Source organism: Pseudopodoces humilis, chromosome 23, assembly GCF_049639895.1.
Source record: "Pseudopodoces humilis isolate 2021_Gansu_Grassland_sample_001 chromosome 23, ASM4963989v1, whole genome shotgun sequence".
NCBI classification, from domain to species: Eukaryota; Metazoa; Chordata; class Aves; order Passeriformes; family Paridae; genus Pseudopodoces; species Pseudopodoces humilis.
The window spans coordinates 8,078,023-8,222,201 of record NC_142222.1 but is presented as its reverse complement, the minus strand read 5'-3'; the positions used below and the strand labels follow the sequence as shown (position 1 = coordinate 8,222,201).

Here is a 144,179-nt window from a genome sequence, read left to right as displayed (position 1 = left end):
TCACAGCAGAGGCACATCAAACCTGCAGCCTGATTTTTGATCTTAGGTGCTGAAAAGATAGGCAGCTAAATCCATATTAAGGTGTTTACTTGTCCCAGTGAAAAATTTCGGGGCATGACAGCAAAAAGCTTGGCTCTGAGGCAGTTCAGCTGGATATGACTTGACTCTTGGGATGGCTGTCATCTCAGGTGAGACAGCCCCACAGCCTCCTCTGCAGGGAGGCCAGAATCCAGCCCAGACTTCATCAAATCTTCCTGGGAGCTCCTGGCTGGCTCTGTCATTCTTTGGCTCTGTTTCAGAGTTATTTCCTCGTGCTGTGCCCCATCCCTGCTGGAACCACCAGCAGCTCCTCTGATACACACTGCTGGCATTTAAACTCAGCCCTCCTCCAGTGTTTTCCAATCAATATCCCCTGCCAGCATTTCTGAGATACCTTGGTATTTTCCAGTAACTGTGACAGAAAATGTGAGATACGTTGCGAACGCCACCGAAGCCACTAGATGACATTTATTTCTGTGCCAAGCTGCGAATTTGGTGGGATAGATTTCATTCTGAGTTGGAGGAGGGATGTATTTCACCCTCTGTGTCTCAGAGATGCTTTCATGGTGGTGACTGTTACATCCCTGGTATGAAATATGCAATTATAAAACAATGTCTCTAACTATTATTAAAAAGAAAATTCTCTAAAATAAGATACTGGGTATTAACTGTTAAATATTCTTGGTTTTAATCTGTATCCAGAGAAAAGGAAATGTAAAAACATTGGTACTCTGTGTGTGGAAGAGACTCTCAGATCCCAGAACGTGCTTTGGTTTTTATGGGTTTCATTTCAGGAGTTGAATTTTTAACTCAAATCAATAAAATGCATGGGTGCACTTACACGCTCATCCAGCTTTCCTGGACATGTTAGAAGATTACCAAGCTTGCCTGATTCTAATTAAAAACAGACTAGTGGTCAATTAATTTTACTTGTACCAACTTGTAATTACAACATTTGCTGTACAGCTCTACAAATACAGGTGGTGGGAGGGGAGAGGCTTCTCTGGGATTTTTGTGGTGCAGCTCTGAAAAACCTCTTGTGGTAAGTTTTAGTGTGATTCCTGCGTTGTTTAAAAATCATCTCAGTACTGCTTTATCCAACAATAAAATAGAAGATGTGGGAAATTAAAACCTGCAGCGTTCTCCATCATTCCTCACTCATCCCATTGCTCCCAGTGTCTGGCCAGTTACTCCCCTGATGAGCTGTGTTCCCTGCTTTTCAGTCTGACCTCTCATTTGCCTGTACCAGATGGTTCTGTAAGAAAATCTCTCTTTGTTGCAGCTGTTTGACCATTCAAAAGTGGAGTTTCACCCACTTCTCCCTTTCCCCTTTCTCCATCACTATTTAGGCTGCAACAAGAATGAGAAATGCCACCGAGTTCTTCAGCTCCTTAGCCACCCTTCCCTTCTGAACAGATTTCTTATTAAAAGGCTTCCTGAAGACTTGTGCTGTTACTAAGGCAGATTTAACAACAAACAGACTCTTTTCCTCCTCTTCTGTAGAGCCAAGGACTGCTCACAGCCTCAGTGGGACATTATGGCAACACAATGTTTCCTGACAATGGAGAAAAGTTAAAGTGCTTCCTTATGTTTTGTCCTTTCCCCATACCCAGCAGGAGAAATCCATTGACACATTCCCCTAACTCAAGCTGTCAATTAAATGACAACAAATAAATTACAATTTTAATGTCACTTCACTAAAACAACTCTGCAACAATATCTGCTTTATTGCTCAGTTGTGTCCTATCAAGTATCAATCACAGACCTGAAAAATATCCCCAGAAGAAGGGAAATAAAAAGAAAAAAAAGAAGAAGAAATAATGGAGGAAGAAAGGAAAACTAGTGAAAGAAGAAGCCAGAAACTGCTTTCTGATGTTGGGTTTTACAAGGTTCATCTCTTCCCTAAGACTGGGCACAGCTCAGTGGAGCAGATGAGGTGACTGGTACATGCTTAGAGCCAAGGTGGTCTTCCAGAGCAATTCACATTTCCACCTTTTGTTTGTCATTCCAGGACACTCAGAGATTGTCAGACACTGAGTCAATGCTTGGTTTTCAGAGAAAAACATACACAGTTCCAACCTGAGTTTTAATAATCTGAAGTACTGCATTGCCCCTGCTCCCTTGGTGATACCTGATGCACAGGAAACCAAATTACTTACTGTTGACACTCACTTGTTTCACTGAGGATTCTTATTTGTTCTGAATGATCTTCAAACTCTGGAGAGTGTTAAATGTCTGCCATCCACCAGAAAATGTTTGTGATGATAGTTATTTGTCATATATTCTCCCACTGTTGATTGTCTGTGGGATAGAAACAAAAGCAGTGAATAATTCAGGTGGGAAGGGGCCTTGGAAGCCTTTAGGAACCTCCTGCTCAAAGCTAAGCTAGAATAGACTGCCAAGCACCTGATGGGGCTTCAACATCTCCACTGGCAGAGATCCCAGAACCTCTCTGGTCCCCTGGTTGTGTTTATCACTCTCATGATGACACTGCTTTCTGAATATCTGCAAAGATATATCCAGAATGGTTCCATATCTGAAAATGTCTCCTTGTATCACTGCAGCTTCCTGTACTGAACACTGGATTTGTTTTCTCTTCTCCTAGCAGAAGTAGAGCTGGAATCAAGCTGTGTGGAGACCTCTGACAGCATCAAGATGGTGCAATATTCTGTAATAAGCAGGTCCAGTGCTCACATCCTCAGATGTGTTAAGTTTTACACAGTTAGACCTTACCTAAGGTCTAACTCTGCAGTTACTGAAGTTAATGAGGTTCTCCCATCAATGACAGCTGAAATCCTGTGGTGTCAGGGACCATTTGTAAATGGTGAACACCATTTTTACATTATTAAACAAGGACTCCAGTGAAATCACTGCCAGCTGGGGATTTGCTGGGTTACTGTATGTGCTGCAGTAGCTTGCACTGTCAACCAAACACAAGTTCTGACAGAAATAAGAGTGAAGGAGGAACTGGTTTAGCTGGAGCACATCAGCACACGAGCCATGGCAGCAAGGGAACTGCATTCAGCAGCTGGAGCATCGACTCACTGGGCTGGAAGCAGCTCTGCCTGGTCCATTGCTTGCCATGAACTACAAAGTTGTTTGGTTTCTCTCCCAGTATTTGCTGCCATAGACCTCAAATATAACTTTCTAAAGAAAATGCCAAATCAGTTCCACTTGCCACAAGGGCAAACTTGTCTGCTTCCTAATTGATTTTCCACAGGCAATTGATTTAAACTTTTCAAACCCCTCCTGATGGCAGGATTAGAGCTGAGTCTGAACAGTTTGCAGGGCGAGCTTGGAGTTACATTTCTCCCTCACAGAGTTCTGCTTAAATTGGGTGAAGGGGACAGAGTTCAAGGGCAAGCCAACAGAAGGTGTTTTATTAAAAATAGCCCTAAAGTACCTATAATGAGAAAGCATGTCTCTCACTCCCATGTGTAAATGACAGAAGAGATGTTTCAATTCCATTTCCCTCTCTTGGCTCAGTGGCTAACACAGGAACCTGATGCATTTGATCCTCTAGCATTAGTTCAGGGAAATGTGTTTATTATGAGTTCCATTATGACACACTTAGCACAGACCTTTCAAGTGATGACTAGAGGTTTATTTAGGAACTAATTCAGCACCAGCTACAGTTAAAAAGCTTTCACATGTCAGTGGAAACATTGGATCTTTACTGACAGCGACAGTTATAAATTAAAATAATCAGTAATGGAGCTGAGGGAAAGTGATTAAACATTTTTACACGCAGATTATTGACATAATCAGCATTACTTCTCCCAGTGCATTATTGTTTCCAATAAGTTTTCTTATTAGGGTAAGTGGAAAATACCAAACCTCCACAGTTGTGAAAATGTTTCTTTCTGAAAAAAGTTAAGTTTGGCATTCCAGAACCAGGAATTCCCAGCAGCCACTTGGAAATGCTTTCACTCATATTAGAATACCCAAGCAGCAGTGGCAATGAGCCCTCTGCCCATCGTGGTTTTATGAGGGGATAAAAAGACTAAAGTCTACCTCAATTTGAAGAATATTCAGTTTTTCACAGTCCAATGATGAGTTCCACTCACCAGTTCTGCTGTCCTCCAGGGGAGGGGAGGTACTGTCCCCACGGGCCTGAGCTCTTCCACTGCTGGATTTCCTGGCTGGACCAAGGAAAGACGAGCAGCTTTCACAGCAGAGATGTTTTAGAACATATTTTAGGCCAGATAATAATGTCTGAGGTTCTCAGGCTAAGAAAGGAAAAAAGAGATTTGGGATTTAATGCCTGGCAAAGCTGACAACCATGTACAGTAAACACTGACTGTCTTTATAAGCTCTTTATGTTTTGAATGCAGTATACAATGCAAAATGACCAGTATTGAATTAAATTTTCTGCATACAAATAAAATGTCTTAAAAACTACTGTAAACTCTCTGAGAAACATTACAGTGACAGCAGCCAGGGCAGTCACACCTCTGTGCTCCATCTGCCCAGACCTTCTCTCCTAGGACACCCCAGTGATGCTTTCTGTAGCCAGGAAACAGAACTAACAGCTTTTCTTTTTGCAACACTCAGGACTGCAGATAAGATTAGGAATAGATCCCTTTCCTTAAAGCTTTTTCCCAAAGCAGTGTCTGGCAGCTGGCTGGAGTGCAGGGATATCCAGGAAGTTTTTTCTGTGTGCCACTGCTGAGGCTGCTGTCCCTGAGCCACAGTCACCAGCTCTGAGCTCTCCCCATGCCTGGCTCACCCTGGTCCTGGCCCAAAGGTCTCTCCCAAACACCTCCAGCACATTCTGGGAAGGAGCAGCCACATGTCCTTCTCAAGGGTCAGTATCTCCCTCTTTGAAGGTGGATTATTATGGGCAAGGACATACAAACATAATTAACACACACATTCCTCTTTTCCTGTCACTCCCTTTCCTTTCCCTGAATAACTCAACCCCATTTTCTCCCATGGGATCTGGGCAACAGAGCTGGGAGCACAGGTCTGATGAGGAGGAGCTGGGAAAGGGGCTCAGCCTGGAGAAAAGAAGGCTCAGGGGGAATTTCTGGCTCTGCCAGCTCTAGACATGGGGACATGGGGACAGCAGTGGGGCACAGTCTGTCCCTGCACTGGGACAATTCCTTTGTTGAGGAGCTGCTGATGCCCCTGGAATTGCCCCTGTCCTCCTTTCAGCTGTGCAGAAGGCCCTTGACACCAGCCTGTCACCTTCCTCCCTGCCAGACCAGCTTGTCCAACTTCAGATTTGCATTTCCTCCTTTAATTTCATTAGTGACAGCTGCTATCATCTGAGAAAATCTAAATTGTCTCTTCCTGTGCTAATGAATCACTGCACTATGTGTGTGGGGATTAGAGAACAAGATGGATTTATTAATACACTTCTAATTAAAGGGACAGATCTACTGTTCCAGTGGCTTTTGGTGGAGAGGTTGTAGCAGGTTGTGGAGGTGGAGAGAACAGCCACAGGTTGTCACTGCTAATCACAAGCCACAATTGGGGTCTGGCTGAGGCTAAGTACTCTTACCTAAGATTTTTACCTTACAATTACTCAAGCCTCTAGCATCACAGCCTCTAATGGTTTTGTCTTAAGGGTAACTGGGCACTTAAAAAATCACCAGGCAGTTTGTAAAATGCTAAGTGAAAGATTCTGTAAACTAAGCCTAATTACAGCAACAACAGACCTGTCTGCAAGAAGTTGTGATCTGAATACTGAGAGCCTGAAGAATAACTCTCATTTACTCTTCTTGGGAGTGCAACTTCCAAAAAAAAAAGTCCTTGTACAAATTCTTCTTCTCTCATAACTTCTGCCAGGAACTCGGAGGGGTTCCCAGCCCCTCTTTACCAAATCCAACACAACAACTTGTCTCCTACAGTACTGGCCAGGAATGGCACTTCACTCTTTTCACAGCCACAGCCCAATCCAGCATCCTGAAACCCCACAGAGAAAAAGCACAGGCTAAAAAGAAAGTCCAAATATACTCACGTCCCACACCCCAAGCCAAGACATGTTTTTGAAGAGGAGAATGTCTGATCTGGTGTGGTCATTCTTACAAAATTAAGTTTATGTGGGGAGGATTAACATCTCCAGGAGATGGGCCAATAAGGAATTCTATTAGAGAAAACTGAGGGGTCAGGAGGCTGAGATGTGGGTGTTTACAGACTGGAAATCTCAATCCACTGAGATCACCAGAAGTCTCTTCATGGATTTGATCTCGTCTTTAGATCAGACCTGGATCTTCAGCAGGTGTAAATCCCTGCATCTCCACGGTGCCAGGTGAGGCCAGCTGATGCTCCTGCCCTTTCTCTCCACAGTAATTCAACATGCATAACTGCCTGCAAAAGCATTTGCTGACAGCAGCCTTCTCCTCTCAAATGAACTACTTCCCCTGCCTTCCCAGGTTCTACATCTCCTCTAATAATGCCTTACTCTAGGTGGATTATCCATCACTATAAAGTCATTTATTCTTTCAGACGCTGTTAATTTTAGTGAGGCTGGCATGGATTAACAAGCCATTGATCCACATTTACAGATACAGTAAACAACTCTTGATTTCTTTCATGAGCATGCTGCCACACGTGGGCTTGCAAAACAAGGCTCAGAGAGACACTTGGGAAGCATTTCAAAAGACACAAGCCCAGAGAAGGAGTCTCTAGCTATTGTTCCTTACTCCTTTATGTTGCAGAGAAATGAGGATCTTCTCTGTTCAGTACAGAGTGGAGTCACGAGGTAAAAATGCAGGGGGTGCTCAACACAGCTGTGGGTTCACCTGAGCCCTGTCCCATCCACAGCATCACTGTGCAGGAGTTTGGAGGAGCAAGAAGAGCCCCCAGCAGCAGGGGGGGTGAGCCCCAGGCTCTCCCCAGCAGTTTGCACAGGAAGGACCTGCCAGGGCATCCTGCAGAGTTAAATAAACTCCTTAATCAGCACAGAATTCTATTCTATCATATTTTCTCCTCTCCTCAAATGAAGGAAAGCAGGGTAAGAAACAGACTGCTTCATATTCAGGGCTCCAACACAGTAGGATATATCACTATCAGAGAGTAAGGAAAGGGAAAAAGAAGCCAAACCGTGGTATTATTAAACGCAAAATATAAAAACATTTAAAGTGACAACTTCCTGAAGAGAGCTTTTAAATTATTCACAGTCAATGCAATGCAATCCACAGCTAATTACAGTCTATACATGCAAGTGAAAGTAACGATAATCATAATTACTTTGCACTTATATACTGTAGCAATTTTCATCTGAAGACCTCCAAGACTTTATAAACATTAATTAATCCCATCGCCCTGCTGTGGTAACCAGCACCATAATTCTCATTTTAGGGACAGGTAAGCTGGGCTTCAGATGTTAAGTGCTTTGCTTGTTGTTCCATTTTGGCACTGCAGGTGCATTGATCACCCCTCACCACGCTGGGAGCAGGTGCTGGGTATGGGAGGAGGAGAAGGGTGCAGGGCATTGAGGCAAAGGGCAGATTCTTGAGCTGAGGAGCAAGACTTGGACAAAAACACTTCACTTACACTGCCACAAAGACAGGAATGTGTTTACAGCCCACCACAGTGTGCTAGTTCCACTGGTGAGATCGATGCATTGACCCTAGAAGCATTGACACTAATTTTAAGGTTTGATTTTACCTTCTGTAGAGTTGCTTTATTTCATTTTATTATTGTTTTTTCTTTTGTTTATTCACAGAAAGCAGTACCACAGAAATTTGTCTTGGAGACAGGTTTGAAGAGAAGACAGCAAATACCAGAATCACTGCTGCTACCAGCTTTGGCTAATAAAGACCACTTCTTTTGGATTTTGAAAATGCAAAGTGAGAGGATGTGGTGCACCTCTGGGAAACAGGACTGAATTCACAAAGCTTTTCAAGCACCTGGGCTCCAATAAAACCAACCAAACCAGTCCTGTGCTTTCTGATTTCTGCACAGAGCCTCCAGGCCTCAAGAATTCTTCTCTACTTGATGATGGCAAGCACAGGGGTTAAGGATTTGGGCCAGATGCATCTGGTGAGCGGACACCTCTGGGCTTCACAAGTCAGGGATCTATTTCCCACTGAGACTCCATTAAATTTTGAGACTATGGAGAAAAAAAACCCCATTTATATAAGGTTTGTGACACCTTGGGCTGTAATGCAGTCAGCAGGACCAGACAGTGACCATCCCCTGTGCTGGACACTGGTGAGGCCACACCTCGAACGCTGCAGCAGTTCTGGGGCCCTCACTTTAAAAAGGACACTGAGATATTTGGGCATGTCCAGAGAAGGGAAACAAAGCTCCTGGAGGGTGTGGAAAACAAGTCTGATGAGGAACAGCCAAGAGAACCAGGTTTGTTTAGTCTTGAGGAGGCTCAGGGGGGACCCCTCTGCCTGAAAAATTGTAGTGAGGAGGGGCTGTTCTCTTCTGCTGTGCCTGCAGTGAGAGGATGAGAGGAAATGATCTTTACCTGAGGCAGGGGAGATTCAGGTTAAATACTAGAAAGAAAAATTGGACTGTTAAAAGTGGGTGTCAGTGTTGAAAGGGGGCTCAAGGCACTGTTACAGTGGGGAGTGGTGGAGTCACCAACCTTGGGTGTGTTGGCATCTGCTGATGTGGTTTAGCAGTGTAGGGCTCCAGAGGCAGTGCTGGGTGAGTGGCTGGATGAGCTGGTAGCTCTGCTCATGGTTCTGTGATTCTGCAGCATCTACCTTAGAGCAGCAGTGAAAGATACAACCACCCAAAAAAAAAATTAAAAAAAAAATTATACCACATAGGCCCCCCAGGACAGGGAGTTCCTTCCTGGGCTAATGATTCAAGTCACACAATACAAAAGATGAATGGACTTGAAAAATCCCCTCAGCAGAATATCTGACAGCCCAAGAGACAGCAAAACTTCAAACTCCTTTCACTTATTACTTTTTCTGGGTTTGCATCCCATGGCTCAGGAAATGCACTCAGATTTTGTCCTCACCCCTGATCTCCAAAGGCTGTTGGGTGTTAATCATTGTCTGGTACCACAAAACACAACAGCCAGCACCATCAGGGCTGCCAACTTAAGAGACTCTTATGATGGGAACATTTCTACAGACCTACACAATAAGACTAATTGCATGGGCTTGCTGTAAAAGCCAGAGGTCGTTTGATTACTGGCTGTTTTGTACCATGAAAGTGCACATTAATTATTTAAAAGATGGACTTATAATTATTGCAAGCTCTAAGTAATTACCTATAATTTTGGCAAGTGTTAGAAAAACTGATAGTCTAGCAAATTCAGGTTTTAATCATTAGTAAGCTACTAATTACATTTAAATTGTAAAATGAGAATTATGCAATTTATCTCCCCAATAATGCATAAACATTACAGTGATTGTAGGTTTTAATGGACTATATTATTACGATAAAAAGCAGAGCAGTGATGGGCAGTGAGGGCAATTTGAGTTCATTGCTGTTATTTTACATGATAATTGCTTATCAGTGACTGCACAGTGATGGGTCTTCTTGATTAACATGGGGTAAGTCCATTCCAGCCATCAAACTGTACTGGAAAACAACAAAACTTAGTGAAGAGTCACTAAAAAGAGTTAATTAATCTTCTATCAATACAGGACTAATTGCTGTAGGTAAACAATCTAAAAATCACCTATTTTTTCTTTAAGAAAAGCAGAATTCCCAAGTCATATTGCCTTGGCTAGGGCTGCTTTTTCATTTTAACATCTCAGGATCTTCTCATACACTCTCCAGCCATCCCTGAGTGCTACTCCACCTCCTGTAAGGAACAGGAATGAACAGAAACATGCCACCAAGTAATAAGTGCACATGATTTTTCAAATGCTGCTATTCCAAAGCATCTGTGTCCACCTAATATCCCAGTATGCCAATGGCAAAATCCATTTCAACATGAGAAAAGCAGCATAAGGTCTAGATTCAGATTACCAGACAACAGAACAGGTCTGGAACAGTAAATTGTTCAGCATCATTCCAGAGAGAGGAACTTTCTAATAATAAATGCAAACTATCAAAGGTGATCAAGTAACTGTGGGTGTGTAAGCTCTGACCTTACAGATTTCACCTCTCTGCAGCAGCAGCTGTTCACAAAAGTCAATCCCTGCTTAGCAAGAGCCCCAAAATCTTTCCAGTGGGAGTCAGTAAGAGAAAAGGGGGAAGAGCTGTGTGAGGCTGGGACACACCAGACTGGAGCAGTGTCCAGGGCACACAGGGACACCACAGAGGAAACCTCACCCTCTAGGGCTGAAAGTCCAGGGCAGGAGGTTTGCTGTAATTTAATAATGTCATTGTTCCTGTGGTTTCAGGGTGATTTCTACGTGTGGAAGAAGCAAGTCATCCATCAGACAAAGGTGTCAGGCACACAAGGCTTAGCAGCAATGCTGGTGAACAGATTAGGATAGAAATGAGGATATTCTATCCAGCTGAAAATGACTGTAATTAATCCTTATTAGAAACTAGAGGAGTTTATATCCCAGACACTGTATTTGCAGCCAACAGCACTTCCCTCCACAGCCAAACAGTGGTATTGGAGTTCAATACTTCGTGAACAGAAAAGGCAACACCAGCCACTGTGGATCACTCAGGCAATTTCCCTATGGATTTTCACCTTCCCTGTTCCATGAACTGTTCAGAAAATCGAGCTGAGGGATTGCTAGAGGTGAGGACCATGCCTCTCAGCTTGAAATCACGACCTGGCTGTGTAGTAAACAGCTCCATGGTCTCAGTATGACTCCTGTCTGCAACACGGGGAAACCTTGTCTCCTTAGGAGGTGGGAGGAATGAAATGCTGGGACTGTATTTCCAGTCTTGTCCTCAGTGAGACACTTTCACACAGTGTGCACCTGAAAAGCTGGAGTCTTGCCAGTATAACTGGCTTGGTGTGACACCAGGGAAATTTAAGAGCTGCTTTGTATTGTTATTTTACAAGCCCTTATACAGTGTTTGTTTTAAATGATGTGCTGTGTGATTTAGTGGTGTCTGCTGAAATGATGAAAGCCAGTGCCTGCTGTGCTGTGTGACTGCTGTCTTCTCCTGGAGATGAGATATTACTTTTCACTAGAGCTTCCCAAAAGGCAGCAGCAGCAGCAGCTTTAGCCTTTGGGGCATCAGATCTGCTCAGAACTCCCAAAAATCAAACCCAGAGGGGTGATGGTGCTTTTAGCCATGATCTGCATGTCATTCAGCACAGAGGCCCATCAGATGCTGGCTGGCAGCAGGAATTCCCCTGGACACACCTCGGTGACCAGCTGGGGACACCAGCTCTGCTTCCAGCAGCTGGGGGCTGCTCTTTGCTCATGGGATGTGGCTCAGGCTGCTGTTCCTGAGACTTCTGAAGGCCATGGGATGATAATTCCTGCTGTCAATGCACAGGCCAGACCCTGCTCCCTGTTGTGTGAGCTGGGACATGAAGGGGCTCCTGCCTGGGCAGCTTTGTTGAATTGGGCAGATCTGGCTGGTGCACATTTCTCTAACAATGAGAACCAAAACCTCTGCCCCAGAGGGCAGGTGGGAAAAGAAAGAATTACTTTTTGTCAAATGATAGGGTCTAGCTTCCCTAGGAGCAATACAGGACCATCCTCAGGAACTCAAAAGCTGATGAAATTCCTGCCCTGTGTAACTTCCAGGTTGCTAGAGAGTGAGAGCTGGAAATAACAGGACCCTGGGGATTTTGATGCTGTTCAAGAAATCTAATCCAAAAACTTCTTTCTGCCAATGCCCAGGATCAGGTGCTTCACTGAAGATGTACTCAGCCTTACAAGAGCTAAACAAAGGATAATGTAACTCTACCACTTCTACTCAAGGCTCCAGCCTAATCCTAATTTAGCATTGCTTCACCTGTGTAGGTGGGAATTTATACCCCCTACAAGGCTTTTTATTAACTAGGTTAATTCTGCATTGAAACATCAGTGACTCTTTGCACTTCCCTAAATTCTGGCTCCTTGTAGGAATTGACCATTTATAACACAGGCACATCAAGGCTTTGGAAAAAGTTCCTTTCTCTAGCAAACCCTCTTGGCCCTCTGGTTCAAAGAAGCACCTGGTCCCAGGGCAGTGATTAACCAGAGTGTGTCAGTGTTTCAGCACTCTTCAGTGCACGTTTCCTCAGGGATGGTGACAGCGATGGCTGTGTGGGAGCACAGGATCACTGAGTCCCTGACAACAGAGCCACTGCATCACATCATCCCTTCCACACATGCTTCCAGATGTATCTTTAAACTGGCAGTATATTTGTCTCTGGTACTCTGGCATTAATGCTGCTGTGTTCCCAAATCTTCTTACTTTAATGGCTGAATACTGTCTTATTTCCAGGCTAGATTAATTCATGGTTAATCTGTGTTTTGCTCCTAGCCAATGCATTCCTCTCTCACTGCTCTCTACTCCCAGATGGTATTTTTAGACAGCAATCAGCTCTTGGTCTGTGATTTGCCAGACTAAACATGCCAAACTCTTCCAGCCCCATTTCCTACAGTACATTCCACTTTCCTTTAATCTCTGGGTTCAAGTTCACTTTTCCTGGATGGCTCTGCCTGGAGTGCTGCTGTTTCAGACACAGCTGGCATGGATACTTCCCCTTCCTTTGAAGGCAACCTTCCTGTGACAAACCCCAACACCACAGCATTTCCACAGCTGCAGCACAGGGGCACTTCCCATCATCAACCAACACAAAAGGAAATCATCTCATTTGTTCTTAACTGCTGTCTGTTACTCTACTTTGAAAAAGTTTTGCTATCAGTCCAAGCAAGCACATGACCTCTCTCTTTGTGTTTTTAAATTTTAGAAATGAATGCTGCAAACTGTTTAACACTGTGCATGGGATAAAATTTTTCCAACAAAAAATGGTTTCATTACAACTGCTCTGAGCCTGCTTGCTCCAGTTCTTCTCACAGGTTTGGCACACAGCTCCCAGGACTCTGCCAGCCTCCGTTGATCTTGGATGAACAAAAGAGCTGCTCTCCATGAGCAGCTGTCAGAGAGAAGGAGATGCAGAGCCCTGGCTCTGCCCACGTCAGGTGAGCTCCTCACTGCACAGCCCCAGGACCTGAGGATTGTGTACAGGGCAGAGATGGAGCTGCTGAGCACATTTGGCACAAGGCTGATCAAAGCCAAGCCTTTGTGCTGCCACAGCTGCAGTGTAACAGGTCTGGGCCAAACCAGGCATGTGGCATAAATGATAAAATGACCTTTGGTGCCAAAATCTGATAGGATCAGGGTGGAGTTTGCTGCTAGAAATCCCAACTCAGTATGGCTTTGAACTTGTGTTCTCACTGATGTCCAGGGAAAATTTTCTCAGCAGCATTTGTATCCCAGGAATTCACAGAGAGGCCTTTTCTTTGGTTGCACACAGCCATCTCCACTGCCAGTGCTCTGTGTATTTGCATGATGGGTTTTTAGGCACAGAATCCTTGTCTGGAAGAGGAGCAGGAGTGCATGAAGCACCTTCCTGTGCAAAAGCCACCAGTGACATTGGTGCCACAGAGCCTGGGCTACCAGGGGCTGGCTAGAACAGCCCTGAGACCCACATGCCCAGCTTTTAGAGATCCTTCTCCAGCCTGCCTGGGTCCAAGAAAAGGCAGCTGAGTCTCATTAGTGAGGCAGCCAAGCAGGACAGGTAGCCTCAGGTTACACTAACGAGCCAATTAAAAGGACTTCTAAAGGAAACTTGGCTGGGGAACAGGGAGGAGGAAGGCTGGCAGAGCTCTGCTGCTGAAGATGAGTGGCTGTGTAATTACTGAAGTTTTTTCTATTGTGCCATTGGGGAAGAGGAGCCTGAAAAGATTAAAAATGGCTGATTTGGGGCTGTGATGTTGGTAATTTGTCTCATCAGAGCCTGAAGTAAACCAAACAGCAGTAAATAATGATATTCCTGCTCTACCTGGAAGGGTATTTAGGACATTTTGGAGCCCCTGTTTGACCCAACAGGCAGCCAGGATCTCACCAACACCCCTGAGGCAGCTGGATGGGGAGCAGCTCCCAGTCACCAGAGACCAAATCCAAACACACACCCAGCATTTCACTGAAAACAAATCCCCACCCAAATCTGCCCAAGTTCTCTGCTAAGGACAGGAATTAAAATCACAACTCCAAACGATGTTTTCAGCTTAATCCAGTCATCAATCTATCTCAACAATCTGAGGGATAAAGAAAGTTGTTGGGGTTTTTAGTCTGGACTTAAACTAAATTATTATGCAAACAGACTTCTTTCTTTGATAACCCATTTTGCATCTCATACCTGAAACTACTCTTGATGTCTTCGAGGATCCATTACAAACCAGACAACCCATATTAATTCACTGTGATTTAATAGATATGGGTTGGTGAAATTCCTACAAGTTTCCTTCAAATCTGTGCAATCTTTGCCCAAGAATTAGGACAAGTTTTATGTGTCCAGTCCAATGTCCTGTTCCATTCATTCACTAAAAACCAGTGCTCCTGAGTAATTCCTTCTGCAGAAGCCTGGTAAGCAAAACCAGCCCATAAAACCTCATGATCATTTTTCAGCCCAATAAGAACACAGAGAGCTCTGCTCTGAGTTGAAGTTCACAGCACATGTGCTAGCTTTAGACAAATAATGACAATTCTTGCACCAAGATGCCTCAGCTGCAAAGAATCCCAGCTTAATCTGATGGAACAAAGCTACAGGAGGCACAAACACAAATAGGTTCACCTGACAATAAAGAATTTTTTTTTCAATGAAGAATAGACAGGGTATTTTCTTATTTAAACAGATGCATACTCCCCCTACCTGGGAAAGAACATGCACTGCCTGTTGTAGCTGGATCAAAGCTGAAAGGATGAAATAACTCCTGAAATAAATCCATGAAGACTTGCAGGACAAAGAAAACAAGTGGTAGCTCTGAGAGTCCTGGGTTTGGGACTAGAAGAGAGAGAGGAAGATTTGTTTTCACAAATCATTTCAAGGACTATCAATTTGAACTCCTCAGTACCACAAACACAGAGCTTCCAGTACATCCACAAGGATGTTGTCTGGCTGTCCAGCACGGAAATCTTCTACACAACTCACTGAATATACAGTTGCTGGGGCCAATAAATTTATCCTGTAACAGAAGTTGGTGTCTGACCAAATGACACTGAAAAATGTCAAAGTTGTGCTAGTCTAAGGAATTTGGAAAGCTAGAATAAGACATTACTTAAAAATAATTGCAGAAATCAAAATGCCAGAAGATGGCCCTGGGGCAACCAGAGTGAGATTTGAGCAACTGAGACACAACTGGTCTCTCTTGTACGAATTCCCTGAGTAAAGAGCAAGAACACTGCAGTATAACTGTGTTCCCAACAGAAAACAGGGATAAAAATTCCTCTTCACCTATTTTTAGTTAAAAATGAAAGTAATGAGGGCTTGCACAGTGCCTTCTGATGTCATTACATAACATTTCACTCCCCACACTAAGGTAACTGCTGGAGTTGCCATATATTCATCACAGTTATAATCCAAGCCATCCCAGGCTGTTTAAACTCATCTTTTTATGGAAGAGTGCAGAAGATGATTAGCTGCAAGGCACTGCTCCTAATCCTGCCTCACTTCTACCCCAAGATCATCAGGAGTAAGATGAGCCTTGCCTTGAAATCCTCATGATAAAATTACAAGTGAAATAAGAAACTTTTGGCTGTGGAGATATTGAAATAAACAGAAACAGTATTTAATGTGAGATCTTCTATACTTTACAAGGGAAAACCTTTGAAGACTTTTGAGAGCTGCAATACTATTTCTTTGGGCTAATGTAGATATAATGGTTTTCCCCTTTAACTGAGAATTGTCAATGATTACGTCTCAGGGAGAACAAAAGAGACTTTGAATTTAACCTAAGAATTTTTTCCCCATTTGGAAACATTTTATAAATCTTCTTTTAAATACAAATCTCTGACAAGGTGAACAAGGTAAAAACAGTCATCTGCACAGGTTTTAAGTAAACCAGGAACATACAGAAGCTAATGAAACATTAAGTGAAAATGTACCTACCTCTGGCTACTTAATCCCCCATACCTTGTTCCTTGGAAGCAAAATGTAAAGATATTTTATATATTATATTATAATATATAATATTTTATATTCAAGATAAAGATATAAAGGAATAAATCAACAGTTTTGAGAAGCTGACACAGAGGCAGCATTTCAGGCAGACTGGTTCATCTTCATGACCTGTTCAGCCATGAAGAGCTAATCTCAACATCTCCTGACCCATCTCCTTAGTTCATTATTTCCTAATCACTTATGGCCCTTATTGAAGAATGCTCTGAGCTTCTCAGACTGGAACAAATCAATAAATCAAAGACAACAGCTTCTTGGCTTCCTTTAGCAGCCTGTCTTTTCTTTATAATCTTGTCCATCTGTTGAATCCAAAATTCACTTTGTGTGTGTGTGTAAATACACTGCTAGCAAAAAAAAAAATGAAGAAAGGAGGGAAAATATTTCCAGTCCAGAAAAAAGTGTCCATTGACTTTCTGAGCTGGTGAGAGACATTAACCTGGCACCCACTCAGGGAACTGAGGATGCCTACTGCAATCTGTTATCTTGTTGCTCTCCAGCAGAGTTTCTCACTGTTCCCTTATAGAAATATAGCTCCTCTCCCATGGGTAGGCAGTAGGAAAAAGGAAGACTCACAAAATAACAAACTGATTATTTTGATGACTGTCTGTTATTTGTGTTAAAAATTTTGCAATGCAAATTAAGAACACATGCTTATTAACCATCAATCTTTGTGTCAACTTCTGAAAGGAGGTAACAATCAGATTTGATATTTGTTTATTGCCTAGATTCCAAAGAGGCCTGTTTCCTCCTAATATTCTTCAGTAAAATCAACCTTCTTGGGCCACAAAAGTGACTTACAGGTACATTTCTGCTCTTTAAAGGAGATTACATGAGTGACACTTGTTGTAGTTATATCCCTCCAGATCAGAAGAGAGGAATGCATTCATACCCCTTAAAATGCAGCACCTCCAGGGTGTAATGGAGTTAAACTATAGTATTAGGAAGGAAGAGATCACTTTTTAGACTCTTCCCAAATGGCTTTTCCAAGCTGAATCTCCACAGAGGGATCAAGCATCCACTACCCCCTGTCCCTCCCAGCCCCAAAGCAGATCCTGTTCAGTGTGTGTGTCGGTGCCAGGGCGACAGCAAAAAGCGAGGTTATTAAAAAAGCAGTTTGGCTAAATAAGGGAGCTCATTATGTGTGCTATTTTTGTTCCTCAAATGCCTGCCTTCCCCTCTTTCCCTTGAGGTTTCCAGAGAAATCTGACAATCAGGGCTGAGGTTTACTGTCAGCTTCCATTAGGCAAATCAACCAGGCTGGGGATGGGGGAAGGACAAGGGGAAAATTGCCCTAAAAGTGAGCTGATTCAGCAGCAATCCTGGCTTTGTGCACACAGCCACTGCCAGAGAGGGCTGGGCTTGAGGTGCTGTCCCAAACCAGAGCCTGTGCTGTGAGATCACACAGCTCTCGCTGCCCTGACAGAGACAACAACCTTGAGTGTGTTCACAGAACTCATTTCCATCTCAGAATTGATGGGTAAAAGTGTTCTTCATCGTTTCAACTAAAGACACACGAGCCTCTCAACATGTTGCCTCTCAACATGCATTTCCCTCCTGCAAAAACCACTGTATGTACAAGTTTTGTACTCATGTTTAATCAGCTGGGAAGAAAAAAATCAACAAACCTTTGATAGGGTAGTTTGTGAGGATCTTGCATTTAAGGATTTCTAAATTAATATTTTAAAGCTTAGAATAAAAGCTTTCTAATATATCTAAGTGTTCTGAGCTCTGAAGTCCCAAACCTAAGCATTTCAGTGGAAAATAAGTAATTTAAAAATTTAGGTTCTTACTGTTAAGAAACCCAGAATTTCAGTGTACTGCACCTGGATTTTTCTCCTTTTCAGGAAAAGCACTTCTTCATCTCATGAGTTTGGAAACTGCTGCACAAAACATCCAAGAAATAAAAACTTTTTTTTAGCAGCAGCAAAGCCAACCTTGCCTCCATCATCACCTATTTTTGATAGGGTTTCCATATCCTGCGAGTTAATCCCGAGGAACAGCCACATCTACCCAAGGGAGGAGGAGGGGCAGAGCTGCCCCAGCAGGAATGTGAGGGGCTCTGACAGCCCCAGAAAGAACAGAAAAGGCCTTTCCCAGGTGCTCCCATGCCACAGAAAAAGTGGATTTCTCCCGTGTGAGAGGAGGCTGCTGCTGCACGCCTGTCAGGAGTCCATTTCAGAGCTGAAGCTTACAGGATAAACCATTCAACCTACAAGGAATTGTCAAAAAAGGCAGCTAAATAGCAAACACATGTAAGTCCCAGGCATTTCCCTGAGCCCCACTTGTTCTTTTTTTAGCCTCAGGAGAAAAGCACATTCCTCTGCATAATTTATTTCTTTGGCAGAATTATGCAGAAAACTGCAACTAAATTGCTTTTCCTGATTAAAACCAGAGCCTTTTATATTCTCCCATCCCCCCACTTCTGGATTATCTGCTTTATTTTTTATCTTAGAGCTTCTTCTTCCTAAATGCAGCTCTTTTAATTTTTGCTGGAAGAAAAGAAAGCTGCACCTGAGCCTACCTTTCCCAGGTGTGGGCAGGACATCATCTCCCACTGCCCCAGCCCCAGTGCTCTGAGCTGGGGTCATGGCAGCCCAGCTGCTGACTGAATTGGGAGGGCTGGGGGATGCTCCTGGGGGTGGATTTGCTGAGGGGAAGGGAGGAGGGGGTTTTACCCAGCCACTGAAACAGCTTTCTGCAAGGTCTGATGCTCTTGGAATGGTCACAGGCACCTGTGTACAGCAAGCCACGAGTCCACAGGTTTGTCTGTTCAGGTTGTGTTCACTTTATCAGTGGAGAATTCTATTTATTGTCCATGTCTCCACTAACAGGATACATCAGCTATTAGAACCCTGCAGAAGCTCTTGACACATCTGATGTGTTAGGAACACACCTCTCTTTCCAAGTAACAGATTGGGAGTGCACTGGTGGTGTCTTTCTTTCCCGAATCCATCAACCATTGATCTTCTAATTTAACCCATTTTGTGCTCACTATTAGCTTTGCTCATGTTAGCATTATGTGGTCTTCTAGGGTGGTTGGAAGATCCTGGTAGGAGGGGAATTTCCAAGTGAAAAGTAGGGGAAAAGTATATTAATGGGACAATATTTTGAATTAATTGTAAAAGGAGTGAGAATTCCTGTATGTCTCCTGTATGTTTTTGTTAGTTCCTAAGTTGATATACACAATGTCTTTCCAACAGTAAGTACAGATAAATAGTATTTTGTGCTTTTATTTGCAAATGAACTCTGTACTATTTAGTACAACTTTATTTCTGATGATACATCTGAGAGGGAGCCAGAACCACAGAAGGAGCTCCTGTGCTATTCCCTTGAGAAACAGAGTTTTTGTTCCCCACTTTAGACTTGGCATAGCATTACTGCAGGTAATAGCCTTTTGAGAGCAGTGATTAAATGCACAGGCTGAGGAAGGTGGTGCATATTGTGCATTACATCCCAGCTGATTGCATTAAATATTCCAGATTCACAGGGTCCTCTCGGTAGATGCAATGCTCTGCTGAGCAGAATCATCATCAATATTTAAAGGTTCTTTCAAACCAAGCTGTAGCAGCCCCATTTGATAGCTTGCAATGGAAATGATGTCTCAGATTGCAAGAGGTTTCACCCTTCACCAATATCTTCTGTACCTACAACCCCGTGCTCCCTCCCTTCCTGAGCCCCCCTCGCTCAGGAGTTTGATGTTACTGCCCACACTCTGATCCCAGAATCCTGCTCCTCTGCCAGCAGAAGGCAGGAGACCCTTTGATGTGATGTCAATGCACATCCATTTGGCCTCTTAGGGTCCCTCAGAGAAGCCTTAGGGCTTTTCTGCTCCCATCACAACACACTCCAAAGCCCCTCCTGGAGGCCTTCTCCTTCCTGGGGAGATGTGGAGCTCTGGGTCTCATGTCTTCCAAGTGTACACTGGCTGATGGGGGATAAGGATCCTGGACCCATTTTTCCAAACTCATTTCCCAGAATCTTTTAAATTTAAGTGGTAAATTCAGCTGGAGCCCCTGTTCATCCCCTCCTGTGCCTCCAGCTGCACAGCCTGAATGGAGACAGGGGAGGAAGGATGCCTCTCCTCAGATACTAATAACTGAACTTAGAGCAATAATAAAACATGATATGCTACGTTAGATCTTTCATTTAAAATAAAATCCTGTGACACAGAGATATCATTATCATTTTTATCTCGTCACAAGTAACTAACCCATTTGAGGGTAAATGTAATAGCTCAAAATGGATGCTTCTTAGCAAAAGAGTGTGTATAAATAAAACCAGTGGAGATTAAAGGGCTAACAGCAATGGTCTTTGCTGCTGAGTCTCCAGCAGCACCCTGTGTGCATCCCCAGCAATACTTTTACAAGGAAGATTTAGGAACTAAATCTATGGTATTACTTCTTCTCCCCTGTCAATAATCTGGTAGCCTTAGGCACACATGCCAGTGGGAAAGAAGGCTGGAGTTCAAAGATGTAGGACACGAGAAAGTAGCAGGGATAATTTTCACCTGATATCACATCATCAGAAACTGCTACACAAAATTATTGTGAATTACGGGGGCCTGCTGTGCATTTGATTTCCCACAGCTGCTACCACAGCAGTCACTTTCCTGAAAATTAAGTGCATGTTTCATCTGCTCACAGAAAGGGAAGAGGGGGGAAAAAGGTAAAGAAAGAAAAATTTATGATGGAAAACCCACAGGAATCTCCTGTGCCACGCTGTGCAGCCACAGCCTGTCCCTGGTGTCACTCAGAGCCAGAGCTGTGTCCAGCCACTGCAATACTTTCATTCCATTTACATCCCCCACTGCTGGCTCTTATCTCCAGCAAGGGACAGCACAGAGCAGATTACTGCACTCCTGCTCCCCAAAACACAGCGAGAGCCCCACATCTGGCAGGAGAGAGTGTGTGGAAACCCAGCCAGCTACAGAACTGGGTAGCACTGCAAACCTGGCCCTGATGCAGTGCAGACCGCGGGAGAGAGAAACCCAAGGCAAGAACAGAAGTGAAAATGTTCTGTCTGGTCACTCTGACCTGTCTGACGAGGGAAGATGGAACAAGGACATTAGCATAAGAGGGATAATCGAGAAGATTGTGTTTCTAAGGGGACTGGGGCAAAAATGGAAAATTTTGTACAAATGTAGTGACCTATAAATACTGGCAAACTGGTGTAATAAATAAACAGCTTTGCTCTGCTAGCACAGCAGAGCCCCTGCTCTCGGTCCCCACAGCAGGGAAGGGGGATTCTTTCATTCCTGCACTGAAACTGGCTCAGAGCTCCTTCTGAGCACCTCCTGAGCTGTCCCTTGGTTGGAATGTCCTGCCCATGGGGCTGGCAGGGCACAGCACCAGCCTGGCAGCCCCACCTGAGAGAGAGGCACCAGTGCCTTTCCCTCCTCCACCACTGGCATTCTTCACCCACAAATGTTGACCAGAAAAGCCACGTGGTTATTTAATTTGCAGGCAGATTTTTCTAGCATGGAAACAGAGATACTTCAGTCATGTTTTTGTGTCCTAAACTCACCAAGTGCTTCTCAGAGTGCTAATTAAATTCCAGGAGCTCCCCAAACAGCAGGTCAATCCAATCACATTGCTGGAGCTTTGTTTCCTATGGAAGTGCTGCAAAGGTGCCTGTGCTTGCTCAGTGCATGTCCTCCCCCAGCAAGTGGCCCAGTTAAAGATGATTTGACAGAGGCAGAATTCCCAGAGAAAACCGATCTCTGCAATCCTGTTTGTGGCCCTGACCAACATCACAGCAAGGTGCTGAAGGGAGAGCCTGTTGTGTGAGTTCATGGGGTTTTGGGGGTCTCCATCTCCACACAGGAGGCCTGAGAGGACAGGGTTAACAACTGGCACCTGATTTCCATTAGCACTGGTTCTGCAAAGAGCCAAATTCTCCTTCAGTATGGAGATCAGGCAAAGAAAAAATGACTGGAATACATTTTAATGGTAAATTTACTTGGGTATCAAGCTGATACTTAAGACAGATATGAAGTTATTCTGTGGGAGTCAACTGAATATCAATTGAATTGTTATATAATGAGGAAAAGGACTGAAATTTGGGGTTAATTGGAAGTATTACGAACAGTTAGAGAAAAATGGAAAACCAAAAAGTGAAAACATATATAGTAGTACCTCTCCAATACAGTGTGCACTCAAGTGTAGCTTTTTTGCCTGTCTGAATGAAAAAAAAAACCACTAATTTGAGAGGCAGTGGTGAGCATTTCTGTGATCTGGATTGTGACTGGGGGAGAGATGGAGTGGGATGAGAAATGGAAAGGAATGGGGTTTGCTTTAATTCAAAGCATCTTGAGCTTTAAACTTTTGGCCATGCCTAGAAAACAATTATGGAAAAAACAGCCCTAGGTGATAAATATCTCTTTTATTTAGAAATTTCTGTTCTAGCAAGCCAGTCTCTTATGTCTGACCCTAATGTAACAAAAATAAATACAGCTTTAAGGGGTTTACCTCTTGCTCTGCTCTCTGTAACCTGCTGGGTAACTTCCCAGCCCCAGAAGTGGCTGTCACTGCTCATTTGTGCACAGATGGGATCTCTGGGCAGACAGAGCCTTCCATCAGCTGGAACCCTCCAGAGGGAACAGCCAAGTCCATCCCAGCATTTCCTGGGATGCAGCAGGAGCAAACAGCAGCACCACTGTGCAAAGGATCATTAGCACAGGAGAAGGGGGGCTGCATTTCTCTGACTTCCAAGACAGTAATGCCAACAACAGAGGAAAAGGGATTATCTTTTTTCTTCCAAGGCTGGGAGTGCTGTTTCAGGTTTCATGCCATGCAGACAGCAATAATAACCTGCTCTGAAAGCTGCTCTCCACACAATGGCAAATTGCTCATGGGCAGTGATGGCAAAATTTAATCCCTGCTCTTAGAATGCAACCCACATAGCCACTCAAGACAACATAATAGCACTTTTGTAGCTCCCTGCTACAAACATCACTTTGAAAAGGATACAGCTGTGGAGGGGAGTCTCCACATGCGTCATTTTTGGCTGGCTCCCAAGTCACAGGAGCTCAGGCACACTCTGCTCCCTCTCACAGCCCTGCCAGCTACTGCAGAGTCACGCCTGGGGAAGGCAGAGGAAATGGATGGAGCTGTGTGAGCAGGAAGCACAAGGATAAAATTCAGTTGCTGGCCAGATGATCAGGTTAGGAATTCATTTTCTGAAGAACTGGAATGACAGAAAACCAGGAGACAGCTCCAGTCTGGGATTTAATTTACAATCCTTGAGGCTCCGTGTGGACTCATTTAAGATTCCAAAGCTGTGGATGTGCCAAACATCAGCCATTCCTTCACTGGATGACCACGCACAGAGGAGGCTGGACAAGAGCACAGACAGCACCAGCAATTCCTCCCTCCATCTTTCTCCCACTGTTCCCCCGAGCTGTCAGTCACGCTGTTTCCAGCTGCCAAATAAATCAAGTGAGCGGCCAGAGGAGGCCAAAGCCCACCCAGTTTGCTCTCAGCACTGCCCTGGCTCTGCACAGCACCAGCAGTGCCCCATGTGCTGCTCAGCAGAGCTGGTGTCTGCTGGCACTCTGGGACCCCTGTCCCACAGGGCTGTTCCCACTTGGGGAGGTGGCACGAGAGCAGAGCAGGGATGCAGCTCACACAACCAGGCTCAGAACAGGGGTGGGAATGGTCAAATCAGAGATTTTTAGGCTTCAGGCTTGAGCCTGTGTGAAACCAAGTCACATAACCTTCTCAGACTGGCCTGGGAAATCATAAGGAGGAACCCAAACAGTCCTTGGAGAAGGAAAACAACCTTGGTAGGTGTTGTTTGTTATTTACTTGCAAGAAACAGTCAAGGGCTGTTGTTCCCAGCTGACCAACGATGGTGATGTGTTGGTTCAGTGACCAACAAGAGCTTTACCTCTCAGACCCGTCTATAAAAGAAGATCTGGAATAAGAAAACTTGCTCCCTTGTGCAACCAAAGCTGAGAGAGTCTGTGTGGTGCTTTGCTGTTCCTAATAGAGCACAACAAATACACAAAACTTCCACTCTGGGAGCACAGCTGTGCTGGAGGGCTGCAGGAGGCAGGGGAGGAACAGCTCAGGTTCAGCTGTGGGCCAGAAGGAGCGAGAATCCCTTCCAGAGCTGACCAAGGCACCCTGTGCTTTGAATCTCTACCAACCCACTCTCATCTGTTTCTGAAAGCACCAAGAATCACCCACAATTAGTTTGTGCATAACAAGTCCAAGAAAATCACAAAATTCTTATGGATCACCCTGAGAGAGGTAACCCTGCTGCCTGTGTCCTGGGGTACCACTTGGGCCTCTGCAGCTGAATAATTGTAGGAAGAATTTCCTTTAGAATGGTCTGGTTCTCACCACAAACTTTTGGGGTGTGTTCTCCCTTCCTGGCACAAACAGACACAGGATTTTGAGTGAATTGCCCAATAATTCTGTCATGAGCTGATCTCCTTTCTCCTTCCTCCCCTCCTCACTGTGTTACTGATGGGAACATGGGAGTTGTTATCAATCAAGGCAAGCTGCATTGTGATCTCTGCAACTGAAATCCATTTCAGATTGGAGGATAAAATGTGATTATATTTACACTTCCTTGACACAATTCAGGCAGCAAAATAACAGCTTTCTACAGACATTTTTCTTCTTCATATTTAGATTTGTCAGTATTGTGGAGCAGTGTGAGAAGGGAGGGAATTATTATAGCAGCTGAGATTCAGTGATATGTTTTAGTTGCCTCACAAATGAAGATGTTCAGTTTATGTTGTCTTCCCATCTTTTTCATCTCCAGGTTCCTTAAATACTGTCCAGAGCATCTTCCAGATTGATGAAATTACATTTCAATCAATACAGTTTTATGTAAATCTATTTTTGGTTTTGACATATCCCATAAATTATTTCTACTTATAACCTTAATTGTTCTGTATTCATCAGAGGAGATGGAATTTTGAACTCATGCAGCTGTTCACAAATTAAATTTACAATTAATGAAGAAAGTAGGGGATTAGGCACTTCATACTTCCCAAATAGCATTTGAAAAGGATATTATCAGGCTTTATATGGTCAGACTATCATTGGACCTTTGGATATTAAAGGTGTCAGCTCCAAAAAATCCCAGAAATGCAAAATCTGGTTTCACCCACCTAACCTGGGTCAGCCTAAGGTTGAGCTTGATGTGCTGGTTGGAACAAACACTATTCCTCATAACAAAAGTCTCATTTCCAGTAGACAACGATGTGTTCTCTCCTCCTTCCAACACCAGCAATGATATCGAGCTCATCCACCCTACTCAGAGCACAAGGAAACCTCCCTTTACATTAGTGCCTGGCACTGTGTGACCTTGGCACCATCAGAAAACCCCCACACCTTTGCTGTGGAGTGAAAACAATTCTACTCCCAGAATTTTACATGTTTTTAGGAATTGTATGACAATTTCAAATGCGTTTCCTGGATCCCTACAAAGTATTTTGTGGAAGGGCCATCCTCTGTCATCTCTCCAGATTTACAGAGACAGTTTTCAAATCAGCAGCCAGCATAAGAATGGTTCAGTATTCTCCTCACAGCCACAAGCTCTGTAGCAGCAGAGCTGTGAAAAAGTGAGTTAACCAAAAGCATCAATAGCAATTTTTAAGGAACAATCATGTAGAATTACTGTTCAAACTTGATAATATACCATAATACACAGAGCTCATCTGCAGGATAGCACACTGAAACTGGAAAGAATGAAAGCCCTTTCTCTTTTTTTTTTACAGCTGGAATTCAAGACTTCTTCATTGGCCAATTTTCTAATACCTGCAATTTTTATTTTCTTTCATTCAGTGCCTCGTTCTTCCTCACTTTCAGCAGACTGGCCTAGGCAAAGCTGTGCTTCTCTCCATTTCAGTTTTTCCCTCTTGCACCTGCACCACTTAAACAGTAAATTGGAAATTACAGAGTACAATTAGGAACATAGCCTTGCCCTGCCATTTAGTACAGGCACAGAAAACTAAGGAGAAAACATAGATAAAGTGTGTAAATTCCAGTGTAGTCACTGCTCCTGGGCCCAGATGACCAAGGCACTCCCTAAAGGTTCGTGCACAAGAATCAGGATCTTGAATCTGTGTGGGGAGGGAGGTTGGATCAGATGTGGTCCCTTCCAATCTTACCCATCTGTGATCATCTGCTAATGGAAGTTGATCATATCAGCTATTAGAAATGCTATCAACTCCTCAATAATTCTCCAGTAACAAATGAGGTGCAGTGCTGCAAACCTCCTCAAGCAGCTCCGCTGCAACACGATCCAGGTGTGTCTGAGGGTGTTACCTTGCTTTCAAAAAGGGCATCATGGCTAATTAGGGACTGGAAATTAGTCGGCCATGTGCTTTAGGAATTACACCAACAGCTCCAGGAGCCTGTCCTTATACAATACCACAGCCAGCTCAATGGAGCAACCAACTGCACCTTGCTTTTGGAAAGAGATGGGGTTCTGGTGCAGGAAGAAGCAAGGTGTAATAAAGCAAGGTGTAATAAAGCAAGGTGTAATAAAGCAAGGTGTAATAAAGCAAGGTGTAATAAAGCAAGGTGTAATAAAGCAAGGTGTAATAAAGCAAGGTGTAATAAAGCAAGGTGTAATAATGCAGCGAATACTGAAGTGAATACTGGAGGGTGAGAAGATGGAAGTCACTAAGCAAACAGGTGGTTAAAGAGGAAGGTTAACTGAAGGTTAAATAAAACATTAGAAAGGAGGTGAACTGGAGAATGAATCCTGGAGGAAAAGAAATGTTAAGCACTGTGTGAATGTGTGTTCATGTCTTGAGAGAAACTGCTCTACTTTCTGCATTCTTTCTCCCTTTCATATGCACAGAAAGGCCCCCCACACTTCTGCAGGTGTCCATGGCATATGTGGAAAACTGCTGCAGGATTTTGTAAATGCACAAAAGGAAAAACTGCCAGGACAAGATTTTTGGGAGAAGTGAGGAGTAGCTGAAGAGAGCACCAAAGCTCCTTGCCTTGAGAAGGAAACCTGGGAGCTCAGCTCTGTGGTTGTGAGCACTCTGTTGATGGATCAGCTCAAACCAAGGAGGGCCTGTGGGGGGAGGATGAGGCTCCTCCAGCTCCTCCACTGTGTCCTCCCTGTCTCCTCAGGGCAGCTGAGCAGCAGCAGGACAGCCTGGAGCCTTTGGGGAATCTCCCCTCCCCAGAGCCAGGGCTGCGCTCCCTCTCTCATCCCTGCTGCCCATCTCCTCCTCCCCAGCCCATCTTCTACCTTTACCAATCCATCTACAAGGGGAACAACATCCTCCCTGATGCCAGTGGGTTTTGGAAGAGCAGTGACTTTGCTAATGAAATGCTTTGCATGCCAGAGCATGCTCCCTCCATGCCTTACCACCATATGGTTAAATTTTCCCCTCCATCAGATTTAATAAATAGTGTTTACAAATTCTTAGGCGTGCCTCCCTTGTAAAATCCACTAAACCCACAACAAATATACTTATCATGGCATTAATTTGGTTAGAGATTTTCTCAGAGTATTGACAGCCATATCTAATTTCTAAGGATTTATTTTTATTTCAAAATATATTAGATACATTTTTTCTTTACCCACTACAATTCCTTTATAATTGTGTTTCCTCTGAAGGCAGGGGGCAGCTGCTTTACAACCATCCACTGACAGACTACATTCCCTCTAAAATATCCTTCAATAATTAATATTTTATATTTATTCACAAGTAAGAACTTAAACTTTCCTACATGGATCTACAAAGCCCTGAGTTCGTTCATCCTACAACTGAACACTGACATTTCATGGTTCAAACACCACTCCCTGCTGGGAGATTATCTGCTACCATGGTCTAGATATTAATATCTGCAGTCTGTGAGGAAGCTTTAATAATCTTAAATATAAATTTTAATATAAATTCCCTCATTCTTGCTCCTAAAAAATGAGACCAAGCAGACACCCAAAAAAGCAGAGACTTCATTTTATATTCAGCATCAATTCTTGATATATTTCCTTTCTTGGTTAATCAATTGGCTTCTATTAGCAATAAAATATCTGGACTAGTACTGAACTGAGCATTCTGCTGGCAGATTTGCCCACATTTCTCTTGAAATATGTATGTTATCTACCATATATGTACAAGACTCCTTTCCACCCAGCACTTTCAGATTATTCTGAAACAGTATAGATTCATTGTGGTAAATGAATGTTGTCATGGTTTGGATCTAACCCACTGCAAGCACCAGCACCTTCCCATCTATCCGTGCTCCCAGAGCCACGGATTCATCCCCATTTCTTCCTGTATGGAGAAACACTGCAGAAGGAGCCTGTGACCAGTGAGCAGCTGCTCCCTCAATACAAATTTTAATATAAATTCCCCCCTATGCCAGCAAGGAGCATGAGATCCCCACCACATTTTTTTACTGTTGGACAGCTCCGAGGGTCCAGGGAAGTGTGAAGTGTTCATGGTGATGGCTGAATTCACCAAGAGTTTCCTTCTGCTAGGATTTGTCCTGACAGGAATTACTGCCTCACTGATGTCAAACTCCATTCTGAGCACGTGGGAATTGTTACCATTGAGTTAAAATGTGTGTGGCACCAAGTGGGAGAGAAATCAGACAGTGGATGAGAAAGAATGAGATCCTCTAAAATATGAAAGATATTGCCTCGTACAGGGAAGAAGGTCACATGAAGAATAACCCCTTAAGTAATCAAAAATACCTCTGTGAAAGGACAGGACAAAAGTGCTGGGGTCAATTGATACAGATGCATTTGGTGACTGGGTTATTTGCCTCTGGAACCCTGAATCATGTTAAGGTCAGGAAATAAAGCTCACAGTCCGTATCACACCTGGATCACACACAGGGGAAACTGCTCCAGACAGGAAGCACAGTTCTGTTTTATGCTATGATAACAGTAACCAGCACATTCCATCATTTCCCCTGTGCTTTAGCAACAGAACTGGTGAAAGCAGGACAGCAATTATTTTTAGTGGCTAAAAAATTAATCTGATGTCTTCCCATCTATCTCAGAGTTAGTGGCCACCAGGGCTACAGCTTCTCCTTCCTTGGAATATCTTTAGCATAAGGCGGTTTCATTATGACAGAAAGACACCAGCAAAGCTTCAAATAGCACTTCATTTTATCATTGAGCCAACAAAATCAAGATGACAGATAGCCAAGCTCAGTCAACAATGCTGCTGCTATTTCATACCCACCATTCAACACTGCCACAATAGCAATAACATGTGGATAACATTATGGATTATCAATTCTGGAGCAGCATAACTGGCTTCTCTCTTAGTCAGCTGCTAAATTATTCTGAGCTAGTCCTTAAACTAAACAATTGAACAGCCAGCCCTACAGAGATTGCTTCAGAAGCAGTTTTATGAGGTCTTAAGGGGCTGACATGAAGATTTCTGGAGAACCAAGGGTTTCTGCTTGGCCTTGGTGAAGACTGGGCAGGCTCCTGAGAGAGGCAGACACCCCTCCCTGCCCCTCTAAGTTTTCCAAGGCTCCTCATACTGACCTAAAATGCACTGCTCTCCAAAAGAATAAACACAGTCAAATAAGAAAACAAATGCAAGTATACCGAGGTATATAAATCTCCTCTGGAGGATGCAGTATAGTGACCTTTTACTGAACCACTGTGGATTAGCTCTTCTATATTACTGAGATGTCTTGAATGAATCCCTTTTTGGAAGATCATTGAACACAGAACAAATAAAATGGTGATATTTAGCTCTTGGAATATTGCTTCACCTTTCCCAAAATTATTCTGTGCACACCTATGTGTAGCAGACTGTATTGAAAAGATATGAATTGATCTCACCTTTTCCCTTTTTTGTTGCTGTGGAGGTATTTTTAATCACTTGTCTAGTGTTACTAATCTTTGCATTTTCTCTTACAAGCCCCATTTAAAGAAAGGCTTCCCTGTGCTCCTTGTGTGTCCATTTCAATTCCACAGGAATTCCTAGTCTCACAGTGATCACATCAAATGTCACCAAGTATTGATGGTAAATACTTTAAAAGCAAACTGTTACTTCATAAAATCTTTATGCTCTTGATAGAGAAAAGTTTTCCTTTTAAAAAAAAACCTGACTCAATCTCTCAGTGCTCATGAACCTGTGGAGTGGAAAGTTTTCTGGATAGCTCTTGACTACCAGGAATTTTTTTTACCCACTTGTGTTTTGGCACCTTTCATCTCAACCTCTTTCTGAAGCTGATCATCCCTGTGGTGCCTAAATGAGAAATGACAGAGAACCCATAGGGAAAATAAGGCTGATGAAATGCAAAGTAGCATTATTTATGCTGAGTCTGTGTGCAAAGTGCATTTCAAACTTCCTTAATTTTTCAGTAATAACCAATGTTGGGGGGATGGGGCAAAGTGAATATTTGCATTTGATATTTCTGAATAGCTCATCTTTTTCTTTCTTCCTTGGCTCAGTGAAGCACAGTTATTTTTTTTTTTATTTTTTTTTTTCCATTTGACTTGAAGATCTGAGGGATAACTGAAACCCTGCAGGAAACATAACTAGCATCTTTGGGGTCCACAGATGGGAGGGGGAAATAGGCTGGAGAGGGGGGATTTGAGGCCACCTCTCCTCTGAGCCTACAGGAGATGAATGCCAGCTGCTCAGATTTGGAGGTGCATTGCTGTGGGAGCCTCACATCGATGCTGCCAGTATCATATTCCTGTTCCCCACTGAAATTAATTACTTGACTTTGAAATATTACCATGGTTGCTGCTCTTTAAACAAATAGACTGTCTCCTTGAACGAAAGCCAGCAGCTGCAAAGTGCTGCTCCAGGGTCAGCCACCTCCAGGCAAGGCTCTGCCACACTCCAGCCCAGGGTGGGCTTTAGATTTGTGGGTCCAGGATTTAAACAGTAAAGAGCCAAATCCTGATTTGTCCCAGAGCACCTGGGACTTCATTGCCCTTATTCAGCACTATGTAAGAAATTATCCAAAGGAGATAGGATTGATAAAATCCAGAGATAATTAATTCAATATTTAACCCTAGAAATATGACTGGAGGACCCATGTGCAAAACCAAATCAAACCTTCTCACACAGAAATCTCTGACCTTGATGGAATGCATTGGGTCAGGCAGGCAAGCAGAAAAAAACCCTGTCCTGTTGTTAATCTGACATTCTGCCTTTGCAACTCGTATTGCAGAAGCTGGGAGGGGCACACACCCCTGTTTGCTTAAGGGGAGTCTTGCTGATTTGTCACCTGAGAGTTTCAAAGCCAGCAGTGAGCGGGCAGGAGGCACCAGCTCGTACCAGGACAGGGAACACTCCCAGTGCATCCCTGCATCCCTGCTGCTGCCTCAAGTTGTAGCTTTCACATTTCCCAGATTCTCTACTGCATTGCTATATAACTATATAACTCTGGGCTTCATATAAAGGGTTAGCAAGTTCTCCTCACTGTGTACTCAGACAAAACAATCCTTTTCCACCTGAGAACCAAGGACACCCCTGCAGCTTCAGGCCCCAAAAGTATTAACAGTGAATTAAAAGCAATCTGGGACTCCATAACCTGAAGCTGAAATTGCACAATATGGAAATGGACCAAAACTTAGAAAAGTGTGAGAACTCCTGAGCAGGTGGAGGTGTGGCTGCATTTGGGTGGAGCCACAGCCAGGCTCTTGTACTGCCCAAGGTGCATCCTCTGAAGGCTTTTTTTTTTTCCATGGAGCTCAGTGGAGGGGAAGAGGGAAGGAAAACATAAAGATACCAAATGTTCATAGTGACATGCTAGTTAAGTTCTAAATTATGTCTCTAATTACTTGGAATGATTTATGGAAGACAGTTTAACAAGGTCATAAAGAACCACAAAGGGACACAACCTTCTCGCCAGCTGGAATCTCTGCCACTGAAGTGCTCCCTTCTCTCCTGCTCTGTCCTGCTTCTTGTGCCTCCACCCACACTATCCAGCATCTCTGTGGCTGGATGGAGTCAGGCTTAACACTTTAGGTACCTTTGGGGGCTAACTTAATACCTCTGAGGCAGCACTGCAAAGGTTTAGGGACAGCAAAGCTGGGCTGAAGTGTTGTGTTCCAGGGTATTTGTAAAACAAATGTGCCAAAGGAGTAGCTAAAAGAAAATACTTCCATTAATGGCTCTTATAAGGAAATGAGAAAGCTGGCATGCAATCAGGTAGGAGCAAAAAGGGGAGAAAACAATCTGCTGTAATGGCAAGGCCAAGCAGCATGAGAGCCTGTCAGGGGCACAGGAGAACAGACCTGCAGTCCACAGACCTTGTCCTGCACCCTCCTGCAATAAGCAAGAGGATGCTGAAGGCCCTGCCCAGTGACATTTGGTCCCAAAGAGCTGCAGAGGAAGAGTCACTGATCCCAAAGTGTGCAGCAGGGCTTTGCAGCCCCTGAGTGCACATCACTGCCAGTGAGAGCTCTGACTCTGCTGGGGCCTTGGGGAAGGAACACGTGCCCCTCCTGTGGCAAGGAAGAGACTGCAATCCAACCCTGGTGCATTTTAAGGCTTCTATAAATAATTAAGGGAGCTCATTAATTAATAAAAAGAGAGTGAAACTGCAAAAACAGGAGGAGAGGGGCACTGAATACCCGCTGGGGGATAAGAAGTATGTCCTACACTGCAGCTTACACAGTCTGAAGTCTTTTAAAGTGGCTTTGTGGTTTGAGCTAGAGAAACAAATCTTAGCTGGAAGAAAAATCTTCTGGGAATAACAAAGCTACTTCCTAAATCCAAGTTACACTTGGGAAGATTTTTCAAGATTTACACACTCAAGTGAGAACAGCAGAGGATGTGTACAGATGTGTCTGTGTATTTCTCAAATACAAGAGGAAAAAAAGGGATCTAGCTGGTGCCTGAGGTTGGCTTGCCCCAACAAGGCTTTGGGGAAGAGATAAAATACAGCAATGCAGAGAAAAACATCTTTCACTAATTAGATCATTATTAGTCTCCTCTGGCTCAAACGTGGGCAGCTTTGAAACCCTAGCTGCTATCAAAGAAAAGATTAACAGAAGTTCCACAAAGACAGAAAGAAACAATAAAGTCTGGTAATATCCCAGTGGGCTGAGAATTGGTAGAGTACACTGACTGCAAGTCACTAATTACAGCAGCTTTGAAATCAGAAGCTTAAATCTGTGCTAAACAGCAACACAGTGCTTTGGGCCACAGTTTCAAGTGCAGAGAAGAAAAGTGCCAAACACACACACACACACACCCAGGCACAAACAAGTCATTCCAAAAGGAAACCAGGGAACTGCAGGTGCAGCTGGATGTTTGTGAGCAATTACCCAGTGGGTGATTGAACTGCATATTTCATATGCACCATTACCTCTCTGCACCCCTCATGCCTATTTGTGCATTTGACTTCCCTGCCCATCTTTAAGAATATGACCTTGGTACCTGAAAATACCAAACTTCCTGAACTGCTGATCCTGATGTCTAGCAGGCATCAGGGTTTTAAGCAGGTGAAAGAGCTGTTTTATCTCATATTACTGACACACTGCCTGACATGAAATTGGTACTTTGCTGCTGACGACTTCTCATCTCCTGAATATTTCCCTGGGAAGTTTTGGCATGCAGCTGGTGAGCTGTGCAGCACAAGTGAGGGGAGAGGAGATGTATGCCTACCCTACAGGAAGGAAATGCAGATAAAAGGTTTTAAATGAGGTTGAAACCTGTGATCTTGCCAAATCAGGAAAATGGAAGGCAATACAGGTGCCTGTGCTAAAGGGCTATCTTTTGCTGTCAAGCAGCCTGACATTTGCTCTGGTTTCAAATACTTATAATCTCTTGTGAAATACCCTTTGGATTTTGCTGTCAGCAGCTCTGGAGAGGGGTGGGATGTGGGATGGGAAGGCAGGAGGAGGATGGAGGAGTACATAGAGCTGCCCAGGGTCTGACACCCAGCCCTCGAGGGAAAGCAGCACCCTGATTTTTTCACACTGATGAAAAAAATCCTCCAGCATGAAACAAGCACAGATTACATTTGAAGAAAAATGTATTTAACTAGAGGAAAAGCTGCTTGGCAACAAAAGATAGCCCTTTAGCTCAGGCATCTGTATTACCTTCCATTTTCTTGATTTGGCAAGACTTTCACTTGCTACTTTAGGGCTCACATAGCTCTACCCCCTTAATAGATGTTTATTAGCAGCCAGCAAGCTGCATGCAAGGAGTAAAGGAGTTTTTCCCAGTGCAGGGCCAGCACAGCCCTTACTGCTAAATTTTCCTTGCCTGGGGCAGAGAAGGTAAGGGTGACTTCCAAATCTGTCAGGTTTTAGTGCTCTAACTTCACAGTACTGGCATCCAGGCTCCCAGAAAATGATACTAATCCTGAAATATGTGTCTGATGTAACATCTAAACTAAAATGGTGGGGGGAAGGGGTCGGAGCTTAATTGTGCTGCTTCATTTTTACTGTTAGTGGTCTGCAGTGCCTTCCAAGAAAGAGCAACAGAAGGGAACAGAACTTGAAGTAATTATGCTAAAGAATGGATATTAGTTGCAGAAAAGCTACACAGTTATTCATTGCTACTCCATAGTAGTTTTAAATGGCTGAATAAATGTAAGAACTGATGGATGAAATGATGGAGAAGAGATATTTCCACTTGGTATGGGAAAAATCTCTGTCTAAAGCTGCAATGATTTATTAATATATCTAATCAATAGCAATATGTCTGTATCAACTTTACATTTAATTTAAACTTTAAAGGCTCAATGTACTCATTAAATAATATAATAGATTTACATATTTTAATTATATTTTATGGATTTTATAGTCTTAGAAAAGCATAGCTAGTGAGTTAATATTTGCTGAGCACGACTGTGTAAAATACAGAGAAGGTATTTCAGGTCTTGTGCCAAGGACACATCAAGGTGATATCCTTTAGACCAAGCAAGACTCCTGAATACATTCAGCTGTGTTATGTGTCTTCTAACAGGGAAACTGAGTCCTGGGACAGGAGGAGTGAACTTGGCCCAGGCCTCAGAGCAGGCAGGAACAGAGCCAGGCTGAGGCCTCCCTCTGTCCACCTTTATCCAGACATCAGGCTGAAAGAATGATTTGACAGAAGGCTGGCGTGCCCAGAATTGCTTTCCCAACCACATCAGATGGATTTATAAAAGATCTTAATCTTTCTGCAAACCTTGCATCTCTCTTAAACAACCACAACTGTAACACCAACGCTGACACGTCAAGCGCTGCCTTCCAGTTAAATGCAGCTCCCTCCAACCAAGGTCAACACCTACTGAATCACATCCTCCAGAGCTTCAGCAACCAAAGCAACTGCTGAAGGCATGAGTACACAAGATTTGAAATAGAAAATGAAGTGAAAACATAGAGGAAAGGAGGTCAGCACTGCCAGCTCTCCTGACGCCAGTAAAGGGCTGGGATACCTCATGTCTCCTCTACAGCTTCTGCTATTTGGTCTTGTGAGCAGAAAAATAAAGATTCTGGTTCTCATGGCTGTGAAGAAAAATACCTCAAAATTCCTACCTAATGCAGCCCAAGGAGGTTCTAATCTTAGCTGAAGCCTGCTGGTAGTACTGAGTTATAAAACACTGCAACAGCACATAACAACAAAAGAACAAGCAGTCACTTGTCTGTAATTTGTTGACTCCTAGCATCTGAAAGCCTTCTGTTGATTTAGTAGTCAATCCTCAATTGCTCTCCAGCTTTCTTTTCTCCTTGTATAAAAGCATTTTCTCGCATCTACACCACAAATACATCAATAGAGCTCTGTAAGAGCCATAAAATCCACAGTCTGGGATGTTTTGCTGTTTTAAGACCACTTCACTGATTTAGGGAAATAATTAATTGCTCTCTCTTCCTTTCTACTTCTTTTCAAGCAAGAATGCCCTTCCCTGCTCAGTGACCTGCACCATCCTCCTGCCTTGGTTTACACTGTCCCTTCACAGCATGTCCCACAGGAGCTGGCTTGACCTGGAGAAGGAAAAAACAGCTCTGGGAGAGCAAAATTTGGGTCATGGGTAGTTTGTCTTTTTCATTGTGGGACACAGAGACCAGGTAGCCAAAGCATTTACCACCCCTGGAGGTGTCCAAGGCCAGGCTGGATGGAGCTCTGGTCCAGTGGAGTGTGTTAGCAGTGGGGCTGGAACAAGATGAGCTTTAAGGTCTCTTCCAACCCAGCCTGTTCTGTGATTCTGTGATTGTGTGACCTGACTGACAGCTCAGGAGCCCTGGTGAACAGTGGGAAACTCTCCCTCAGCGCTCTTCCCATCTGGTTTTCTATTTACAAATTCAGGTCTTATTCAGAGCATTTACTGCTTCTTGCAAGACAGATCCCAGAAATTCCCCTGTTCAGCACAAAATCTGGATTTCCTCACTTGCCTTCAGTTCCAGTGACCTTCATGTATTGTTTTGTATTGCATTTTTTTCTTTACTGGGAACTTTTGAGACCTCTGTCATGTAAGTATGGGACAATTGTGGCTTGGCCTGGCACAGGGGCAGACAGAAACAGCAGTAAAAACACACACAGAATTTCTGCTCACATCTGAGCCTCAGTGTCTGAAATTTGATCCAAATTCTGGTGCAGGCAGGTCCAGTGAGACCCTCAGTGTGTTATACCTTAACAGCTTCTGCTGGTTTGGACTGGGTAGAATTTGTTCTCCTCACAGCAGCCAGTACAGAACCATGTGCTGGATTTCTGCTGGGAACAGGGATGATAACTCAGGGATGTTTTCATTTCCTCTGAGCAGTGTTTGTACAGAGCCAAGGCCTTTTCTGCTCCTCACCCCCCCAGTGAGGGGGCACAGCCAGGACAGCTGACCCCAACTGACCACAGGACCATCCCAGACCACGTGCTGTCATGCTCACAAATGCTGGTTTAGGAAAAACAACTAGTGGTTTAATTAATCTCTTATCTGCTACCCTCTTGAACTCTATCATGTAATAGTTTATTTTCATTTTTAAATAAATTGTACTTACTGGTCCTAACACCATTTCCCCTGAATATGTACACAGATAACATTGTTTCACTGATTCTCCCAAAAACACGGGTTTTAAATGAAATACAAAATAAAACTAAACCACAACAAGGGTAGGAATTCCCCACAAACAGTAAACCTGTGATGGCTGAAACAGATATTTATTATGAGATATTTCCTAGGGGGCACTTCCTTAGAGAGCAATACAAAACCTCTACACAGTGTTCCAGCAGCACCACTTTTCCATGGTTTCACCACAAGAGAAAACAGGAATGCCTTCTGAGGGACATATGAGCTAATGAAGGTCAGTCCCAGGGTCACAGCTGTAGCCACTGCCAAGCCCAGACTGGGTCAGCCTTAACCTCTGGGCAAGCTCCTTCCTCTTCTGATTCCTCTTTTACCTTCAAATCATAAACCAAATTTCATGATCTTCTCTGAATGCATCACATTCCCATTCCTACCCCTTGTCTCCAGGGTCTCATCTCCCTGCTCTCTTCAGCCTTGGCTCCAATTCCAGCTCTCCCTGGTGTTGCTGCATTTGCTCAGTAAACACACCATGTTCTGTGCAATATAAAACATGAGCATCTCATACACTGATAAAATTACTTCTGTGCTTACACAGCTACTTAATTCCATTTTGCCATTGATTTGTCATTTTAAAGTTAAATAATAAACATGGATTGCAGCCAGGATACTGAGTGCTGCTTTCTCCCCCTCTAGCTTTTGATTTATGTGTTTGTTTATTTACTGATAGATTTAAGTACTCCCTTTTGCATTTCACACATAATCTGGCAAATCCTGGGGATTTACTTTCACAATTGATTAGAAAAGTCAAAGTTTTACAGATAGGATTAAAATGGAAAATACCTAGGAGCCTTGATGGAATCTACTTATGACAAACAGTATCTCCAATGGGTTCTCCAGCCTTAAAATCCTGTGTTGTGTGTTGCCAGGCACTGTGAAGATAAAACCATTTCCTGTTACAGGTATCATGTCAATTAAAGAAACACACTTGACTTGCTCATTTGTTCTCTCTGGGAGTGTCTTGTGGGCTTTTCATTTCATCAGCACGTGGGAAAAGATTTTGCCATTTGCTGGTAGTTTTCTTCTCTTCAAGATTCTATCAGACAGGCTGGAAGGCAATGCTCAGGCAAGCAGTGCATTTCCAATACTGTCATTTCAGTACATTTAAAAATTCTCAAACTTTTGACATGTGACATTTTGGTTTTTTTTCCTTTTCTGTTTTAGCTCCAAACCATGTATTACTTCTTCAGTGTTATTTACTCTTAAATCTGTGTTTAGGATATTCCTAATGCTTTATGACAGGGAAAACTGCTTTTCAGCTTTTTGATTCACAGTCAAATGGTGAGCCTGGCTTCCTTTTGATCCACTCTTACAACCAAAGCAACCCAAACCAAATCAGTTATTCACACACAGCTGACTCCACAGTGAAATAATTTTCCAGATCATGAAATTTCAGTGCAGAGTGATAAAAAGATTAGGCTGGTGTCAAAGAGTAGATTACGGGGCAGCCTGGAGAAAAGAATTAGATCTGCTGCTAATCGCATTCTCCTGGGGCTCAAGCCCTGCTGCTGCTGGGTGGTGAAACTCAATTCTGCTGCACAGAGCCATCAGTGCTTTGAACACATAACAGGGGCCTTGTTTTACTGTTCTTGGTGAATTTAATGCCAAAAATGTGGGGAGGAAAGGAAAGAGATTGTGTGCTGGGTCAAGAAATTCCCCAGAGAGCAAGGCATCCCTACGCTGTTAGCTGACCACTGGGATTTGAGAAGGAAATGTAGATATTTCCATCAATATTTCCATATTGATGGAGCCTGCCTGTTTTCAGAAAGGTGCAGTGAGCTGACATGGTGGAAAAGCCCTGTTTGCATGTCCCAGTGCTGGAATGTCACATAAAGCCAGGAACAGACAATGCACAGAGACCCACACAAGGCACTGGAAAACACCCCAGAGAAGTGAAAATAACCATCCCCGTTAAGTGTCAGCAGTCGTTGCCTAATTGCTGTCCAGAGACGTGTCCTAACTGAGAGCAGATGAAGTTTAGCACATCTTGGGCAGTAGATTATTGCTCAGATATGAAGGGAAGAAATGGAAAATCAGAAATACGAGACTAAGGCATTTCACTCTGAAGCTGAAGGTGTTCATTTTTGCTAGACAAAGCCAGAGCAGGGCTGGGGATCCACTGAACTGAGGTTTTTCTCTCCCCATCCCTAAGGTCAGGGTCTTGCAGGGACTGGGCTGAAATGCCCCTGGTTTTGGATTTGTTTGCTTCCAGCTGGGGAAGGAGCAGGACCTGAGCCCTCCTGCTCCAGCTGGACATTTAACCCAGCCCAGGCTGGACCTCAGCCCTGCTCTGGCTCTGTTTGTTCTTTGGAGCCCAGAACAGGTCAAAAGCACCTTTCTTCAGGCAGAATCATGACCCCTGAGCTCACTCTAAGTCCCCTGGCCCTAGTGAAGGCTCCAGCTTTGTCAAAATAATGTGACTATTTTTTTATCTTTTCCCTAACCCAGCAATTCCTCTTTCTTTGGAAGAGCTTTGACCTTTAAATGAAGATGCATGACAAGAAAAATCCAGAGCTTGTTATCAAGACAATCTGTGGCATAGGCTGTGTGGTTATGTCCAGCACAGGTGATGAATCAGATCTATCATGTCTAGATACAAAGGCCTTTTTTATCCTTGCAAACTCGGGGCTTTCCAGATCTTTAAGCCTGATCAGAGATAGAGCACTACAAGAGCTTACTTAAATCTCAGCAAGCAGAAAAGAGGGTGAGGGGGAGAGAGCTCACATAAAATAAAGACCACTTTTTAAAGATAAAACATATCTCCAGGTACAAGGAAAGCCTTTTAGAGAACAGAAGAGATCTTTGTCAGGAATGTATCTCATTTAGTCCCATTGTTTCATGCTTTGCAGTAAGCCAGCCATTTATCTTGCCTTTTTTTGCACAGGTTTTGGGGTTTTTTTCCTCTATTCCTGATGCCAGTTTCCATTTCATTAGGAAAGGAATCACTGATGAGGTGCTAGTCCTGTCTCCCTTCAAGCAGGCCTCAAACACAGGCTGATCAGGAAAAAGAAAATAGAGTCTTGTGACCTGAAACCTGACTGCTTGAACAAGTACAGTTTTATTTCTGCTGTGCTGTGTTATGGATGGTTGCTTAGTGTTTATGGCATGCAGACAAAGAACTCCATGTCAGAGTACCTATGGTTAGATACCTTCAACACATGTTGACATCCCAAAGGGAGCAATTTTCAAAGGGAAATGCAAAGGGCAGAAGAATTCCTAAATTTGCACACAATTTCCCCTGTGGGCTCTGTGAGCTGAGCCTTCCTGGTTCACAGCACATTACTGGAATGCTGTACCCGTGTCCCTGAAAGCCTCAGAGGGATGTCTCATTTTCACACTTGGTGTACTGTACACACATTTGTTTGTGGAGTTACATGCCCAGACAAGGAGACAATCACATTCCTGTAGCTTGAGTAGCTCTATAATGAGGCATAACGTGCTGGCATGGGTTTTGCACAGGGAAGATTCCAGAAAGGCCATGGCAGCTTGGGCCTGACTCTTGGTTCAACAATGCTGCAGACCAGGATATTTTCTGTGCAATGTGGCTGCACACTGAGCACACACGAGTTGTCACATACAGTCTACACCCAAACATCCTTCACCTGATGCTCCCTGAAAAGCCAAGTCCTGACCCACACAGCAGTTCATGTTGGCCACTTCAGGTGTTCCACAGTGAGAGAGCAAGAGAGGGGACATCACTTTTCTATCCCCATCCTGAACTCAGCCTCCACTCAGACTGTGTCTGACACAAACTAAGCTGTTGCCAGAAATACCAATCTTGGAGCTTGAAAAATGTGTTTTTCCAAGGAACATCAGTCTAATAAAATACAGTTCTGCCTATGACCCCAGTCTCTTTCATATCCTCTGACAATACTCCTACATGACTATCACGATGCTACACAAGCCTTCACAGCTTCCAGCTATGTTTTTGTTAAATTCCAGTTAGATAGCCATGAAAGAAAACAAACACAGCATTTACAGAACCTTGTCCCTCAGCTTTATAAGGTTAAGATTTATAAAGCACAGAGTTATTTTATGCAGCTTCTAAGTGACTAATCTAATGACTTCTCCATTTAGAGAACACACAGCATTTTGCAGAAATGTACAGGGTTGATTCACTTGTGAGATGTGCAGGAGTGGCACACACCACTTCCACTCACATCACCAGAACACTCTGGGAATTGTTGTGCTGGGAGTTTGATCAAACTCCTGCACAGATACAATTCCCACAAGGGCTTCATATTTTGAAGATCTGGATTCACTAGCCAGCAACCTGATTTTCAGAAGAGAAAAAAATCCAGCAGCCTTCTGAGTCTCCCTCCTCTGTTTTCTTCCAAAAACAATGCGCGTGCATGACTTCTATTCATTCCTGCAGACATGGAATATGATGCCTAAATCCACTTTAGTAAATCTCTTATTTTAATGTTGCATTATTTCTCAGCCCTCCCTATTTTCATCTTCCTACTGGTCCATGTTTTCTGTTCTTATTCTAGAATTTACAGGTCAGGGACTGTCCTTCTTCTTGTTGTGATGGGGTTTTTTCACTTCTGTATTTTCTATTCTTCTGCATTTGTATACCCCACAGTGCAGAAAGCTTTTAGTACTGAGTTTGAATGTTTTCCATCACCTCTATATCTGTTTTCCCTGTTTATGCTGGAGCAAAAGAGGACACTGTGCATCAGCCCATTGATTAAGTAGGGAACTTTTCTGTGCAGTAATTATTGTTGCCTAAGCTTATACCAAAGCCCAGCAAATCATTTTTCAGTATGCTCTGCAACTTGGAGAAAGAAGCCCTAGTCATAGTTAGACAGCATATGAATTGTTAGAAAAATCCCAGGTTGTGCACAGATCATTTATAACCTCACCAGCCCAGTGTTTGCAGAGGGTTTTGCCCACTAAACATCTCATAAATCATTGACTTCCTTTAAAAAGATAACAATAATTTCAAAGAGGTAAGTGGGATTGGTCTGGATCATTATGTTCTCCCTCTAGGGCAGGGAGTTGAAAGTTTTAATTTTCTTTCATCAATCTAAGTCATCACCCAAGGCCAGAGTGTGATGTTTGACTTCCTCTACTGGAAACACTAGTAAGAGAGATCTGAGCACCCTCCACAAAGGTTTTGAGTGATGCTAGTGCAGTTGTTCAGGCATTTGTGTCCAAAGATGACTGCCTGTGAGCAGAGCATTGTGACCCTGCACCAAGGCTGCTGTGGGACCAAAGCCTGAAGCCACCAGCAGCACACCCTGCTCTCTGTCTGCTTCTCACGGCTTTACAAATACAGAGAAGGGAGCAGGAAGGTGCCACTTTTGCAATCAGGACCTCCCAAATAAGTCTCTGTGTGCAGGCATTATACAGCACAGCCAGAATGATTTCAGCATGGGTTTGGTATCATTAAATTCGCTGCACGTGATGTGCAGAGTTGATTTGTGCAGGGAACGTGTCTGGGGTTTCAACACATCTGGCAACCCAAGCTATCCCCTCAAACTAGCTCACTGACATTCAGGAGCTGGAATAATTGTTCTAAATCTTTCAAATCTAGGCAGACAAAGAAAATATAGCCCCATAAACTCAGTTCTGCAGGCAGGAGGTTCCTCCTCCAGTGCAGCCACTAAAGCTCCCTCCACACGACATGTCTGGTGTGTAGCTGTCTCCCCACCAGCAGGATGGGGAACCAGGAAAAAGACAGTTAAATACTGCAGAAGGTGAATTCCCACCAAACAGAAACATTTCACTCTGGTGCTGATGCCTTTTTTCCTCAGGGACAAATCTCAGCCAGAAGCCTAAATAAGACTAGGTAAGAAATGGTGACTATGAAATGAAGGCTCGTGGAATCTCACCTGAATTTCATGGCAGGGGCTCTGATGTGCCACCATCCCAGCCACACCAGCCACAACAGAAACAAGGGCAGCCCTGAGCTAAGCATTTTTCTTCCAATTAATCTAGTGGGTTTGCTTTTTGCAAAAACTGCACATCCCTGTAATATTTTCCCCAAACATGCTAATCATTTAAAATAATTAGCTGAATACTTTAGATAATAAATCTTAAGTAAGTGCATTAAGTCTTTCTTACTTTCTATTGTAGTCAATGTGTTTTTAGCCAGTTGTAATAATTTCCTGGTGTACTATGAAGAACATAGGTACTTTCTAATAGGAACTCAGCAGAAAATGAGATACTGAATGTCCCCTGTAGTCCATAACCTTATGTCACAAATACAATAGAGACAAGAAGGCAGTAAACAGGGGAAGAAATCTAGATATATATATATACATAAAAGAAATTTATAGAGCCAGCAAAGGCCCTTGCTGGATGATGGCTTAGCTGGAGTCCCCAAATGCTCTAGAGGAATTCTAGCAGGAAGAAGTTCAATACAGTCACACACGTGGGGTGCCCCAAGGCTGGAGTTTTAGAGCAAAACTGTCAGAAAGAGGTTCAGCACACTCACACATGGGATGTTCCAGGCCAGGAGTACGTCAGCTTTGCACTTCCTCATGTTGTGTTTCACATCTGTAACCTGGAAAAGAAGATGCCACGTTCATATACCAAAGGCCAGAGCAATTCAGAGCACACAATGTTAAAAACCTCTTCAGTAACAATTTGACATCCTGCCAACAGCCTGTTGCTGGCACACTGTACCAGCTGTGCCAAGAACCACTTCTGCAGGCAAAAGGAAATTTGGCACCCAGTTCATTGCTTTCTTAATCCTTCTAGTGCCACTGCCAACAAAGACAGTCCTGGTTTTAGTTCCAGATTTAGGGAGGCCTTCCAAACAATTTATTTCCTGTGTGCCACAGAAGGCAACTGGAGTGACAGACCACAGGTGAGTGCAAGAATGAGCAAATCACTCAGGTCCCAAGCCCCTTTTCCAGGCTCCAAACAAGATCCACGTGTTCTGCATCCTTGGACTCACTGACAATGTGAGAATGCCAAGACAGATGTGACAAAAGAAGACTTGAGCCCTGCAGAACCACAACCACACAGCAGCTACTTGCAGGGATGCAGGACTTGGAGGAGGGACCAAACTGCAATGGTCTAATCTTTCCCAGCTCCTGCTTAATTAAAATTCTCAGCACTCTATTTGGGATACAGAGTTCAGTTATGGTTCAATAGGAGTATCACAGACTTTATTTAAATAAAATGTATTTCAATAAAAGGAAATTCAATCTACAGAAGAGATTTTAAAAGGTACAGATTTATTTCTTAGAGCTGGTGTTTCTACCTTTATAAACTGATGATCTTTCCTCTTTAAAATAAAACACCAAACTATAATGTTTTAAAAGGAGTATATTTAGCTGCTTACCTAGATTTCCTTGTAAATTAAACTGAAGCCCTCAGCAATACTTTTCTTCCTTTTGTTCTTTCCTCTCTAATTATACCATGGCACTAATTATCTTATGGGCAAAAACAGTCTATAGATTGCTGCTGCTTCAAAAACTTAACTGCTGCTCCTCCTACTCTCTCATAACTTATGAATATTTTCATTCAATCAGAAAAAAAATCCAAAAATCCAAACCCAACCGAAATGCAACAAAGAAAGCAAAATTCTGCTCAAGTCTTCTCCTTTTCTAGCAGTTGTCTGCCTCCCTGGTTCTCAGCTGCTTGCTATCCCTACTGATCCCCAAAATTTGATTGACACTTATCTTTGAACTGTAGCACTTCTCTGGGCTATGAATGGTACCTGTGCTCTAAAAAGCATCACTGTTTCCTGATCCCTGATTCCCATTTTCATGACTTTTAGGATCTTTTCCTGTGGCCTTTATGTGGCTGAGTGGTCTACCTCTAGTGTAATCCCATTTGGAGTAATTTAACAGCAGCTGTCAATACTGTAACCATGAATTTTTTCATCTGGGAAAAGTCATTGTAAAATTGGATCATCACAGAGTGCATTCCAGTGAAAATACCAGTTGGATGGCTTTGAGTGTAAGCTCAGTAAGTGTTTTTAAGGTTAAATCATGTAACCTATGCTCACTCCACAAAATCTACTATATTAAGACCCTCTAAAGAGAGACAAAAAGGGATCTAAACACATTTTTCAGCTCATCAGTTCACCATGGAGTCAACTTAAAGCATTGATTAACAGAACCCTTGCTATCCTATCTATACCCATAAGTAGCTTAATAAGACATAAAATATTCTGATCAGGGTTTTTAACTCAGTACTTTTTTATTGATGCTTTAACAAGAAAATACAACAACATTACGCATATAAAGCAGTCTGCACAAGGCCTTAATTTTGCACAGGCCCATCAAAAGTACCCCTCATTTATTTTGCATGTGTCACTGATCCGTGTGACCTTTAAACTGTTATTAAGCAAGAAAATTAAATACCCAGCAAAAAGCTTTGAAAGAACAATTCATTAGAAAGCTCTCAGTTTGTGGTGCACATTGCACCATCACACACCTCTAATGGGAAACTGCTGACATCTGGTGATGCCAGTGCTGAGCATTCCCATCCCAGAGCCACAACATCACCTCCCCAGCACGCCCCAGAGCTGTCTCACTTCCAAGGCACTCAGATGTTTGTGTGTCAGCCACAAGGTTTCCTCTGCCCTGCTGACAACCTCCTCAGGGACCATTCTATCACAGAGGCACAACAGAATAGCCCTGTGTTTTCTCCAGCTTCAATCAAAATGTTCGTGTGTTTCTTTTTGATTTCTGCTTTCAAGGACAAAGTTGTCCCTTCACTCAAAGCCAGTGACCACTTCCAACACCCTTCACATGGCTGGGAGTGTTCCTGCCTCCCTTTGTCACATGCCCATGCTAGGGAGTCACCACACAGGGCAAGAGAGGCAGAGCCTAGAGCACAGGACTGTTTTGTGGGCAGCCAGGTTATTTTTGTTCTGTTTTATCTCGCTTTGGTTCTAAAAACCCTTGCCTAGAGCAGAAGGCCTGGAGTCAGCACCTCTGGGAAGAGCCACCAGCACACAGGGATCTCCTCCAAGAGCCAGAGCACAGGCAGGTTTCACACTTGGAACATCCAGAACAGGACTGTCTTCCCTTGTCCAACAGTGACCCCTTTGTGACATTGCTCAGTAATGAGCACAGGCTTTGGGGGGAGGCGGACTGTAATCATTAAATTGTAAATCCCTTTAAATGCAAAGATCAAAGGGAAAGTTTCAATCCTATGACACGTAATTAAAAATGCAGACGTGAATGGCTTTGATTCATGAATGCTTATGTACTTTTAAATTGTTGCCAGGGAGATCAGGGCATGAGAAAATTAAAAACCATTACGCTTCAAAAGGATAAATGATTTTCACAGCTTTCTAACATTATTTCCTGTTGCGCAGATTTTTGTGTGTTTTAACATTTTCCCCGCCCTTCCTGGGCAGATTAGTCCTGAAAAATGTTTTCCAGAAAATGTTCAGAATTCAATGAGATTAAAAGGAGATTAGTGAATTTGTTGGTTGGAGAGCTCCCATTCGTACCTAATGGCAAACACCCAGGGCAATTCAAGAGGAACCCCACCACACATGTTTTACCCTTATTCCTGCATTCTAGTTTAAAAAGCTGTGACCTTTAAATTCATTATTCTTTTTCTAATTGAGCTGGTGCAATACAATATGGTACAGGCCATAAGCCAAAACTCTCTGAAGTTAAAGGAAATATTCCCAGGACTATAGTGATTTCCATCTGTTTGTTTAACATTTCTCACTTGTAAAAGTCAAAGCACTTAACTGAAAGGAAAAGGCTGCTTCCTATTTCACAACTAAAAATTGAGATATACAAAGTGGACATGATTCTCAACCATCTCACCATGGATGCCAGAGTAAGTGTAAAGCCAGCAAGCTACAACAAATATTTCCTCTTCTAATCCATGGTGCCTCAGATTTGCCCAGCTTCAACATGTCCCTTTGACACTAGCAACTGGCACATGATATATCCTTTGAAGTGCTTTAAAATCACCCCAATGATACCAGACACAAACAATTAATTTCTCAGACAGAAAAGTACTGCTGAAATGCACCTGGGAGTTGGTTGCAGTGAACTCATGGACAGTTCCATGCCTGGACTGAAAGTGCATGTGAAAACAATCCCAAACTCCTTGGGGCTGAACTTACATTGCTTTTTAGCCACAGTCAGCATGGTGGGTGAGGATGATCAGGTGAAATTCTGAAAGCTATGCTGTACACAGCTGGACATGAGTTTTCCCCCTCCTCTCCCTGTGTAGCTGGTGGAATACAGGATGATTTACCTCATCTCCTAGCACCTACATCTCCAGATGTCTCCATACCATGTAAGTGATTTTGGTCTATAGTTGCACAGGATGAATCCCACTACCCAAAATGTGTACATTTGGGACAAAGGACTAGACCCAGCCCCAGAGACACTGCAGCTCTAAATACACAGTTATCCCATTTTGTTCTCATGCTTTTGAATTCTGGGACTCCACTTCCAATAAAATAAGGTTCAGCTGAAATACATCTGCATGAGGCTGACTTGCTCCTCACTCTGGCATTGTTCAGCTTCCAGTCAAGTCAACCTTCACAAAATTTTCCCTAAGGGGAAAAAGCTAGAGACAAGTAGCAGCAGACTAACAGAGCACTGAACAGTTCAGCAGGTATCTGATGGTGAAAGGAAAAGCCTTTTGTATTTACTTCTGAACATCTGAGTCAGACATTGTTTCTGAGACTGGGCTGTCTCCACAGTGGCAGCCAGCTGAGATTCTGCCTAAGTGGCCATCCCAAAAATGCACTGATACTTTGTTATCCACAGAGATAGATCCAGGAAGCCAATGCCCTACAATAAGACATCTCTCTTTTTTTAATTTGTCATATCTAATGTCTGAATAGCAAAGAGGAAGGCAAGAATTCATCCTTTTTTTTCAGTTGGAGTTTGTTCAAGAACATGTAATTATTGTTCTTTTTTTTGCCATTATTGGATCAATAATGTTGCAACATAATTCTCATTCTTCAGATTTCAGTCCAAAGCAGATTTTCTAGTCTCAGTTTCTTTGTCACACAGACCATAACTCTTAATCCATTTACTGCAAGGCTTAGATCAGTAACTTGCATTTGACTAAGACAAAAGCATCTTGAGAACTGTAAGAAATGACAATGAATTTGGCATTCAAACATTTAGGCTGATTCAGAGGCTGGTGGTGTAACTTTCTTGCCCAATTCATGTTCATTCTGGTCCCAGTAATGATTACCTTTGCCACAGGGACATCACAAGGCCAAACTCACTGCAAGTCTTAGGAGAAGGAAAAGAACAAAACTAATGAATTCAAATAGTGTTTTCAATTAATAAATTGCATAAACTCCTGGACTCTTTGCAGCAGCAGTAAATGTGCTAAATTTGCTCTGAAGGATAAAGATTACCACAGTTCCTGACAATCACCCAGTTAATCAGCACACTGAGGAAGAAATGATTTTCAAATGGGTAGATAGCCAGATGGCAAGTGTTCTCTTTTTAAAACGAGACTGCTGCATATTTGAAGCAATTCTCTTCCTTAACGCTCTCAGCCTCACCAGGGCTGGGTCCATTATGAAGGGGAAGATGAAGAGGAAATCCTCATCCAGAGATCAAAGAGCTGACAACTGCCTTTTCTGCCCTTTGGAAATTATATGAGAGTTGAGAATATCTCTTGTCACCTACTAGAGTGGTTGGCAACTGAGTGCTGACTATGTCACAAAAGACTCCCAATCCACTCCTCTGTGCACTTTTCAAAAGAAATCAGCGTTCTCCATGTTCTGCAGGTCTCCTTTACTGAACAGCCACTTAGCAATATCCTTCCTCTGCTCAGCTTGTCCTTGAGTTGGAGTGGCTGCTTTATACCAGGGTAGAGAATGTGTTAGAGACAAGTTTTTCACAAAGTCTGAGCTCACAGAAGTACAGCTGTACTGAAGCTCAAGAGATTGCACTCATCCTCTTCACAGAGACTGCATCACTGGCTGCCCAATGACCTCAGGTCCAGCATTGCAGGGGCAGTGATGGGAATTATCACACAGTGAGAATTGTTCTTGTGTGTCAAACACAAAAAAAAGCGAGGGATGAGCAGCGCTGTAGAACAGTGAAGCATGATTACTAATAGCTTGCATGATTATTCCCAAACACATGCAGTCTCATAATATTGCCTTCATTTGGCATAACACTGCCTGAAAACACCAAGAGGAAAACACTGTTTTGCTCTAGTGTTTTATTGATAACTAGAAGGGGAGATACAAACAGAATATCTGCATTGCCCCAGCAGACAAACAAAACCCCAAGTCCCACAGGTAATTACCATCTCCTAATTGGTTTGAAAACAGGAGATTTGAGTCTGAATGCATGGAGTTTGCACCAAAATGAACAATTACTTGTCTGAGGGATTCAGTGGTTTCAAAACACAACAGGAAGAGACTGAAAGTGAGGCTGAATTGAGGCTTTAACTATGAGTTTGCTGATAGCCAGCACAGACCTTCACTAACGAGCTGCTACTTTCACTAGCAGGAGTCAGAATTCACACTCACCCCCATTGTCATTATTATCTGGCACTCTAGGCTCATTACATCGCTTTAACTAATGGCAATTAATATGAAAATTAAAATTGATAGGAAAATTAAGCACTTGGAAGACAGTCAGTGTTCCTGCATGCTTAATTATTGTTGTAACACCGCCCCTGGCACAAGCAGCCCGGGCCAGTCCTGCTGCAGCCCCAGCCTCCTCTGCCCTGGCTGGGAGATGATGATGCTCCCCCTTCTCCTGTGGGTTCACTCATCACATTTCTGTCTGGCAGCCACATTTGAGAACTTTCCAGGTGCTGTGACAAAGTGGTCCCCCTATTTAGCTATTGAGGCATGCAAAGATTTTAGAGCATGGCTTAGAGTTCAGAGATGAAGAACAGGCACGAGCTGACTCAACACCAACACTGAGCTCCTCAAAAAGTCAGGCTTGTTGCCAGCAGACAAAATCCTACACCTGACACAAGAGGAAAGGAAAACTGCTAGACCTGTCCGTGACCTGAAGGTTTCATTTCAAAGTATCTACTTTGCCAACCCAAGTGCTTAATTATTCAAAGTTTGTATAATGCTTTGAAGGCATAAGCTGTATACCCGAGTTTTAAAATCACTATAAACCAGGTTCTAATATCTTCCAGCCTTCATTCTGCAACACTTTAAGTGTTATTTGCACCAATATTACTGTGACAACAGCCTCTCACCGTCAGCAATGTCCAAACTTTCCACCCATGACATGCAGCTTAAAACTCATCTAGTTTGAAATGAGCTGGCAGAATTAGAATGATCCTCTAGATTTTCCATTATCAAGGCACCAGGCACATTTTGCAGACATCCTTTCAGCAAGGGACTATGTCACAGTTTACTGATACAATAATCAACATAAATCTGCAAAGCACTTCTGCTGACATTGTTGATAGGGAACTAAACAGGGTTTTAAACACACTCAACCCTCATTCCCCCAGTGCAGCTTATCTGGAGCTGCTTGGCAGAGAGGATGTTGTGATTTTATGCCGGTGTGCCCAATTCTGTATTGACACCTGCTGTGTATGAGTGGAGCTGTAAGTGCATTGTGCCCAAGAGTTTATCCTTACCAGGCACTGACTAGGCTGTAACTACCCCCACCATACACTTACAAATGGCTCCAAGCAGCGAAATAACATCTGTATTGATCTAAAGAACATTTTATTGATTAAAGACTTCAGAAGAAACCATGTGAAATGCAGGCCCATTATTTAACAATGTCTTTCCAGTACCTGTGTTGGAAATATAGGAACACGAAGCTGTTAAATTTTTGATCAAATAGCTCCCACTGAGATTGCTGCAATGATGCAAAGTCAAATAGCTAAGCTGTGGGGTTCCCCACCCCCCATTCTAGCCTCTTCTATAGGGGAAAGGGAAAAACTACAGGTTAAAAATTGTTTCTGGATATTGCCACTGAAAGAATAAGGCAGGTTGAAAGGGCATGTCCACACTGTCTGCAGCACACAGGTCTGGGGCAGGAGACTGGAGTGATTAAGTAACACTTTGGGAAGGACAGCTTGTACACATCTTCCCTTGCCTGCACTTTAACAGCGTGGTTAATGTCAAATTAAAAAGCTATTGTGGCATGTAGAAGGGCCATGCATCTTCAAGGCTTTGCACTTTATCTTGCAGGTAGAGGAGGGGGATTTGGAAGAGAGCCCTAGCAATGGATGGCACCTGAGGAGAAATTAGGAGTTTAAAGAAACCCCATGGGCTAACAGAGACAGGTATTTCCAGGTAGAGCAGGGAGAAGGAGAAACTTGGCTGCAGGCACAGGGGATCAGCACAGAGCTGCCTCCTGGCAGCAGCTGACAATTTACAGCCTTTTAGTTCACACCTTACACTCCTCTCTTTCCTACTGAAGAGAAAGAAAACACTCTGACAGGAAATAGGAAATGTAAATAAAACACAACAGCCTCTGGAGAAATCCAAATTCAAAGGCTTTCAGACTCAATCTCCCCACAGGTCTGATCTCCCCAAGATTGTGGGGCCTGCTCTTGTATGAAAAATCCAGTATTAATTGTTTTATCATTGATGTTGTGCTGTAAGGGGAAAGACACCACATGAAAGTGATGAAAATATCAGGAAACTGGATGAAAGCAATGTTTGGGAGACAGAAAGGAAAGAATTTAGTATGATTCAGGATTCTAACATTGTTCAATGAGGTTTCAGCAAATATATTCCAGATACACTTGGGGTATTTACAGTTATATTTACTGTAAGCAGAGGAAAAACGAGTAATTTTGATATCATGGGAAAGCTAATGTAGATTTTTTATGTGTATCAGTTGGGAGAGAAACCCAGTCATCGTATAAGAAAGTGAGGAATGAAAACCTTGGTAAAAATGGTAAAGTCATCTCAATAAAAATACTTCCCCTCTTTGTTTTTTGTTTGGTTTTTTCCTATCATTCTCCTGTAGTTTTAAACTTTCCTTTGTTGAAGAAATCAAGATGAATGATGCTTGGCTGAGTGAATCCAAGCTAGACAGCTGAAGAAACTTTTTTCTGATCTGATCTGTGCCTGATGGAAATCAATACCACATTCCAAATTATACCTTTAAAATATCTCTTGCCAGGCTGAGATGGCAGAAAGCAGCACTGGAAACACAGGGAAAGAACCTGAATTACAGCACCTCCTCCTCCAAGGACTCTTTTTGGTCTTTGCTAAGTCTCCCCATGTTGTTCCATACCAGCATTGTGGATTGAATCCAGCATGGGAGACTCCGCCCTAGCTTTGTTAGCAGGCCTAATTTGATGATTAAAAATATTACAGAAACATTATTACCAGGGCTGAAAATAAATTGTTTTCCCAGGCTATGCATAGTCTTTATAAATCTTTATCCCAAAGCAAAGAAAACCAGTTGATTCATGTTTTTCTCTTTACATGTTCACATCTATTTAGCCTTTCTTGCACACACACTTCCCACTTTTGCTTTAAGCAACCACATTAAACACCTTTTTAAAATTATCCTTTTTCATCAACTGTTTGAGAGTTACATAATTTATTTTTTTATATACTTTCATGTCAATATTTTGAAGAAGTAAAAAAAAATAATAAAAATTACCTCCCAGAAGCGCTAGAGGACTCAGAGAGGACATCAGAATCTTCTGGTGACATGCAGCCTCTGAGGAAATGGCTGGGTCTGGCAGTGAAAATTCAAGAAACCTGGAGAGATTCCCCTCAATGCAGCACAGCTGAGTTACATTTAGAGCCTGGCAGGCAACAGCCCACACCTGGGGATGTTCAGACAAATTAGTGGTGGAGGGAAATGCAAATTGTGTGTTCAGAGCATTTACAGACCAAACTGATCCTTTCTTGCTCCTGGAAGGAGACTTTTTCAGTTAGCTATAGTTCATTAACTGCTACCACCGAGTGGTTCTTATTTTAATTCCTTTGATCTAATTCAGACAGGGATTTTTTTTTTTTTCTTTGTCAGAATTTGGCCAATGTAAGTTTTGCCTTAGTTAATGAAACAAATAGCTGATTTACATTAATGGCTATTACTGGACACCTAGAAACATTCAGGCAATCCAATCACTCAATACTTATTTTTCACTTGAAAGGTCAAAACCTCTGAACCCAACTTAGACCAGTGGAGCTGTGAGTCAAATGTAATAAATTGAAGACTTCTACTAAATAAAGAGAAATTAGCTGCATGAAACCTCACAGTTCTTGTTATCTTTGGTATCTCCTGATGCTTCCTTGTGATTGAAAGGCAGCTTTGAAAAGGTCACATTAGAGAACATAGAGCATGTTGTACTCTTAGTTCTCTTGACTCTGAAAGGTTCAGGCTAACACAGGGAAACAAACACATGGGAAAACTCTGGGAATCCTTGGGCAGACTTCTTGTTCTCGCACTGTTCATCCCTGGAGGATCACAGTTACACATCTGTTACTTCATACAGAAGTATTCCAACTTACCAAGCTGGAATAAGCAAAACTGACCGAGGAAAAACCTGGGTCATTGCAAAGGATGGAAACCCCAGCATTTCCATTCCAGTTCTGTGCACAAGCCTGACACTGCTTTGGTTCATTGTCCTCTAACAGAGGCTCTGAAAGAGCAACAATCTGCCCTTTGGAAGTTTTTCCTGACAAGATCTCAGATCTTGGCACCAGGCACAATTCCAGCATGAGGGATCATGCTGCAGGGTAGAGCCTTCTGCCACATGCTGATACAGCCACAAGAAAGAAAAATATCAGAGTACAAATAGTCTTTGGAGTCCAAATTTTTAGGGGGAGAGTTTATCTAAAAAGCCAAAAATGCTTCCAGCTAAATTCTTGTTGGTTTATATATGAACTGGGGAAGTGAAATAACAGGCCAACTGCACTTAGCTGAAGTAGCAGGCCTAAACCACGATTTTATAAGGCCTTTCTTTTATAAAATCTCTACCTGTATGCAACAAAATACTTCTACAGCTGTGTAACCGTACGTGTACAGGCAGCTGAATCACATTTGTAACCTGTTCCTACCCGAAATACTTGGCAAGGCACAAGGCCAGGCACAACCAAATTATCATTTCTCTGTCTAAAAACACCAGCTTGAATCAACCAGCACTGCTTCATCTGAGCCCATGTAAGATGATGTAAGAACCTGACTTCTCCTCTGTTAATCTCAGTGCTCTTGTTTGCCCACAAAAGAGCTTGTATCTGGGACTCAGACTCCCACCTCAAAGTATCAATGGAGAGTTTTTAAACCACCAGGCACTGGAAGTTGAAAAACTGTTTCTCCCTCAGGTTTCCATGGTTACCATATCTCCAAAGTGTAATTCAAGTCGCTTATGTCAGTTTGCTGCAGGTACCGCCCCAAGCTGTCACCAAGGTATCATCTCCCTTTTTATTGGCAAGTGTATGGCAAGGACAGGCAGTGTAACCCTAATTCTTCACCCAGGCTGGCCCAGGGGTTCACTGAGCTCGTCCTGCAGTTGGGGTGACCTCTCTTCCTCTGGTGTGGCCAGTGATGGCCCTTGCCATTGCCTGCAGGACACGCCATGAGGGCTTTGGCAGACTGCAGTGCTGAGGCTCAGACCTGGCCTGCAGGGAGGAAAGGAGATTTTGGCTGAATCATATTTCAGCTCAGATGCATTTACTGATGCCTTTAGAAACCTGACATTTTTCAAGAGAAGAACAAGGCCATGGGTAACATCTCAGGGCCAGGCCAGTGATGCCCAGAGCTTTATTCAATGTGCTCAAAGGCCTTCAGGCATCAAGTGTACTTCTGCAAATCCAATGCTGAAACTCCAGGCAGCCTGACAGACTAAAGCCAAGGAAAACCAACTTTAAAAGCTGCATAAAGAACCATGAGAAACACACAGCAGCTTGTAAAATGCACACTTTAAAATACTCTTGGCAGATAGCAGAATAATAAGTGAAGACACAATAACTAGATATAAAAAAGTCCTCAGCTGAAAAAAACACATCTAATGTATTTCCCAGCTGCCAATTCAGATAATCTGGCAGTACCAGAAATCACCAAGGAGACAATTGGAGCCCACAGGACACGAGCCTGTGGGGCAGAGGTGCAGAAGGCCGGGCACTATAGAGCAGAGCTTACAGGAACCAGTCAGTGAAATAATGTGCAGGCACCAGGGCACCACGGTTCAGTGTCTGCAACGTGTCTGGGGCTCCATCAGATGGAAAACAAGAGCTTTGACAGATCAGTCCTCAAGATACAGAGCTAAAAAATGATGCTCAAAAACTCTGCCACCCATCCCTCCCAGAACAGGGTGTCCCTGCCTGGGAATGGCACTATCCAAAGCCATCTCCTTATGAAGAACAATCATCCACAATCAGGCCAGACGTACTCCAGATGTAGTTTAAAGTTGCCCAGATTCAAGATGAAAGGCTGATTACCAAGCTGCTGTCAGCTGAAAACGAGCCCTGTGCAAGCCTCTCAAAGTCTGGAGGCTGAGACAGTCTTAATTCATTTTTAAGGATCATGGCTTAAGCAATTCATTCAGACTGAAGGATGGTACATTACCAAAGAAGAAATAGAAGGAAGTGAAAACCACCATGATTAATAAACACAGAAAATTTACTTCCAATCACTTTACTACACTCAATTTAAAATGCTTTCTGTTCAGTCTAGCTATGTTTATCTACAAACATATAAAATGACATTATATGTCCCTTCTGGTGGATAAAATGGCAAATAGTTAAGAGCATGCAAAAACAATCAGGGCAGCAAGCAGAAAAAAAGCTCTTTTCTACTAGAACTTACACATGGAATCTAGAAAGAGAGACTAATTGCTCCCTGGGACCCTGTGATTAGCTACATCTGACTTGCAAACAGCTGCAAGATCATGGTATCAAGGAGTGGGTACCTCTGTTTTCTGTCTCACTGGCTGCTTGAGACACATTTTTCCCGTGATTTGAACTGATTGGGACTCTCATTTACCAATTACAGGATGAGACTGAACAGGGAGGAACAGAAGATGATTTAAAATCTGCTCCTTGCTATTTCTAAACAACTGTGGACCATTCTCTTCCAAATTAAATCTGGCTTCTGGCTGGCAAGATAACTGGCAAATGCAATCTCATTCCCCAGTGCCAGAGCACATCAGCTGTACATGTGCCATTTGTGGTCCATCTGCAGGAAACATGACGTGCCAATTGATTTCAAGAGGGCTGGCAAAGGGATGCAGCATCACAACCAGCATGTCACTGAGCTCTTCTGTTCTTCCCACCTAAGTACCATAAAGTTTGGGAATGAGACCGTGCTTTACAGCGTTTCCAAATATCAGCTTTTGTCAGCAGGGCTGTTAGTAAAGTATCACTCTTGAAATGGAAAAGAAGTGGCAATTAAACTTTTCATTGTTTAAAATAATTATAATGCCATTTAGGAGTTCTGGCAGGTGATGCAAGAAGTGTTTGGTTTGTGTTTGTCCACTCTGTCTCCTGAGCAGAGTGCAAATGAACTGAAAACACCCTCAGAAAAATAGTTAAAACATCAATTTAAAATGCACTCCTAGTCAGATGAGATATAAAATGCATATCCATAGGAAGCCCCTGTCTTCCACTGGATAATTCTTGGGCACAGACTCCTCACAGGAAGGCTTTAGGCCAGTTTCATAACCTTTATAATTTTAATATCTCTATCTTGGGAGGGAAGTAGTGCTTTGAGGAGAAGAAAGTTCTCTTCAAAATAACTATTTTTTTTCTCCTGAGTAATTGTGTAATTTTATTTCTTTAAAACTCATTTTACACAGAGAGAAATATATTATATTTTATGATGTCACTGATTTTTTCAGCATGAGAGAATACTTTAGATGGGTAACAGAAAAGAGGCACATTGAGTAAGAGCAAAATAGCACATTGAATAAAGCAAAGCAAAAATGCTGACCAGAATTACAGCTCACTCCTCTGACACAGTGAATAGGTAAAGTGAGTTTAACACTTACTGAATAATCAGTAACCAAAGCCCATTTGGCCCTCTCTAATTTGACCTAATTAATTTGTCCCAAAAATTGTCATAGCTGGCAAATTCATTCCAGGAGAGATTCAGGAGGAAAACTGTTCCTAGTTAGCAGTGCAGATTAAAGTGAGCTGCCAGAGCTGCAAGGGGGAGCTAACAAGGCACCTGACTCTATAATGCCTGGAGTAAGGAGCTGTCAGTCTTTGCTCTTGAGTACTCTCATTTCAGAAAAGCACAAGATCTTGAGTGCCTCTTGTCCTCTGTGATTGCATCTGCACTCCAGTGCTGCCATCCTCCTGGAGTTTGACTAAACCCCACCATCACTGAGAGCTTGTTTGCTGTTTTCTCAGCACACACAGGGCTGATCCATCCCTTTTCTTTTTTTTTTTTTTCAGCCCTTGTTTGCCTTGCTGTGGCTGAAAGCAGTTGCACACAGATATGCCCTGACATTGTCAGAGGGGAAGTCATGTCAAACACTGGGACCTGTAATGTTGGCTGCAGCTAAAGTCAAAAGATGCAGCAAGTGGCCTCACTGCACAGCACTGAATTAAAATGTTGTGCTTATTCATAAGATTCCTTGACATTAATATGAATAAAATGGCAAAAAGCCTGTATTTTATATTCTGTCATTTCACTCTGCATGACTAGTACTGTAACTTTGTATGCTCCCACTACACTCATACAGATTACACTTACAAATTGCCCCTCTGAATAAAGAGCACTGCACAGGGATGACAAGTATTGATTTTCAATCTCCTTCCAAAATGACTCTATCATCACAAGTAAGTCAGGCAATTTGCCTCACTTTACACTTCAGGCTATAGGCCTCAGATCACATTGACAGGCCTGATCCTTCAGGAGATGTTTAATTAGAAAAGAAATGAAAGGAATTACTGTAAATCAGCGCTGAGCAGTGCTACAGAATTTGTAAAGCTCCTTCTTCCCCCCGTACGAGCTGACTTTATTCTCCTATCCTCATTACTTGTATATTCATTATACTCATTAGGAAGTGGCCGTTTCACATAATTAAAACTGCAGATTTTTATCTAGGAAATAGTGCTGGTGTTTTCTCTTTGTGCTCCACTGCCACGTGGCGAGGTCACACCTCAGCAGGTCTCCCTTTCCTCACCTTCCCCGCCAGCAGTGCCCGTGGCTCCTGGCACCTTGCTCTCAGTTAGAGCAGAGCTGGGACTCCTGTGCTGGGCAGGTGCAGCTCACCTGTCCCTGCTGTACCTCACCTGTCCCTGTTATACCTCCCCTGTCCCTGCTGTACCTCACCTGTCCCTGTTATACCTCTCCTGTCCCTGCTGTACCTCACCTGTCCCTGCTGTACCTCCGCTGTCCCTGCTGTACCTCCCCTGTCCCTGCTGTACCTCACCTGTCCCTGTTATACCTCACCTGTCCCTGTTATACCTCTCCTGTCCCTGCTGTACCTCACCTGTCCCTGCTGTACCTCTCCTGTCCCTGCTGTACCTCACCTGTCCCTGCTGTACCTCCGCTGTCCCTTCCATGGCACTCGGAGGCCGCTGTGCTCCCGCGGCCTGCACAGGCCTCTCCAGATCCAGGACAAATTAGCTACCTCAGTTCTTCCACAAATGTGTCTTTGAAGCTTTGTATCACCATGCTTTAGAGTTGCTGTGAGGTGAGGGCTTCTTACTTTGTTGTTTTTAAAAATAAAACGAACCAAAGCAAACCAAAATACAACGCTGGGGGTTTTTCTGGCCTCCCCCTGTCTGTGCGCTGCCTGTCCCTCACACGGGGATCTCTCTCCAGGCCTGGCTTTGTGCCTCCCCAGCCATCCACCTGCACATCACACTCTCACAACAACCAGACAGCCTCGAGCCCCAAATTCCCCCAAAACAAGGTGCAGGTTATTGAAATGTGCCCCTGCAGGTGTGTGCAGGCACGGTATGGGAAATCCTGGGTACGTGCTGTGCTCAAGTGTTACTCATAGCAAGTCGTGTGGATGACATATCAACCTCACAATCTTGAAAGGAAATCTCTGTGCCTTTTAAGTACCTGCTAAAAAAGGGATATCTCTAAGCTAAAGAGAAGGATGTAACATTTGTGACACTGTGAGAGGTTCTAAAAATTTCCCTTGTGCTGGAATGCGGTAGGGAGGAAAAACTCTCCTACAGTTTTATTAGAACTTGTTACAAATGGTGAGTGCAATCATCCATCACCTTGTATAGATTATTTTTTCTTCTCTTTAGTGGGAGAAATGAAACCACTTATTTATTGCAGCAGTAATACATGGAGACCTACTTCCAAAGCTCCCAGCTGTGCCATGTCTACTGCTCACCATGAAAGAGGCAAAAATATCACCAAAAAAAAGCCAACAGAGAGGTTTGAGTGCCAATGGACTCACAGAGGGCAGCATCGAGATGGGGCAAGTAGGCACTGCTTCTCTTGGACATCATAGAGCAGCCTGGAGAGGAATTCACTGGCCTTCACCCAACACATAGCGCTGGAGCATCGTGAGATGCTGGCAGGAATACTTGAGAGACGACTTCCTTCTCTGGGGTAAGGTGCCACAGCTGCTGCTATTCAAAAAATAGATGTGAGGTCTTCCTCCACATCTGGAAAGGAAGGAGAGCAATGGAAGGGAAGGAGTATTGACAGGATGGTCCTGTAGTAGCCTAGAAGTCAATCAGTCTGTCTCATGCCTCACTGCAGAAACCCACAGAATTCATTGTCCACATGTGAACAGTCTTTATCAACTGGCCTAGCTCAACATCAGCTCAGAGTACTTACAACACTGAGTATCTACTAACTCTAAACTAACACTCTGAATCTTACCTGAGCCTGGGCAGTGACTGGGGCTCTGCAATGCGAAGATGCCGTGCTCAGTTAACTCTTCAGTGCTGTGAATCCAGGAATTCAGTTAACTTGAAGCCTTAAATGTGTCTTATTGGTTGACTAAGCTCTGCAGGAGCTGTAGTGGCCCTGGGATCCATCTCCTGGTTTAGAGCTGGTGCTTATACCAAGATAATCGAGTAGATAAACTGATCCAGGATAAGATTCCTACATCTCAAGCTTGCAAAAAATTCCAAAGCCATGTTTTACAAGCTCAGGTTCTTTAGCAACATGCACATTTTCCCTTGCTCATTTCATCAGCCTTTCTAATTTTACTTGTTTTCTCCCTGATCCTTGGAATTCAATTGTAGTGATTTCCTGAACATTAAACATAACTGAATGTTCCCCTAGTCTGCTTAATGGCCCTAGCAAAAAGTGTTTCGACTCATTGGCAAGGCAGTTGGAGCAATCACTGCACTCAACCTACTCTTGCAGGATTAGATGTTGGAAACAGCTAATTTTTTTTACAGTGAGTGAGCGAGCAAAGTTACGATATTACAAATGGCTCCTGAGAAGTGATAAATGGGCTTCAAAATGCAGCATAATGATCATTACAAGGGGATGCATTTGGGTCTTGAACAACCATGCACATTTTATTGAGATGGGAGAAAATATCCCAGAGAGTGAGGCTTCAGTAACCAACTGGAACTCAGTTTGGGCTTTGGAAATGAGGCATTCACGAACTTCAAATTCTACATCTCCAGGATGGTGCTGAGAAGGGATGATGCAGCTGATGTGGATTGCTGTAAAGTATTTAGAAAAAACTAAAGATGCAGGAATTTCTAATCCTGAAGCCTGTCACAGCTACAGCCTTGAATCTGCAGGTGGTAACTGAATTCAAGTTAATGTTGAATTGATGGTAAATTTTTTAATTCTCTTTTTTTTTTTTCTGAGGAAGCTGTTCTTGCACCACATGCTTTGTAGTATTTACACTTCCTGTCAGAGATTAAGAAAATGGAAATGGCTCTAGTAACTGAGTGCCAAATGTTGGCTCCTTAGGCTGAACCTAAGATACAGCCAAGCTGAGCAGAGTTTCTTCCCTCTGCTCTGGAATGTATCCACAGCTGTTCCCAGATGATTTCTGCTCCCTGCAGGTCTACCAGTGGCTCTGTTTTTAGGATTTTTTCACTCTCTTGAACTTCGTCTCGTGAGTCCTTTTGCTGCTCACGCTCACTCTGCAATGCTCAAGTCCTGACCTGATTCTTAAAGCAGGCAGGGAGAAGGCCATAAGGAGCCTCTCACTGCACTTTCAGTGTGGCCCAGATTTTTTCTTCCTGAGCTCAAGGTGTCTGTGGTCCTTCAAGGCCTTCTCAGGCCAGGCAGGGCCAGCATCTGCCAGGAGCTGGGACACCCTGTGGATACCACTCCTGCCCCAGGTGCATTTGTAGTCACTGAGCAGAAAAGGAAAAAAGGAAACATTTCCCCTTCATTTATTGATGATTCCTGTTCTGGGGTGACCAGCTGAGGAGATGGGGCTCTCCCAGGACTGTGCTCATCAAACACAGTGGGAGCTGTGAAGTGGAGGGAGGTGGCACACCTTGACCTGCACCGTGTCCCGCAGAGCTGCAGCCTTGATTGTCCATATTACTCCTCAGAGAGGAGAAATCATCTTCCCCTACAGAGGAAAAAGTGTAATGCCCTGTGTCCAATTTTCTTTTCATTGCTGTTTTTATTATGGAAACAAAATGTTCACTGATTCTAAGATGAAATTGGAGAGAGCTAATTTTTGTAGTTCTTGCTAATAAAATTCTTAATGTGTTCCTCTCCCATTATCATAAAGATTGTTATAGTTTACTTTATCTCTGGAACCTTATTATTTTCCCCTGAATTCATGGGCATTCCTTCTCTTCAAAACTATTTTCATCTATTGAGACATTTCTCCTTTATCTTATCTTTACCCTCACAGTTAGTATGAACATATCTTCATTATCCTACTTCTGTTTGCAAAACAGTAAGTGGCTACTGATCACAAAAGCCTTAGAGTCTTTAAAAGATGAGGCAGCAAAACTACAGGAAGAGCTGGGTAAGAAGAAATTTTGTGTTTACAAGTAACCAAAAATCTAATAGATAGCAAAGTAATACAAAGTCATTTAAAAACTAGCAATTCCAATAGTGTTGAGAAGTGTCAGCTTAGTTTACTATACTGTGAATGCTGCAGGAAATACACTGGGCCCCTTTCATACAGGTAAAATGCACATCAAGTGCACACATCAAATTTATACGGTTGGGGGACAGGTTTTAATAACCTGGCTGTACTGGAACTGGTCTGTCTACCTGCCTCATGCCTGAGCATACTTAAAAATGGGCTGCAGTGGGGGTTAAAGGGCTGCTCTCCAATCATAAGGTCTTTTTCCCTCTGGAAATATTTTGTACCTTGTAAGGACTCCAGCAAAACTAAAATGATGTCGTTGCAAAGATTTATTGGAATACACCTCTGAGCTGTTTGCACTAACCTCTGTGATTTACAAGCACAAGAGTTGTTCTGAGAGCAGGACAGGTGAGTGTGGCCTCCAGCTCAGCTCTTGGTGACGGCCCTGCTGCACAGACATGGGGCACAAAGCCCCCCGAGAGTCTGAAAACTGAAAACTGGCAAGTGCAGAGCCCCTTTACAGGGGTTATTTTCATCCCCAGAAAAACCAGAGAGAAGGAACAGGAATCCAGGGTGATTGTTACCCACATTGCACTTGCAGAGTGCAGGACTGCAGTGTGTGGCCCAAGCTTTGCACGCATATGGTGGTCCCAGGAGCACCTGCAGAGCCAGAGGGCTCCTGGAGGCTGTTCAGGTGTCCCAAGGTGAGCTGCCACTCACTCACTTCCCTTCCTGGGCTTGTGCCACTGCCCCTGTTTGAGCTGGTCTGATACTGCAAACCAAAGGAGACAACACAGTTCATCTTCAAGTCCCTAAAGCCTGTTTTACTGTATCTGAGTAACAATTAAACAAAAGAAGAGAAACAGAATTGTCAAGGAATTCTGTGAATTTGACTTCTGAAATCCTAATACTTTTATCTGCCCCTCTCTGAGATGGCAGCAGGAATCTAATGGTGAGCATGTCATGAGGAAAGCCTGAAACACCTCTCAGCTGAGCAGACCAAAACTGGAATTCACCTGTGCTTCCTTTTGACACATGGCCAAATGAGTCCCCTTTTCCTGGAATAACCTGAAAGCTGGCAGCTAGGTGGGAGCCAGAGCATGATGGATTGCCCAGGCAGCCACAGTGACTCCTGTGTCAGCGGGTAACAAGGCAGCTGGAACCCTTTGTTTTTCCAAATGTCCCCTCCATCTCTTCTGAGGCTCCAGGACATGCAAAGCATATGAAGTGCAGCACGAATCAGGCCAGCTCTGCCACCAGCACTCGCTGCCAGCAGGATTTCTGGTTCAGATCTGCCTCAGACCCGTGCTCCTGCCGTTCATCTCCTTTGCACCGAGCCAAACACTCACAGCAGCTTTTCCTCACCCTCTCCATGCTGAAAGCAAAACTGCTCCAAGTGCTGCTGAGGTGAGAAGGAGAGGACAGGGCAGGCTGTGTGTCAGAGGATCAAGCCACCACCAGATGGGAAAACACACAGCTCGTCCTGCTGGAGCAAGGCTGGCATCCGTGCACATTGCCATGGCAACCTCAGGCTCGGGGTGACAAAACCTTCCCTGAGACCTGGACCTGCACTGGCTGCAAGGCTTTGAGGCTCTCATCATCATTCCTTTACCCCACACCACTGAACTGAGAGCACCACTGAGCTTGCTCACTGCTGAGGAGCACAGGCCGTGAGATTCCTGTAAGCTTTTCTGGTTTTTTCATTGTAGCAGTTGCTGTAATGTCCACACATGGCTACCAGGAAAAAAAAAAAAAACAGACAACAGAAGGATAAAAGCTAATTATAGTGGCTGGTAAAAAATGGTGGAGGCTCTCTCCATGCTGGCAGTAGTTCACTTGAGATGTGATTAATGCTGGCTAGTGTGGGCACAGCCAAAGCTTATACAACCCTAGATAAATAATAATGAAGTTTAAGAAGATATAAGCTACTTGAGTTAATAATTTTAACAGGCTGTGAGAAATGTTGCTGTTCTCATGGTAACAGGAAAGCTGTAATTTCATCTCTAATTTGAGCATGCCTGATTATACAGTGCACATATATGGGGTGTGCAGATATAATAAGTGTGCAGATAGCTTTCTGATGGGAAGTTTTTTCTCTCTTCTTTAATTGAAGCCTTTTTAACGAAATGATATTATTGTATAGTTTGGGCAAACAATTCAAAATGGACTAATTAGCACTAAATACACCATTGAAAAATGCAGTCAGAATAATTTGGAATTGAACTGGTATTTCTGCTTGCCACCTTTGGTTTCTGTGTCAGGAGATGTCTGATACCAATGTATGTGGGTATCTCTCAGAGCTCTTTGGGAGATTCTGAATGTATTTGCATCTCACTGGTGGTTGCAGTTGCAGAGTTATATTCATTAGACATGAAAGAAATGGATTCACTGGTCCTCATCTCTGCTCTACAAACAATGTGTGCTCACATTTTGAATAAACACCTCAAGAACAAAGAGGTCAAAACAGCCCAAGGATTTGTACAGTCAATTTTTTTCTTCTGTGGCTTTGACCAAGATATCAAGACACACAAAGATATCAGGAGTTTCACCCTTTCCATAGTGAGGATGGAAATATATGAAGAAGGCAACTAAATGTGTGCTACAGGTGCAAGGCTGAGAATGAGACTCAGAAAACCAGCAAGAATTGACTTGTGATTCTTTAGCACCTCAAAAAGTGATATCCATGGTCATTTTCAGTTTATCACAATGGCTTAGTCATGGAAGCCAAATGACAGCACACATAGTGGAAGCAGTTTGGGTATCTCTACAAAAGCATCTCTGTGGATTTCTGATCTTAAACCTCATTTTTCCGAAGAAAGTTCTATATTCAGGTTTATTATTCCCTATCAGTTTGAGAACATTTAACTGTCAGATACCAGGGCAGTTCCAAAGCAGTTTCAGAGTACTTAGAAATACAAATTACAGCTTTGCTTACAGGAAATCATGTGACCTTGTCCCAAATGGATGTGCACAGGGATTGAACTGGGACCCCAGTCACACAGGGCTTGGAATGGGCTGAGGAGCACTGGAAGGAGCTGGAGCTGAGCATGGAGGAGGAGGAGGAGGAGGAAATTGCCATTTTCAGCTTCTTGTTTTTATCCTTCAGCATAGACAGATTGACATGTGATTGAGCAGACACATTTCACAGTTAGCTTTTCAAAGGCTGTTACTTCAGAATCATTAACCTGGCTGAGATCTTTGCATTCTTCTCTCTGCTTTGTTGAATGTTTTCATAGCAGCAATTGGTGGTAGTTCACATATCCTTAAAGCTGCAAAGCTAGCATTTTAATTTATCCTAATTCAGAACTAAATTGCCTTGCACTGTTGGCTAATTAAATGTTCAAAGAAGTGATAAATTAAGCAGGTTGATCATTACAACACAAGTAATTAGTCAGTCCAACTGAATCTAAGCCTTGAAATCCACATTCCCTGAGATGACAGGAATTTTGGGGATGTGCAGGAATGCAAAGTGTGTGTCAAGGCTGAAGATGAAAAAAATTTCCTCGAATATTTCATTTTCACATGAAGTTTGAGATTTTAAAGCTGTTCATTTTGTGCAGAAAGGAATTAGTTTTCTGGTGCAACTAAGAGAAGATGAAGTTTCAAGACAGCATCTTGAGATGCTGAGATTTGCTGCTATTTTCCTACAGGATCTGACAACTTCATGTTACACACACATGAACACACCTGCCTGTGAAAACAGGTATGATCAAAAATAATTAACAAAAGCACAAAACCTCTAACCAACCCCACTGACATTAAATTTCTTAAATAGGCCATTATAAATGTGATATTGTGTGGCAGGGAACTTCCATTTACAAAGGTTTTCATACACTTATTTTACTAAAAGTTCTCCCTGGGACCATATTATCTCATATCTAATAACCAAAACATTTGTTCTAAAAATCGGTCCCTCTGAGCACCTGCTCACAATTCTCATGACAACTTTCTGCCAGAAAAGAATTGAATCTGTACAATCCATTGTCACAGCACCTTAATATTCCTCCTGCTGATACATGCAAGTGCTCCTTGCTCCTCCTGTATGGCCAGGCCTGGCGAAGGTGTCTCAGGAAGGGGCACGTGGCAGGGCTGGGGATTGTCTGGAGGGTGAAGCTGGGGATGGTGTGCCCAGGACAGGCCAGGCCATCCTGCAGGGAATGAAAATTCGTCAGGAGAGGTACTGAGATTGTCTAATTAAAGCACATGGGGGACCTTTTCCTATGTGTGCACTCACTGCTCAGTCTCATAGCAGAGTTCTCTCTTCCCTCGCCTTTAGGATGGTTACATCTCCGATCTCCAGGCTTCTGCAGGGGAAACAACAAACAGTAATTAATAAAGTGTCTCTCAGGGGTAAATTTCCAAAGCAGGCTTCCCACAAGCTGTTTATCTCTCCTATCCACGGGGCCTCTGGTGTGGAACCAACACTCTTAGATTATTCTCCTAGTGCTGCTGCACTGGCTAAACTACTCTGTCTTCTGCCCACCTCTTCTAGAGGTGATAAAGTTCTAAAGGTCTTCTGCATATCTGCCATGAAGAAAACATCTTGTCATGGCTTTTCAGTTTATCTACTATTTCCCTGGGTGAGGGGTTATAACTTTTTTCCTGAACTCCTACTTGTTTGCTGAATCAGCTGGTATTTCATCTTGCAAATGATGCTCTTCAAATTGAAGCTTCTACAATGTTCCAATTTCTTTTTTTTTTCCCTTTTCTGAGCTCTAATTGGTCTAGCTGGATTATGTTAATTATTTCTGATCAAAACTGCTTAATAAGCATGTCAGGTCAATTAGTGAGGGTCTCTGGAGTTTAAGATAGTTATTTTCTTTTTTAGATATCACGTAGGCAATCCACTGTTACACATTTTGTGTTTCTAGAGCTATCCCTGAATTAATGAAAAGCTAACAGACTGGGAGGTAAGAAAATGCTTCATAAACATCCACCAATATCCTGCACTGGGGATCACTGGTACCTAAAAAGCTGCTTTAATGCTTCAGCATTGAAATCAATCTTGAAAGCAGAGTTCATGGCCTCACAGCTGGCCCACGAGGGGACGAGCACCAGGAGAGCCATGTACTGCCCTGAGCCTGAGGGATGCAGGTTAGAACAGGGAAAGCTGCAGCTATGAGTGTTGTCCCTTCCTGTCCATAAAAAACAAGGATAACAGTAATTTCCCATCTGTAAGATCCATTTGAGTAACTGTAAAATACTGAAAGGCTGCTAAATGTTGTCATATTTATTTCTTGTAGTTAACTTCTTGTAATATTCAATCACAAACACAGAAATCTTTAGGTTACGTTGGCATAGAGGATGTCAGAGAAAAGCTGTCCACAGATTTAAGTTGGTGGTTTTTTAAAATATTCTAAATATTTGATTTATTTCTGTGAGTATAGGTTTTCACCAAACCATCTTTCTCCTTAACTGAGCTAATAACTTTACTGCTGTCCTCCTCTTTGCTCAGTCTGGCAAGCAATTTCCCAGCCTCATCTCCCAGCTCATATATCCACATTTGATCTGATTATTAGCATTTAATCTTTTACAAAATCCAGTGCAAGGTATTCAAGCCCAGCCTTCTTTAACAAGTAACACCTTTTGACGAGCTGGGTGTCACACATCTCCTTTGTAAGGTAACCATTTTATCCTGTGTTATTGAGAGTGGAAAATGGAAGACAATTGAATTTACCATTTAGGTCTTCTCAGTTCAAAGATTTTCTGCATTTTATTAAGATGTTTCCTTTGGGCCTCATTTATGAAAATATTTTAAATACAAATTTTCCTTTTCAATGCAATTATATCTAAGAGACATCAATTACTAAACCAAAAATATAGAGTACTGCTCATTATCTTCACACTGCATGAGTTTGAGAGTGTGGGGTGTTTTTGTTAGACTTTCAATAAATAGTCTTGTTTCTGAGGGATGATGTGTTGGGAGGGGTGTTTAATTTCAGAACTGATTAGGACTGTGAACTGGTCATTTTGGGACTTGATTGCTAACAGCTGAGACACTACAGGACCCTCTGCAATGGAAAAATTGAAATGGGTGAGGGAAAACTGCTCCTAGTGATTAATAACACCTTTGCTCTGAACTTCCTCCAGGCAACACGCTCTGGAAATAGTGTTTGGGAGGTGTGGGCTGTGCAGCTGGACTCAGCTGAGAGCAGGGGGCTCTGTGCTGCTCAAGCACCTTCTGAACAGGGAAGAAAATCTTTGCCAAAGATGTAGGAGATGCACCTTTCCTTTCTAACAAGGAAGCCAATGGCTTTCCACCTTGGATAAGCATCCCTGTAGTGCTTATGTTGTACTCACAAATCCACTCTCTTGGGATGTGAGTGCATTTGCACGTGGCCCCCCTCCTCTGAGAGACAAGCTCCACAGCAGAACCTGGGAGATGGCCAGACACGTGTCAGTACTCTTTTCTAATTGTTTTGGGTTGGTCTTTTTTTAAATTCAAGGAACTAAAGCAGGTACTTTTCAAACAAAGCTTCAGTTATTCTGAGGGAAATGCAGGAGAATGTATTGAGCAAGCTGGGTGCATGTGACCCTTAGACCTGGTGATGCAAATCTGGGGACTGGGCTTTATCTCATTTAACATGCTGTCACATCAGTGTCATGCTGTGTGCTTCAGCCAGATTCCAACACCCCAGGGATGCTGATGGAAGAGAGGAAGTTTATATTGCAGCAAATGCTGGTGCTGCAGTTCCCCATCACAGGTGACAGAACCCAGCCAATCCATCTACCTGTGTGTGCACAAACGTGTCCTGAAAAGCTGCTGGAGTTTCTAACAGCCCTTCAGTCCAGCAAGCAGCTGTGGAAAAAGCAGCAGCCTTATCTCAAAAATAAGTGATAAAGAAACCTGCCAGTCCGAAATGCTTGCAGGTGTCTCCTTGTCATCCCACACTGCTGGTGTGCACTGGAACAGTCTCTTCCAGGCACAAACAGGGCTCCTGCCAAAGCTGAGCCAAATCCTGCATGTGTGAGGGATGAGAGCTTCAATGCCCTGCATGTAATTTTCTCTAGTCAAAAACTCAAATAGATCCACAGACACCTGAAGAAGTGGCTCAATAAAGGCCTTGACAATTCATTAGAAAGTGCAGGTCTTCCTAATTAGAGTTTGGTGTAACAATCTGCCTCATAGAGCAGGAAGAGAAGAATTCAAAACCACAAAAGCCCTAACCTCAGCAAACACAAGGATCTGACAGGCAGGAGATGGCTCATTCTGTCTGGAGTTTTGCACACAAAGCTGTATTCAAACGTAAGGAAAACATCTTTTTTTCTCCCTGAAAAAGCAAAATGTGAGTGAAGCATTGTGGAATTTTGTTAGGGTGTTTCATTTTTGTTTCAATGTTTTTATTTCCTCTAAGTGTGTTTGTATGACGTTTCAGGCACAAATTCTCTAACTTTTTATTGAGGTCTTAACAAGTGTGCTCTCTTCAACAATGTATCTAAATACATTTTGATGTGGAAAAGCTCATGAAGAGTGGTTAATGTGATAAAAGCAGAAGCTTGAAGCAATGACATCTAAAGAGAGTCTGAAGATCTTGAAATCAGATAGAAGAAAGAGAAGGCTAAAATGACAAACATGTTTGATCTTACGTACTTAAACAGAAAATCATTTCTGAGCCCTGTCTTATCCTATAAAGGAGCTGATGAATGGCTCAGATTTAGATACATGTAGCTATATTTGCTACTGAGAAAATTACACACTTGCCCTTCTGCACTAGTACTGTAGCTTGGCAGTTCATTGATTTAAAAACCCAAATCACCCACTTCATTCCTCCTCCCCTCTCTGCCCAAAAAGTGGAAAACAGAAGCTGGCTTTCTTCTACAAGGAAGGAATTAATTTCCTTAAGGAAAAGCAATTAAATGCCTCCAAAAATGAAGTACTGAGATGATTTTGGGTCAAGTGGAGAAGCACAATGCACACAGAAGACAGCTGTTGAGACAAGTGGAGTCACTGCAATGCAACTACACAATTTATGGGGGAAAGGGCAAGTAATGAGGGTGAGAGAAGACAATTTCTGTGGCATTAAACCTGCAAATTAGGGAAAAATAGGAAGGAATTATATGGTGTGAGCCCTAAACCTCTCATTTTTGTATTCAAGTCTGAAGCTCACAAGCAGAGAGCCTGGTAATGAGGAGGTAATGTTGATCATCCTTAAATTTACCACTGACATGAATGGCACAGACAAGCTGAGACTAGAGCCTGTCCTTTAGAAAAAGGAATTCTGTTCATGCAGAATTGAAGGAAACGGAACATTTGCTCTTATTTTGAAATACTTCTTCCTCCAAGCCTATAAGACATGTAATGACTTTAAATTTCTTTTTTTTTTTTTACATAAGAAAACTTATTTTTCTTGTCTGCATTCAGGAGGTTCCCAGTCCAACCCCTTCAGTTATGGAAAGCTTTTAGTATATCATGGCCCCCATTCAGTAAATCACTTAAATTGTTGTTTTATTGTTAAGTGCACCATGTTTTATACAACTCTGGGTTCCACATTCAGAGGCAAGGTGGTTTTGCACCCTTTAAACTAAATAATGTTGCACTATTAAAAATCATCTCTCTTGAAAGATGCCCTGTTCCTTCATCCTCTAAGAATTGCAGAAGGCAGGGTGTGCAGTCTGTGGTTCCTGCTCCACCTGGCACTGTCCCCACCCTCAGATCTTTGTTCTGCTCAGCTCTCACCCTCCAGAAGCACCAGAATCTTTGCTGCTGCCATCTCTGTCCAAAGCCAAGACGTGTCCACCTCCACATGTTCCTGTAAGCAAGTCACTGACCTAAATGCAATGTATCTGCATAAACAAAATCTCTAATTTCACGCAATAAATACTGATAAAAAAGAGTAAGGAGAAAGCATCAGCTTTAGCTCACTGAAGGCTGGGGCCACCTAAGCCACAGTGCATGGGCTGCAGTCTGCAGAGAGCACAAGTTTGAATATTATTTTAGAGATTCTCTAATTCCTTATGAACCCACATCTCTGATATTACACTGAAGTTACACTTGAATGTACAATATTTGCATTCCACTTGCTAATTCATGTTGCTTATTGTCTCTAATCTTGACATCACAGCACAAATCCTTTTCATGCTCTATTTCCCATGCAGTGCAGCTTCCTTGGTTTGTATGCAACATTATTTTCCCCATTAAAGTTAATTTTCATAGTAGACTATGGACTGGCTCTACCTTTCTCTCACACCCCTCACTTTCCAGGAGCCACACAAACAAAAGCCAAAAGAATTTTTATGGGTTACTGGAAAGGTACTAGTAAATTCTGCTCTTCTTTTTCTAAGCTGGTGAGAGTTGATACATTCACAGGATTGTTGATAAACTACTTCTGACCAGTAGGCAATGAAAGCAGACATCATGTATCACATCAGAATGGGAACATACCAAGGAATCCACTGAGGAAGAGGAGAGAGACCAGCTGCTGCAGGCAGCCAGACTCCTTCATGGATAAAATCAGTGTAGAGGAAGTAAATAGGAATCCTAAAGGTGATCTGTGAGCAAAAGAAAGATCCACGAGGAAAACCAAATGAGTGGAGGACCATGAAGGGTGGCACAGATTTTGCAAGGTACTTTCCAGTACATGTGGCATCCTCAGAAAAGCCTTGTAATTCCTCAGAATTTGCTGGCACAAATCTGCACATCTGGCTCAGTAAAAAGCTGACAGCTGGTCCTGATGAACACTGACCAATATATCCACTCCTTCAGTGTTCGTTTGTTCTCTGTGATATCTGCAATGAAATCAGAACTGATTTCCTACCATGCTTGTCCTACCATAAGGTCTGGTTTGGCACCCAGAGAAAGTCATGTTCAGTCAGGGCTCATTCACTAGTTTAAAATTTGCTGACTTGGCACTAAGAAATTATTTATTTCAGGATCCATCTCCTAACTGTGTAGCTGGGAACACAGGATACACAACCTGCAAAATGCTGTAGGAGAAAACACAGTCTGTGCTCTGTGGTACAATTTAGACCATCTGTGAAGACAAATCTTTCCAAGCTGTATTTTTGCTGCTGCTCCCTGACATCTTTCTGTGCTGGGGTATGAGTTATATTACAGTGATTTTCAACAGATATCAGCAAAAGTGACCTCAGATTCAGCAGCCCCATAGCTCTTTAAATTATGTCTTGTCAGTGTGCATAGGCACATGCTCCTATATATCCACTTTTATTCCTTCAGTGTTTGCTTTCCACTCATACAGGAAACATTTTGGGTTTTCCTTTGGCTGTGGGGCCAAAGGTTTTATTTCTCTTTCATTTCCTTATGAAGGAATCCTTCTAAACATGTAATGAGACAGCAGCAGTACATTTTTTGAATGGCTTCTAATGAAAGACACTTGATGAACTTTGCCTTTTGTGGCATGAAGGGGAAAGAAATATCCAGTGTTATTGTTCAAGTCCATTTTATATCCTTGAGAGCTGCTACATGGGTAGAGCTCATGAGCCTTAACAGCAGCACATGCTCTAAATGGCTGCTCATTTCTTCTGTCTTGCTCAGAAATGGTTCAAACTATGGTACAACCTTGAAACTGCTTCTGGTTTGTGTCTGAATTCCTGCGGATTCCTTTGGAGGTGCAGAACCACTGGTTTAGTCCTCAAGGAACAGAGGTTGGATCTGTAACCTCTCACATGAAATCAGGTTTGAAAGTATCTCTTCAACTCTCCATCTGCTGAGGGAAAAATAAAGGGTCCCAATGCAAGGCTGGGGCTCAGCTGCACAAATGCCACTGCAGACATTCCTTCAGCTCATTTCAGATCAGCACAGCTCCGTAACAAGTCCTGTGGTCCATCCACTGCCCTGTTCTGGACGGCTCTGGGCTTCAGGCAGTTGAAGTTCAACTTTCAGGCCTTTGTGCTGCGTTTCTGGCTCAAGTCCATGTGAGACTCACAGCAAATCTCTCAATTCCTCTGCAAGACACAGCTAATGGTCCTTTCTGTGTAAACAGCAGGAGGCTCAGAGAAGAGCAGGAGCTTCTCCACGAATGTCTGGATCCCAGCTGATCCTCATGCACTGAGAGTTCTTTCCTCTCTCTCCAAGCTGTCCTCATGCTCTGGCCAACAGAACAGCCTGGAGGCATTTCAGGGGTGGAGACTGGAATTTCTGCTTTAGGCTAAGAAATTTAAACCATTCTGGGACAAATTATTTGCTGCTGCATGCTGAGATTATTGCCACTCCATGGCAGCAAGGTTAGTGCTCATTCAGAGCTTATACAGATGTTTTTCTTAAAAGTGCCAAATCTTCCATTTGTTCACATCTTGTTCTCTGAGGTACCACCATCTGTGCACCAAGTGGTCCATGTAGACAGCCATGGGTTTTCTCTTCTGGAAAAGATGATGGGTTAAATTGTCCCATTCCCCAGACTGAAACACTTTCTGCACAATGGTGAGCTGCAGATGGTTTTGTCTTACTTGACTTCAGTATTGGATCCTGACTCAGGGAAGAACATTTAAAGAATACCTCTCATCAGTGCCCTGAAAAGATAACTACACCAATTTTCCCTTTTTACCTTTCTGTCACTAATTCAGAATTATAAAATGCACAATTATACTGCACAGATTTCCATTCTTTCCTGTGCAGCACTTAAAATGTTTTGTTCTCTTACCAAAAGACTTTTTTCAATATTTATAGTTTAGATGCTTTTTATGTGTCTTGGACTCCACAGACTCTCCAACAATTCCCTTCAAGAGTCCTTATTTCTGAAACTGCCTTTGTGTGATTTCATTTCCCACTGTTCATCAGAGTGCATCTTCACCTCTTCCACATCCTCACAGAGTTGTCAGTTTGTTTTTTTTTTTTAATTTTACTTTTATCAAAAGCAGTGCTTAGAGTTTAACAGTCTCAGACTGTAGTTTACTGGGGAGCACATCATATGAGCTGCAACCAAGCCATGAGAATCCTCTGGACAAGCTGTGTTTCCTCTGTCAGGTATCTCTGCAATCTTCCTGAGTGGGAAGGAGGGTGAGTGTGACACAAGTGTGAGGAGCTGGGACAACAAGGGTATTTTGGGGGCTCCAGCCTGCAGGATGTAGAGCTTTGTCCTTCTTAAATCACTGATCTTTAACCAGTGATCTTCTGAAGAGCAGTCCATTTTAAAAATGAGCTGGAAAATAATGGTCTAGCAGAAGGAAATTATCCATTTCTACTGGAAATGGATAAATGCAAACTTACCTGCCAGGTTTGGCTCAGAATCCTGAGCAACAACCCAGGGAGCTGGATGCTTTAAATGCAGGCAGACAGGCCGGCATGGGGAGGCTTTTGGAGTTGTGATGGTTGAGCAGATAAAAATGGAGGGTTATTCTCTACTGCTTCTTCCTGTAAAAAGAAACCAGTGCAGAAGGGGAATTATCCCCTAAATCTCATTACCATGGACAAACTCAAGGTCAGGAAATCAGGTTCTCGCTGGGCTGCTCCTCCCAGTGGGGCTGTGAGCTGCAGCACTTCACCTGAGGAAGGATGTGAAGGCTCTGCTGACTGTCATAAGGATGCATCCACCAGCTGCAAACGAGGATTTTTCATGGGAATGTTTGTAGTTTACAGTTTAGCACAAACCCTGTTAAAGCACAAAAGCAGTGTGTGATAGACCAGAAATACTGTGCACAGCAACTTTGGGTGTTTATTTATGAAAACAATACAGTGTGGTTCCAAGGGGAACTGATCAAGTTGCATAAAAGATTTACAAGTCCATTCTGTAGCTGTAATAATAGCTTTTAGCACTTTCTCAGATGCTTTCTTATATTCCAACGTAGCAGCTTGTGCTGCTTTATCTTTTGGACTATAAACCATTTTATATCTTCAGTATTTTGGAAGTGATAGCATGATAAAACAGATTTAAGCCACAAAATAATACACACATTTTCTATTTGGAAATGTGTTAAATCTGTTTTTGAGAAACTAACTGCTTGTGAAGCTATTAGCACAGTACTAGTAATACCCTAGAATATCACTCTAAACATGATGGCAGGTTCTCGTTAGCAAGTAGTCTTGTTTTAATACAACTCTGTTGAAAAATTCATTATTGAAAAAACTATGTTCAAGAAAATGAAGTATTCCTCTCAGTTTAAGCAATTTTATTTTGTTTTTTAATAATTTAATTAAAAGAGTTCTTAAAAGTTTTTATGAAATGAAAAGCAAGGATCTCAGGATAGCTTTTTTTCCATTCTTCTTTAAAAATATACCTAAACCAAGGCTTTTCTAAATGCTCAGCAGGTAAATATGCTAAAATGAACAACTCAACATTTCAAATAATAATAATGGATCAGGGTGATACCATCCTGAGTTCATGTTAGCAGTTTGTATCCTGTGTGAGCGTGGCCTCAGGGGGGAAATCTCTTTGCCTTTTCCTGGGAATTCAGGAATTCCTGGGCACAACAGGCTTTTCCTTACTTACTTCCAACTTACCTTTTCCTGCTGCCTCTGGGCCCTGCTTTCCCCCAGCAGCTGAGGGCTGGGGACAGCAGTGGGGAACCCCAGCCCCAGTGTTTGCTCCCCCAGCACTGGGGATGTTCCAGCTGCTGCCTGATGCAGCTCTGTGTTCTCCCAGGAGCTGCTGCACTCACTCAATGATTTTGCATGTAGAGCCAGCATCTGATCAGACTTTTAACCTGGAGGGGAAAGCACAGGAAAATTCTGGTGAATTAAATTACCTTCTGCTGCATACAATCATCTGGCATAACTCGGCTCGGCAATAACGTTCACGTTGCCATTAATGGAAAACGCTTCGCACTGCACTCCAGAGATTTTGTTGTTGTTGTTTCCTTTGGTAAGGAAGTGATCCATTCAGATTGGAGCTGCCTGAACAAAGCCTAGGGGCTCAGACACCACCAGCAGCAGCTCTCTAAGTGTCTCTGTCTTAGTGTGTAATCTCTGACTTGAAGGAAATGTGCCAATTGCTGCCACTATAGGGCTCTGTGTTTATAAAACACACGCTCAGCTGAGTGGCCCTATGGGGCAACATGATTTATTTGCTGATTTACCTCAAGTAAATCATGATAATACTTCAACAGAATTGTCTTGGCTTCAACAAAACGTGTCAAAGCATTTTTAAATAGAACATTTAATCCATGCCTCTCTCCCTGGAGTCATGAAGTAAAGAATTAAAAACATGACTATGTACTAAGTGGGTAGAAGTCAGAAAATTCTCATGAAATACTTGTGGGGGAAAGTGAGGCATTTTCCAAGTGCCTAAAGATATCTCAGGGTTTCTAAATAAGAGAAATTAAAGCTTGCATTGGCAACTTTTGGTCATCTTGAAAAGTAAACTGAAACATACATACTAAAAATGATAATAATGATGTCAGAGGAGCAGAATCAACATTTCATCCTGTCACTATATACAGCCTGCTTCCATCAAGCTGACAGGTGCCTGTACACCTCTGAGGTGAAGATGGTTGTAGTGCTGACAGCAGAGTGCTGACACTTGACTGACAGACAGCAGAATTGCCAGGATCCAGCTGGAGGAGCAAGCTGAGCTTCCAGAGGCTGGAGCCTGGTGGATGTGGAATTCCATTATCTGAGATATGACATTATTTTATGTCCTCACTCCCTAAAATGTTCAAAGGATAGTTTTACCCCTGGCTGAATGAGACTACCCCTTGAGCCATTTTATTAATGTTTCTTTATTGTTTAATGATAGCTTGCATAGCTTAAGGCTGTCTGCTTGGTTAAAATTAGCAGGCAGGCTTTGTGATGGAAAAAGTCATCTGCTTTTCTCACCAGAATCATTCACAAACCAAGAAGGGATGCTGTAGCCAGCCCTTAATTGAATTTTGTGGCATTCTGAATGATAATGCATGGTTCTCATCTCCAAATCAGGAATGAGGAATTATTACTCAGAAGGATAAACAGGATAAAAATGAAAATTAATGCTCTTGGAAAACAGATCAAGCACTTCTGCAAATCTGTTTACTGGCATTTCTGTTCATAGACTCACAGGTTAGAAGTCTCTGGTGTTGAACTCGGACACATCAAAGATGATCATTCCCTATTTCCATGCCTTTTTTGCTCCTAGTAAAAGACAATGAAGTTGTACAGAGCATTAAAAGCATTATTTTAAGTAGTATGGTAAATAGACTGAACTTATTAATTTCAGTATAAACCAGGAACATAGGAGGTGGATTATGGAGTGGAAGGCTCATTTACAGATGTTTATTGAACATTAAAATTAGACATTTTCTGGGGGAAGGAGTGTAAACCAAAAGTATGGAAGAAGAAAATTGATTTAGTCTCTGAAATTGTATTTTACAGTGAGATCTAAAAATAGATCCTATCAAATTTGCAGTCATTTACAACATTTAGAAATGAAAATGGCAATCACCAGCCTTCTTTATATGTCAAAGGTTGCTAGACAAACTTTGGCCCAGAATTTTCACAGCAAAGAGCATTCAGGTCCTTCAAATTCAGATCCTAGTCTTAACATCAGAGGATCCCCTCATAAAATAAGCAGAAACAACACAGGCAATGTAGTTTCTGGACAGGTCTTTCTTTGGCAATGTTCTGGAAGATGAAGGCTGGGAGACTTGCCTATTTTTCAGTGCAGAAATCCTCCCTTCCTAATTTATCAATTTGGAAAACTCCACATAAACATGTTTGAGTTTCTTCATAATCATAAGGAAAATGACTTTGGCCCATCAGGAGAGTATCAGCTTTGCATTAGCAAGTTGGCTTGAACACAAAATGATCATTTTACTTTCTATGTATCCATCTCTCTAGAATTACTCATCCATTCAGCTGCTAGTTTAATCAAATATAAACACACAAACAAGGTGCAGTAAGAGTTTTTCCAGAATCCAAATATTTGCTTTCTACCTCTTTAAACCACCTACCCATGACAAGGGTGAAAGCTGCCAAGTGGCAGCTGAAAGCAACATTTTGTCTTTGATCAGTCATATCTGAAGCTATTTTAAAATGTTTGTTGCCTGTGGAATAGTGCTGCTGGGACAAAGGTGTAACAGCAGAGGGCAAATGAGGTCACTGCAAACCAGCTCCTGGGGCAAGTCTGGCTCGTGAATGAGTTTGATTTCTGTTAGGAGCTCCCATTCTCCCACTGAGATTCCATTTCCTGCTGTATGGGATGTGTTCCATCACATTTGCTGAGCCCACAGCTGCCCCTGGGCCAGCAGGAGGGATCTGTGCCTTGAGCTCTCATCCTTGGGGACCATGGGGGAGCCCCTCAGCAGCACCCCAAGGGCTGGAGAGGCACTCTGTGCCCTCGGGTGTGCGCCCCAAGGGGAAGGGTTCATTTCTCTCACCTCTATTCTCATCTCTATGAGAAATGGATTTGGTGCTTCTTAATGTGAGTCACTTGGGTTGAGGCTGGGCCAAGGGTGCCCAGCCTGGCATCACCTTAGAGAGTTTACAGACACTCTGCTTATCGAGGCAGAGGCCAATTCATTAGTGAATTATTTATGCTACAGCTCTCTGTCTCACCTGCACAGTGAGAGAGATGTTCTCCCCCTTCCCTAAGAGCTCCCACCCTCTGCAGCCCAGGGTACCTCAGGCTCGTGGGGGCTGCTGGTGTCACCTCTTCCCATAACTGGGCTTCCCCAAGCTGGCTCATCTCATGAGCATCACTAGAGAGAAGGCAGCTTCTGGAAGAGAAATGGAATTAATTCCTCTTTCCCAGCCTCCTCTCCACCCTTAGTTGTGAGAACTTAAACAATTAGATCTATTCAGCTTTCAATTCTCAGTTCATCCACGTTTCTGAATGTGTGGATAGTTTCTCTGAGGAAAGCTTAAGAAAGCTCTAGAACAACTCAAATAGTCTTATTTATTGCAGAGTTCCCAAAGGTTGTCAAATTTAAACTGAATTCCTGTTTGGAAAGGAAATTAAAATAGAGAGGAAGGGCTTTTGTAGAATCAGAGGGTTTTTAATTAGTTAGTGGTAGAGGCAGTGGAATTAAGTGCTGTAATATCCCAGTGCCTCTGTGCACATTGTTCTCCCCAGGGTCAGCTCTGGGAACATGCTCAGTGACAGAAGGAAAGGAAACCTCACTGCTTCCCTCTGCCACGTTCTAGTCCCAGATCAGCACACCACTGCTGAATTCTCCTCTTTCCTCTCCCTCTCATTGGCTTTACAGGACCTCTGTGCCAACACAGAAGGGAAGTGACACCTGGGTTGTGTTTCTGGACTCTTCCAGCAGTTCTGTTCTGCCAGGCCAGGCTGCTCTGGTTTGTTAAATATTTAACTCGGTGAGGACCTGCTCTATCTTTTGTATAAGAGAAACCACCTGGATCACAGCAGCTTTTCTGTATCCCACCCTGACAGCCAGCTGGATGTGGCTCCTGCAGCACTGGCTGCAGGGCTGGACACAGCAGCTGCAGATGTTCCATTTCTTCAAATGAAACATGGCACAACTAGTTTTTAGCACTTGCTCTCCCCATACTGCTCACAGAGAATAGGCTAAAGAACATTCATTGAACATCATTCAAACTTTCCATCACTTTAACGCCAGGCATTTAAAAATAATTATTTGACCTAATTCTTCAATAGGAGAATCAAGTAGTGTCATGTAGGTTAATATGTGGGGAAAAGAAATATTCTATTAAAAATTGCATAGCCACACACACTCCTTAAAATCTCGTACTTAGATCATGCTGTGCTTGCTCCTAATTGAAAAGGCTGATATGGTCACAGACAGCCCAGCTTCTAGGATTTACCATCCAAACACTCTTGAAGTGGCATGAAAAATGCAATAAAATAATTCTTTTGGACAAGTTTAGAGAGAGGTATTCCCAAAAGACAGAATTTTGGCTTCCAGCCACATAAAGCTTACTTTGTCAATAACACAGTGAAGGAAGGCATGAATGAATTTTATTTCATTGGACAAGTGACTTGGAATACAGATAAGGCAGGGTGAGCATATAAACCTTTAAATAAATGTTTTAGCACTATCTGGAAGGGAGAAATGCAATTGATTCCAATCTTTTCTGACAGAAAATCAGTTCCTCTAAAGCTCTTGGGGCAACAAACACTAACTAAAAGTGTCTGTTACTAATAAAATCTTTAAGTACAACAAAACAAGATGTTGTCCTTTGCAATTAATAAGCTACAATTAATGCAAATTATTACGTTGCAGTTTAATTCAAATATTAAACAGTGATATTAGGTCTTTGTTTTACTTTGATTTTAAGAGCCATGTAACTCTGAAGAGGGATCTTTAAAGAGCTTAAGGAAAACCCAGCAGAGCAAAAGCTGACAAAACACAGTGTAAACAGCAGCAGGAGGAATTCCAAACACTCTGTGCTGGGGCTTCTCTCTAATGAGCACTGCCACAGTACCTGGAACAGCTACAAACTGCTGTTAATAGAAAACACTGATCTGTGATTATGCCCAACAACATTCTTGATTCTGTTTTTGTGGGGGTTACTTCAGACAAAGTTGTTTTGAGGAAAATTTTGACCTTTTCCTTCCTCTCTGCCTGGTTAACATGAGCCCTGTGATATTCTCTGCAGCAATACTACAAGCTGGAGCTGTGCAAACTGCTGTTATAATTCTGGTTTTGCTTTGCAAACACGTGTTATGTGTTGGAATGAAGGGGGGCATTTAGTGTTTTAGGAGAGCCACGTTTGGAATTTCTACAACAGAAATTCACTCTAAGTGGCAATTTCTTTATACTATAAATCTAACTCAAACCAGTACATGGAATTTGAGTTATATCTGCAAAACCACAGGTTGTTAAAATTTACAAATCAAACAACATTATTATGTTGGGGGCCTGAGGATGAATGGTATGGCTGGAAGAAGGGATTGTACTCAGTCACAACATGAATTTCAAATAAAATGGTACCTCATTTCCACATTCAATCCTGTATAACTTCAAAGAACTCACTATATTTTTAGTATTAAGTATTCTTTTCCTAATGTCTTCCATAATGGAAACAAAAATTGCAGAATAGAAAAAGAAGACTGGTGTTTCTACAAAGTACATTCAGTATTTGCACTAATGTTTTTAGCCTACAATATAGCAAAGGAGCTCAGCAGAACAGGAGATGACAGGGAAGCTACTAATAATGATTTTTCCAAATATAGCTGGTTGAAATATTAAATTAATGCAAATCAAGTATTTATGCATACACAGAGGGAGGGATTTGGTTTTGATCAGCTGAAGCTTTTTTCCAAATGTTAAGTCTCGAGACATTTCTGCTGACTCCATAAAATAATTAAAGCTTGTGGTGAGGGAGTTTTATTGTTTGAGGTTTTTTTTTACTAGCTGTATCAAATAATAAGGAAAAGCACCATTAAGATTTCAACATAACCAGTTGTGCATGCTTTCCTAACAAGTAAGCCAAACTGTTACATTTCTTGTCAGCAGGCAGTGATTTACGTGGATGACCCTGACTCGCTGCTCCTGTAAGTCTTTAAACAGCTCCACTTTCAGCTGCAAGAGATTCCAGAAGTAATCAATCCTAAACATGTTGTTTCACAGAAATGACTAGGTGATTTCAGAGCTGTGTTTTCCCCACAGTGAAAATACCAGGCTGCTGCCACATGGAGTCATTCCCAGCTGCCTCCACGGAGCCAGAGGGACACACAACTGCAGCCTGTGAGGGAATCCCTCGGTGTCCCCTGGAGCTGGGGAATGGCACTCAGTCAGCAGGCTCAGTGGTGCCAGGAGGAAGGATTCTCAGAGCACAGTCTGCTCCCAGGCAGATCCCTGGGGATGATTTTAGTGTGTGATCCACGCTGACACCCCTCGAGCGCGTAAAGCGCCAGGCTGAGCCAGCTCACTGCCCCCCTTCCCTGCCAGAGCAGGCCAGCCTGAACCCCACAGCCTGGCAGTGGCACTGAATTCACCTTCAATTTACTCCCACACAGAGAGTGAAGTCAAATCCATGAGCAGTTTCACCATGGAGAGAACTACACTGTGTCTGTAGCATAGCCCAGGGCAGACAGGCGGTTACACAAACTGTTCTGTTCTCAGCACCTGTGAAGCAATTTCACCTTGGGGGCCCAGTTCTTACCTTCCTTCTATGCCCAGAGAGCAGCTGGAGCTGGCACAGACACTCAGCCTGACCTTGATGGCCTTCCCTTGTGTGCTGCCTCTTGCCAGGGACAAGACCAAGGCTCTTCCACTCTTGCACTCCAAGGCAGGGAAACCCATTTCCTACTCTTTTGCACACTCAAGAAAGCAAAAGGCAAATGAATACAATGTAAAGATAGAAAGGGAAGGAAAAGAAAGTTTGCTGAGTGATCTTAAGCAAGCCAGTGGCTGTGCAGTCCACTCTCTTCTCTGCAGCACTGCCAACAGTGGGTACCTCCTCTGATGTGCTTCATCTCAAAGGATGCAGCAGGACATGTCATCCTAGAGAAATACTGTGCAGATGAGTATGAGAATTTGAAATGAGTAATTTCTCTGACTCTGGCACTGTGCCACTGTCTGACTCTTCAGCTCACTTTAATGTGCTCCTAAACTGTGAATCCTGAAGTTCCTGCCCATTCCCTCCCACAGCAGGATCAGCTCTTGGTAGGGAACAGCTACTGTAACCACAACCACAATGAAAAATGTTGTCAATAGTACGAAAAACAATGTTAATGTTTAATTTACAGGAGAAACTTTTACAGGATGCACAGAACTTGACAGGGCTTTGGGACATTGCATCTGCAACAGTGCTCTGACAAAGGACAGGATACTGTGTGATTAAAATTAAAGCCTCAAAACACAGAATACACGTGTTACCACAGGAACAAAATGCCAGCAAGCCGAGGGTGCTTTGTAAGAAGTCAAAATTTTTGCTTACTCTATTTGCTAAATTATTTAGGAAACCTCTGCATAATTTATTTCTTTCAACAAGATACTTCCATGCACAAATAATGTTAAATGTGAGTGTGTGGATTTGGGTTTGTATGCCTGGTTTTAAAGAGGAAAACTTTCGGTATTTTTGAATAGGTAACTTTGTAGAAACCAACACTGAGCAGCAGCAATAGTCTGAGCAGACAGCATTGCTTGTTTTTCAAAAGGGCTTTATCATAACTTGAATGTGGTTATTGTAGCTACTTACATTTTAAAATCAGATCTAGTAGCTCTCAAGATTTCAGAGTGCTTTGTGATTGACAGCAGAGAGCATACAAAATCTCTCTAAATGCATTTTTCCTTTTTTTTCTATAGGTAGAGTTAATAGTTGGGTATTAGACACAGACATGAGTCCCAGAGCCACAGCTCAGCCTGCCCTGTGCTGAACTCACATGAAATACAGTTTTCCTCCTTTCCTGATTACAGCACAGAAAGCCACCCAATTATTTTAATATATCACATATTCCTTATTACCTCCAGTTAAAGATGGTAATATGAGGAAAAGGTTTTTCCCCAGAGTGGGGTCAGGCACTGAACAGCATTCCCAGGGAATGGCTGGAGCTGTGCCAGTAGAGGATTAGGCTGGATATCAGGAAAATGCCCAGGGAATGAGCATAGCCCTGAGGCTGCCAGAGCTCCAGGAGCTCCCAGGGATGCCCAGGGTGAGATTTTTGGGGTGTCTGTGCAGGGCCAGGGGCTGAACTCAATAATTCTTGTGGGTTCTTCTAGCTCAGGATGCTCCATGGTTCTGTGATTCCATGTTCTTCATCATCAAGGAGCTGAAATGTAAGAACACCCATGAGGAAGCAGCTGGGAGAGGCTGAAGATCACAGCTCAGAACTAACTTTGTGTATAAATCAATTTAAACTCAGTTCTGATTTGGATCTGGCCAGAGCAGTTCAGCTGATACACCTGTGTTTGAGCAGCAGGTGTCAGAAGATGTGGGATTCAACACAAGTTCATATCATTCAGCTCAGACTCATGCTTTACTGATACATCACTGCACACACTGGGAAACAAGATCTCCAGAGTATGGCAGGTGTAATGAGAATTAAGTGTGGGCAGCTATAACCAAAGATGATGAAGTTCCAAACACTGGCCACAGCCATTCGAGAGAAAATACTCCAACTATGAAGAAATGTACAGTTAGACACAAGTGGTTTAAAAGCTGTAACTTCATTTACAAATTACTTTATATGTCCCACTTTCATTAGATGCTCATCTTTCCTCTTTACGTATAAAACTTGGACAAATGGCTGTAGAATAAAACGGGTTCTCTTTACAAAGAGCACCTCTGAGGGCTGGATTTACAACTGTCTTTTCTCAGGTTGCCACTAAAACTTGTTCATCCTCCTAAAGCTAGCCTTACCCTCTTCTGTGAAGAGAGCTAATGGGAGGAAAGGCAGCAGCCCTCCCGTGGCTCAGCTGTCGCTCCACGCAGCCACTGAAAACACATGAAGGCACCAGTGGCACAGCACCCCTCTCCCCCCACAGCTACACCCAGCCCTCTGCTTTGTCAAGTCAATTTAGGGAGGTGAAATGATCATTTCTACATTTTCTCACCTCCAGCTGGAGCCCTGTCAGGGTTCCCAGGTAGGGCAAGGAACTCTCTCCCTGCCTTGTTTTCTTGAGTGCTACAAAAGGGATTGCATTATCCTCCCCCCCCTCAACCCCAATTACCAGGCTGTGAAAAGAACTCCAATTAAGTGGTTAGCCATAATAGCATGGCAGCTCTTCAGGAAACTGCCTATCTAAATAGAGATGTAGGGAAGGCAGTTTTCTCTCTAATAGTGATGCATTTTCAATTTATGCAATACAAAGTGCATTGGTCTGCAGTGTCCCTGGCTACTGATGATTAATAGCCCGTACACTGCAAGGGGCTACAAAGAAAAGTGCCAAGGGAAGCAGATGCAGCAGGTTTTATATTATCATGACTGCAACAAACTCATTCAGTGGTGTCAGCTCTGACTGCAGGATTCTGATTATGAAATATGATGCGTGTTGAATTTAATGGCTTTCTCTGCCCTTCTGGTGAGTTCACTGCTTTCCAATGTCATTTTGTGTTCTCATCTGAGTGGTAATAAAAGGAATATCATTGACTGTGCTAGCTCTGTAACCACTGTGTGTTTTACAATAAATTGTGTTTCAGGACCCTTCTACCCAGGAGAGTGTGCAGGGCCAGAAAGTAATATTCCCCAGTTCTCCAATATGAAGGGTTTCTCTGAGAGAACTGGAAATTATGCAGGACTGCCCTTCTCTAGAGGCATTCCTTACGTGAGCAGGACATCTCTTTTTCAAGTGCTAATGTAGCAAAAAGGCCTGTTTGGATTGCAAACAATACCCCCCCAAAAAAAAAAAAATCCAAATAAATAGCTAGTGCTATGAAGAAGAAAATATACCTTGGTAACAAGTTGATAAAAGTTGTTCAAAATAAAATGTACATAAGGAACATGGGCATACATCACACATTAGGAATGTAAAGTCGGGACACATCTAAAGAGGGACTTTTTTATCCAGCAACTTGTTATTCCATCCAACCTGTCAGCCAGCTGTGGCCTGCACCGAGTTACAACCTGACCTGCTGGAGAGCTGCAGGTGCAGCTATGAAACCCCCAACAACTGCAAAGTCATTCTTTTGGTTCCTCAAACAAAATCAGCCTCCCAAAAAATGCACTGTGCCACTATCAGCATTGAAGAGTGCACACAGCAGACTGCTCCACACTGCTAACCAACACTGTCCCAAGCTGGGGTGGCTCTACCCCAGCAGAACCTCAAAGCTGAGATGTGTTGCATTACCTAGGAGAATTCCACAGTTTCCATCCTCTCTGCCCACATGCATCTCCTGCCTGCTCCATCAGGGGCTCAGTCACCCCCACAACTGCACTGGCCAGGGGAAAGCAATATAATAGACAATAAGAGAGAAATCTCCTACGAGACTTTTGGAAAAATCCCCCGGTCCCATCTTTCCCCTTGGAATCTGCTGCAGCCAGCATGAAACACTGCAGCAACAGGTAGATCAGTGATTGAGTGAGCTGGAATGCAAGTCACATCACGCAGACAGGCTGAGACACAAGCACACTGCTCCTCTTTCTCCCAGGAAAAGGCACAAACTGAGGTTTCCTCACTTCTGCACCTCGCAGCTTCAGGACTGGCCAAATCCAGAGAGCGGCAGTGAAACAGCAGGAGCTGCTTCTCACAGCGAGCAAAGCCATTCTGCTGAGGCCTGAAACACAAAGGGTATTTTTCTCTTTGTGAATGCACAGAGTTCACCTGTGCTGTTTTCTTAACTACAGCCCCCTCTGATGGAGTACTGCTGTTTCTAGGAACATAAGGAATATTCCTTGAAACAGGGGGACAGAAAGTTACACCTGCACATTTCAGTTCTGAATCCAGGCTGGGGCTTTATTTTTAAAGTGATATAAACAAGCTGCAGAGGTTCCTAAGAATTGACAGTTAAGGTGGAAGCTTTCCTGTACAGAAGTAAATCTTCACATTTGTCTGTTTTTTGGAAGAGAAAGACCACTAACAAACCAGGACACAGTGCCACTGACACCACGGAATTCAGCCACTGTTGTCCAGCTGAATTCTCCCTTAAACTTGGTACATTTGTATTCAGCAATTCAATTGTATTGCACACCACTTCACTTATTAGGTTTCATAAAGAACCTAGGAATGAAACTTCTGCTTTTAGGACAATCCAGAATGTTTTTAATCTTGTTTTTGTCTCTAGTTGAAATGTCACTGGTATTCTCAATCATATTTTATATATGAACACTTAAAAACCTTTGCCTAAAGGACAAATGAGACTTGTCTTTTGTCCTTTCAGACTATACTTCATATATTTTCACATAAAAATGTATTGGAACAAGATTTAAAACTGTTACACATTTTATTGAACTCTACCTCCAGAGGGAGAAGAAAAGCATGTTAACATTTAACATGGTGGTTTTGTCTTTCTCCCTTTCCTCCACTGTTTGCTGAAAAACTTGCAAGGTAGAAATGTCAGGCACAAATCTGTGATCTGCCTCAAAATTAAGTCATTTATTGCCACAATACAACAGAGGCTTTGTCCTCTCTGGGATTCTCAGCCTTAGTAAAGACTAATGGAACAGGGTAAGAATATTCGGGGAAGGGAGAGCTGCTCCCTGTGGTGCCCAGTATCAGGCACATTCCTTATTCTCCTTGTATTTCTTATGTTTGAAGTTACAAATCTGGACCTCAAATTCAACAAAGCCTTCAAGCTTTTTGCAATTTCTGCCTTTTTGCAATGGTTTCAGTGAGGCTGTAGAGCAGCATGTTTGAATTAGAGTAACCCAACACATTTACATCAACTTTCAGACCACTCACCTCAACCATCACCACAAGGCACAATCCACGCTTATTCCATTCCCTAAAATCCTGTCTGTGAAAGCCCTGGTGTTCCTGCACAGTCCATTCCTCCATCTGGAAGGATTTCAGATATTTTCTCAATCTTTTCCTACAATTAGCCAGGTTTGTTACCAAGAGCAGCATTCTGGGAGCTCCTGTGGCTCCCATCAGAAGCACGAAGGGAGGCTGGATTTCACCTGGAATGCCTGGTTGCCAGCAAGTTCTCATTAGTACCACCCAAAGCCTCCACAGCCTTGCTGTTTGATTTATGAGAGATCATGATGGTGAAATGCCAGACCACCAGGGATGGTTTGTTAGTTTGGGCTGGGCAGAATTTTGTACCAGTTATTCCTGGGCATGTGCCAAGAATTCTTATTTTATTTTTCCTCAAAGGCTGTACTGAAATACCCTGGTAGGGATACAGGCAGATCCTTCCATGCAATTCTTTACAGTAAATCAGTAACAAAACCAAAAAAATTTCCTCAGTTTTTTTGTTAACATTAGATTTTCTCCTAAAATTTTGTTGTAATACTGTTTAGGAAAACACAGCTATGAAACCTGACTGCTTTAAGAGCAGTTCTAGAATTTGCTCCTTACTTACAGCATTCTGACATATTTAAATCTATCATTAGACTCTTTATAAAGCCACCCAGAGGGGAAAGTGTCAGTTTAATTGGTGGGGAGAAAGGAGTCCCATATTCAAGGAAGGCCCCAAGATTTTTCCCTGGGAGAGGAGGAAACAGAGCAGGAATTTTCTTATTTCACAACCCCCAACCTTGGCTATTTTAAAGCACCTCCTTGCTCTAAAGCCAAGCTAGCAGGGCAGCCTCTCAGCCACAGGAGAATAGATGTACAGGGCAGGGAAGATTAATATTCTTGGAGGTTTTCCTTAGTCTGCAGGAAGCCAGCACAAAGGCACTAATAACCTCTTCAAGCAGAGAACATTTCTCGTGGGGATAATAGCTCAAGGATAGAGAGAGCTTTTATACCATAAAAGAACATTATCTTTCTTGGATGAAAACTAACTGGTTTTGGCTCTTTAAGTGCAGAACTAAGCTACCTTGGTTTTACCTCTGCACCTTGCACCTGCGCAAGGACAATTTGGAAATGTCAACAAAATATTTTTTAAGGAGTCTCTCTTATGCCTCCTCGTTTGCACTTGTTTCATAACACAGGAATAGGAATTAAAGGCCTTCACTACAGTTCAGGCAGCTTGCCAATACCTATTTTATAGCAATAAAATATGTACAAATTAAGGAATCTCATGTGGAAAATTCATTCAACAGCCTCAAAAGCCAAGTGAATGGTAATTACTTCAAACACAATGTGGTGGCAATCAGGCAAGATTGGATCATGCTTTTAAATGAATGTCTAAATTTTTAAGAACCAAGGTAATTATGAATTATGAAAATAACTCAGACAATGCAACAGCAAATACAGTGTTTGTGGAGCAAAAGAGATCTTTAAGGAACAGAGAAATATTAATTCCTACACCTGCATAGAAAAAATCAAGGGCAAATATGGGCCTGATCTTTTACTTCCCTACTCCTAGACATCATTTTATATTTTGGGGTGGCTCCTTGAGGTATGGAACAAGTAGAAGCACATAAAATAAAATACAAGTAAAAGGATTTATCCTGTTTACTAAAAACAATGAAGGTTCTTTCTTATTCATGTTCACATTTATTGAAGTATAAAAGTAAATTTGCCTTCTTAGTTCCCTGTGTGTTTTCTTCAATCTGGAAAACAACCTCAGTGCTCATCCACTTCTGCAATGGCAGCTGAATAAACACAGTGGGTTCATTTCCCACAGGTAAAGCTGAACAGAACTTCTGGGATAATTAACCACCAGAACAGCACACCTCAGGGTATGGTTGAAATTCCATCTGTGAAATCCTTAGGTCTATACATTTTCCTGCAAACATGCCAAACCACAACCAGCTGTGAGGGGCTAGAAAACCTCTTGTACAATGCTGAGTGTCAAACTGGTTGACAAGAATAATTTCATAGGTGAGCATGAAATCAAACACAGTAAGTACGAAGGCAGAAGGAGAGGAAGAGGAAGTTTTCAAAGGACAGCTTGGCATCTGTCTCCCTTGGAAGACAAATTATGCCTGAGACTTTGAAAAATCTCTCCACAGACATCCAGCACACTGGAGCCAACTGTGTATTCATTATATGCTCAAGGATTCAAGCTCTGTTTTGCTATGGATTATATCAGAACATTTACAGGTGTCCCTTACTTGGATTTGCTTTGCCCTAAGACATGCTCAAGGACTGAAGAGAGAATCTGCCACAGTAGAAGTCTATGACATTAAGAATGGCACCAAACAGTCACTAAAGGAAGAAAAAAAAAGTTGATTTCATTCTAGAAGAGCTTGGGGACACCGGTGACATTTTCAACAGAACAACTCATATTTTGGAACTCATTGCCACAAGACTCTGTGGGTGTAAAATAAAAACTCAAAGAGATGTTGGACACACATCACAGAATAAATCCCTAAAAAAACCTAACAGTGCTAACATAGCTTCTGGCTCAGGAAAGCTGTGCTCCTTTCCTAGCCCAGAGCTACAGAGACTTTTCTGGGGAGAGTTCTGGGCAGAGCTCCCCCAGTTCCAGCCCCCTTTCCTGCAGTGTCATCCCTGCAAGATTAAAAAAAAAAAAACCAAAAAAACCACTTTGGATTGCCCAAAACTATTGAAAAGATGTTTTCTTAAAAATTTTCAAAATATAACAAATTCCAGAATTTTAGAACTACAGTTCCAGAGTGCATTTCCCATGTGTCCCACACACAGCCAGGGCCAGCAGCCACCTGGGGGATCACAACACACAGACACATCTCCAGTCTGATGGCTCAAGAGAATAAACTTCCCACTGTCACCTCAGGATCTCTTTTTAAAACCACACTTTCTCACCTGCTACATTTTTTTCTGTGCCTTCATACCTGGGCTATACATACCTTCTACCAGCATCCTTCTAATGAAAAGGACATTTTCATCCTTGGAATCCTAATACTTTGTAACAAGAAATTTAAACCAACCTTGGTTTTGAAAAAGTTCTGTGCCTCTCATACCCCTCCAGTATTAAATAATAACTTGAATTCTTTTGCAGAGCTGGCAACAGGAAATTCAGTATGACACCTCCTTTGTTTCAGGATTTTCATTCCATACCGAGTCACTGTTTCTGACACTGCCAAGTGCTCTGTACTCACTGTACAGGAACAAAAAAACAAACATAATGCTCAAGACATGATGTGAAAATAACCACAAATGTTTCTTGTGAGATATTGGAAGTGGCAGATGATGCCTCGATTGTGGAGGGAAAAATCCAAGGAGTTTGCAAGGGTAATTCCTGCTTCCCTGCTAAAAGATGAAGATCCAATACTAGTCCTGATTTTCTAGGGGCCTTTGCATATGTGTGTGGCTTAATTTAAAGAGCCTGGATTTTCACAAAATAGATACCAAAATTGATTCTGCCTCCTTCAGGTTGAACATGGGGAAATGCTGACTGACAGAATCACCTGAGGGTAATAAATCTGCCAAGTGTTTTGTTAAACAGCCATTCAGTCTGAAATGCACCCTGGCATTCTGGAATAACAATGGGCTACTGTAACGTGTGGTGCATTAATTATAGAGTTGACAAGAAAATTACCCTTCAAGCCAAGATTACTAAAAACTTTACCAGGCTTTTTTCCCCCTCTGCTGTTAAATACAGGATTCAGTGCAGCCCTCCCAGAGGTTCTGCCCACCTCCCCCTGCAGAGTTAACCAGCATGACAATAAAGGTCCAAGGAGATCTGCACTAATATGTCACTGAGAACATTGGTTGCTTCCCCAAATTTTATTGTAGCTGCTAAATGATAAATGATGAATAACAGCATTAAAAATGGCCCTGGCTTTCCTCAGTGTAAATTTTTCTGATAAAATTAAACAGAATAAAATGTTGCTTCAGTGGGTGAATGGATTTACATCCTGCAACAGGCATCCTTGTGGATCCCTGACAATCTGTGAAAAAAACCCCACCCTGGCTTTCAAACACTCAAGTACTGGTGAGAGAAGGAACTCCAGTTTAGGAGGCAATGCAAAATCACTAATACATTATTATAAGGACACGACAGAAATAAAAATGCTCTTTTACAAACATTATTTGTGTCTTTTCCAGGTCAAAACCCCTCTCTGATGACTTTGGCAGTTCCTGAAACTGCTCCAGCTCAAGGCTAAACCTGGACAGCCTCAGCAGAGCAGAGCAGAGGTGCTGCAGCCCAAGCCACCTCACCTGTGTGTGCCACAGGTACCTCCAGGCAGCAAAACCTCTCTGAAACAGGAGAATTCTTCCCCAGTGGCACCCTGAGTGCAGATGTAGAAACAGATCCCAAGGTCCTGAGGTGCTGTAAATGCAATGGGAGGATTTTCCTCTGTTATAATTCCTTCCAGGATGTGCTTTTATTCAGAAATTTTGGGATGTGAAAAATTCTGTATATGAAAAAAATACTTCATCACAGATGACTAATTCTTAATTTTATTACATTAACTTCCTAAATACAATTACCAGTAATGCATTTGCTTTTTTGAATTAGAATCTCTCTCAACACCCAGCCCAATTCTCCAGTGAGTGTTCAGCATTCATGCACTGCTGCAGATATGGAAAAGCATTTCTAATATTGCCAAGACAGAAGTGCTTACTACCAAAGAAATGTTTCAAAACTCTACTAAAATATACTCTGTAGAGTTGACAACGACGTGCTAGGACTAAAGAAAATATTACATGTGCCATAAGTTGAATTAAAACTCAAAGATAAGCATAAACCTGAACACTCAGCTTCCTACAATTTGAAGTAAAAGCATGACTTATAATCAAACACATCTGGAAAATGACACCACTGAGATTTGTCACCCTGAGGAAGAGTCTGTAAGGACACATGTTTTTAACATAATGCCACACTTCCTTTAAACTGGATACAGAGGAATTCTTAGGGTTTACAGCATAATTTTAAAAAGTTACATCTTTTATAGTCTCTTTTACTGTAGGTTCTGTAAACTTACTATTACAATAAATGAGCAGCCATCATGGATTAAAAGACCACTCCAGTTTCAGCTCTCAAACTCCACTTTAGTAAACCCCATTACTTTGTAATTTATTCTAATGTGGTATGTATTTCCTTCTAAAACAAATTTCCTTAGGCATGTCTCAATGCCTTTCAGGTTAATTCTTGGATCAAAAGCCCACACAGTTCTAGCAAAATCTTTCCATTTACCTCAACAAACTGAATCTTTTTCTCCTCTTCAGAAGTTGTGAGGAGTTGAGTACCACAACAGTATTTTACAGCACCTATATATACATATATGCATATGTTGAAGAGGAATTTTGGCTGTGATTACTTTGGAGATATCAGGTTACAAAATGGAAAAACTCTTTCCATAGGCAGCATAATTCCATTGGCCATTACATCACAAAACTTCCAGGGATTACAGGCAATTTTAGAAGGCAACTGTGCAGCTATAAAACATCTGGCTGCATTTCACAGGGTGCTCATTCACTTCCTGGGTCCAGATACTGCTGTGTCTCCAGAGCCCACATGATACTGTCCCCAAATCAGAAATGCCACAGCAATCAAATCACCAGAGATATTTGTGCCAGGAATCACATAACTCAGGTTTTTCTTTCCCACAAAGCACATTTTCTGTATCTCTTTCATGAGAATGCCCTCTGCACTGTCACTGCCAGCAGCAGCCAGGCTTGCTGGGACTGAGCACAGCAGAGCCCAGGCTGGATGCTGCACTGGCATGAGTTTGAAATCTGCATTAAATGCTTAACTCTGCTCACTGGGATGTTTAAAAGGCTGTGGGGAAAAAGAAATGAAAAAAAAAAGCAAAGCTTGCAGAAGGAGAGAAAGCACAAGGGGAAGTTAAAACCAAGCAGTAATTTTAAAGAACCATAGCAGTCAGTGACAGCTGGAGTCTCCAGGTGCCCATGTGGTCAGCACTAAAGCCTCTGTTTCTCCCTGTCCCACACACAGGCATTTTCATTCTCTCCCAGTAATGTAGGAAACAAGCATTACACTCATTACATGAGTGCAACAGTGAAAAACAATGAAAACAGCTTGGCATTTTTATAAGACAGTTCAAATAAAAATTAATGGTACATGTAATAATAATTCCAAGTGTATTTTGTTTCCATTTAGATCCAACTAAGAGGCAATTTTTGGTGCATTTGGTTTTACAGCTCTGTGTATATGCGGCAAAGTAAAAATTCTGCACATGGGGAAATAAATAAGTGGCTATATGACTGGTTGACAGCAAGATTTGTAGAGCTAATTAGTTCAATGAATAGGAAAGGCACTCAAAACTAACAGCTCATCAAATAGTTCTTCATACAAGAGATATCTGTCACCCTGCTTGTGCTGAATAAATATTTTTACTGTCTTCCAGAGATCAGTGCCAACACAAGCAAATAAAAACAGAACAAAACAAAACACCAAGGCCCAAAGAACCCGACAGCCAGGCTGACCTCACCAGTGGCAGCTCAATGGGATCACAGCATCATCAAGGCTGGAAGAAACCTTCAAGGTAATTGAATCCAACCATCAAACCAGCATCACCCCTTATCAGATTTGGGCCTAGGATGAACTAGGCTGTATTTTTCAGTGCTGCCCCTACTGTTACTGTTAGAGAAGTGAGAGGACCCCTAAAGAGGTTGGAAAAACTTCTCCCCTTCTTCCTTCTACATTAAAAATCGCCACTCCCACATCCTGAGCAGCTGCCATTGACATAAAATGTAAAATCTACAATGTAAAACACCTTGAAATTGGTACAGGGCTGACTGAACTGCCTGTCCTGGCAGCCAAGGGCTGTCCTCAGTTCACTGTCCCAATTCAGATCCTGGTGCTTGTTTCCTGTGTGTAAAGCCAGGCACAATTCACATACCTTAACCTATTTCAAATCCCACTGGGAAGGAAAAAGACATTTGCCAATTTTATGTTTGCCAATATTTATATTTGCCAATTTTCTCATGCCACAACAGGTGAGTTGAGCCCAGCCCTTGGTTGCTATTAAAAAGCCAGGAGGCTGTGGCTCAACCCCCTGGAGCCAGGCTGGCTGCAAAGTGGAACATTTCAGATGTCCATGAAACAGGAGAACTGTGTGTGCGTCAAGTCCTTCTTTGGTTCTTTGCACTGTGTTGAAAATTATCATTAATTAGGAAGGCAGAACACATCCCCAAAGCCCACTCTGTAGAAATGGCAACACCTTGTGTAGACGTTTAAGATCAACTAATTTTCCATGAGAGTTTGCTACAGAAGTGTTGCTTCATCAAACACAAACAGGTTCAAGCAAGTGCTTTTGTGTCAGGGCACCCAGCGGGGCTGAGTACTGCAGATTAAGGAAACAATCATGCTTTGAGCTAATAACAGATGGAATTATAAAAACCATCAGTGTTCTAGGAAGGCTACTGATAACACTGTGTCTCCCTTGGGTTTCTAAAACCCACAAATTGCACCTTATTCAGTACCTTTGTCTAAAAAATTAGGTTCTCAGGGATAGTTTTTATTTCTCAGAAGGGCTTGCATGAAATACTTCATTGTGAGAGACAAACCAGGTTAGGAGATATTGTTCTGGGCAGAACAGTTAGTTACAGTTAGCAAAAGAAAAGAAAGTATTTGTCTATCTGGATTTTATATTCCTTGAGGCAGAGTAGAAACAAACATCCTAAACAACAAAGAGCAAAAAAGAGGAGGAAAAATAAAGAAGCAATGAGCATACACCTGAAACCAACAGCAAGGACCCAAATCTCTCCTCCTTCTGGCAGCAAGGGCTGAATGGAACAAAGGAGGAAAAGGATGAACTTTAGAAGCAGCTGGTGGGAGGGAATCACTCCATGAAACAATGAAACTCCCTCAAAAGGAGCAGGAAAGCTCCCACAGCTCCCAGCAGCTAATACCACCAGCACTGGCCCTGGTACAGAGAAATGTGATCTTGTTCAAGAGTCCAAAGTGATTTATGGCTTATGCAATTTTATTATTGACAGTCAAGTAAACCATCGGATCCTCTGGCAAGCGATATTTCTAATAGATTTGAAATTAGGATACAGCTATTATTGAATTAACTCAGTTTTGCAAACTAAATCGATATCTGAAACCATTCCAAGAGACATAATGAGACCACAGAAGTTACATATTTAAAAGAGGAGAAAAAGTAAACCATCTGTTTGCTTATGTATAGTAATAGACAACATACCCTTGCCATGTCTTTTGATTTTGACACTGTACTCCTTTGAAGAACTACTCCGAAGAAAAATACAGCTTAAGCTGGAGCTGACTTTCATCATACTCCCCAAATTTTAGTCTTCTTTTCAAGCAAATCATTACAATTCTCTTCATCTTTTTATGCCTATAATCTGCAGAGGAACCCACAGGGAAGCTGAGCCCATGTGAAGGAGCTGTGTGTGAGAGGCACATTTCTACAGGTTATTACAGAGACAGAACTTCCTATTTCAGACTAAGTTCTACCACCTGATACTACCCTGCTCTTAAGATTGTTTTAGTTCAGAGTAATTCCTCCAAACTAAAATAGTAAACAAAAGAAATCCAAATGGCTGCAGCCCAGCACTAACATATCCACAGGGGATTGAGGAAAGCCTTCTGCAGTATGAAAGAGTAAAAAGATATCAGTGAATTATTTCAAGAAAAACATCCAGCCTTGGTAGTAAGATTCTAAACATGGTAACAACCCATCCTGCTGGTATAAGCAGCATGTGTGAACACCATCTACTTATAACATGACTTACAAACTTCAATATTTATTCATCTTCTCTCAAGCCAGTCTAATTAAAACAGTAAAAACCAGTATGAAATAGTCAAATCCAAGGATTTGGTTCTCCTTCCTGACACCTTCTCTTGGTTATGATTGCAAAAGCGAACAACGATGAAGCACATCAGAACTGAGACAATGAGCACATCTAACTTGCTTGACTATCTGCACTGTGTTATGCAATATTCAATATTGATTTTGATTCTGCTAGACTTCTATTGGAGTTATCTGTTCCAGCCAGCTGCCAAATATACCTGCTCAGTAATGTGTCCAAATTCATTAACGGTTTTGTTTTAATAATATTTCATTTTCAAGTATAATTTTATCCACACATTAGCTTCATATTACTTATGCAAATAAAAGCTTTATGACTATATTAGCAATAATTCATTATCATTCCCTACTGGCTTAGTGAAGGAATTTGTAACTTTGGAGTACATCCAGAGCTTTTAATTGAAGATACTAAGGGAAGTCTACATTTAGTTAGAATCATTTGCACACACTAATTAAATATGATTAGCATAAGTCTCTTAAACTCTTTCCAGGCTCAACGATTGATTGTCTAGGATAGGACTTCTCCTCGAGTCCTGTCTGAAGGAGACTGTGTGAGGATGGAATCCAGTGAGCATCCTGGGGAAAGGAGGCTGTGACTGCTGGAGCTGGGATCAGGACAGCAAGGTGATCTATTTATTCAAAGTTACTGCTCCATTATGGCAGAGGTAACACTTGTCTCTTCCTCATCTGTCCACCCCTTATCACCTCTAGGCAGTGGGAGAGGAAATCAGTGGCTCTAGCCAGGGTTCTTTCCCTCCCAGGGACTCACTCCAGGTGAGTGGTTACCCTGAGTGGTAGCAGGAAAGGAAGGAAACACCAAAACTGCAGGATCACATTGCAAAACCTAGAATATTTTAGTTACTGGGACCAAGGGAGACTGTTTTTGTGCAACTTTTTTCTCTTCCTTTACATCTTCTGGCCACAGGTAGGGAACTTAAAATGATTAAACATACAAAATAGTGCAAACTTGCAGAATGGATTGTAACTACCTGTTCCTTATTGCCATGGAAGTCCTACAGGGCTGTGTCTTCTATGTTCCAGCATTTCCATCTCCATTCCAAAGACTGGACCCTCAATAACCTCAAAAAACTTATTAAGAAAATTGCAGTGGCTATATTCCTTTCTTTGTGCTCTAAATGAGCTCTTGTTGGATCAGGAACTGTCATCTGTTTACTTTAGTATGTTCCAAATCCCATAAGGGCTGTGGGTATCTCCCCATCTCCTACAGAAGACGTTGTAATTAGCCAATTATATTAGTAAAAAGCAAGCTAATTTCTAGGCCCAAGAAAGGCATGGCACAGATATTAAAATCAAATTAGCAAGACACAGCAGTGCTTTCCTTCAGCATGCCAAAACAGCCTCCTGCACAGATAATCAGCATTGTGTCTAGGTGTGATGTGCCGCACTCAAAAAAACACTCAGTGCTGAGAAATGAACATGGTGACAAGGTTTATGAACTTCCCTCTACTATCTCCAGCTTCTGCCCTTTTAATTTAGTTTATTGGTAATCATCACATGTCCTTTAAATGTATGCTTTAAAAAACAAATAGCAGTGTTTGCAAAACATGAGCAAAGCACATACACCAAAAATAGAAGGGGAAAAGAGGGAATAGATCTTACAGCTTGACTCCACACTGACTTCCTCCTCCCTCAAAACTACAAGTTTACATCGCAGAATTAGAATGTGTGAGCCAAGATGATGGGCACTTTTGATTGCCACCTAGAAAAAGCTGAAAGGAATCTTTTAAATTGCACCTAGAATCTACCTTCTGAGGTGGAAACCGACTGAAAACACATTGATTTGGGCATTAAAACCAGCCATTTACAAAACAACCTAGCTGCTTTGAAAAATGTATTTCCACCTTTCCTCCCAAAGAAAACAGCAGGCTGCCCTTCCCTGCCCTGCCAGCAGCCCTGCTCCCAGACCCCAGCTGTGCTGCACACAGACTTGCTGCTTTGAAAAGCAGCATGGATTTGTCTGGATAACACTTTTATCCTTCAAAGGCCGGGGCAGCAGAGCGCCTGCCTCGGCAAAGCTCACAGATCAGCTCTGCTTAACCGGTGAACTCCAAAACCTCATCGCAACCTTCCACGGGTTCCGGGGTGTCAAACCCCCTGTGACCACATCAGGGCCACGAGTGAGTGGATGAAGGGGCAGAAATGGGCTCAGGTAGCAGCTACAGGGGACTGGTCTGGCTCCCAGGGCGTGCAGAACCTCCTCTGCTGCACCACGTACTGCAGCAGCTCCAGCCCCAAAGTCAGGCTGCGAGAAATTGCTCCCCTCATAGCTTCTGACAGCCCAGAGATGTCCTGGACTGGCATGGACACACTCTGAGATGCTGTAATATATAAAGGGAATCATTTCCCTACACAAAATGGGAGCCCTGAAAAGATGCAGCGCATCCACATATCTGAACCCACATTTAATTTCTTCAAAATTACTGTAAGGGCAGGATTAGAAGAGCACAGGGATCATTTCTGCCTCCCTGGAATTAGTGCCTCATTTGTTTCTGGCTGTATTTACTGTGCTGCTGAACAGAGATTCAGAGAACACTGACAATCCACAAGAAAGGCAAATAAAATACAAAGCATGTCAGCACTCTTCTGATGTTGCTGCTGCCAACACCGCTAGTTCCTCCTCAGAACAGAATAGAATTGTACATATTTTATTTTGTCTGAAGGATCATAATGTCTTTGTACAATTTTTGATCCATAATTTCTTCTCCTTACCTCACCTGGTGTCCTGCTCACTTGCTACCCTTAAAAAACCAGCAGGATCATGCACTGGATTAAGCCACATCATCCAAAATCTCAGTTCTCCATGTGCTTTCTGAAGAAAATGCCCACAGGAGTGTCCACCTGTTTTGGGAGCCACTGATACTCAAACCCACGACCCAAGGCTCACTACACTTGCTCCTGCTGAATACTTGCCACCAGTGGTTTCTTAATTTCCTGTGCCCAAAGAGAGACTAACACCTCTTATGAAGACCACAGCATTTTTTGTATCTATTGAAATAAACTTGCACTTTCTTTTGCCACTTCCTACAGTAAATAAAGTATTCTGAAATTACTGTTCAGTAATTTTGCAGAATTTCATTCAAGGTGCCTACTTGCCACTTCCCCTTCAACTTTGTGATATTATTTCTACACTCACCCACCCACTTCAGTTCTACAAGGTGACCCCTATATTTTGCTTCATTTTTGTTCTTTTGTTTTGCCCTTCCTCTGAGTCCAAGTCGAGTCATGGATAGCAAGGCTGGGCTTTATGACCACCTAAAGCCATGCTCAGACAGAGGGAATGCTGCTGGAAGCACAGTGGAAGCAGTGATTCCTGTGGATTGCTCTGACTCAGTGGTTCCAGGCTGGGTTGGTGTCCTGTTTCTGAGGTAGGGAATGCTCTGGTAGGAACAGAGGGAAGTGATTCCAGCAGTTTGGACCCATGAGGATGTCCCAGCCCAGCAGCTGGGAAGTGTTTGCTCAGCAATCCTCACCCACATCCAAAGGCTCTGAGCACCAGGTCCCTGCCCACACTCTGTCACTCAGGTGAGCTCAGGTGAGAGCACACCCAGACTGAGCTCTGGGAAGAGGCCAGGAAAAAATCAGTTTCTGATCTGGGGTTTCTGCACCTCAGCACTGTGAGGGGAATAGAGACAAACTGAGAGCACTTCATGCAAGATCAGTCTGCGGCTGCTCTGCAATCTACATTCTGCTGCTATGATTTTGGGATGAACTTCCCTCCCCCAGTGTTTAGCTACAAAATGTATGAGTAAAGAACGCTAAATTATATGCAAGTCACATTAAGAACAATCAGTCGCATGTAATAAGGAATCTAATAGTTCATAAATGAGATGCAAATTCATTTTTATGGGTGCACTATAATAAGCCAATTATTTCAGAGTTCTTCAATTATGCAGTTTCAAAAAGCTGAATTGCTTTAAATTTTTTTTTTTAAGAAGCTTTAGGTTTTTCTATAGTGTACAAGGAAAAGAAAATATATCTGCCTTGATAGCAACATCAAAAAAAAAGCAACCAGAAATCACCCAGCTCCCAAACGTGATGCCAAGTTGCAAGCAGGAGCAATACAAACAGAAGAATAAGCCAGCTGGCAGAGCACAAGTGTAGCAGCCATGGAGCTCTGTGTTACCCCCAACCCCAGGTCCTGAGGAGCCCAGCCTGCAGCACCCTGGGCTGAGTGTGAGAAAAGCAATGAGCAATTTCCAGAGCAGCAGGGATTCACCAGGCCTGGAGCCAGCAATGGCATCCATGGAAATGTCTTGCCACCAAAACAGTCCTTTGGGACTCGTGGCACTCAGGAAATTCAAGGACATTTTTTCCTTTGAAAAAAAGATTCAACCCTGAGATGTTCTTCCTGAATCCTCCTGCACTATTGCTTGGTCAAGAAACTGGATAGAAGAGAAAGTAGCTGTCAGTTTGGTTAAAAAAATACCCCACCAAACTAATAGAGATCAATTATAACATAGTTTTCTACACCAGTTGAGTCATCTAGAGATAGTCTAAAGTCAACATCTAGATATGGAATCAATTGTTTAGCTTTAAAAATGCTTTTAGACTAAGGCTTCGAACAAGGTACATCAGAGTTTGAACACTTCCCTACAAAATCCATGAGTATTGTTTGCAATGGGAAAAAGATGCTAATTTCAACAGAGGCCATGTTCAAAAACCAGAAATATAAGAAAGTGTTGGGACACATCCAACAGCTGGATCAGGACTTTTGTGTCCAGAGACTGTGCAAGATTCCAAGATGGCTTTGAAGAACGATATCACTGAGCAGAGCTGACTCAAGAGCAGAGTGTCAGATTCTGCAGCCAGCTGACCTTCCAGGACAGAATAATTTTAATATATTCTGGCCTTATAATGCTATAAACTGTATCATGAATACATACATCAGTCTTGAGTAAGAAGCTTAATAATAAATTAGTTAATTTTTTTTTTTCCTTTAGCCAAAAGCCAGCACAAGCCATAGCTTTATTTACAAAAGGTTAAACATTTCTTTAATTGGATTGCTGGCATTTAAGTGTGCAGCAGAATATCCTTCAGTGTCCCTTTTATTTGTGAGTGGAGAAGTGCCTAGAGAAATGCCAAGGGAAGATTTAATTTTAATAAAAAAGAGAAGCTTAAGATGCCTTTGGAGGCTTATGTTACATCTCAAAACTACCATGAACTAATGAATTTAATCTAAAAGGTCCCCAACCACAGGACTGAAGGGAAATGGCAACCCTGGTGTAGCTTGACAAAGCTGACTTTGTGTTAGCAGTGGTAGTTCATATGTTCTGTTATGAACACACACATCTAAAGTTTCTTGTGATTCAAAATATATTTTTAAATGAGAGACAGAGTTGCCCTACAGCATCCTAAAAACACTTCAAAGAACCATTCATGTCAGGGACTTGCAAATAAATAGAGGGAAATCCTTAGTCCCTCCTCTCCCGAGTCAGTCCTGTGGAAAACATTACACACTGGAATTGTACTGCCTGGAAGAAAAACACCCCCCTGTTGGCTCAGTCTGGGGCCAAGGTGAGGACCCCACTCTGCACAGTTCCCTCAGCACCACCAGCTCAGGTATCATCTCACAGCTGTCATGCACACAGTGTGGGAGTGCCTAATGTACACTTGCCCTCCCTAGAAAGAGGGTGGGAATTTATGAGAAGAGAAAAGAATAAATGACAAGAAGGACCTTTAATTAGAGGGATGGGTTTCATTACTGGAGCATGTTACTGGATTAGAAACGCTGCTCACAGCTGTGCATCAGCTGCCACCACAAGTCCTGCCACCTTTCCCAGTGCTCCTGCACTGGCAGTGCAGTGTCTCAGTGCCCTTGAATGGGATTTTGTAGCTGCCCACATTACAAGAGACAGCAAAGCAGACCTCAATCAGGCACAGCCAGGCAGTGTTTCCCAGCTGGTACTGCTCATGCTCATCGCTGGGTGATTGCGTTACATTTCTCTGCCCTTTGTTGCTCTTTGTTCAGAGATGGTGGGATGGAATTCACTGTATCTTTAAACTGTCACTTAGTGGCACAGCTGCACTGCTCATGTGCTTATCTTCTGGTTTGCAGCTTTTTTTTTCCCCCCTGCTTTGTTTCTCCTACAATGTACATGTATTAGCAGCTTTCTCATGAATTGGCTTTTTTTTTTTTTAACGTGTGCATTAATTCCTAAATTACAATGTGTCATATCCTTTCAACTGCTCATGAATGTCTTTGTAACTATGGTATTTTATGGCAATTTAACTCTGGAGATTACAAATAAAATTATCAGCTAAAAACAGAATGATTAGTAAGCCAAGATAAATGCTGTAAATTAATCATCATTTCATACATTGTACCAAGGTTTTAATTTTTCATGTTAACATAGCAGATGCAAATTTTTGAGGTGAAAATAGTTGTAGCAATTGTAACTCTACAAACTATCAATCCTTAAACACAAACAAAACACAGATGGGAAATTTTCAGCCAACCTTTCAGTCCCAGGCACCTTCACAGGCCAACAGCCATTTTTGAGCAGATATTTGCCAAATGGCCACACTCTGACAGTTTCTGTTCTCTGATTTTCCACTTGCAGTGACAAGAAGGGTACTGGTGACCCAGCACACACAGCAGCCACAGCTTCCCGTGGTGAGATGTGAAAGAGTGAAACTCACCTGTCTGCAGACCTTCTTTGGGACAGGACATGCTGTACCTCCCGAGTCTACAGCACTCGTCCCAAGGGACACTTCATCCTCTTTTAGGAAAAGGACCTACAATGTGAAGAGAACATTTTCTTCTGCAAAATAATAGGGGGAAACGTTTTAATATTAAGAGAAAGAGAGGTGTACCCTGAAATCCCCTAGCACACACACAAACACATTCCTCCTGTGTCCATATACAGATGCACACACAATTCCTTCACATTTTAAATTATATTGCATTGACTCAACTAGACAGAAAATGCGCAGGGTTACTCCCAGACAAAGATTAATCTTCTTTTGATATATTCAATACTTCACGTGCTCCACATTATCTGGTGAGTATATATGCCTTGCCTTCAAGAATGTGATGTACTGTGCCATACATCACCGTCTAATTTATTGAGTGTACTTCTGCAGCATGCACTGTACATCCCTGCCCAGGGTCAGGATCACAGGCTAATCTGCAGTTTTGCTTTCCCCAGCCCTGGGACTCCTCCAAGTGCCACAAGTGCTGCAGTATGTACAGCCAGCCCCATTCACACCACTCACCTGCACAGTCCAACCTGACTCTTTTCAGAACACGTGTACAGCCAGCATAAGGCTAAACCAGAAACCATCCATGCCACTCATTAAAGGCAATAGTTGGGAAATCTATTAAGTTAGAGGAAAGATTGCTTGCCAGCTGAAGCACTGGAACAAGCAAAGCAACTGGATTTATGCACTCAAGACACTGGCATCGAGATGGACTCTCCTGGCTTCATTTAACAGAATGAAACCTCACTTGGGGCAGTTGAGTGTTCCTTTTGACACTGTTCCCCACTCATATGACAGCTGTCCTTTAAAGATGAGGAATTGAGAGACAGATGACCCTGACTCACCCAAATGAGCCTCATCCTCAGAGATTTCCACAGACATGGAGCAGAACATGATCCTTGCTCCTACCCAGATCCTCTCAAACACGCAGCACCCTTCAAGTCACAGGCCAAAGGTGCTAACAACCAGCGTGGTCAGAAATGGGAGGAGGGAAAAATGAACAAGATGTGTCCTCTGAGTGCAGTTCAGTTTACTATTGAGGACATGGGGCTTCTGCAGAGAAGCAGCCTGGAGTCACATCCCACACTGTTTGCCCTAAGCAATTGTCACAGAATGGACATAGCACATCATGGTGTGACTGAAAAGACTGACTCCTCTCTGGTGCATGTACAAGTGTTGTTGTCTACAGCTGCACTTAAATGGAAGCACACTGCATAAATATTGATACTGGCTGTGATTAATATTGCTATTTATATTAGCAATGAATTGGGTTCACACAAAAATAATTAGCACAGCATGCATAGGTCCTATTTGCTACTAATTACACCACAGTTCATTGCACCAACAGCAACATGTCACCAAGTCAATAACTACCAATGATTAATACAGAGAATGTATTATTTTTAAATAATCCCTGTGTAACTACCTGTGTTATTATGAAATACTGTTAGGAAGTCCCTGCATAATTGCTTCAGGTGAGTTCCTGAATTACTAATTCCAGACTTATTAATGCTAACATAACTTGTAAATACAAAGATTAAAAAAAATGTTACTCAGTGGTTTTGTTTGTTCATTTTCTGGCTTTTATTCTTTTTCCCATTATTTCCCTTTGCACATCCAGATTCAGAGGTGACTGTGCATATCAAGGCACCAGTTCTACCATTCTGCACCTCCTCACTGCCAGCAGTCTGGAGCAAGGTGGTATCATTCAAATCCTCCCAAAAAGGAGCACCTACAGCCACTCTCCCCCTTCCCCCAGAGCTCTGGATGTACTTTCAGGAAACACCTCACAGAACAGACAGATTTGGGTAATTGTGGCCCAATAACAGCACCCAGGCAGAGGCACAAACATAACGAAGATGCAATAAAGCCAGGCAGAAGAATCCTCCCCAGAGCCTGCCTCCTGCATCTGCCCAGCCTCACTCATCCACCAACTCCCCTGAGCAAGTCATTTAACCACGCTCGTTGCCATCTGGAAAGCCAGGACACTGCCGCTGCTCCAGGACTCACAGGCTATCAGGAGACTTTGTTTACTGGAGTTTGTGAAGAAAACTGCGATTTTTGGGATGAAATGAGTTGTCATCGGCTCTATTCTGCAAGATGCTAGCTCTGGCCTGGATCCAGGAAAGCACTTAAGCACTTGGTTATTCCTTAAAAAACTAAAGCAACTTTTCCACTAACTGTATCACAGAAAATATATCCAAAAGAGTTTAAAAAAGGACCACAGACAAAACAGGGCAATGTAACACAAGTACTGATTCCAAAGACCAGAAGAACACTTCTGTTGCTCTCAAGAGCAGTCTTCCCACTTTTGGCTTCTGTTGGCACCTGCAACACTTAAAACAATGAAGGGGACCACGTGTCAAAGCTGGAATAAAAAACTTTGCAGGAAAAAGATCATTTTAAAGCAGCAAATACAAACTTCTCTTTTCTCATCACTTATTAGTTAAGACAAACTTGGATGTAAGTTAATATTTCTTGCCAATATCTGTCAAACCCACCGCCAGCTAAGGAACACTAAATATCCCCAAGCAGCTCTGCGGTGTGCTACTGCCCCCGTGTGCAATAAACATTCCTAACAGCGATCCCAGAGCTGGGAAATATCCCAGACATCCCCTGCTTTTCATCCTCACACAGCTGCAGAAGGCTCAGAGAGGAAACACCCTGCTACCCTGCAGCTGAAATATCAAAACTCAGGGATTTCTGCCACTTCAGCTCAGGGATGACTGATTGGTAACCTGTGAATGACAGGACACTCTCCCTTCTCGAATATTCTGGAAGAACTTCACAGATCTGGGACAGACATTTGTAACAATCTTGTTGCAGCACAGAAAATGGGTTTTGAGACAGCTGGTGTGAGATTTTTTTTTTGGAACAGCTCAACTCTTATTTAGGTACCAAAATACTCAAAATTTGAAAGTTTTCAGTGCATTACCTGAAGTGCTTTTGAAAAATGTATTTGGCAGTGTTACTTCATAAGAGCAGGCCTCTTTGGAAAAATAGGGAAAAAAGAAGAGCTTTTAAAACATGATGCTGAGGGTGGTCCAGGGCCTGGAAGAGCTCTGAAAATACCTTAATTGTAGGTACAAACACCAACAGGGGAGAACCCAGACAACTCATCACAGAAGCAACAGGAACTCTGTGCTCTGATCAGCCACCCTGTAGCAAAGGTTTCTCTCCAAGCAGAAAGCAAAACCAGTTTCCTGTCCTGTCAGACTTTTCAGCTGCTGCCTACCCAGTGATCTCCATCTGCAGACACAGCTTAAAGTCAAAACCCTGACAAGGAATCAAAAAATCAAGGTTTGTTATTCCCTTGATTTTTTTTTTCAAGAAACACCAACACTTCTAGCTTTCTCATTCTTAAATCATAGGAACTTGCCTTTTTCCAGCAGAGGTTGGGGACTGAGGATTCCCCTGTTTGCATTTGGGATCTTTTCCAAAGGGGAACTGGACCACTTGCACTATCTTTCAGTCAAGCCCACAGAGCCCTGGCCTTTCCTTGTTCTAAGGGAGCCACCAAAACAAGCAAGAAAATGACACATTTGATTTACCCACAGGCTTTAGGGTAACTTACACTGACAAAGGAAAGCTTTTAGGAGTTGCAATGGGAGAGGAAAAAAAGCATTACTTGACTGAAATGGTCTCATATTCAGGCTCAGGCCATGGGGAAGGTCTTTAACAGTGCCAGCACTGGCGAGTGAGCCCCTGAGCTGGCCTCTGGCACACTGCAGGAACTGCTTTGGAGCTACTGCTGTCCCAATTCAGCCTGCAGGAGAGAACAGAGTGTGAGCCCCAGGCAGGTGACAGACAGAGTGACGGTGTCTCACTGGGCCAACAAGAACCATGGGAGAAGGAGGTCGGTCTCAGTCTCGCACCTCCTGCTGCCTGTGCCAGAGGTGTAAAAGACATGGAAAACAGCTCCATTTTAAAGTTCCAAAACAGCATCTCATCTCCTGGCCAGCCCCAACCTTAGCAATGTAGTCATTCAAATGGCAAAGGGCTTTTCAGTGCCCTTTCCGACTAGCAGAAATATTCCTCTGTATTCCCATTTCACTCATAGACTCTGTCTTTCAAGACAAATTAAACCTCTGAGTGCACGATTAGATTCCCAATGAAAAGTACTGACACAGAGAGAGTCCAAGTGATAATGAAGAGCAACATACCCACCAGGTAGGAGCAGCTGCACAGGGAAAGCTGATGGATCGCTGCAGAACCCCGCGAGCCGGGCAGCCCATCGCTCACACTCACGTGTGGCAGGAAAGACAGATGATGTATGGCTCCCCACACAACTTTATTAACACATTCAGGTTCGTGAAAATATACAGCCTAAGCATTTTCAGTTTTGTTTGTTTGTTTTGGTTTGTGTTTTTATTTTTTTTAAATAAGATATTTTCCACTAACAAAACTGATTTTTAAGTATGGAACAGTCATTTGCCAGGTTTTCAAAGCCATCTGTTTTCAAAGCCTACCTTCCTTGTTGTTTACCACAGGCTGTCTATCTGTTTTAACAACCTCCACTGGGATTTCACATACCTCATTATGCAAAATCACTACTTATGCATTCACTCCAGCACTTGTCTAACTAATCTGCACTCACAACACCTCCCACAGAAGATGCACCATCCCTCTTCAGAGGCTGCAGATCAAAAACAATAGTAGCTGGTGTCACAGCAAGACAAAACACAGCCTCCTGTGAATTACTGTTGTGATACAGGCCTAATCCATGACTCCTCAGAGCTGTTAAAGTATAATAGAAAAATACCATATCACAAGAGATTTTGTATCATATACAAGATAAAAAGCATCTATTTTTAATGTTGAGACTTAACGCTTTTCTTCGTCAAGAGGATTCTAAGCATTTTGATCTCCCTGGCAATCTGATGAGCGCCCTCAACCTCCCCTGCAACTCCTCATGTTTGGGATGAACTGTTTGGTTCATCCCAGGCACCCTTTTCTTGCCAGATTTCCATCTCTAACAGCCCTCACTTGGACAGAGCAGCTTCAAGCTGCAGTTCACAGCCCACCTCCTTCTCCACTCTTCCTCCAAAAAATCCCCAGGTCATAGACAACGGAAGACTTTCCAAACTGCTCAGGTGTCCAGGCACATGTGGGGACCCCTCTTACCACACAGCACTGATAAAATCCATCACAGTAAGAGCTTGCTGGGGGATGCTTTAATCAAACATTATTAACACAAGACTATAACACCTGCTGCCATTATGGCTGTGTCACAGAACATCCTCAGGTAGGTTAAAACACAGAGAGAAGAAGTGAGGAATATCTACTTCTCAACTGGCATATTAGATCCACCATATACACTAATTTCCAAATAATTTTTAAAAAATAAAGCAGAATTAATTAGCATTATTCTCTGTAAAATAATCCTACAGCTCTTCTTCCTCAGAAAAGGCAGCTACTCCCTCTATTTGTCCATACACTGCAAAATTTGAGAGCCAAGTGTGAACACAAAACCTGCCACTCTTACATCTTTAAACACATCTCTGAATCACAGCTGCAACGACACCGCTGTGGTGAGATGTAACTCTAAAATTCAGAAAGACAAAGTGGCTTTAAATTATGTCTATTTTACATGGGGAGCAAGGAGAATTCCTGTCGAGCAAAGCACAAGAGATTGAGGCTTGCAACAGAGAAAAAATGAAATTGAGTGGTTTAGTTAGGAGTCCCCAGAAAAAAAATCTAATATATCAGTTGTATAAAAGGCTTTTCAACTATTTTAAGTAATAAAGCAGGCTAATATTTAGTTTACCCTTATTTTTTCAAAGCAAAAAAGCCTTTTTGCATAAATGGAGGCCATCAGCCAACTTTGGCATAATTCCTCTGAACTCCAAATAAAAATCACCCCAGAAAAAAAATAACCAGAATAAATTTTATGCAGATGAGAACTGGGGGCTTTGTGTAGGCCAGTGGCTGTCACCACAAACCATAATATCAGTGTAAGGAGTTCTCCCAACTTTAGAGACTGCAAGTGTATTTATGATTTTTGAAAAGCCAACATTCCACCCTGGGATTGGAAGCTATATGTTGGCTGACTTAAATTAAAATATTTAAGCTTGGGTTTTAAATCCAGCTCAAGCTCAGATTCCTTGCTTCTAAGGTTCTGGTCCCATGTGAATATATAATGCACCATGAAAAAGAACAGGGCAGCAAAATCAGAACATATGTGATTTAAGAAGCACACTGCAACCATTTTAAATCCAATTATCTCTTATCAAAATACTAAAGGGAGAAAATCTTCCCCTGTAAACCTTAACTAGACCCCATCCAGACCCTTACTCTAGAAAGGCTGTCCTTTTTAAAATTTTTAAATATTTTAACACTTCTTTTTAAGTTTGGTTTATTCTAGTCATAACTTTTAAGGTGGCATCCTTGAAACAGATACTTAATGAACAAAACATGAAGTTCAAATTTGATGAAAAACACCAGTCTAACCTTTGCTATACTTTTGCAGTTACTGCTTCATTCAGCTCCAATTTTTTCTCCTTTATTAATGATTGCCTTTAAAACAGGTAACCATAGTGATCCTTTTCAAGCTGTGCGACTTTAATTTGGTTTACTTGAAGACAAAGTCACAACAAAATTTTCCTCAACATCCCTTATGGCAAACTTAATATCAGGACTACAACTATTAGAAGGTACAAGAGATGGGCTTTTCATGGCAAATAATAATTTGCCCTTATCCTTAAATTTAAAAAAGTACAGGGGCTGTTAGTACAATACTCTTACCTCAATTTGGAGCAGATTTGAGTTCTCCAAAATTTTTTTCATTCTGTTGACACATCCAGACAGTGAATCAGAGTGAGAATCTGAACTCTGTTTTTGTAAGCAGTTCTTTAACATCTGTGACAGGTCAGAGCTCACAGGGTCACAGAACACATCGTGCCCATACCAACGGCAGCAAGTCAGCAAAAACAAGCCTGAAAATAACAACAGGCTGGCACAAACATTGCAGGGGTCAAGGGATTTCATTAGCCATTTAATTTGTTTTAATAAAAGTGCAAAGACATCTAGAAGTAACTACAACAAATTAAATTAAAATTTATCATTCAGCCTCCTTTTTTTCTGGAAGGGTTTGGTGTGGATCACATTTAACTCCCCTCCATGGCTCAGTGTGTCACACTGAGAGGTGTGAGGGAGTCTTGCTTTGACTTGGCTGTGCCTACACGTATGTGCTATTTACAAATCCAGTATGTATCTCACATCAGCTATACATCAGCAATCTTACTTAAAAATAGCATTGTCAACATCAATTTTGAGCAAAAATAAGCCTCCTAACCTTCTAAACCAAAGAGCTCATTGCACAGCTCAAATGTGCCAGATATGTCCACCAAGAATATTTTGGATTGAACACTAAGAGTGGAAATGCCATCTGGGGGGAGGGAAAGAAGTAACAAAATATTTAATTATTTTTTTTAATTTGAAACATTTTACTGGTTACCTTTAAACTAAAGGTTACTGTGGGAAGGCATGAATATTATCCAGTCTTCTTTTTATTCTCCTAAGGCTGTGTCAGAGTCTTTCTGGGTCACAGGCATGGCCCTACACAAACTGAGCCATCACTTAGATCCTGGATCAATTCATGAACTGGACTCCAGCCCAGTTCTAAGGACCACGATGCAGAAATGCCTTGCCTTGGGCAGCAGCAGAAATGTTGCTTCAAACTCTTCCCCTCCCACAAGCGGTATGTCCTTAGATTTCATTTACACCATTGTCTTTGTGAACTGCTCACATACATAAATTAACTGGAATTGAATTTATGCAGACCAGGGTCTAAGAATAATTTATAATATCGCTTTACTCAAGAAAGATTAATTTTAAGTTAAAGAAGCAATATGTCCAACATTAATATTGTAAAGATGGGCTAACTGCATGGTTTAATGCTATTTTTACCTGAAATTATTAATACCATCACATTATCATTCTGATCTGATCTTTCTCCAAAGATTTTTTACTTCTAGACTTCTAGAAGATCCCTATTCAGCTGTACTCACATTTTTGAACAAAAAGAAGCCAAAACACAATGCTAACAACTCACAGAACCACCAGAAGAAACTCAGAGGTGTGTTTCATGTTCAAGAAGAAGGATTTGCAGGATATTTTTCACATAGTTCCCACTAAACAAGGCTGTGGGAGAAAACAAAGGCAGTTACCATCCATTCACTGGGCACAGGCCACTGACCATCTCCTTGCTGGCCTAAACCAAAACATCTCCTTTACCTAAAACCCGGAGTATTTCACCTAACACCAGACTGAAAGCTTTTTATGGTTCATGAGCAATTCAAGCAATTTTATAAAATTTTCTCTAATTTATCCTATTTTCAAATGGCAGGAAAAAAAAATCTTCCTTTCCATAACAAAACATAGGCCTATTAATAGATTTTTATAGGATAACAATCAAAAAATTCATTAAAATGAAACTTCTATAATTTACTCTTTCATCTGTGTAGGTGCATTTTGATGCTCATCACCTGCCTCGTAACTTCTTGTTTTCATTATTTCTTTTTCTTCCCTATAGATTCCTTAAAGATGATATCCCCTTCAGGATACCCATGAAGAAATGCAGATGTTGTACCACACATCGTGACTAACAGCACAGCGAGATCAAAACTGAAACATGGATGTGTGGAACAACACTGACTTTCCAGTTAGGCTCACCTTAATTAGCAAGCAACAAGCATCAGGATTTATAATACTGGGATTTCAACTACTGGGATTTAAACCAGGAGAGAGCCATGTTGTGTCTCAAGTTGATTTACACATAAGTAATATTTTATTTACTTTAGAAAATGAGTATTTTGCTCCATTTCAGCACTGGAGGGGGTGATGCAGTTTTTAATTAGTTTAGTGTTTTGATTTTTTTCAATGTCAAGAAAACAAATGGAGCAATATAAAAATAATAACAAAACAGCTAACATGAGGGTCTATAACATAACCATAAAAGGAGCACACGCAAAGCACTTGCAAAGTTCCAGCCACATGATTCCCATTAACTGTAATGAGCACTGGACAGATAAATTCACACATGTTGCTTTGAAGATTTATACTAAATTGGCCTCATCTTTGTTAGCACTAAAGGAATACTGATGCTATACAATATAAAAACCAAGTCTTTCAATTTGCCCCCTGCAATCTTCTTCATTATCCACAGAATTCTCCTGTAGCCAGTCATACCAGATTCATAATCTCTCCAATTTTACAGACAGTTAAAAATATTAACAATAGCACACCAGTCACTCTCTGTAGAATCAAGTGCTAAAATGCTCCTTTGTTTAAGCACAGGCCCTGCTAGTTGTGCTCTGAAGCACATCAAAGGCCTGAACAACTGGAAGAGCACAGGGAGAAAGCTGCTGCTCTAGAAATCAATCATAATACCTTGCCAGGTCTTTAATTGCTATGCATGTACATTTGGCTTGATCTTGTGCTGCTTTGAAGTGAAGACATTACCTTCAATTAATCCCAAAATGACCAGAAGTTATGGGCTTTGGAAAAAACAAAACAAAAAGAAAGCCAGAAAACGGCAGAGGACCAATGTGAGCTGCTTGCCCTTTTCTTTCCTTCTTTTCCCCCTTTCTCTTCTTGTCTAAGGACAGGATTTATAATTCATGGACAACGCTAAGCAGACCCTGCAAACCAGCCTTACTTTCCCCTTGGGTTTACTTCAGTAAGGAAGTTACTGACACCGATTTTTGGCTTAGTTTACAAGACAACTTATTTCCTAAGTTTTGTGAAGTATTTTGCATTTCCCATTCTGCTATTCCCATTAACTTTAATAGGTTGCTGAGGAAATGTGTAGTTTACCAATCATATCATCATCAAAATCCTTCTTTCCCCAAGCACAAATTTAGTAAATCATACCTGTAATTTAATTCTTAATCAAGAGGTCCTTGAGCCTGACTCCTGAGACTCAGTTAATGGATTCTGTTCTGCATACTATCAAAATGAAGTTGCTGTAGTTTCATGCCCCTGTCTTCTGCCTTGCCACCATTATGAACCTAAAATAAGACACTTTCTGGTATTTGTGTTCCAGCTGGTTAAGAAATAAATTTTCATTCAAAAGATTGGTTACAATAAAAATACAAAATGCATAAATGGTTCCAAGCCTCAGTAAACTCTGTGCTTCTGATGTTTTGTGCCCAGAATTGAAAGCAGAATTTGGAAACAAATTTTGCTTTGTCATTGAACGCAAGAGATGACAGTTATGCATGTGCAAATTAAGTGTGGGAAGCTTATAAGGAACAAACACCCCCTGAGAAAAAAACCCAACCAACCAAAAATATCAGACTGGAGTCTGTGAACCCTACTCATCTACTTTTAAAAGGGTATTTAGTTTTGTTTGTCACTGCATAAGTGAAATGCTTTCACTTCTTAATTCAAATTGTATTCCACTGAAAAAAAATGCACTTACTTAAGCATAGAGGCTGAGGTGGGAAATCAGTTAAAAATAAACCAAATTATTTGTTTCCTCTCCAAGATTTCTTTCAGCAGTGCTGGGGGAAGAAACACCCAAAAGTTTTAAACTACCTTAAAACTTTGAGGGTTGCCATAAAGTCATTTTATATTGATGTTTTCTCAATTTGAAGAGGAAGCACCAAAACAAATTAAATAAGGATAGCAAGTTGCTCCTTTGAATTAGTATTTTCTCTCAGTAAGCAACTTGTTTCTATAAAGATTTTCAATAAATAAAGATAAATAACATTTCCAAGTGGCAACATGGACAAAAGTAATCAGTACCCTATGTCTGTGTGCAGTACAAAGTGCATTTTAATGCAATCAATAATCCCAAGGTAAAGAGATGATGGCTCCACAGCAAGACTCAGTAGGATATAGATTTCAGGTTGCAAGTCAACAAAGATGTAGTAACTCAGCACAGCTGCAGCATATTCCTCAGACACTACTTAAAAGCTCATTCACCACCAAGGAATATTCTCAGGAGCAGATCAAACCACTGAAGGATGATTTTCCCCATGTGCCACAGGATAAATAGCAGAAAATACCATCACTGGAGCCCAAGTTGTGGACTCTGAGCCTCAAGAACTGTACAAATACAAGCAGCAAGTGAAGTGACATCTCTGCACTGCCCGAGGCTGTGAGAGGTCTGCTCCTCCCAGGCAGCAGTAATCCTCACCAAGCAGTGACCACAATGACAGGAGTCCCCTTAGACATGGGACAGCACCCAAAATATCAAGCAGCACCTGACACACAACTTGTGTGTGAAACTCCACCAGCATCTGAAACCAAACCTTGTGAAGTGTTGGTCTGACAAGCAGACCAAAACTGGAGATAATGGTCAATTATTCCACTATTCTTGTCTAAGTAGAGAATTCTGCTTCAGTTAAAATCCATTTAAGTGAGCAGCATCCATATATTGAAAAGAAAGATTAAGAATACATAGGTCAGAGTAAGAATCCTTATGATGCGAGTAGGCAATTACAAAAGTATCTCTGATTTCCACCTCCACCTTTTATTGTATTTTCTCCTCTGTCAATACAAACCTGTGGGAAGAATTTAAATCAATAATAATTCCCCTCCCCACTTTTTTTTAAACTATCACAGTAGGAGAAAATAGCTACTGAAAAGCAATGGTCTTGTGAGAAAGCACAAACATCTGCTCTCTAGAAAGGGTAAGGAAAGAACAAATATCAGCATTCCCTCTCTACAAAACTGGTAGCAGAATGCTGGAATGCTGTACCCAAAGGAATTGCCGGTTCACTGTACTTTGTGGACAGCCAATTGGCAAACCATAAATTAGGTCAAATTTCAATAAAACCAGCCCCACACATTCACATTCATGAACAAGAACAAATGTCTAGTGCTTCAAAAACATCTTCAAATGGCCATTATCTGATGGTTGAGCATTGAACAGTCCCAAAAATAAAGTAAAACATTATTATCTCCAGCAAATTTCATGAAGTGAGCTTCTGCCTAGTGCCCTGGGTAAGATTTGGTTAGAACAAAGGTCAGACAGCCTGGCAACACCACCAAAGAAGGGAAGTGTTCAAAAAGTGTGCCAGTATACTATCTAAAAATTGATAAATAAAGCCCCTAGGAGTGAGTTATTGAGAAGTCAGCACTATGAGCCTAAGGCTACACTTGTACATTTCTATAATTCCCTTACCTTCCAAACCAATCATGGTTTTCAGCAGCAGCATGGAATTCGTAAAATCTAACAATCCCACAGTGGTAAGAAACCATTTTCCATGAGACACAATTACATCATTTTATCATCAGGCAGAAATACAACCCCATATGTGATTAATATTGGGCAAATACATGAAGTTTTCTTGTGCTTTCAAGAATATGTTACTCCTTTTAGCTTGATGTATCAAAGAAAAACATTTTAAAAGTTCAGGGAATTTTGTGACTACTAATGGACTTTCACACATGCTGACACTTAAGACAGGGTCAGGGTTGTATCACTTGCAATGGCACAGCCTCTTAACAATTTTCCTTTCTTCCTTAATGACACATAGTTAACAAAAGCAAAGTAAAAGTTAGAATTTCAGGTATTTGCAACGTTTCCTCAATAGCCTTTCATTTCTATTTGGGCTGAAACTTGATCTGTTCTGAATAATGGAAACAATGTTCAAAGCATACCTCCCCCCCAGCATTACACTTAGTTAATGGTCCTTTACTTGTGATACTGTGATTTTTATACTCCATATAAAGGTCTCCTTTAGGTTAAAAAAAAGAAAATGTGTCTTAGCATTTGAAGCAAAGCCAAATAATGCTGTACTGCTGGGCAATTTTCAAAGCCACATTAAAAGAGGATCATAAGAAAGAGGCATCCAGTACAAAAACACTACATGGCTCCTTCTCTGTGCTCCACGATTTTGTTAAGATACTCTTTTAATCCAGCCATTTACTGCAACAGGCTTTATAATATATATTAAATATTATTGCCTCCTTTAATTAACAGATCAGGTTTGGTTAATCCTGACCCTTCAGTTCCCCAGCAGCCATATTAGACTGTTATAATAAGAATATTGTGAAAACCATAACAAAGATGTCTGTTTCCCTGATGGGTAAGTTCTTTTTTGGATGGTGGATGGTTCAAGAAGATTCCTGCACAATGTGATTGTCATGAGGAACCTAAACCACAAGGAGATTCCCTCTGACATTCCAGTGTCACCTCTGAAGATGTGCTCAAGCAAAGTCTTTCCTAAAACCACCACAGTTGGCACAAAACAAATCTAAGGACAATCCCTGCTGCAAGGGGTCAAGGCCTTTTATGGGTGACCCTTATAAGAGCATGGCAAGGTGAAATTACTGCTGTTGTTTAAAAAATATATTATTTAAAATTGTATTACTAAAAATTATATATATAAACCAATTTTAAATAAAAAATACCATTTCCAACCTCCCCTGAGCAGAGGGGTGAGGCAATGTCAGAATTGAGCCCCAAAATGCTGTTCAGTGCTGAAGCTTCACCACCTCTCAGACCACAGAGACCAGGAAAAGTGGTCAGAAGCCCAGAAGTGGAGGAGCTGTAGTACTTATCCATCAAAGAGCCGAGAAAGAACCTTGCACAAACCATGAGATTTAGATCTGGAGAGGTTTTCTTCCATTTACTTTAATTCCATTGATTTCATCTCCTCCTGGGAATAGTTAAATGCTGTTTTCCATACCCTAGTATCGCTGGTAAAAGTCATCAAGGAAATAAAAAAAAACTATGAAAAATCAAAGATCTTGCTTATCCTATCTTAATTTGCCATAAAACACTTCACAAAGTCATTTTTAAATGCTTAAAAGAGAATAATTCAACTTCCTTGAAAATCACCATCCCTCTCTTCAAAAGGTCAGTCAGTACCAGCTGTCTCCAGAAAACAATGTCTTTTCCATGTCCAGGATCTGTTTTTTGGATCACTTGGCTGGGTTAGCTTGTATGTTTCCTCACATCCCTCCTACTCATCCATCTCTGTCTCAAACATAAAAGAGAACAGATAAAAGCAACATTTCCTCAAGCTTCAGGCAAAGCAGGAAAGGGAACTTGTGGCTGCCACCCATTTGCTCAAGTCAGGCAGCAGCTCCAGTACCTGAAGGTGTGAGACCTAAAGATAAAACTGATCCCTGAGCAGCACAGGAGCAAGTGAATTAGAGGTGTGTTTTCTCCTTAAACCTCAAAGTCAGACTGTCAAAAATCTTCCCAGAGCCTGGAAACTTCTAAGTTACATAAACACAGAACTTACTCCACTGGCTCCCCTGTGTGTGCATATGTTTAATACACATATTAAATTTTAAATAGATTGCTTTTAACTAATCACATCAAGTGGTGTTTGTGCAATGTAAATATTTGCTTTGTTCCTTTACCATTCTTTCAATTACACAGAAAATTTCAGAGAAATAAAATTACAGCAGGCCAAATATTAAAAGGTGGGGAGGGAAAAGAGTGAGAATCCAAGCTTCAAAGGGAATTCTACACTTTGATTTCAGTTTGCATATTCCAAATGCTCACATTTTGCTACACAGATGTCAAACCAGGAGGCAGGTAATAAAACAGGTTTCTTTAAGATTTTAAAAAAATACATTCAAATGATCAAATTAAACCATATTCCAAGCATTGCTGAAATAACTGACGTATTATTAGTCCTTCCCTAAATGTTATTGAACCATCTCTTTCCATTGTAGCAGGGGTCTGTCAGCTATGAAGGTCCTTGCCAAAAATAAAGGATGGCAGCATTCCCCATCTGCTGATGAGTCCAATCTTAGGGAAGACAAAACACTGATTTTATTTACCTCTGTTCCAATTATTGTCAGGCGATACAAACAGCTATCATGACACACAGCCAGGTTTATTCATGTGCCCAGCAAGCCAGGCCAGGCATAATAAAGAGATTACACACTCCGTTTGGAATACAGGCAACTTGGAATGGCTTTTATTGAAACTTAAGCATGGGAAATATTGGGTAGTAGATTTAGGTATCACAATCAGAAATATGTTTGGCTCAAAAACACAACACATGGCACCCTCAGAGAATGAGGGTGACTTATTACAGCACAACAGGCCTGCCTTTCTCTCCCTGCCAAAAGAAAAGCTTGGAATAGCACAGAGCACACAACACTTTAAAGTTCCTCCTCCTGCCCCAAGCAGAGGTGAGAACCCAATCTCCTTTGTCTTGTGAGTGAGTTGAGTCCGTCAATCCAGGGCTGGAAGCAAACTTACCTTCCCCTTGTGAAGACTTAAGGCAAGACTCGTGCTCAGCTTGCAGCAGCACACAGCGTTCCCTGTCCTTCTGTCCCACACATCCCCAGGCACTGCTGCCACTTTTGCTCTCCTACCACATGGCTACTGCTTGAAGAGTCCACCCAGCTGGGGACACTCCCAGCTGGTGTCCAGTGGAGGTGGTCAGGTGATGATACCTTCCCAAAAGTGCCTCCAGAGAGTAAAGTGTCTGGGCAGGCCACAATCAATCAATCAATCACACCCACACCATCACACCCAGAGCCGAGCAATGACAGAGAGCCAGGAAGGGCCTCTGTATGGAGTTCCAGTGGGGTTTATAGCAGCCACACACTGAAGGGCTCCAGGAACAAAGCCAGGGAGGAATGGAGGGTCCAGAGGTATATATGGGCCTGAGGGGGTGGAGCTGAGGGCCAGGGCCCAATAGGAAGAGGGGAAAGAGGTGCATAGGCAGGGTTAGGGGAGGGAGAGCCAATGGGATCACAGGGGCGGAGCATTGCAGCAAACTGGGGCCAATGGGGAAGCAGGGAAGGGAGAACATTCTAGAGAAAGGACATATAAGGTAAAAAGGGGAGGGACAGCCCACAGGCCAGCTGGGTACATACAACTGGGGTACAGTAACATGGTTGTGCGAAGAACTATGGGAAAAGCTTTTTCCTTCAATCTTTACGTGAGGGAAAACCTTCCTTTTATGCTTCAAGTTCACACCTTAGAGGCCTCCATCCACACCATCACTGCCTTTGGCTCCGCAGCCTCCACACTCCCACCCATGGCACCCACTCTTCCTCCAGACCCCAGAGGGACTGTCACCTGCTGGGGTCCCAGGGAAGTTTGGGTGTGGGTTTTTCAGCTCTTGGGGCCATTCTGGGTGGAGGTGTCCACACAGGCATTGTGCCCTCTGTGATCCGCCCTGCGGAACGTGCTGGGCTCAGGGAGTGCCACTGGATAATTTAATTCTAAAATGTCATCCAAGGTGGAATTATGCATCACCAAGGTTTTTATTTTATCAGTCATCATATTTAACCACAGTCCTAGGCAAGTTGTGAGATGTTTGGGTTTCAGCAGTGCCCTCCAAAAGAAGAGTAACACCATTTACACCAGCTCCAGCCAAGAGAGAACAGACCTCAGAGTCCCCTGGGCATTTCTGTTTAGGCTGGAGAGTATTTACACTTCTCAAATAAGCATTGGAACCAAGCTGTGAAACATCCCGAAAAATCTGGTAGGCTTAAAAGCTCCAAGTTTGTAAAAGCATGAATTTCACTCTAATTTCTGATTCTTGGGAATTATCCTTCCAAGCAGCAATGTAATGACTGCTCCTGATTACAATTCAGTCTAATAAAAACTCACACATACTTGGAACAGAAAAGTGAAATGCAGTTATCTGAAATTCTCCATTCATTCAGAGCACAATGCTGCTGAAACCTGGGCCTAAATATCTCTCACCAGCGCTCACAAGCTGGTGTTGTAATTGATGCCAAAAATTCAGCAGCTTTATCATATGCATTTTTTCCTACTGACAAAGTATTCCACGGAGCTGTATTTCAATTCTGATTCCATATGTCACTTCAATTTCTGATCAGTGCTTGAACATAAAAAAATTATAGCTCACCCCAATGGACTAATAAAAAAGGATCATTTCTTTTTACATATCAACATTTATTAGCCTCAATCATTTCAGAAATATAATCATTATAGTCCCTTTTACTGAGATCAGCTCCCCACACACACACATCCCGGGGGCTCCTCTGTACAGATGTTCTTTTTCTTTTTATTTCTGAGGGTGCCATGTTGTTGCACAGCAAAATCAGCCATCATGGTGTATCATGACAAAAAGTAATTTTAAAAAAGACTGATTTTTCCTATTCCCCATTGCCTTTCTTTTTTAATATTACTGCTATCTCCTTCTGTCTTCCCTAAATAAAAAGTCAAAGGCAGGAAAGGTTTCAAGTCAGAAGGAATGACTGGGTTGACCTGAGCTCTGCATTTCCCAGCCCTTTTGGTTTCAGGATGAGTTTAACCAGAAGCCTGAGAGATTACAAGGGTATTTACAGTTTATCACTAACCAAACTGTAACACCAAGCAAAGCAATTAAGTAATAATACAGAATAAAATATACACATTCCTCCATTATAAACAGATCCTGCATGGAAGCACCTGTAATAGGAAGAAAAAACTTTCACAGCAGAAGGAACTCCAACCTTGACTACCTGAATTTAAAAGCTCCTTGTGTCTCTGTCCCTGCCCTCTGTGCTGTGAGGAATGCCACCCACTGACATCTTAAGCTCCTTCTGATGCTTAGCACACAAATGTCTTCATCATAAAAAATAAAGAGGTCTTTTTATAGTCATTGTAACTCATGAGAGCAAAACCTGCTAAGAAAGGCTCCTCCAGTTAACAGCTTAAATGTGACAATTTTAGCAGCCACCTACATACCCAGCATGGTTCAATTTCCCCCATAGACGTTTTTCTGATCCTAGGTAGGCAAAGCACTCATTTGTCCTAATTCTGAACCAGTGCAAGCTAGTCTCCTTCAATCTCAATTAGCCAGTAGGAAATTTATTTAGAAAGCTGACAGGAACTATTTGGGGGATTAATGATCACTGATTTATGAATATTGAGTAGCATTTCAATAATCCAAGCAGAGTGATCACTTGTAGATTAAGCCAGTTCTCCCAACCATTATAGTCTGTAGCAATCACTCAAAGGCAGTTAAATGATTCTGATTTATGACCTTAACCTACAGGGCCCAGTACATTTGCTCTATCAGTGTGTAAATTCTAAAAACGCAATTCCCTGCACCTCTAGAGAGCCAATTTAAGTCAACATTATGCATGAGCTGAGCATGCTTGAATTCTCAGATCTCTTATTTCACTCATTAAATTTGCACTGAACATCTTGCAATTAAAATTTCATATAGATTTTTTTCTTATGATTGACATTTGGCCTTGGCAAAATGAGTTTAAATTTTGTTTCTTTAAAGATTTAGAAGGAGATAGATTGATCTAGACATTGTTTTCTGCAAGATGATGATGATGGAGCACTAAAGGTTTTATTACTGTTTTGAAAAGCCCCCCTTTTTGCTGGAAGACTGTCTACCACTGGTAAGTGAAAGCAATGCAGTAACCAGAGCCAAAGTTCAGCTAATCCAGCAGCCTCAAACATGTTGCTGCAGCCTGTGTGACCCTTTCCTGTTTTTAGGGCAACATCTTTAACTGGGGTGGAATGAATTGGGCCTTCCAGTACAAACCAATATGTGCTCATCTGCACTGGATAAACAGCAGTTCTAGTATGTCATTTTGAAAATAAGACCAGGATAACCGATTTCAAGTGTTGATCTGAAATGAACTGCTTGGATCCACTCAACGTTCAATTTGTGGTGCTAAAATCAGACAACTCATTTTATCCCAGGTGCTGTCCCTCGGGCAAGGAGTTCAGAACCAGCTGAACCCTTCCGTGATCCTGTGCTTCCAGCACACCTGCAGGAGACAAACCAGGCAGCAAGGAGCTCACAGTGCAAGGAAGACTCAGTGGCTGAGAGGAGAAGAATAATTTCTGCCTCAATACACCAATGGCTTACGAGGACTGCAGCCTTCAGTGCCCATGGACTGCTCCGGGAAATACAAGATCCTTCTGCAGAAAAGCAGCTCCTAGCACAGTGACATATCAATTTCTTGTAAAACTATATTATTAGGGTCATGCCAATAATAAATTGCCATGCATGTGCTGCACTAGGTGTGCTAGTATTCATTTTGTACGTTACAAAGCAAATCAAGGAGAAAACATTTCAAAAACCTAAGGAGCTGAGTAAAGGAAGCATCCCCTACATAGGAGAAACATAAATACACATTTGAAATAACTATTTAAATCCATTGGTCATGTGTGGATGGAAACTGCACCAAAGAGAACATTTGAACTGCTCTTTCCCAACCTCCTGGCCAGATTATTCACGTGTCAGTGCAGATGTCACACACTCAGAGCTGGAGCAGGACTGATGCTCACATGCTGAACATACGAGTGGTGAGAGAAGGAACTCTCTTCACCCATCACAGGAGCTGCAAACTGACATCCAAGCACAAGGAAGAATGCTTAAAGCCTACATATCTACCACTCCCAGTTTAACCAGTCTCCATCCCATCCAGCTGAGCACAGTATTTGCCTACCAGCCAATTAAAAACAAATGAAATATGCAAAAATTTGTCTCACTAAGGGAAGAGATCAATGGAGTACCTATATTCCATTATGTAGCTAAAGGAAAAATCCAGTGTAGTAGCCGTGGAGAATATCAATCTTGCAGCAATGCCCATGGCATGTTTTACTGCAGAATAGTAAAGTCTTTACAGTCACAGCATAATTACACTAACACACAGGTATTTTAATATCATCTCTCTGAAATGAAATTTTGTTTCCATGTCCAGTCAATAATTCTGTCTCATCTCAGTGATGAATAGAGCTAAGTGGATAATTGTTATGAATAATTTATTCACTGCATTTCACCTTTCATCTCTCTTTGATCATTTTGTGAAATTCTGCAGGTATACATTACACAAAACTGCTCACAAATAACTCACACTTGCAGACCATGTGTTGACAGGTCACTGAAAATATTCAAACTGATTTGCCACTTGGTTACATTTACAAGGTGTTGTAGCTGCTCCATCACTGGTTGGGCTCAGCTCAACCAAGCTGCATTCCCAGTTGTTCAAATAGCTACAATTCAAGTTCAGCCTCAGATATTTAGGCTTGCAATGTACATTATGTTTCATTTCTCCCACTTCGGTCCTTCAGCTGGAGTGACAATCACATCATGGAGCCATGACCCAGTGGAAGTCGATTCAGAATAATTCACTTGTTCACCATAATAATTCACCATAATACACTACCATAGGCAAGTGTCTGGAAACAGTCAATGGCATAAGAGGGGAAGAGGTGCCAGAAGGAAAAACAAGCGTGGAGCTTGGAAGGGAGCATTCATGTGTTGAAATATTATGGGCTGTGACTCTTCAGTACCATACAAACTGAGAACTGCCCACCAAAGTATGGTTATATAGAACCCACAATTCATTTTAGATTGCCGAGTTGCTCTAGAAATATCAGATAACTTCAGTAAACATCAAACAGTTACATCATTTACAGAACAATTCTAAACCTCAGATTAATGGAAGAACTTAGTTTTAATTGCAGGGTAATACTCTGCACTTGACCAAGGCTCTGTTGCATATTGGATGGGAAACCCTGAAAATGTTTGTGAGGCCAATCAGTTCCTCTACAGACAAACCAAGGCCCCAGCCTGTCTTACAAAGACCCTGAAGCATTTTTTTTCCAGTTCATTAAATTCAGCACTTGCTCCCAGCTGGTTCCTAGTGAGCACACCTGAGTACTTAGTGGGGAACACTTGATGTCACAGGCTTTTAAACACCTGCACACGTGAGCTCCCAAAGAGATGAATTTCTAGGTTTTGCTAGAAGCCCCTCCTGATGGGCCATGCAGGAGCAGTGATGTGTTTTGACCTCCCAAACATGTAGAACTTTTCACAGAATATGAGCCACTGACAACCTCTTCTCCATCAAATCCTCTCCTCTTAGGAAGCACTGGAAGGAGACACACATTTGATTTTTAGAGATGCTACATACTTATTTCATGTCAAGTTTTTCCAAACAGTCCATCTCAAGCTCATCTCCTCTCCCCACATGAAATAATGAGAGTCCCATTCTTCCTAATTTTTGAGATTACATAGCAATTCCTACAGAACTGTTTTAATCCTTCAATACAAAATAGAACTGTCTGCTATAACCACCCAGAATGATCTTCTGTATCCACCGAATACCACATTCAAGAAATCTGAAACTTTAGTGCACATCCCACAGATCCAAGGTTTTGCTTCTCCAAGTGTGTTCAGTCACAAACCATTTGGAGACAAGCAGAGAATATACCATTAATCTCTGATTATGTCCTGCTGCCTTGCCTTTCCCACCACTGGCAGCCGTGCTTTGGGTGCACAATGAGGCACTGCAGAGGTTGCAGATTCCTTCCACTTAGATCTGGATATTTCTCCAAACTGTCAGACTACTTGGCTAAGTTTCTGTCTGCTCATTTTTAATCACCACTATAATTTCAATCTTCTCCACCTACTGCGGGCAATAAATTAAAATAGGAGCTATATAATCAGGGGAAGTATTTACTATTATGGTTTTTTCCGATTTCAAATGACCATAGCTTGCCACACTGACTGATGTTCTTTGGTCAGTAAATAACACCACCTGCTGAGCCAAGTATGTGCTCAGAATGAACATATACTCCTAGGTGATTCACAAAGACCATTATTTTCCCTTCCAGTTCCATGCTTTTCTTTTCCTTAAAATTTTCAGCGGTCTTGTCTCATCTCTAGGAGCAGAGAATGCACAGACCACACATGGACTTGCACAGCCACTATTGCACGAGCTAGTTAATCCACAATTTGTCCTCCCCCCCAGCACAGAAGGTATAAACAAGTATTGAATGAGTTACACTCCACACAGATGAAAACCCAAAGCTTGGTAAAATTCACTCTATCTTCACACCCTCTCCTTCTTCTGCTGAACTCTTTCTGGGGCAGGAAAGAAGAACAAAATAATAATAATGAAAAAGGGTAAGCCAGGTGACTGTGGCTCACCTTAGAGTCACTGAGGTTGGAAGGCACCTCTGGAGATCACTTAGTCCAATCCCCCTGTGTAAATCCTACAGCATGTTCAGTGCTGTGTCTTGTTTGGTTTGGAGTATCTCCAAGGATGTCCCTTTCAGACAACCTGTTCCTCCAGTGTTTGATCACCCTCTTGCAGTAAAATTGCTTCTTAGGATTAAATAGAATTTCCTGTATTTCTGCTTGCACCCACTGAAGACCTATTTTGTGTACCTTAATCAAACCTCTCTTTTTAAGTGACTTTTCTTTAAACTAAATATCCCAGGGGTCATTATCTGTACCAAAGGGGAATGGAAGTAGTTCCATCAGGATTTATAAATCCACATCACACCAGCCAGCACAGATCAGTGATCAAACATATTGTACACCATGAAAAGCTGCAGCCCTGGGGAGTTTCTCTTGCCTCCTGGTGATCTTCAAGAGGCATTTGCTTCTAAAGACTTTTTGGCATTAGCTGCTTTTAAGTAGTCCAGATCAATGTTGTTCCTTAGTCAGGTCAGGGTCATTTATTACATGCCATAATCGTCAAAAATATGTTTAATTACATCCCCTTCACATGAGCTGGTGCAGAGGTGGATTACAAATGCTACTTGCTTTCCAGTGCCACTCTAGAGGCAGATTAGGAGTGACAAGAAAACAAAGAATTATACTGAAAGTGACCCTACAGATGTTAATAAACATTGGAATATTAGTTCTGCAATTCTATTCGTACCAGGAACATTGAGAAACAGAACTAAAAGATTCTCTAAGAACTGTTGCAAAACTGTTCTGCAAGTTCAGAAATGCAAATTCAACTGATTATCCCATCTACCAAGAACTGTCAATTTAAAGTTATCAATTAGAAGAAAAGCATCCACACTAGTTTCTCATAATTATATAAAACACAAACTCAAAGTAGAATATATGTTTTACTGTACAAAGGGCAAGTCCTTCACATTCTTCAGTTTTCTCACTGTGTGGAATTTACTCTCCTATTTTCTTTTGTTGTTATTATTAAATACCTATGGCAAAACAAGAAAAGAAGAAAATAATTCTGCATTAACTCTTCAATTTTGTTAGGAAGGGACTCTCATCCCAGAAAGCCTTACAAAAGAAGAAAAGAAATAGATCTGAGTCTAGTAATAAATTCATATCCCCAAGTGAGACCAGCAAAATAATTTCTTATTATACATTAAATGTCATTGAGGTTCACCATGCTCATCATGGCTATGAACCACATGGATCCAAAGGACAAAAGGAACAAGGCCGTGCTTGCACAGATTTCCTCTCAAACATGCTCAACAGGCTTCCCTGGAAGGTCTCACATCTCCCCACTCCCTGCCAAGCTTTTCTTTTTCTCCATCTGCCTTTTCTCTATTAACTAATTTTTCTACCCTGAAGAAGATTCTAAGGCTGTTCCACTTTTAAATAATAAAATAGAAATTGCACAGTGGTTTAAAACACAGTGCTAACATAATAAAATTGATTTTTCACTGGGGAAGAAAACTAAAATAAGCAACAAATGCACTTTAGCAACAAGTACAAAGAAGAAATTATACAGATAATAGGTTACATAGTCAAAGCTCTTTCTACGCTGGGTAATTTTGTTAATTGTTTTGTTAACTTCTACTAGTGTTAAAACAGAAAAAAATTAATTCCCATATCATGCATGAAAAAAAATCCAGACTTCTACAATATTCACAGATTAATTAAATCACATATCCCAAACTACTGATGTTATAAAAAGACACTTTGAAACATTCTATTCAGTACTTTTGGATGGCTCTTGCCACGGGGACCCTGTCCAAGTCTGTTCCTGTGCAGGTTGAGGACAATCAAGACCTGCAATACTTCCTCAGTGAGTTTCCCAGTGTGCCAAGAACACAGAATGAATATATAGAATGGATATCTAGAATGGATATCTAGAATGGATATCTAGAATGGATATCTAGAATGGATATCTAGAATGGATATCTAGAATGGATATCTAGAATGGATATCTAGAATGGATATCTAGAATGGATATCTAGAATGGATATCTAGAATGGATATCTAGAATGGATATCTAGAATGGATATCTAGAATGGATATCTAGAATGGATATCTAGAATGGATATCTAGAATGGATATCTAGAATGGATATCTAGAATGGATATCTAGAATGGATATCTAGAATGGATATCTAGAATGGATATCTAGAATGGATATCTAGAATGGATATCTAGAATGGATATCTAGAATGGATATCTAGAATGGATATCTAGAATGGCTGCATGGTTGTTCTCAGGTTGATACTTTATTCCCTCAGGAACCCTCAGAGGATGATGAGGATGTAAGTCCATCCCTGTGGCTCCCCTTCTGCACCCACAGCCCCCAGACTAACTCCTCACCACCTGTGCAAACAGATCCAAGGTTCCTCAGCTTGTTCACATTCTACATTGAAGCCTCAAACTTCCATGTCAAAATCATGGCGCTTCCAAGGCCAAGAGCTCCACTGAAAGCTGGCCTAGTTCTCCCCATCTCCTCAGTGATATTTTAATTTATGCACATAAGCTGGTACATAGGAAGAGTGACTTCAAGTTATCTCCATCTTCCCCACCAGTTCCTCCAGTCAGGGAATTAATAACAATGTTATGCTTCATCCCCTGAGCTCCATACAGAAGAAAACATTTTCTTTAGAAAACAAAATATAAGATTACTAGGTAACAGTTAATGTCCTAATTAACTGCACAATATCTTCAATATTTTCCATTACATTACTGAAAATAAAGGTAGGACGGAGAAATTATTTTCTGCATTGATGACATCTGGTACCAGCAATTTGCAGTTATTTTGACTGGTACAGTATTTAAATTACTAACAACACATAAAACTCTGAGCTAACAGCAGTCTGTGGCAGTAAGAAACACACTTTGTAAAAATTATATTTCCACAGGACCAGATTAATTTAATTACAATTAATATTTTTTTAGTAAATGGCTCCAACAGACATGTATGGCAAATAATTTGCGTATAAATTACTCCCACTCCTGCTCTAGATGTTATCAGCTCCAAAAAGCCACTTACAGATATGTGAATTCACTGTCATCGTATGTGAAAATGTGGGCAAAATTTTGTTCAAATAAAATACATCTTTTGCAAATACCATGTGTTTGCTTTTCCCTCCAAGGCTGCACGCAGACCGGGCAGCAAGCAAGCAGTGTTTGCTGAAACAAATATTGATGTTCATTCTTGGCAAGGATCCCTTCCTTAAGACAAGCAGTTTGAAGAAACCATCGTGTATCTACATCATCAGAAACAGCATGCACAGAAAAATATTTTGTTAAGGGTTCTTTGGAAAAAAACCACTTCACTTTCCAGCTCTGCTCATCCAGCCCAGGTGCTGTGGTGTTCTGCCTCGCCACTGTGCTGCTCTTTGCTGTCTCCACCCTTGACTCCCTGCCTGTCCTGCTCTTTCTGCTCCCTGGCATGGGAAAGCTTTCCCACAGTTCAGACACACAAAAGAACAATCTCCCCTGGGGGTCCAGTGCAAGAAGTCAGCTCACACCCCGGGCTTTTGCTCACAGATGGTTTTCAGCAATTATTCTCCTGCAGGAACATAGTACGTTTGAGTGCCTTTCTCCAAATCTGGTTAAATTTGGTTAAGAGACATTACAGGCTGAGAGGGGCAGAAAGGGCAAACACACATTCATGCAATGTGACAGTATGAGCCATCAAAGAAGGCATTTCATATGTCAGTTGTGTGTTCTTTTCCTGTTATCTTCTTCCATTGTGTTTTAAACAAGAGAAACTCCTTTTCCTGAAGTAGCTTAGTTCAGATTTGCAAAGTATCTCCGGTCTAAGTTTGGTGTGGATATCTAAATTAGCACTTAAAAGGCTTTGGCAGGTGAACTGACAATGCCTCATGATAGCTTTTCCCTGCTATCATGCCAAATTTCTCTATTATTAATGCTGCAGGCACCTCCACCTCAAAGAATTGTATGATGCTTCAATGAGCAGCCTCTCATGTATACACCTGAAATACTTTCAGGATGATTTCTACATAGCTCAGCAATATTCACTGGAAGGTGCTTCCTAATGGTTTGGGTCACATATGGCATTCAGACTTCAACAGGAAAAAAAATTCATTCCACATATAAAATTTCTAGCTGAACTCCATCATCAGGCCTGTTCCTTGTGGTAGCACACAAGCAGGACCAGGACAAAACACAAGAAAAAAGTTGTAAAAAAAAACCACTTAAACAAATAAAACTTTAAAAAAATCTTTTTAAAAAAAACTTAATTAATATTTAATCAGGTAACAAGCACAGCACTCCCCACACTGTATTGCACATGCATAGGAACAGCCTGGGCTGTGAAGAGCAGCTAAATAAACCCACAAAATTTTCTACAGAAGTTACAAGACTATGTATTGAAAAACACCAGCTACATCAGAAATTGTAACAGCAAACATGTTACTGTACAAAGATTTTTACATCTAAACAATTCAGTCACACTGTAAAAGCATTGTTTTTCTTTTATAAATACGCACACAAATTATTTCTATTCTTACATAACAGCCAGCTCAACACATGCCCATCACAGCCTGCCAAGATGGCTCACTTTTATAAAGATACAGAACAAAAGAGAACAATAGCACATAATTGCTTTACAAATGGCTTTCAAGAGTAATTATATCATTAGTCCTGAGTGGTTCCAGCTTCCAAGTGTACTGCCACTAATCTTTTGAATACATTTTTGTTAGGAACTAAGTGGATATCACTAGAGAAAAAACTTGCCAAGTGAAGAGCACTCCATTGGAGAACTCCATTTCCATGCAGTTCATTGAAAAGGAGGAATTTCCTACACCCATTTCTCTGGAGACAGCCAAAGGAGGAGCACTTACGTCTGCTTCCATGTACCAGCTCCACAGTAACTCTGTCCCCAGAGCTTTACACCTTGAATTGTCCCTGACTTGATGCAATCATCTGTGGACAGAAGACTTCCTAACAGTCTGCCTGCCAATCGAGACAGATCAGTGAAAAAAAGGCCAGTAGGACACAGGGATCAGAACTTCTTCATGGCTCTGGATGTCCTGTAGGGCTCACAGACTGCAGCCATCCCTACAAGAGTGGGTGTCCACCCCTCCCTGAGTACCCAGCTCCCCCTTTCACTTCAGGCTCCGAGGAAGATGATCTGAGCTCATACCTGAGGTTCTGGCAGACCCCTGCAGCTGCAGGGACCATCTGCTACCTGCCAGTGAGCTCCAGCATTCACAAATCTGACTGGCCAGAAAGAGCAGAGATTAAATCACCCTTAGCATTCTGAACTCCACCATCTCAACCTTGCTGTCTCTGAGCTCACCTTCCCAGACTCACCCAACAGTTCTTTCTCATTTTTAAGTATGAGGAGCAGAGCAGCTCCCCTGGTCAGCTCTTTGATCCCTTTGCAAAGAAATTTTTCAACAACACACTCAAGAAACCATTTGATTGCTTGTGTCTTGCTGGGATGCAGCAGATATTGAGGTGGGCAAAGTTTCCCACAAGGAGAGGGGCCTGCAAACACAAGGCTTCTTCCTCCTGCCCCACTTCTTTTTCCTAATTAGGGAGTCCATGGCAGACACCCATCACAATATTGGTAAAACAGGTCCTCCTGCTAACCTTGATCTGAAACTCTCCCCTGGCTCATCATCCACCTCAAGGCAGAGCTCCAGGCATTCCTGCTGCTCTCCCACACAAAGGACAAACTCTGCTGCCACCTCCCAGGCTGACCTTCCTGAAGGGCTTGTGTCATCCACTGCAGCAGCCCAGTGGTGTGAGTATCTTAGCTCATCTCTGCAATGCAATGAGGCAACAGACAGAATATCCACAAGTGAGAGCAGCTCCCCCACCATGCTGTCCTCTCAACAATCCTTCATTTGTCTATTAAAATCCTTTAAACAGCAATTAAATAAGATCCCTGGGGTATATCTTCCCCAATCCCTTTGATCACTGGCTAAAATGCATCACATGCACTGTTTAATACAGCTCATACCTGGCAGGTATGAACAGAGCCACATTCAGTCCTCTGAAGCCATTAATGCAGCACAACGTGAGCCACAGTGTCAGGGGTTCAGCCATGTACAGGGGATGGAGCACAGGAAAATGAAGGTGAGAAATCATTTTGGAGATAGCTGAGCTGAACCACTCTCTGCACAGGTCCAGACAGCAATCTGCAGAAATGCAGGTGAGGTGATCACTCAGGTTAGAGACCCAGCTGGGATATTAATTCAGCAATCTGGACTGTTTTGCAGACAAGATATTTTTACCTCACCATAATTAAAAGACACCTGAGCAACCCTTGGAAAACTTCTAGCACTGTAGTTGTCTCCCCCTCCTGCTGACAAAACAAGCACAAACTGTATTATCTCAGCCATGCAATGAGAACAGGAGTTATGGAGCTACCCTGAAGGGAAACATCCCTCGGTGTTTAACCAGAGGGAATAGAACCATGTGAAAGCTGAGAAATAATCTACTTGGCAATTACAATTAATAGCATTTACCTCTTACTGGGAGCTTTACATTTCTTAAATATTTTCCAAACATTAATTAATTACTAAGGCAGGGGAAGAAATGCCATTGCATTAGGTAGAAAAGTAAGTATATTGTGATACACTAGTTATGGTGTTCCTCGAGCCCTTCCATACGTATAACCAAGGAGTACATACAGGTTTAGCTTATCAAATCCTGTACTTCAGCCATGACTGGGAACCTGGAAGAACTTCCCAGCAGAAATACAGTCCTTACAGTCCTGGCTTTTTATAACTGAATGTCAGAGAAGCACAAATCACTCACTGCCTGCCCCTCAGTGCTCTCTTCAGATGGGCTTTGTGCTCCAGTTAGCAGTGGACAAGGGCAGTGTTTGCAGCAGCAGCACACCAGGCTCCCACCAGCTCCACGAACAGCTCCAGGTCAGCAGTGTCAGAAGATGATGGATGAGGTCACTAAAGTGCAGAGTGACCAGCACTGACAGAGCAAATCAGATCATCATTTAGCAAATGCAAACCTGAATGAGGTTTCTATATGGCACTGCTCACCCAACCCAGCAAGGTTTCCAGACAGCTGATGGCAGCATCTCCCAGGAATGGACCACTCCTACCTGTCTCTTTCTTACATTCTTGCCCTAAGCATCTGCCACCTCCACTCCAGAAAAGACCCTGAGACTTCTGTCTGACCTAACACAGACGCTACATGTTCTAAACCAACTCCAACACAAGAAATCTACTCAGCTTTTCTCAGGTTCTCAAACACAAAGATTAAGGGAAAATTAGACAAACTGAGTGTAATACTTCTATCTCATACAAAATCTCTTTATACGTGAGCCAACAGTAGAAAAAGGCACTTTGAGTTGGATCACAAACGAAAATCTTGTAAAATCCCTTTCAATATCTTGTCAAAATCGGCATGCTCTGCAACTAGATGACTGTCAGGGTGATCTACAGCCCCCAGACAGCACTGTAATATAAACTAAATTGCCTGAGTCACAAGTGATGATAGAGTCATTCTACAGGAAATTGGAAATCAATTCTTGTCATCACTGTACATAACTCCTTTATCAGAGTTCCAGCTGGCTGGTGTAATGCAAGGGAAAGAAGCTGGAGACTGACAATCACGACAAGCTGAACAGCCTACACACATATTGAAGCACAGAAGTTCTGATTCTGGACTATTATTTTGCATAGGTTACATGACAGATGTGAGCAGCCTGAGCCAGTAAAATATCAAAGGCTAATCAAAGGTGTGCTGCACCCTGTTCCACGAGGAGGATAGATGCAGCTTGGGTTTGGGCCTGAAAATTGAGGCAAGTTGTCTTCTTTGTGCAATGAGTCCTTGCAGAACAGAGGGACAATCTTTTGCTAAATCTCATACTGGAAGTCTCTCAGACTGGTACTGGGAGATTCCTCCATAATCACCATCCAGGTGTTGCAGAAACCAGAGCACCAATATCAGCAGTGGCCAAAGCTTATAAATAAGTTTGGCTCTGTGCAACACTTGTGTTAGGACTCAGTTGTTGAAATCAAGTGATTAAGTCAGTTTTTGTTACCAAGTAGATTTTTAAGCTATTGGAAAGATTTTTAAGTATTGGAAGAACCAATAGCTTGATTCTAAAAGTTAAAAGGAAATAGAGGCTAACACAATGTTATTCTTACAGCATACAATCACCCTTTGAGCAATGTTTTTCTGCATAGATGCTCTACTATGCCTCATTTTATCTGGACTCACCAGCTAAATGAAGTACCAAATCTGTTTCAAAAAAAAGGCAATTAAGACAATTCTCTGTGAAACAAAAAACGTTTTCTATTTCTACTTCTTGTACAGAAGACAACTCATCAAGCTCCCACACACCTAGAAGGAAGCTACAGCCATTTCTGTACACAAATTCACTTTCAACTACATAATAGGGATGGATGCAGGAATATGATCAACTCCTGCAGTGCCCAGCACAGCATGTTGCTTATTTTAATGCAGAAGTCCTAACCTAAAATAAGGACTCCTTCCAAAACACAAAACCCCAGAATTATTTGGGACATTAAAGATTAAATAGTTACAAGTCCTTGCCATAGGCAGGGACACCCTCCACTAGCCCAGGTTGCCCCAAGCCCCATCCATCCTGGCCTTGGACATGTCCAGGGACGGGGCAGCCGCAGCTGCTCTTGGCACCCTGTGGCAGGGCCTCCCCACCTTCACAGGGAAGATTTTCTTCCTGATATCTTAATCTAAACCTTCAGATAACTGAAAGGCTGCAATTAGGTCATCCTAAAGCCTTGTCTGAACAATGTCTGCCCTTCCTTCCAGAACTGCTCCAGCCCTCCAGTCGACCTGAGCTTGCTGCAACAGGCCAATGTCCATCCTGTGCTAGGAACCCCAGAGCTGGATGTGCCAAATAGAGTTTATAGAAACATTCTGCTTAAGTATCATAAAGCTTGCTTCCCTATTCTCTGGCCTGTTTGGGAGAAGGTGTTTCTTCACATAGCAAAGAATTATTATGATATTAACATTGAGGATTCCTATTTGTGAGAGCTAAAAAGCAGGGACCACGGAGCAAACAAGCCAACACCACCAAAAAAATGACCCCCACGCAGCACACTAACCTGCAAAGCCTGGCACATACAGCAAAGAGGTTGTGCTTGGCCTGATAGCTCTGCTTTAATAGTGGCTGCAACAATGCTTGGCACTAATCAGGCAAACGGAGAGCCAGCGAGCTATCAGAAAACAGCTGAGAAGGTAAACGCTATCATCTTGGGTTAATTAGCTGAATTTAGTTTACATCAGCCACTGATCTTTTTATCCTAAGTATGATACTGTTTATATTCTTGAAAGTAGGTCTGGACAAAGAACTCGTTGATAATCAATTTTTGAAGCATATGATGATTTTTTGGCTTGTCTGCCTCACTATTCAGAAATATGGTCATTCCACATTCATTTTTTGTTTTTCAAGTAGTTGGGAAATGAATGCACATTTTGTGGTGGGATAATTGCAAAATTTAAGTAATTTGTGATGAAAAATGCACCTTCTTTTCTTTTTCTTGAAAAGCAAACTGAAATCAACAACATCCCAGAAAGATGGCCACTTCCATTGTCAATCTTACTTGCTTTTAATTACACTATCCACCCTTAATGATATGCCATTATTCGCTAAGCTATTACAAAATTAATCTGGTAGATAGAAATTTAGTCAGATACTTGTTTGTTTAACGTCATTACCCAGTTTTGAGTCCATGAATCAAAGGAAATGGGGTTTTAATTAAGGCCTGCAGAATAAGAAGGGCATGAAAGCAGAACATTTAATTTGCAGAGCAGAGTTGCACAATGTGTATTCCTTTGTGGCAAAGCCAGCATGAGAAGTTCCTGCTTCACTCCACCTCTCCCTTCTTGCCCTCATTAAAATGCTGCAGTTTTCTGCTCTTTCCCTCAGTTGTACCAATATAACTGCAGCGGTGATAAATGTTCATCACTGAAATCATCTGGAGTATCATTCACTATCCCTGCAAAACAGCATTGGTATTCTTTTATTTGCTTCCAGTACAGCTCCATAAACACCACACTGTGAAAGCAGCAAATGCTGAGCTGGACAATGATTTGATCTGCACAAACTCAGGGATCAGTGTCCATAATGTACCATTGTCCAAATGTCCTGGTTTGTTCTGGATTGGCACGTGGGCCTAACAAATTAATCCAATATGATCAGCTTATTTTTTAACAGCACTGTACAAGCCACCACCTTCCAAAAATTCACACTCAAGTGCAGTGGGTTTGAAAGGGCCAAGACTAAAGCCCACCCAAAAACAAACTTTCTCGACCCTTTCCTTGACTTGGCCACTCTGCTTTTGTGCAGTTTCCTTTGTCAGCAGCAGCTGAGCTCTTCCATGGCAAAGAACTGGCTGGATTTGGTGATTGTGGGAGGTAATACACACTCCCCTGCTGTGGGAGACTGGGCTGCTCTCAGCAACTGGAGATAATTTGCAATTCCCCAGACAGAGTAAGTCTTTGTGGCTATTAATAATCCCACTCCTTTTTCCCAAAGGAAATGGACTACAGAACTGTTTTTCCTCAAACCACCACATGGTTCAGTCTCTTTTGAACCCTTGCACAAGCAGGCCACAGCAGCCAGTCTATCAGCCAGTTTTTCAGTATGAATTTCCATGATTTATTTCTAGTCTCACCTGAAATTATGTCAAACTGGTCTTAACTGAATTATGTCAAACAGTCACAAATGGGGCTGGTGGAAACAAATAATAGCCACATGGAAATCACACCCAAACCAGGCCCAGATCCCAGGCTAAGGTTACAGAAGAGAAATCACTGCCAACCATTCCCTTAAAAACTAGGAGTCACAAAATAAAAATAACAGCCACTTAAACCCCTTGAGAGCAAACCACTGAGGAAGGGACCATCAAAAGCAGTGACAAAACAGCTGCACTTGAGTATATTTCAATAGACCACCACTCTAATAATAATAATACTAATAATACCTCCAGATTCGTTGTTACTGCTGTAATGAAAGCACAGTTAGAAAGTGAGCACAGTCAGAAAAGCAAAGTCAGGAGCATTCACAAAAGATGACTCTGCTGGCACTGCACAGCTCATTGTTTTAGGTCACAATTGACTACTTCACTGATGCAAATTAAATGCAGCTGCAAGACCCAAAAAGAAAAGATGGACAAAGTTCTGGAGAAAAGAAACAGAAGAATTAAACTCAGCAGTCAAGTGTTATTCATGAAAGGCAATCTAGTGAACATTTCAACATTCATCTTTGGTTACTGGAGGAAAACCAGAATGAACATCTAAGATTTAAATAAAAATTAATGAAAAAAAAAGTCACTCATCTGCACTAATGGCTACTAAGAGATTGTCTGTACCAAGCACTTGTATTCAGTGATAGCCAGAGTCTTGATACTTCAACAATAAAGGAAGGATCACTGAAAACTTTCAGAGCTTCAATGGTTCTCCTAGACAGATTTTAGAGACTGCAGGCATTTATCTCAACTCGGTAAAGCAAGTACAACTGTCTTTTGCTATATCAAAAACTGAAAAGCTGCCAGCAATACTTATGTATACTACAGAAAACATTCTGCATGACTTCCATCTGGTATTCATCAATCTAAGTGGATGTAAGGATGGCATATGTTACTGGTCTCCCACAGCCTAGAGAAAGTAATCATCTTGCCCTCCTTGATGGAAACAGCACACATCTTTGCCTGAAACAGATATTTTTATTTAGTAGTTTTTAACAATCTAGACACGCTTGTATTTAGGAGAAGGTCTTCTGGGCATTTCTACTGGAACTACCAGGCTGGATGGTATTCTGCCTAGTTTTTCCAAAGGAGAATATTATCTACAAAGGGAGACAAAGAATCAGACTACGAAGCACCAGATGGTTTGCAACACTGAAAGATGTGAGCCTGTTCTGTCCATGGATAGAAATCCTCTCAACAAAAACTAAAATTCAAACACACTTTGTCTTCTATCATTACTAATGTTGTATTTACTGCAAGTCTTAAAAGCCATGTGGCCAAGCTAAACTTTTCCAAGATTAAGGCAGTAAAATAACAGGAGGAGATTCTAGTTTCTCTAGGTTAACCAGTATTTTGTGTCTCACTGATAGTGTAGACCTTCTGGCCAGCTTTGTTACAGAGAAAAGTAGTTGTGACCATGTGATGTGAACTGCAGAGATGTATTTGCCAAAATATGGACTGAAGGTTTAAGGAATTAACACAGCTGGATTTCTAAACACAAAGCAAATGGATGAGCTAGCTGAAGTCTTTAAAAAAAAAATCCCACAAGGGTTCAAACTGGCTGATAAACCTCTGCTACAAAAAGAGAGTGTGAAGTAAAGCCCAGTGAGCTCATGGCAAGACTCTTTCACATAAATGGACACAGATCAGGTTCCAGCTCAGGGTTTGAGCACAGAGCCTGCTCAAGTTTCAGCAAGCACATGTGTAGCACAGCTTGCTCTGCCAAGGAGGCACAAGCTTGGGGATTGGGGTTTCTTTTCCTCATTTCTTGTTGATTTTGAAACTATTGATATTCAATAAATTAAACAAGAAACCCTAGACAATGTTACGGGAATAGACAAAGGAATTCACCAACTATTAAAAACCAAAACTAGGAAAAAAATCCTAATGTTTCAGGTTCTACTGAATACAGTCTTTTTTGGCATCCCAGTCACAGACTGCTGAAAACACAAGCATCTCCTCAATCAGGAAGCATTTCATGTCTCCAGGTTGGGTTTATTGAGCAAGCCTTTTGCTCCAGGATTGTGTTCATCTCCATGATCCTCCTTCCAAGACACTATGCACCTCCAGCCCAAATCCAGACTTTGGAGATAAATTAAAGCCTAAATTTGCTTATGTTATGTAGACTTAGCACACAAAGCATTCACAGAATCCCAGAAGGGTTTGATGATGATTTACCTCCACCCCTCTGTCATGGGTAGGGACACCTTCCACTGGAACAGGCTTCTCCAAGCCCTGTCCAGCCTGGCCTTGAGCGCTTTCAAGTTGCACTTCAAGGGGCATTTGCCAATCAAAAAATTCCAAAATAAATCAAAGTGGATATGTGACAAATTCACCTGAGGGCTAGGGGTGCCATGATGTTTTTTCTTTCCACTTCCTCCCCCTTTTTAAATAAGCATACAGCTGGCACAGCCTGTGCTGCATCCCATGCCACAGCCATGGTCAGAGCTGTGCAATCCTGCTGTTCAGATGAGCACTGGACCTGCTCCAGTTTCCAGTTCCATATGGTCATGATTACCAGCTTGCTTTGGAAAGCACAGGGACTCTGAAAACAGCACGTCTGGAAGGGGTTTCTCATTTTAAAACATCTTTGTATTACACTGAACGAGCTTCACATTAAAAGTTTTCAGTGTCTTCTAGTACTCTGGATTACATTTTTCTAGGATTTTAGTAGAGAAATTTTTTTACCTTCTTCTGAAGGATCAGGAATTTATGGAATTCGAGACATGGTTTGGCCAGTTTTTAAGTCAAGAGGCTAGGACCAAAGGGATAGCAAAAAAAATTGACAAATACCAACAGCCACCTCCATTCAAATAAAAAGCATGTTATCTTCCTGAATATATTATGCTCAATCTTCATGTTAATGAGAAATGTATAAATAGAATTGGGCATTAGCTGACAATTAGGTGTTTTTTTTAATGGGAAGGACATGAGGGATTTTGTTATTAAGGGAGTTAAATTCTAACATCTGTTTTTAATTCTACCAGCTTATTTGTCTGTTTATACCTACAGGCTTTCAAGACATCATTCAACCCTGCTAATTAAAGCTGACAAATTTTCTTCACTGTGATGCTTCCTTGTATCCCTGCAAGCCACTTATTCATGTCAGTGCTGTCACTGCAGGTGACACTGCTGCTTGATGGAGAGATGACAAGGGGAGGAGTGCCCCCGAAGGGATTCAGGTTCACCTTGTCTCCTGTCAGACTGAGGAGAGGAGAAGTGATGGATGACAGTGACCATTGCTCCGGCCACAAGCATTCATCTCTTCTCCAGGCTTGGTCAGAATCACCCAGTTTTCTACCACGTTTAATTTAAAACAAAATCCATGGTAATATTCTCTAATGCCACAGAAATGGGACTCCCATTTAATGATACGTTGCAGACATACACAAACACCAAGTCTGCTTGTCTTGGCAGTGAGAGCCCCATCTGCAGCAATGCCCTCAGGAAATTTGCTATTTGTGCTCCAGTCAGAACAGCACAATGCTGATTCAGGAGAGCAGCAGCAGCTCACGTGGGAGTGGGCCATGCCTAGGAAAGCATTTGCAGAAGCAGCTGACTTGGCTCAGATAAAATGCTAGAAGCCACAAGGACCAATGACAACAATTTATTCATTACTTCATATCCTGGATTGAAGACTTCATAGATCCAAACATAGGTATTATTAGCTACTAATTTGCATGTGTTTTTTCTTTAAAACAAACAAATCCCATGCCACACAGAGGATACTGGTGAAAGGTCACAGCCCATTGTAAAATCCAGGCCTCTGAACTCTGCATCATCCCACATACATTTCACATGGTCACCAGTGGAACAGGCATGGGATCCACACTGGGCTGTGCAGGCTGGAGATGTGCCAGAAGGAACAAACCCAGAGAGGGAATTAGTCAAACAAAACCTTCCTTTTCTTTCCTCACATAAGAGTTTCACAACCAAGACAGACTTTAGGTTTTGTTTGGTTTGTTTTATTTTGGAATGACCAACATGCTTTTCAGGTGTATTTTTAAAGCTGTTAGAGTGTAGAAGAGGCTTTTTATTACCCAGGTACCCAGGGATCAGTACCTGGGAGCCTAGCTCCCTGGCTGGGGTGTCTAGACATCTCTGCAGTAGAAGTAACAGCACAGCACTGTATTAAATCCACTAGTTTTAGCATCAGAAGCCATTTCATGCCCCAGGTTGCCATAATCAAACACATCTGTTGTATGAAAATTATCCACTGCCAACTTGAGAGGAAAGCAAAATATGTCCAAATTATCTGTGTTCTCAAGATAACTTTATCTCCTAAAAGACTACATTAAACAACACATCCCTCAACATCATCCCACTGCTTTAGTCACTCCAAAACTCACATGACATGCAAACACATCTAAAAATCCACTTTGAGGAGAGATGGACTTAAACTGGGAATGGTAGCTTTGACAGCAATATTACAACAACTACTACACTGCATGCTAGGAAAATATAAATTATGTATTCCAAATGCTTTCACAGAAATAGATTAAAGCACTTCTCTCAATCCTCTAAGAAGTAAAAACAGTCATAGAGAAAACAACTGTTATTTTAAGGCAGTTTTTAACTTCATTTGTCTAAAGCTACACTTTCATAGTTCAATACACAAAAACATTATGACATGTATGCAAATCTGGTATTTTCATGCAGGAAAGGTGAAATCCCTGTATATGAAAGGTTGAAGTCTGATCTTTAAAAGAAGCCTGCAGCTGATTTCTGTCATCTTTCTTTCTCTCCTTGTTTCAATAAGCAGACCCACAGCTTAAGGAAAATTATAATTTTGTCCACAGGAGAAAAAGAGCAACAGACCTCCCTAGACTGAGCCAAGAATTCACCTTTTTTCAGGGGGAAAAAGACTGGCACTTCTTAAAGAAAAAGGGGAGAAGGGCAGAAATAAAAGTCAGACTCTTCAGGTTTCCAGCAACAACATTTTGCAAGTCAATAATAAGAAAATAAGAGGTAATCATATAAAATTATTTTCCACTTTTTCAAACACATTTCATTTCCTGCTTTCTTTCCTCATCTAGAACAGTATTTTCCATAGTTACTGAATTGAAGTGGAAAATATTTTTACAGCTTCCACTCCTGCTCTGTACAATAGAAGCAAATATTCTTTTTTCTCATTCTTCCTCCTCACACTTGTAAGATGATTTTCTCCAACCTCAAGTCTAAAAGATACCTTTTACCTATTTATCATCACCCAGGCCCAATAGACCAAAAGTCTTTTGAGTGTTCTTTTTTAAAAAATATAGATATGTATTTTCCTCTACTGGTTTTGGATGCTGAGAGCCTCTGAATCAATGTTTGATTCAGAAATGAATCAAATTACCTCTTTGAAAGGGAAAGCTTATGCTATCACAGGGTGTCCCACCCTTCATTTGAACAGGTTGCTATAAGAGTAATCACTAGAAAAAGTTAAAGGTTGCAGAAAAAGTTCCTTAAAGAGATTCTCTTAAACATTTCAAAAGCATCAAAATTCAGAGAGACTAACATTTTATCAATAAATCCTCACAAACAAAACAGTCTAGAGGAGGCAATAGAAAACCATCAAACTTCTTCATTTTAGCAATGCTTTGGGGATGCATGTGCACTGCATTTTCTTTTAAAATGTTGAGTTGCCTAATTGAAATGCAGCTCGTGTTGCACCCTGGTGTACTTCTGGATCACTAAGAAATGGGTCCGATTTGAAAATGTCAGGATCTGGTTAGCAATTCAAATGACCACGGTGGTAATTACGGCTTTTCATGTTGCAGCATGTTGCAGTGCATCAAAACTGACACAAATGCCTAGTTTTATAATACCACAGCGTGGAAATAAATGTCCAAAATGATATGAAAATGTACTAGTAAGAGATTAATAACTGTTATTCTAGGAAGAAAGATGGTTCTTTTCTACCTGTGTATTTTTAAAAAAATGTCCTCTGATAGCATCTCTCCTTGAAGAAAACTGGATTATATTATCACTCATAAGCTATAATCGTTTCTGTCAGCACCAGTCAGAATTTTTGACAGAAAAGAGGAGGAGAAAAGGAATGGGTTGTGGGGAAAATAGTGCAATCTTATAAGTCCAGAGAGATACTACTTAAAGGTTCCCCTCCAGCATTTTTTTGTGTCTCCCACCCAGCATATTTCAAGTGTTTTATTTTGATCATAAAGTGGAGGAACTCTGTGTATAGGATGCATCATGAGTCATGTGAGCAGCTCTACAATGTGTGGTGCCAATGTGTCATTTTGAAATATGGGCCTAAAGCAATATGCATAAGGGAAAGTTTTTCTCTTTTAGAGGAAAGAAAGAAGAAGAAAGGTATTTTGAAGTCTGGTATGCCCCCAGAAGTCTGCTTATGAAATAAAATAAATAAAGCAAGCAATATCTTTAATAATAGCTGAATCACTGAGCTGTCTTCTCGCTGTGGAATGGTTAAACAGAGATCAACACTTGGTACTGCTGCACACCTGTTGTCTTTTTTGTCATCTGTTTTTTTGTCATACTGTTTTGTCATCTGATGGCTCCCACAACACACTCCCTAGCCATACACACTGCTGAGAGCACAATGAACTGCACAGTGCAATGGCATCTCAGGCTGGCCAGAGCCTCAGGAAGGCCCATGCTTTCTCTGCTGTCTTGTATTTTCTTTCCACCTGACCTAGAGGTTGGGTGTCCTGTGTTCATCCATGAAGATAACATGGGGAGATGTGTTGGACAATAACCTCCCTCCTGTCCCTAACAGTGCTGCTGTTAAAAAAATAACTTTAAAAAATAACTACAGGGTTAGCAATTAATCCTTTTGGCTTTGCATGAATCTGAATATACACAGAATTACCAAATACTGCATTACAAATGGCATTACACATTTAAGCATGGGAAAAGAAACACATTGCCTAATGTGAGAGATTCTCTTTCTACTGCAAAGAGCCAAAACCTGAGCTTCTTCATTCAAGCAAACTGTCACACAAGACTGGACCTCAAAGCTGACAGCTGTGCACAGCAGGTGACCTTGATACTCCCATTATAATTTGTGAGAATATACTCAGCCATTCTGTCACCATTACAGAAAAACAAAAAGTTTAAGAAATTAATTTGACATAAAAATAAAAAACCTCCTCTAGAGAAGTTAGTTTTGTCTAAGACAAAACCAAGAAAGAAATTGTGAGGCTTAAACTGTTGCAAAAGAGACTTTTCTTTCCATACAGACTTCAGTATAAAAAGGGCCCACCTACCACATGCACAGGCTCCCAAGTGGGAGTTACAAACAATAATTGTAGAAGTAATTAAAGAAAAAAAAAGGGCAAATAGGCACATTGGATTCCCAGTAGATGAAGGCTGTCTAACAACTTACAATGAACACGTTTGAAGTCAACTTCAAGTAATATGCTAACAAGAATTACGTGCATCTGTTTCATGCTCCCTGAGAATAATGCCATCAAAACTGAATTCAAATGTTTCAAACCTACAGAGAGCCTGAGCATGTCTTTGACTAATTAAAACTAACCATGTTACTGAGGTTACAAGCTTACCCCTTTGGACATGAGCAGATTCTTGCTAAGGTCACTTCATCAGGCAACATAATGAACGTCTGTGTTCAAAAGGCATGAACAATACATTTTTTTAATTAACATATTACTGGATTGAGGGAGATTTATGGAGTTATTTGAATTTTGGAAGACCCACAGTAGCAGTCCTCAGTCATAATACTACAGAAACATAACAATATGCAATAAAATTTAGGAAAGCAGGTCAACACTAGAACCTTGCCTGAATTATTACTATGGCTAAAATTGTGCTTGATACCAAATTACTCTGTTTTTACTTAAGAGTGTAAATTAGCTCATATTTTATTTAAAATAAGATAGACAGAAAAAAGGCAGATTTAATTCTGGTTTGATATCATTGAGGTTGTTTCATCTTCCAAGTTCCTTGTATAAATTATAGATCTTGTTTTGCTAGGTCAAATAGAAAAGGGAGCAGAGAATCAGAACTGTTGCCTAAACAGAAAGTTCAAGGTACTGCAATAAGTTCCCAGGCTCTTTTCCAGCCTTCATCTTCATTTTTCTATAATATAATATAAAATGGGCAATTAAAGATTGTAGTACAGAAAATAAAGATTAGGTTTCTTAGACTGCCCTATGCAGCAAACCAGACTAGCATAGGGAGGGAATGCAATGGATGGAAATGCTGAACCCCCAGCACTGGTACTGGTGGCAGGAGGTGAACTCAGCCCAGGTGTGCAGTTATCACTCCCTGGGCCACCAGCTCTGCTTTCCCATCCCTTCCCTGTTGGGAGGTGCCTCTGGGCATCACAGCAATATAAAGAAATGTTTAGGTGAGAAACTGACAGCTTTAAAGACCCATTATTGCCTTTGCAAAGCATAGCAATCCATGCTAAAGCGTTCCCTGTGGGATCTGTTCCTGTCTGAACACAGATTTACTCACTGTGTTCCAACTGCCCACATGACTGTAGGCAATTGTATTTTTTTAGCGTGTTGGCACGAGCAAACTCTGAAACCTACTAAATTAAAATAATCTTCTTATGTCATAAAATAAAACCCCCTTATTTTACCAGCCACTGATCTGATTATCGTCTGAATGAAGCTAATCAGTGTAATTACACAGTTTAAAAGTGCAGGCTGTGGATCCACAGATCGTAACAGACAATACTTCTCTAGGTGTCAGCTGCGTTTCAGATTTGTTAAATTGGAGTTTTATGTAAAGTTCTATTTCAAAAAACCCATTGGTTTCAAATTATTCTTTCAAATTGAATTATATAAATAGAATTGGAAGAAGTTTCCGACCATTTGCTTTCCAATGAGAACATTCCATTAAAAGCCAACCATTTGAAAGATGAAGCAAAGTCATTCTAAGCATTGTGGTGCTCCACCAACAAAGGGCTGGGTAGGGAAATCCACAGTCCCACCCTATTGGCCTGACAAAGCTGATCAGCAGTTAATTTGACTATTAAACATGGACCATTATCACTGTCATTTAATACCTTAG

At 42.0% G+C, this 144,179-nt stretch overlaps 1 protein-coding gene and 2 long non-coding RNA genes across 10 annotated transcripts; all 3 read right to left on the bottom strand.

Moving 5' to 3' along the window:
- Positions 1-37,016: 37,016 nt before the first annotated feature.
- Positions 37,017-52,648, bottom strand: LOC148182646 (uncharacterized). The gene is made up of 4 exons (XR_015774452.1): positions 52,554-52,648; positions 43,475-43,543; positions 37,816-37,904; positions 37,017-37,509 (listed from the first exon to the last, which is right to left on the bottom strand). It is a non-coding gene; the product is annotated as an uncharacterized LOC148182646 (long non-coding RNA).
- Positions 52,649-74,021: 21,373 nt separating this feature from the next.
- LOC148182645 (uncharacterized) lies at positions 74,022-78,419 on the bottom strand. Its single transcript, XR_015774439.1, has 5 exons — positions 78,331-78,419; positions 76,770-76,843; positions 75,239-75,441; positions 74,284-74,390; positions 74,022-74,152 (listed from the first exon to the last, which is right to left on the bottom strand). It is a non-coding gene; the product is annotated as an uncharacterized LOC148182645 (long non-coding RNA).
- Positions 78,420-82,320: 3,901 nt separating this feature from the next.
- LOC148182644 (uncharacterized) lies at positions 82,321-133,556 on the bottom strand. Of its 8 annotated transcripts, none has more exons than XM_088066222.1 (8): positions 133,536-133,556; positions 112,449-112,585; positions 110,629-110,717; positions 109,320-109,362; positions 102,516-102,611; positions 91,273-91,384; positions 85,755-85,852; positions 82,323-83,408 (listed from the first exon to the last, which is right to left on the bottom strand). In XM_088066222.1, the coding sequence occupies exons 3-8, from the start codon at positions 110,661-110,663 to the stop codon at positions 83,355-83,357; spliced, it is 438 nt and encodes a 145-aa protein (XP_087922348.1). In that variant the 5' UTR covers positions 110,664-110,717; positions 112,449-112,585; positions 133,536-133,556; the 3' UTR covers positions 82,323-83,354. The 8 variants fall into 8 exon arrangements, 3 of the variants coding, with proteins under 3 accessions (XP_087922348.1, XP_087922346.1, XP_087922347.1); XM_088066220.1 differs by having other exon boundaries at positions 82,324-83,408; positions 109,320-109,510; XM_088066221.1 differs by lacking the exon at positions 133,536-133,556 and adding an exon at positions 113,786-113,920 and having other exon boundaries at positions 82,324-83,408; positions 109,320-109,510.
- Between the last annotated feature and the right edge of the window lie 10,623 nt (positions 133,557-144,179).

What these genes read in the sequence shown, in the direction of transcription:
- LOC148182644 (XM_088066220.1), bottom strand. Translation starts at nt 109,433, where the DNA reads ATGTTAAAGAACTGCTTACAAAAACAGAGTTCAGATTCTCACTCTGAT. An exon ending in CAAAGAAGGTCTGCAGACAG is followed by an intron (nt 91,385 to 102,515) that starts GTGAGTTTCACT and finishes TTGCATTTACAG; the next exon opens with CACCTCAGGACCTTGGGATC. An exon ending in TGAAGCTGCGAGGTGCAGAA is followed by an intron (nt 83,409 to 85,754) that starts GTGAGGAAACCT and finishes CTTACATTTCAG; the next exon opens with CTCCTTGATGATGAAGAACA.